Source organism: Paramormyrops kingsleyae, chromosome 1 (genome assembly GCF_048594095.1).
Source record: "Paramormyrops kingsleyae isolate MSU_618 chromosome 1, PKINGS_0.4, whole genome shotgun sequence".
Taxonomy (NCBI): domain Eukaryota; kingdom Metazoa; phylum Chordata; class Actinopteri; order Osteoglossiformes; family Mormyridae; genus Paramormyrops; species Paramormyrops kingsleyae.
Window position 1 is genome coordinate 75,511,879 of NC_132797.1, and position 116,702 is coordinate 75,628,580.

Consider the following 116,702-nt stretch of genomic DNA (forward strand, 5'->3'; position numbering starts at 1 on the left):
GTGTGACTGCAGCATCGAGGGGGTCGCTTGGGGTCAAAGGTCACATGGAACATTTGCAGCTGCCTGCTTTTATGACACCCACCGAATTATGGGAAAAACATCTCAGTCCCACAGTAAAAAGCCCCAGTTGAGTACAAGTACATCTCCCCAAGGCTCTTTTTCAAAAATGACAATTCAGTTAAATAACCTGTGCACTTTTCTCGGAATTAAGGTTATTACTTTTCACGCTCTCAGGACGTCTCCCAAGTAGCTGATGCAGGATTCTTGGCCTACCGCCTTTCTCTGTCACTCGGCAGGTCTTAAAACACGAACCCCAACATGCAGATTGCTCAATTTAAAAACCTCGACATGCTAATATATATTCTATGGATGATTAATTAGCAATAGCAAGTGATAAATCCTTCAATAATTCTATTTCTGGTCTATTTCTAATTCCATAATAGGCTATGTAGGAGAGGGAGGGTTTACAGGGTGGCCGTTGGCATTTGTCAAACAAACTTCGTGCCTTGATGAAGGACGAGAACAGCCTTGCGTTATATAAAATGAAAGGCAGTGAATAATTCCCAATGGAGGCGATTCAGTGTCAGTTACCCAACCTGGGATTTATTACAAATGCGATTCCTTGAGCGTGAACTCCGGGATGCAAGAGAGAAACTGAAAAACATGCCTGTACACGATTGGACATTCTATTGATGCACATGTATTGTGCAACGAGAGGACAGGATGACGGTGCCTGATTGGTGCAGAGTGTGTGTTGGAACCACAGGTGCATGATGGGAGAAAGAGCAACGATGAGAAGCGGGAACCATACAGGGGCTTCTCCGGAATCCCTGCACTGTCAGCGTTCTCCACATTGATTGGCCATGCTTGGGGATGCGTGTTGATGGGGTTTTATGGCCTGACACCTGTGTATCAAACCTCCATCCTGTAGGAGGCGCCCTATGTAGGACACAGGATGTTTCACTCCCATCTGTCCTGCAGCTCAGTGCATATTAGTGTATTTTAAAGTAGCAGAAAGAGAGCGACATTGCCGCTTCACTGCCTGCGCTTGTAAAAGCGCCCTGTCGACAAAGACTCCAGCGACTCGTGAAGAAGGATCTGGGCTCCGCCATAGCCAGCTGGGGCTAAACAGCTGTCTATATTCAAGGCGTCAGCACTCCTTACGGCCGCGTGAGGCGGGGCTCTCCTCAGCAACGCCACCCAATGCATTATTCAGCGTGACGAGAGATTCCTCTTGCCCGCTGTAGCCACTGCAGTAAACCTCTTTATTCTTGCACACTGCTTCACCGGGAATCCTAAAGAACGGGCGCTGTGGTAAGAAACAGGGCACTGCGGCTACCTGGGATTAACAAAATGGCAGCAAGCAAAACGGGATCCATGTTGACAGGGAATCTGGGGTGTTTCTCCCGTCCTGATCACTCCTGCCCTCAAAGAAGGTCTGGACCATTAGCTGCTGTAAATCTTTCAGTAGCCATGAACCGCATTGAAAAGTTAAACGATATGCATTTTACAGAAATCCCTATAATGACTTTTTAATCGCTAATATTCTCAAATGGTTATATTTCTGATATTTTTCCATTTTCCATATTCTTCTAGTATGGTGCTGTACACAACAGTTACATTTAAAAAAAAAATCCAATACAAATTTAGGCTAAATCAGAACCTTGAATGAATGGACAAAAGATGGAAGAAGAGCTTAAGCGATTATATATAAAAAACCAAAAACTCCTGGGGTTCTTACTTACTGGAGTTTGGAACTGAGAACTGCAGTTCAGACTGAATGGGGGGGCTCCAGTGCTCCGAAAGACCCCCCAGTGATGGTGACTAGGAGCAGACCTTGGTGTTCATGCTCCACTGGCAGCTACGGACCAGACTCAGTCATGCAGAAGAGTGAAGGGCGGAGGGTTACTGCTCTGATTATGTTCGGTCATCATTCATGTGACATGGACCAGCTTGTACAGCGGTGCTACTTGTCATTTAGATATAGAAACCTAAAATAAAACAGCATGCTTTCCGTCTGGATGCGAACACTGAGACAGAAGGGCAGCCCATACAGATGGCAGCCTATTGCTTAAGCTAGGAGTCTGAGAGAGTGACCTTGTGTATGTTAATCAGCTCTGATTAACCAAGAATAAGCATGAGGCTGACCTGTCAATGGCCTGTAAGGGAGGAAGCAACTATATAGAATATAAGCAACTAACTGTGTCAGACTGTGTGCATACACACACATATTTGCTTTGGAAGGTGTTGAAAAATACACTGTGGTTTCCAATCAATAGCCAAAACCACTACTGATCGAATATTTCCACATGGCAGTAGTGTGTTTGTGACACCCGAACATTAAGCTGAAGTTTATATTATATTATGACATCAATATGTTACAGACCCCTATATTTTTTTGATTAAAATTATTGTCTGTTGAATATATTTTTCCTCAATAACATTTAAGGTAGGATTTTTCATCAAGACTGACATCTACTGGTGAGAAGTATAAGTGCAGACATTTGGGTAGAAGCGCATGCACTGCTATCCACATAAAAAAAACGTCTACGTAATGTTCAAATGTCTACGTTCCTGGTGTAATTAGTGTGTGACGTAGCCCTACTGACAAAAGTTAGCCCTGACGTAGCCCTGACAAAAGTTATAGAATCATCACACTCAGAGGATGCTCATCCAGCACCTTTACTTTGTAGCAAATAAATCACAGATATGGTGCAAAACAATTTTTGATAAACATCGATGGCTTCATGAAACATATTATTTTTTAATTTTAATTAGTGGCATGTTTTTGTCCAGATCAAGTAGCGGGAAAAATTATGGAATCACTCAACAATGCGGAAAACCTTATAGAATCACCTTGTAATCCTTGTAATTTGCATTTCTAAAACAAACACCAGAAAGGCAAATTGGTCTACAGTTAAAAAAGAGTGTCTACAGACCTTACAGAGCTGGTGGACTTGGCTAATTGAAAAGGAACATGACCCCAGCTAGACTGTGCAGTGTTATATATATATATATATATATATATATATATATATATATATATATATATATATATATATATATGCAAACTGAGAAATATGTCAAAGTACCAAGATAGAAAACCCAAAGCAATAGGGCTTGGACATAGAAAACATACAAGAAAACAAATAGGACACAGATGGGTGAAAACAGGAGTCCATGTGTGTGTGACAGAACTGAAAGAAATTGGTTGAATGAAATGGGATTTACATGCAGAAAAGTCAAATGAAAACCAGCACTAACACCTAACAAAACAACAGAACAAAACAAGGTTACAGTGGGCTACAGAGGAGCAATCATGGAGTGAAGATGATTGGATGAGAGTGATATTCAGCGATGAATCATGAATCTCCATTGGCCAAGGAGATGATGCTGGAACTTTTGTCTGGTGCCGTTCTAATGAAACACATAAAGATGTCTGAAGAAAACAAGCAAATTCCCCCAAACATGTATGATATGGGGCCTTATGTCACTTAAGGGACCAGAGACTGACCTCAATCCGACTGAAAATTTATGGTGGAAATTCCAAAAAATAAAAAAATTGGTCCCTGACAAAAGCTCCATCCTGCAAAGCTAATATGAAAACTGCTATTTGAGAAGCAGCTTGGCGTAGAATATTGTTTTTCGTTAGTGAAGGCCGTTATGAAAGTCCGTGGAGGAGTAACGAAGAACTAACTGCGATTTATTTTTTTTAGCTGATGAATCACCTAGTGAGAATGTTCAGCTATTAAATAAAATTGTTTGGTGTCATATCTGTCATTTGTGTGTTGATTATATTCCACAAAGTTAAAAAGTTGGGTGATTCCATAATTATTGCCAAGGGTTTTATGTTCATGTTATTATCCATCCATCCAGGGTCTGGAGCCTATGGGTACAAAGCAGGGAACAATCCAGGAGGGGGCACCAACCCATCACAAGACACACACACACACACACACACACACACCCCTATGGGCAATTTGTGAACTCCAATTAGCCCCAGCCTGTTTTGACTGTGGAGGGGAAACCCCACGATGACACAGGGAGAACATGTGGACTCCACACATGGAACCATGGCAGAGACTCAAACCCTGGTCCCAGAGGTGTGAGCGCTAACCACTGCACCACCGTGCGCCCCGCTTATCACCAAACAGTGCAAATTATCTTTAATGAGGGCATGCCTTCACATTTCAAGACCATGCATGGTTACAAATTTAAATCAATACCAAAACGAAGTTACCTCTGAATTAAGCCAATTTTACGGGCACAGTCATGTTTATAGATCTGAGATGCCGCCATACTTTGCAGGAAAATGAAGTGGCATTTAAATAAGAAATTTTTGGCTTTCTCCGATTGTTTGTATTACCGATCTCAGCATGTTGTATAAATATGGTCACGCTTGTTATCACACCAGATGTGGGCGGCATGAAGAAGAATTGGGTTTATCGGCCAAATATATGTTCACACACAGAGCAATTGTCTCCCGATGGCAATGGGTCTCATACATAGATACAGCCAAGGGTCACACACAGTGCAGTGGGTGTACGACTCTGGCCGGCAGTGCAGTGTCCAGGATGCTATCATAAATTGCAGGTACGACAGGGATATGACGTGTGCTTGAATTGAGGGAAATGTTTATGAATATTTTTCTGAGCTTGTTCCAAAAACTTTTTTTGTAATATAAATAAAGCTTACAACCAAGAATGTTTTCTGTAACAGATTGCTGGGAAACCTGTTTTATATAATATAACCGAAAAGAATAGCCTTTGTTGTCATCGCACACCATATACAATGAAACACAATAAGCGCTATAATCCTGATCGCTGCACACTCAGCAATAGTTAGCGTGATACGTACTAGTTGAAAAAGATGCTCATTGTCTCGTGTAGTTTTGCATTATACGATAATTGAAGGTACAGTAAAACTAAGGCTTCTGGAAAACTCGTAAGTATTCTGCAAGAAAACAAGTGTTACATGTTTTGGATTTGTGCACCCCATGGGTGTAGTAACTCTTATTCGTCAAGTGCGTTTGCAGGACCCTAATTAGCAAACAAGAGACGTTTGCAGCATGTGCACCAACCTAAAGTTATGATTGCAAAGTAGTAGGCATGTGTCTTTTTTTTAGAAAAGCTTCAGTCACGAATCCAACGTCACCTTGCTGTTTTTTTCTCTTCCCCTGACATTTGTGGTCAGGAAAGACAAACTGGAGGGGGGCGGCGGCCGAAATGCATGCTGGGATAGGTCGCTTTGTACACGGCAAAGCCCTACTGAAACCAAGATGGCAGAAATTACCTTGTGCGGTGAGAACGGGGCCTAAAATGAAAATTTGTCCCTCGCACTAGCGAGCTCGCAGACCCCCTCCCCACCCCCTTGTTTAGTACGAGTCTACGGTAACGAGCCGCGTCGAAGGGCCGGCAGCCGGGCCGACGAGGGACACCTTCGCACACACGCACACACACAGACGACGCGGTGCGACCGAGGCAGGGAGAGTCTCGTATGAGTTCCGAAGAGAATCAGGACTGCGAGTGCGCGCCGCCACAGGCCGAGTCCACACCGGCAGCAGGATACGACAGGTCGGTGTACCGTCTAGGCGAGCACCGGGGATTCCGCCTGCGCCGGTCAGTTAGGAGGCCTGGGGGGTGTAGCTAGGCTAACGGGCTAGTCCGTCAGGAAAGTGCGCCTGCTGCTACAGAAGCGCATCCGTAACGGGGAGAGTGCCAGCCCATGGCTTGTTTGATTTAATGCCCGGTCGTTGGGGATATGGTGTGTTGGCCGCATAGCGGCAGCTTAACGGGTCTAGCCGTGGGCCACTGGCTAGGCGACGGTGACGCTGCGGCGGCGGCGTAAACTCGTTAGCAGCGCTGGGAGCGTGTAGCGGCTAGTTAGCCGCTAACATGCACTGTCATTATCCCACACTCGGCCTGCCTGTCAGTGTCACATTCCCACATAGATGTTTACTACGACGCCCCCCCTGCACACGCACACGCCCTCCGACCTGCACCTTTGGTCCCTGGCTCGCGGCTGCGGGGCTCTCCGTGCCGGTTAGCCTACTGGCTAACAGCCGCCTATCTTTTCGCTCTCGGGTTGTGCTGTTTGTTTATCAGATGCATAAATGGCTGCTGTCCCGCAGGTTTAAGCTGTCAGACCGGCTTGGTGTGGCCTGTTCTTCAGGCAGAGCTACGTCTTCTGCTCAGTGTTGCCAGTTCCTTTGGCGCGTCTAGTAAATAAATGTAGTAATAAGTGTAAATATACTGCATGTTTGAGCGGAATGCGATTGAAACTAACGGGCTTCTGTTGGTAAAGGTAACCGTGACACTTTACACTGTATTTTGTGTATATTCTGAATGGTTGGCTGTGTGTTAGAATAATAGTATTCTTAAGTTGTTGTGCCGTATACGCGTAGCCTTTTTATGATTGCTTAGTGATATTTATGTATGATTTAAAATGATCAGAATTGGTCACATTGAAATTAGTTTACAATGTTCTTGATATTTTCTTGACTGAACGTTAATGGTCAAATCGATTTTGGAATACACCGCATGCACTTGTGCAGTGTAAAGTAGAAACTTGTCGTATGCTGAAATACGATTTATGATGTGTTGCTCTGTTACCAGTTGCAGGGATCCAGTTAATAAATATCTTCGTATATGCTACTTTTCACAAGATCTGGAGGCTGAGAATTGCTAAAAATTCCTGGCGCATTTTTCTAAAGAGTAGTCTGAAATGTCCGGCGGATTGCCGAAGTTCCGACAGAGCAGCCACGTGGTGTTACGTGTCATCGCTTCTCATTAGACCAAGCTGACTAGTGTGACAAACAGATCCCTCTTACCACGCTAGTAAAAATGAACAACCATGTACGGTGAAATTAAAACACAGGGAAAACTACACGGATAAGTGTGAATAAGCTTTGATTGCATTATCTTTTTCAAAATGACCTTTTCCTTTTGATATTGCTTTTTTTGATTTAGATGTATTCTTCCAGTGTCTTGCTAGCTTAAAAAAATATTGACACTTGCATTGCAGCCAGACGGACACCATACTTGGAAACAGGATTTTTGCAGTGTCCAAGGCGAGGAGTTGCAGATAAGGCTGTCATTATATGCAGACTTTGGTTAACAATATGCATAGAGGCTCTGCAGTATTTGAGTGTGTTGGTACTCGTTGGGATGCTAACCTGCAGCTCAGTAGGTTGCGGCTTTGATTAGCACTTTGTGATGCACTAAGAAAGAAAAGTAGCAGTTTAGGATTGAGTTGTTTTGTAAATGTGGTAAGTGGTTGCAAATGCATCAGTGTCTAGGTCAGCAAGACGGCAGCGTTCCCAAACCTGTCGGCGGCGTGAGGCCTACAGTCCCCCTCACTTCTCTGTTCCCCTGTTTCAGATCAGTAGAGGAGTCTGACATAGAAAACCCTGAAGCAAGCCGAATGTAAGTGCTGGTCTCCTGTTCGCCTCCCGCTCCATCTCTGAGTGTGTTAACGGCTCCATATCAAGTTAGGTTTTCGTCCCAGTAGTAGGTTACCAAATTAACTATTGCGTTTTTGGGAAAAGCAGTGCCGTGTCCACTTTCCCAAAGTTACCCATTTAGACAGAGACATTAAATGTTAGTGCATGACTGGGCACCATGTATTTATGTCTGGGAAGTGTTAAACTCACCATCTGTCTTGACTTACCCCTGTTCTGTGTCATTAAGGGTCTTGGTCTGATGGGTTTTATACTCTACTGCTGAAGATTCAGCTCTTCAGAAATGGAATTGGTCTTTAATAATTATTTCACTGATATCACATGTTTTTGCGTGGTCATCTGTTTTTGCCAAACCCCTCTATTAATGCATGATTTGAAAGCCCTTTCTAAACAAAGCATGCTAATTATGTGCATTGTGATTAATAAATGTAATCATCAGTTTTTAGTTGTTTTCTGGTTGTCCGATATAACAAATGTTTGTCACGAAATTTGACAGTATGTCATTTCACACATTTTAAGCAGAATGTGAAATATTGCTTTAATAGTCAAAGCCTCTTCTTCTCCCATAGGTCTTTCAGCAGTAGACATAATCATCCCAGCATGCACTGTTTTCATGTTCAATTGCTGTGTTACATTTGCAGTTCTCCTCTTTTATTGTGTAACATCTTTTGTTGAAACTGAAAGCTGGACTGGGAACAATATTAATTTGGTGCTGAACCAACTTGAATATCTCTCACTTACACACATACACGTCCCCGTTGTTTGCAGACTTATTTTTCTGTTTTGGTTTTGCCTATGTGGAAGTTACGCTGGCCCTTGGATTTCTGTGGTTTCTGCCATGACATCAGTGAACTATTTCTCACGTCGGTCTGGCAGTAAAAGGGGGCATGTTTGGATATCAGTTGATTCTGGTAGAAGTCAGCTGATTAATGCACAGCTGTCAGAAAACAAGACAGTTCGTTTGCAGTAATTTGGGGAAAATTAAGAATCGAGCAGTGCAGCTAGTGAGAATTCTCTGAAAGCTGACTGTAATCCCTCCCTTAATTAAACTCCTGAGACGGCGTGGTTCTCCTCACGTTTGGCCTCCTTTGGGCTCTGCCTCCTGTCTTCATGTCCTGAGAGCAGCAGCAGCAGCGCGTCATGTTTGTTTTCATATTTCTGCATTTTTTAACATGCTGTGACTGGCGCTTGGCAGTCAGCTGTGCAGGGCAGCTCTGAGGGTGAGTGCGCTTCTGCCTTTTCTAAGCTGCGCCTTTGTATGATACAGGGCCATTGATTCATGCTTGATCAGTGAGGGAAGTGGTTTAATTTCACATTCGCATCCTTAGTCTTTAGAATAGTAACCCTGCTTGGTTCTTCATGAAACGCCAGTGTGAGACAGTTTCTGAAGCTTGATGCTTAGGGGGTCTTTACGTATTTTTTCCCCCCATGTGAAACCAACCCGTGTGAGCTTGGTTAAATCTAGCTTTTTGTCTTTGCTGCCTGCTTTTGGTCTGATAGCCCAGTAAACTTGTCAGAGGGACATTGACTGATAAATTTCGTTATTGTGTATAAATATTCTCAATCTTCTGTGTTCTGCTGTCAAAATAATTGTTGTTGTTGCCAAGTTGCTGCTTCTTTTCATTTCCTGCACAGCTCGTTTGCTCGCTGTCGTGGGAGTTCATTCAGTGTTAATGTGCCTTTACCTTTGAGCTGTGTACAGGTGTCCTGTTAGGCTAAACCGCCCTGCCAATGGACTGCTCCTCCAGCCACTGTCCCACATGTAGTTTGGCTTTCAAATTCAGCTCCAGCACAAGCTGAATGTCTAACTGGTTCCCATATCCTCCCCCAGTATTTTTTTCTCTTTCTTTTGTGCACCCTTGTCATTTTTGGTGATTAAATGGACATTTTGAAGTGCTCAATTGAACAATTGATAGTTTAACCTGCGACAGTTTCAAGAGTTCCATTGTTGCACCAAATCGTCAGTCTCTTTTTTTTTATTCATTGTTGTTGGTGCCTTTGAATATTCATAGTCATTCACAAGGACTGGTGTGTGCATTTTATGCACATCATTCTTCCTTTTCCACAAAAGGAAGCGATTGAGAGAGTCTGCACTGTCCCCAGTGTCTGAGTGCATCTCTTTGCTGGTGGTGCGGCTCGGCCTCTCTATACTAACCCTTGTGCCTCATGTCTGAATGTCTGATCCAGGAAGCGGGCAGCTGCGAAGCATCTAATCGAGCGTTACTACCACCAGTTAACCGAGGGCTGCGGAAATGAAGCCTGCACGAATGAGTTTTGCGCTTCCTGGCCGCGTTTCCAGCGTATGGATAACAACACAGCGGCCGTCAAGGCCCTCGAGCTTTATAAGATTAATGCCAAACTCTGTGATCCCCACCCCTCCAAGAAAGGGACGAGTTCTGCTTACCTAGAGAACAGTGCCAAGGGAATCCACCACAACTCAGCCTGCAGCGACAGGACAATGAGCCGCAAGGAGACTCCTGCTGCCCGGGATGATTTTAAAGGTAAACCAGCAGGCCATGCAGCCCAGAATCGCGTCGTCCTGCGACCTGCCGAATTGTGGGTTGAGTTTTGGTTTTAGCGCGGTGCCTTTTTATAGCAGATGGTTTGCCACGAAGCCTCGGTGAACCCGCTCGCTTTTTGCGATTCCCTTTGATCTTCGGCAAATGTTGGGCAGTTTTGAAATGCTCCTCCTTTGAATAGCTAATGTTGCTAAAGTTAGCCCAGGGAACGGAGCATGGAGCCATTGAGCTGACCGGCCGGGTGATCTGGAGGTTGAAACTTGAGTTTTTTTGTGATGCCTGTATTATTGTATCGATAGAATTGGATTGCATAGCAGCCAATTGCATAGCGACCCAATAGCAGCCAGTTTTTTAGTATGATGAAACATTACCCTGAGGCTGATCTGAAAACCATTGAGATGCAGTATATCACGCTCCACTTAGGCATCTCCATTAACTAATTCAGCGCGCGCCGCCTTTTCTGATAAGTAATGTATTGACCCATCGTGGCCAGCAGCAGCAAAATGAATTTTTCACCTCCCCACGCCGCCTTTGCTGCATTAGCTGTTCGTTCTTTGCCTTCTAAACTGCACTGGATTATAACCATAAATCTGAATTGTCTCTGTCCTCCACAGCAGGGGTGGGGCCATGCCGGAATGCAGTCATCACTTCCAGTCCAAATCAGGAAATGGAACTGGAGTTGGAATTTAAATCTCCCTGAAATTCGCATTCAATTCCAGTTCTGTTCCCTGTAGTTTTTTTTTTTTTTTTTTCCGATCCCAACTCCAGTTCCATTTCCTGATTTGGATTGGAATTGATGTATGTGTTCTGGAAAAGGCCTCAGCCCTGCTCCACAGCACTGTATAACAAAACACTTTTTGGCTTAACCAAAATACCGACGTCTGATTGGCTAGAACTTAGCAGTAAAGTTGATCAGTTGGTCTGTCAGATGATGAGGCACCTGTTTAATGTCTAATTAGATTGCTTTAAAAGTAGCATAAATATCACAGTCATGTAAGTTATTTCTCCCCTAAATGCATATATTGCTGTCTTGGCAGATTTGAATTTCTTGACAGAGGAGAAGGTGTATGAGATCCTGGAGATCTGTGGGGAGACGGAGGACTACTCCCCCTTGATTCGGGCGATCGGCCGGGTCTTCTCCAGTGCTGAGGGCCTAGTGCAGAGCTTCCGCAAGACAAAGCCGCACACCAAGGAGGAGCTCAAGTCGCTCCAGGCCAAGGACGAGGACAAGGATGAGGATGAGAAGGAGAAGGCTGCCTGCTCTGCTGCTGCTATGGAGGAAGATGGTGAAGCCTCTTCCTCTCGCCTCGGGGAAGGTGCTTCGCAGGGGGACAACAATGTTCAAAAGCTGGGGGTAGATGAGGTGTCTGTGGACATTGATGCTGTGAGGCGGGTTTATAACAAACTCCTGGCCAATGAGAAGATTGAGGCTGCCTTCCTTAATGCACTGGTGTACCTATCACCCAACGTGGAATGTGACCTGACGTACCACAATGTGTACTCCAGGGATCCCAACTATCTTAACCTGTTTGTCATCGTGATGGAGAACAGCAACCTCCACAGCCCCGAGTATCTGGAGATCGCCCTGCCGCTCTTCTGCAAGGCCATGAGCAAGCTGCCACTGGCAGCGTTGGCCAAACTGGCGCGCCTCTGGTCCCAGTACAGTGCCGAGCAGATCCGACGGATGATGGAGACTTTCCAGCAGCTCATCACCTACAAGGTCATCAGCAACGAGTTCAACAGCCGCAATCTGGTTAATGACGACGACGCCGTCGTGGCTGCCACCAAATGCTTGAAGATCGTCTACTACGCCAACCTGCTCGGTGGTGAGCTGGACACGGACCACAACGAAGAGGAGGATGACGAGCCGATACCGGAGTCCAGCGAGCTGACCCTGCAGGAGCTGCTCGGCGAGGAACGCCGGAACAAGAAGGGCCCTCGTGTGGACCCACTGGAAACGGAGCTGGGCATTAAGACTATCGATTGCCGCCGGCCCCTCATCCCCTTCGAGGAATTCATCAACGAGCCCCTGAACGACGTGCTGGAGATGGACAAGGACTACACCTTCTTCAAGGTGGAGACGGAGAATAAGTTCTCCTTCATGACCTGCCCATTTGTCCTCAATGCTGTCACCAAGAACTTGGGACTGTACTATGACAACAGGATCCGAATGTATAGCGAGCGACGTATCACGGTTCTGTACAGTCTGGTTCAGGGGCAGCAGCTGAATCCCTACCTGCGACTGAAGGTGCGCAGAGACCACATCATCGATGACGCCCTGGTCAGAGTGAGTATCTCCACAGGCCCGTACTTCTACGTGCAGACCAGTTGATTACCGATACCATTTTTGGAGTTCAGTTTGAGTGGGAGGAGCCAGTATGAAACGCTTTCTTATGCAGTAAATGTCGTACCTTTTCACCGTGTAGCTATGCAGCAGTACCTCTTGTATACCCAATAAACAGCAGCAGCAGCATTGCTTTGTCTTCCCCAGTAATTTTGAGTGCTTCTGGATAATGCTGAGGTGGGAACTTCACTCTCTCCCTTCAGCCCCTTTCAGATAAGCTTACATAAAATCCATTCAGCAGGGGGAGGCTTTCATTGCTTTGGAACAGCAGTCCAGGTCCCCTGTAGTTTGGACACCAAGCAGCTCTATCTTGGTAGATGACCTTGCAGAACCACTGGGGTGAATCATTTCCTCGATTTTCGCTTCGTATTGGGGTTCAGAGACACTGCTTATGGTAATAATACAGTGAGGAAGCCCCATGTTGATCCGGATCTGGTCCGGCCGTCATTTGGTTATTCGACAGTGAGGTTTTCCATCCGCAGTGATCTGGAGGTTGGCCAAGCTTTCATTTTGGCGCCCTCCTCCCTTCCCATTTCTGCCTGCCAGGTGTCCCTTAATCAAATAGGCTGACGGTTCTCGTCTCTTCCTGCCGCAGCTGGAGATGATCGCCATGGAGAACCCTGCCGACCTTAAGAAGCAGCTCTATGTCGAGTTTGAGGGAGAGCAAGGCGTCGATGAAGGAGGGGTGTCGAAAGAGTTCTTCCAGCTGGTGGTGGAGGAGATCTTCAACCCGGACATTGGTATGACTCATCACTACCCTTGAAAGGTGGATTTGTGTGAGAAGTAATTGTGGTTTTTAACACCACTCTTCTAAAGAAACGGTTGAATTCTTTAGGGAGTGGAGTGCAATGCATAATACATAAACCGTGGCTGCCTTGGGGAGTTCTTCCAGTTCTTTTCAGCTCAGTCCTGATTTTGATCTCAACGTCCCCTGCAGGAATGTTCACATATGACGAAACCACAAAGCTGTTTTGGTTCAATCCGTCCTCCTTTGAGAATGAGGGTCAGTTCACCCTCATCGGGATCGTCCTGGGCCTGGCCATTTACAACAACTGCATTCTCGACATCCACTTCCCTATGGTGGTCTACAGGAAGTTACTGGGCAAGAAAGGAACCTTCCGAGACCTGGCAGATTCTCACCCGGTAACTGATTGTTCTTCGAAATGCTCTGGAAATCCTCTGAAGACCATTTCTCTTCTTTAAATTGTGATGGTTTTTCATCGTTTCTGCATGATGCTCGAGTATATATGTATGTATGTTACGTCACGTTACATTACGTTACAACATCCAGAACCAATGGGGAGCCACTTCCACCACCAGCACCATGTAACGCCCACCTGGATGATGCGACAGTAGCTATTCTGTGCCAGTACGCTCACCACACAGTAGCCGATGTGGTGAAGGGCCAGAAAAGAATTCACCAATTAGGAGGATGATTAGGAGGCCAGATTTGAAAACACCACAATGGGCAATTTAGCCAGGGCATCGGGGAACCCCCCTACACTTTCAGAAGATGCTCAGGGATTCTTTATGACCTCAGAGAGTCAAATAGCAAGCCAGCTACTCCCATGGAACTTATTTAACGGTAGCAGTGTTGACGTCCGACGTGATCGAGCATCCATGGGCCTGTGGTGTTGACTGGCCAGTCCTTAGCATTGCTGAGTGCAGCTCTGACCTTGCAGGTTCTCTACCAGAGTCTGAAGGAGCTCTTGGAGTATGAGGGCAGCGTAGAGGAAGACATGATGATCACCTTCCAGATATCCCAGACTGACCTTTTTGGAAACCCCCTCATGTACAACCTGCGGGAGAATGGAGACAAAATACCAGTTACCAACGAGAACAGAAAGGTGAACCGACATCTGTGTTGCTCCGCCAGTGATATGGCTTGAGGGTGTAGGGGTTCGAGTAATAGTCACCTGTGCTTCCCATCTTACCCACTTCAGTGAGTGGCTTAATTTTAGGTTAGGTGTGAGTTATGTCATGGTGCCAACCAGTTGGGGGAAATGGGTTTTCAGGATGTCTTGAATCAGCAAAAGTTCTCGGAATACAATTTCTGAGGGAGAAAGTGCTGAATCTTTTTGTCGTTCGCAGGAGTTTGTCGCCCTGTATGCTGAGTTCATGCTCAACAAAACAGTAGAAAAGCAGTTCAAGGCATTCAGAAGAGGTTTTCACATGGTCACTAACGAGTCGCCTCTAAAATATTTATTTCGACCTGAAGAGATTGAGCTACTAATCTGTGGAAGCAGGGTGAGGCAGCCTTACACCGCAAGTGAACCGTTCTGCTTGTTCATGTATGATTTTTCCAAGCAGCTGCCCACCTGTTTAAACATTCTGTTCTGCACCAAACCCAGAACTTAGACTTTCTAGCGCTGGAGGAAACAACGGAATATGACGGCGGTTACAACAAGGACTCCCGCATAATTAGGTAAATTCATCTTTACAAAATGTACATTTTCACACCAGCTTGTGAATTTCGGTTGAGCTTCTTGTCAGAAATGTCGTCGTTAATCTGAGCCCAGAAATGAGTACAGAATGGTAATTTGGAATGTTTGGCTGCCCCAGGGACTTCTGGGAAACGGTGCACTCCTTCGGGGAGGAGCAGAAGCGGCTGTTCTTGCAGTTCACCACGGGCACGGACCGGGCGCCCGTGGGGGGGCTGGGAAAGCTTAAGATGATAATTGCTAAGAACGGCCCTGACACAGACAGGTAAGGTCGAGGGGCGGGGCCAAAGGGACACCTCATTGGCTCAGAGAAGGGGTGCGGCTGTTGGAAAATGATGGACAAACAGTTACAGTTTTTTATTTTAGTTTATTCGTTGAGAACATGGTGGAGCAGAATGACAATGCATGATGATTTTAAATATCTTGGTGTCAGACATAATTAGGATAAATTTCTTTCCTACCGATGTAAATGGATGGATATTTGCTAAAGTTCTCAGGTGCAGGTTTTCAGCCGGCTTGCTTCCTTGCTGCTACTGCAGGCTGAGGAGAATGAGTGGGGTTTGTTTCAGGCGATTAGCATTATTTTTCACACGCTGCTTTTAACGTGAAAGAAAGCGGAGAACGAAATGGGCGATTTCTGCGGCGCGCTCTGACCCACGGTGTGCCGTTCTCAGGTTGCCCACGTCGCACACCTGCTTCAATGTTCTGCTGCTCCCTGAGTACAGCAGCCGGGAGAAGCTGAGGGAGAGGCTGCTGAAGGCCATCATGTACGCCAAAGGGTTCGGCATGCTGTGAGCCAGCCGCGGCTGCGAGGAGAGAGAGCTCACCGTGGAGAAGCCAGCGCGGCTGGGTGCCGCTGTCCCTGCCGGAGGAAACGACAAACAAACAAACATAAAATAATAGTGAAAAATTCCGGAGGCCCGTCCTGTAGAGGGCGCTAGCGTCTGTGGCGACCTCCTGGTCCAGGTCCACATGCGCTGGTTCCACTGGGGCAGCAGAGAAACCACATGATCAAACTCCCTGCCTGTGTTTGCTTTACATATCTCCCTGTCTAGTTTGTACAGAATCGATTTTTTCCTTATTTATTTTAAGGGTTAAATCAATTCTTTTTTTTTTTTTTTTTTTTTTTTTGTTTTGGTGTAGGAAAGGTTGACGATTTGCTGTGGGGGAAAAAAAAAGATCATGTCATCGCTGAGAAATGGTCTCTGTACGAATGAATAATAGAGGAAGACCTTCAGTGTTGTAGTGTCCGGCTCTGTTACTTAGTCCTCACATTATCATGCCCCCTCCTGGTTTGGTGTTGAAACTGACCCTCGTTCCCTATCTGTAAGACAGCAGAAGGAAGCATTGTAATGATCTGGAATCTTTGAAGTCTGAGTTCCTAAACGGAGCGCATAGGGAGGCACCTCGCACATACATTATCGTTGTGTCGTCCTTCTTGGTGATCTAAAGTAGTGTTTGTAATTGAAAAAAAAAAGTGTTTTCCACATGATTTTCATGAGCAGAGAGATGAATATTACATGTCACAAAGGATTTGAGTGTTTATTCCTTGAGCAAATGAAAGTGCACTTAAAAAAAAAATCCGAATGTTAGGGAACTGTGCTGCCTGCCTTTCACCATGGCCTTTTGTTTTTCCCGCTCTGTCGCCCCGAAGTCTTCCCGGTTCCCACTCTCTACAGCAGTGTCTCCCAATCCGGATCCTCGGGGACCCACCGTCGCTCCATGCTTTTGCTCCCTCCCAGCTCCCTGTCAGACAGGCCACATTTTTGCTCGGGACTTGGGAGGGAGCAAAAACATGGACTGTCTGTGGGACCCCGAGGATGGGATTTGGAAACACACATCACACGTATCTTCCCTGTGTTTCAGAGGGTCTGTATTTATTACATAATTGCACCATTTGTACGGCCTTTTTCGGTCAAATAGTGCTGCTACCTATGGCCAGTGTCCCTTTAGGTTTAAATGCTTTTTTCTGCATTATTTTTGATTTTACCAATTACTTAATTTTTTTTTTGCCTCTTCCCTCCCTGCCCAAAATGTATTGAGTTGCTAACTGATGCTTTTGAAAAAAATGTTGGAATGTCAAACCCCTCCCTCCCTTATCTTTAAGTGCAAGACCTGAGACTGAAGGTTTTTGGGGGGGAGAAAAACAAGCCACTGAAAACGCTGTGGTGACCTTTGACATTTTCGGCTCTTAGCTGGACCTTGATACTGCACAGGGTTTCGCAGTCAGAAAAGCTGCTTGAATCAAACCACTATTAGAGATATTCCGAGAGTGCATGTTGATGATCGAGCCCTGATCTCACGGTTTGTGTTGCTTTTAAGTTAATTTTCCTGTGGTTTGTACTACTGCGGATTCCATGGAACTTCGACATTGGAAACTCTGGACCCCAGAAGAAAGGAAGCGTTGAAGAAAAATGTGATATTGTGGCAGATCTCATAAGGGACACGGTTCATTGTTTGTAGGTTTAATTGAATTAACATACCCACCAGCCCTCCCTCCCCCTAAAAAGAAAAGATTTAAAACTGCAGAAAGTGAACATGTGGTATGTAAACATGAAGCAAAATAAAAGTGACTGCATTTTTTTCCCTTTGTGTCCCTTGAAAGAAATGATTGTTCATTTTCACTTGACCCCTGTAGACGCCAGCTGACTAAACAAATATCAGGAGTCCGTCAAAACCACCCCCCAGTACCACAGTGCTCTTGATCAACCTAGGGGTTGCTGGAGTATTATGAAACATCAATGGTTTTTGAAAAAAATGATGTATATGCAGAACACGCTGAACTTTGTATCCCATAACCGAAATGCACCCTTTTCTTCAAGCAGCTCTACTGGGTCTGATAATTTTTTTCCTTCCACTGACAAGGAGCTTTTTATGACACTGGTGCTTTGACTTGATCAATGTGTAACTAATACGCAGAGATGTGTAAATTTAAATGTTTACTGGGGAAGTTTCCTAAGTGTGTGTGTACATATGTACATACATGATCGGTTATTACTGAGCACTGTTGTGGACGGTACAGTGCATCCTTACCTGACAAGGTCAAGTCTGGGTCGTCTCAAAATCTCTCTAGAATATTTGTCTCTCAGTATCTGATAATAGTCGAGTTACTGTTACCAGGCCAAAGACGATGGTGGTACTGGAAGAAGCTTTGGGGGAAACGCTTCTGGGAACATATTCCTCTCATGGTGGGGTCCACGTGACACCCTAAATTTGCCTTTGTCCTTATTAAGTCTCAGTTCAGATACTTCAGATGGAATTGGCAGCACACTATTCCTGTCAGGTGTGAGTAGTTTGGATTTCATTCCTCTGTCTCAGCAGTTTTTTATAGCAAGTAACCCTCCAAACACCCAGTGGATAGCCCAAACTGTAACTAACCTCCAAACACCCAGTGGATAGCCCAAAACTGCAAGTAACCTCCAAACACCCAATGGATAGCCAAAAACTGCAAGTAACCTCCAAACACCCAATGGATAGCCCAAAACTGCATCTTGCAGTGTGCTGTTAAGGCGCAGGGCTGCTGTTGTAAGCATTGTTAAAATTCTTCTGTTGGTAGGTTGTTTCCTTGGCATCTGAAGTTACGGTTACATATTCAATGCATCAGGAATCTTCATCAATAGGTATTTCATTGTGCTGATTATGCATAATTAATAGTTGCTGTTTACAGTACCTGCTTCATAGACTTGGATTCACAGTGAGACAGTATTTACCTTTAATTACAGAAACTAATGCTTGTACAGTGAATTGTTTAATGGCACATGAAGTTGTGCATCTTTATCCTGAAGGTGAGGAGCTACCATAACTGTCCTCATCTACAGAGATCTAGAAGCTTCCATTGTAAGGATTGTTGTTCATCCATTTTCTCTCTTCCAAGTTCTCCTTGGTCACCAGGGCACTGTAGCTCTCTAAGACCAGAAACTCCACAGGAGTATCACAGTGGGAGGACCTGTAGTCCAGGCTTCGCATGGTGAGGCTCCTGCTGGCTGTCGGCCGCCACTTCTGCTCATCTTCTCCCTCGGTGGCATGCGGTAGCTGATCCATGGGGACCCTCTTCCTTTTGCCATCGCCCAGGATTTCCCCCAGGCTCTGGGCGTTGTCGGTGGTGGAGGTCACGCCCCGATGCCGCGTTTGCACTACCGCACTCTGCACAAAGCGGCGGATCCTCTCGCCCAGGTCATTCTGCCGGCTCACTGGGATCAGGGAGGTCCCGTTGCTGCCTGCCATTGTAAGAGGTGCAGAGCTTGCACAGGATCTTGGACGTACACTTGGTACCCTTTCCTGGGAGAGGGTTCTGATTTGACCAGCGGTGCTAGTTGGTGTTAGCCCAGGGGATTCATCTTTTATCGTTGGCGTTGTTAGTTCCATATGTGATGTTCCTGATTTGTGCCAAAGCTCTTCTGCCTGATGGACGTTCACTGCAGCACTCCAGGGATGTGCTTTCTTGGCCAGTCGTGTTCCTCTTCTGCTGATGGCTTCTCTTTCCTGAGCATTAGTATCTGAGGTTGCACATCTCCTGTTCTGCCAGGAAGCCTTCTGGGATGAGTACCTGATGGGTTCCCCGACTGTCCTGGTTGACGCTTGTCCTCGAGAAGCTGTAGGTACCTGGTGTCCACTACGGATTAGCATCTTTCCCTGCGTCATCCAGACGCCCCCCCCTAGTGCCCCCCTAGTGCTACCACAACATGTGTCCACAATGGCCCCACACTTTGCAGTGTGGCTGGTCTCCCTCTGCATGCCCAGGCACGTGTGGGTCAGCGCAGCTCTCTGCAGCCTACCCTGAAAGCGATGGTAAAGAAGCCTTTGGTCCAGGTTGAAGGAGGTCTCCACCTGCCTCTTCATGGCCTCCAGAGAGCTTAGCTGTTTCTTCAACACACTCTCCTCCCTCCAGTTGAAGGAGATGATCTTTTGTGACTGTTCTGAGTCAGTAGCCCTCGTTCTTTCTGTCATATTGCCTCTAGTCACTCACCATCAAGTGCAACTTGGCTTACTGACCAAGCAGAAAGTGTAAAAACCTATTTTGGATACAGAGAACTGTTCTGCTGTGTGTTTGGTCCCCATTCCCCTGGAGAACCGGCGGTTGCTAATAACACAGTCAAATGCAGCCCAGGCCTCATTGTCTGTTGTCAGGGAGGTGATTGGAGCTGCTGGTGACATAAACACAGTTCAGCCTTGATCAGTCCGCCAATGGAAAATGAATACAGGTTTACAAATGGACACCATGTACCACTGCAGAACATTTCAGTCTAGCAGAATGGTTTACTATGGGAACTGCTGATAAAATATTACCACAGGAAAGAGAGGTAGAAATATCTACCCAGGGTACACGGTTTCCATCACAATATTAGACATTACATACTTACAAAACTGTTTAGCTCACAATAATAATAAATTCTAATGCTAAATACATTCATGGAATATTCAATTAAAAGTTGAACCTGTGTGTTTTAGTATTATCAGATTTTATTGAAATCTGAAAGATTTTCAGATGCTAAATGCATGAATTAAAGTACATTTGACACATTTTAATAAATGCAGATAGAGTCACTGTTCAAACTGTCTCAGAGTAATCTGCTCAGCCTATAATTAGCACGCCTCATCACTGCCAACACGTGCATGATTGTTAGCCCAATGTCACTCGGCCCGCTGAGAGAGTCTGTTCCTGTCCAGCAAAGGGTTATTTGTGCTGGGGGACGATGTTAAAGCCTGCAAATTGTGATTGCCCTCCAATCTGCCTGTACAATTAATGTGGCTTGAGATTAACTATGCAAACTATGGGGTTTTATTCCATGCAGAGATGCCAATTGTCCCTGTCAGTGTGTCTCGTGACGTTGCTGCCTGGGGCGTAGCCGGGAATTTCAATCTGAAGAAACATGGATGAACCAGCAGGTAGAATTTGCTGAGTGGGGGAGACCCAGAAATATCCATTGGGGGCTCGTGTAAAGTGCAGGGACCCCTGGATCTGCCAGGGTATCCAAGCCCCTCCGGTGTTCCTGCTTGCTGCTAGGAATAGCATATTCTGAGTTGATGTGAACGGTTCCTTTAGTATCATCTACTGTGCAGACAAAGATGTTCAGTAACCAGGTCTTCCATGACAGCTGTACCATCCTGCACACAACGGAGGCTGTATATTTATACATGAAACATTTAAACCTGACAGGTAAAAAGATCCATTTTTAAACCAAAATGACATGTTACACAAATTTATCTTTATAAACAATTTTTTTATGTCCCAGACTACCTTATGAGATTTATGCAAAATGTTTTACAAAAAAACATCTGTATAAAATATAGATAGATAGATAGATAGATAGATATGACAATAAAGGTTATCTATTTATTAGGATATTTGTCTTCACAGTCTGTTACAATACAAATAAAGTACATTACAGGCCTCTAACATGTTAAACATAAATACATAAAACGGCACACATAAACATATACACGCAATTAGTAGCAGAGATTTGATGGGTACAAAATTAATGTGGTAAGTGCAGCTATGGCAGTAGGGATGAAACTCTTGCAACACTGCTGCTGTGTTGGAGATGTATAGTAACACTGTACATGAAATTACTTAGTCTTCTTGTCTTCAACAACCTCTGAGAGATCCTCCTCCCTGAGAGTTTTGACCCTGGACTCCATGTTGGAGATTCTCTGCTTAATCTTGGTCTGGCTGGCTGTGTACTCAGCCATGAGTTTGGCCAGTTTGGTCTGCATGACATCCAGGTTGGTCTCCAGCCAGATGATCTTCTCCTCCAGGTCCTTGGGGTCTGCCCCGGTGTTGGCTACAGCCTCGTCGATTAGGTTGTCTTTCATTAGGATGGCCTTCCCTTTTTCCTCCAGGGCCTTTTTGGCCTCTGGGTATTCGGTGAGTACCTCCATCAGGTCGTCCTTGGAAAGGGCAAAGAGGTCAGAGTAGCCCAAGCTCCGGATGTTGGCAGTTCTTCGGTTCCCCGCCTTACTTCCCTTGATCCCCAGAATGCTGATCTCACCGAAGTAGGCACCATCGCTTAGCACCACAAACTGTGTGACACCATCGTCGGCAACCACAGCCAGCTTGCCTTCCTTGATGATGTACATCTCTCTGCCTATGTCACCCTTCTTACAGATGTAGTCCCCAGGGCTGAAAACCTGCGGCTGCAGTCTCAGCACCAGTTCGATGAGCAGCCCGGCCTCGCAGTCCTGGAAGATGCGCACCTTCTTCAGTGTGTCAAGGTGCACGTTGATGGCAATCTCAGCCTTCAGCTTGTCTGGCAGGTTCTTCAGCACTTCCTTCTCATCACAAGTCTTTTTATTAGTCCACAGGTAGTCAAACCATTTGATCACCCTGGCCTCTAGGTCCTTGGTGACCTTCCGGAATTGCATGTACTGCTTGATGGAGTCAATCTTGGCCTGGAACTCTGCACGGGAGGCATTCATATTGGAGATCATGGCACCAACATTACCAACGATGGTTGCGAAAATCAACACGCCAATGAGAAAGTCACACACTACAAAGAGGTACTCCACATCTCTGACAGGGGGCGGTGTTTCTCCTATGGTGGTTAGGGTAAGCGTGGACCAGTACAGGCAGTAAATGTATTTCCTGGACAGCCGCCCATACTCGGGGTGACTGATGTTGGGATATACCCAGGTATCTGTACCAAAGCCAATGACCTTGGAGATGGCAAAGAAAATGCAAGCGTTCCAATGGATAATGATGAGAATGTAAAGCACAAGATTGCTGATTCTGAAAATGTTGGGGTAATTAGTTCTGGTCTCTGTGCGATCAAAGAACTCAAACAGCCTTGAAATTTTGAAGAGGCGGTTGAACCTCAGCTCTGGAATGTTGATCCCTACTTTCAGCATGAAAATGTCAGTTGGTAGCACTGAAATTATGTCGTATTTGAAATGCTGGGTTTTCCTGTAATGCTCTCTCAGTTTCTTCACATCTTTTATAAGTAATCCCTGTTCCAGGAAACCTGTTAAAGAAAATGTTTGTCTTGGGATGTAAAAGTAGAAAAAACCCCTGATTTACTTCACGACAAATTGTTGTCAGAAAAATTAATGTTTGCTTTCTTGCTTTAAGTGAACAGTACAGGTCAACAATATTGTTTAGACCAAGGACCTCACCTGTTCTTGACCTGACAAACGTGTCAGCGAGGTACATGAAATCTGAGGAGTAATCTACAACAATCCATAGTGTAGTGAAACTCTCCTGGAGTTCGTTGAAACAGGCCCTGGAAGGAAATGAGCAGCAGCTTAAAAGGCAGGTATGAGCAGCATGAGCAGGTGTGAATGGAGACATAATGGAGACAGCATAAACCATCATGGATCCATCAGCCTAAACCATCAGGGAACCATCATCCTAAACCATCATGGATCCATCAGCCTAAACCATCAGGGAACCATCATCCTAAACCATCATGGATCCATCAGCATAAACCATCATGGATCCATCAGCCTAAACTATCAGGGAACCATCATCCTAAACCATCATGGATCCATCAGCCTAAACCATCAGGGAACCATCATCCTAAACCATCATGGATCCATCAGGCTAAACCATCATGGATCCATCATCCTAAACCATCATGGATCCATCAGCCTAAACCATCAGGGAACCATCATCCTAAACCATCATGGATCCATCAGGCTAAACGATCACGGATCCATCAGCATAAACCATCATGGATCCATCAGCCTAAACCATCAGGGAACCATCATCCTAAACCATCATGGATCCATCAGGCTAAACGATCATGGATCCATCAGCCTAAACCATCATGGATCCATCAGCCTAAACCATCATGGATCCATCAGCCTAAACCATCACGGAACCATCAGCTTAAACCATCATGGAACCATCAGCCTAAATCATAATGAAGACAGTCTAAACCATCTCCTTTGGAATGGAGACTGCTATCTGAAAGACATGATTGAAAACCACCCAGAACTGACATGCTCTGGCCCCCGGATCACCCTCCCGCCATACCCAGTAATGGGGTGCCCATTACAGACCTGGTTATCAGCATCATCAGGTTGTACATGACGGGAACCGCGATGATGGTGAGCCAGCTGTAGTACAAGTCTGTCGCTGGGTCCATGATCCATACCTCTTTCCTGAAAGAGTTAGAAATCAGTCACGGCAAATCCACAATTTGCGGCAAATCCCCAATTGCTGTTCTCACTTTGCTCTCCGGTTCAGTCGAGTGTCCATCAGAATGGGCTCCCTTCCAGTCAGCCTTTTTGATTCATTTATGGGATGTTTAAAGAGTTCTGCACTGCTCTACTGAACCGGCTCCTCTACTCCCCAGTAAGTAACCCATCAGATACTCACGGCGGCTCCTCCTTTTTTTTCTCGTCTTTCTTCTCATCCTTTTTCTCTTCCTTCTTTTCATCTTTCTTCTCCTCCTTTTTATCTCCATCTTTTTTCTCTCCTTTTATTGTTTCCTTCTTGTCCTCCTTTTTGCTAAATGCGATGTGTTTTTATTCCCTTGTTTTGCATTGCTCAGCAAGACGGCAGTTATCATTATTAAGAAGCTATGGTTCTGTCTAGAGTGGATACACTCTATTCATCAAGGGAAGGAGTTGCAGGGAGTTCTATGTATCTCTTCAGACTGGGCTATCAGAACCACTAATTGCCCCAGGAGGACAAGAGGACTTATGGCATGCATATTTGGTGTGATTGCAGAGTTTGTCTTCAGTTAATTAATTTTTTCTGAGCTTTTGGGTCACTGACAGTTACTTGTCCAATCACTTTTAAAGTCCTCACTGATTTTCTGTGGTCTGAAAGCTCCAGTGTGAGCATGCAGGTTCATATTTGACCAGCAGGGGGCAGAGTAGCCCACCAATCCTTGCTGATAGCCTGTCTCAGCTCAGCTACTGCACCCAACACCAACCAAGCAGACTTCAAAAGGAACTCTGGTTTGGAGAGAGCCTATTTTATCCCTGTGTTTTTGTGGTGAATCTTTAAATGAATTATGTTGGTATTCTGAAAAAAGGTGCCAAAATCAGACTTCTTAATATTTTTACTTAGTGGCTTTTTTTAGACCACAAAAACAAGGGATAGTTTGCTGATGAAAATAAAAATGAGGCTCTGATTCCAATGTAAAACTTTGTCTCGTTTTTGAGTTTTTAAAGACTTCCAAGGCAATTATTTTACATGCCAGTGAGCACTGAGTTTCTGCAGACCATTCCAAATTGGAAAAGATTGGAGAAGAAAGTTTTAACATTCAGTGTGTTTTAACAAGTCTGATTTTCCAAAATATATTTTAATATTATCCTGTGAACCCTGAGGTTTCCAGAGCATATTAAAGAGAAGGGAAGTTAGGGACGTGGAAGTAATCGTCATCATCGTCGTTGTATTTTAGAAATCATTTTACAGTTTTGCAGGGTCATATATTGTGGTGAAACATAAATCCCTTTCAGTAGTCATATCAGGTGGTGATTATTTGCTGTGTGGCGCTTTATGCTGTGCTTTTAAATACCTCCACATCCCATTAGAAACTGGATACTTTAGTTTCCCTCCGGTTTCACCCGGAGAGAAAGTAAAGTGACAAATACTAAGTAATTGTAGACAAATTACTAAGTAAGGAGTGTAAAAGATGTACCAGAGGACCAATACACTTACTCATCTGTGTTGTTACAGTTGTTGATATTAAGAACAGCCAGTGGCCAATGACTGATACGACTTGTAAATAAAAACAGATCCATTAAATATTCCTACGGTCTCTTGCTCCTATTTGGAATCATCAAACTCGGAACCCAGTTACGGTCAATATTTCATATTTGTATATAAACTACAATTTTGAGCAAAGTTATACCATCAGTAGCTTAAACAGGACTGAGAATGACACTCGGCACCGTCCGGCAGGTTCATGCTGGATGCCCCCCCCGTCCCCCCCAGGAGACTTACTTCCTCTTCTGAGGTCCACCTGGGTGGCCAGTGGACGATTGGCCCTGGCTTCCTCGGCTGGAGACCTCCTTGAGCTCAGGGCCGCGGAACCGTTCTAGGAAGGAGTCTGGTCTTTCTGCTTCCTGGGTTAAGGTGTGGGAAGCCCAGGTCCTCAGCATGAACATGAAGTGGGAGAGCCTGAAAGAGAAGGTTGGTGCTGTTACTGGTGACCAGGAAGACAGTGGTAACCAAACACACCAAATACTCTGTTTGAGTAGACCGGGGGGTGTTCCGCGAAGCAGGACTTCTTAGTTACCTGGGTTAAAATAAGCTAGAAGATTGTCCAATAGGAATTCTCCTTACCTAAACTTTAATTGGACAATCATGACTTCTAGCTTAAGTGAACCCAACTAACTGAGAAATCCGGCTTCATGGAGTGCACCTTGGTGTAGACTGGTCTTTGTGGACAGTCTTTGTCAAGATCAGTGTTTGAGTAGAGTGATCATTGTGGGCAGTCTTTGTCAAGATCAGTGTTTGAGTAGAGTGATCATTGTGGGCAGTCTCGAATTCATCTCTCTTGTGTGGGTGGGTCTGGGACTGTGAATAGGTAAGGATTCCTGAATGGGTATTATTTACTGGGATGACTGGGGTGTGTGGTCTTTACTCAAGGTTCGGAGCAGCGTGGATAACAACCTTGCCATGGCTCCAGAGCCTGTGAAGGAGCTTCTGTGGGACTCTGGAAGTCTGCTGGTGGCCAGTGAGGAGACTCCTTGGATATCAGAAGAGGTGTCGTCGCAGAGAGAGGTCGCCCTGACAACAAAAATTCCCTGTCAGCTTTGTCACATAATGTAACAAAAACGCCATTCTATGGTGCGCTCAACAGGCGGATTTTTTATTTTTTATTTTTCTGTTTCCATTTCGGAGGACGGCAGTTTAGCGTGCTGTGAAGACAGGGTATAGAAGATAGAAAACGCTGTCCATGCCAGCTCTATAAGTCCTTCTTTGATGAGAACAGCCTTAAGAGGCTTTTGGTTAAGATTTCTTCAAAGGCTTGAGCCTTACACATGGACAGCTGAAGTGTGACACAGTTTGCAACCCAGACATTCACGGGCCATTTTAGGAAATAAAATCCATGCTTAGAAACTCATAAAATGAAGTTAGCTGCATGCCAAGTTAAATGTTCCATCATTGTGGGCTTAGGAGATTTATACTGGAAGTGTTTTCATGATTGCCTAAGGGTGTGAGGTGAGAACTGGTATTATGACATCACAGCTAGCAAAACATTTACTGAAAGCTGTGGGCACTGCAGAGCCAGGGCCAGGCTCTGACCTGCTGATGCCATTCTCCACGCAGTCAAGGTCATCCTCCGGGGTGCCGACCCACAGCCCGTGCTGGCTGGGGTACGAATGCTCGGTGCAGATTTTCGCCATCTTTAGGTCACATCTAGCCACTGCCCAACAGAAGGGGGGGGGGGGGGGGGGCAGGGTTACAATGTTTGTACACACACACACACACACACACACTCCAGTGCTCTGACCGCAATCATTTTCATTATGCACACACCAAGCAGTGGTGATTATCCGCCCATTCGACATTGAATGCTTCTTAAACATATAACGCCATTGTCCCAAGTTCCCACTTTGCTTAGACGTTGCAAACAGCGTCAGAAGGTGAATATATTTTAACTTTGAAAGGCTGGATATTCTACCATACTTTACCAGCAAAATATATTCTCATCAATTTCTTCTGCATGGTCATTTGGATTCGCCATAAGCCGTACAAATATAATGAGTGGTAATGAAAAACATGCCTGAAGATCTCCTTGGTTACTTCACTAATCTGACAGGGGCACAGATTGTGCTCACGGGGAATCACCCAGTAAAATATGTGGTTTTAAATGATTTGCTATTATAATCAGTTTAATGAGGAGGAGGAGGAACAAGTATGTGTTGAAATCAAGCAGGAGAGGAGTGACGTGATTGGTGAGACTTTGACATTGTGATCTAAAATACTAGTTTACTACAGTATTTTACACATTATGGAATGTGATTAATTTAGCGTGTTAGGATAACCGCGTCTCACGAGCAGTTGCCAATAGGCGATTGTATTTGGGTTTGTAAGGCACATTTTTAAGGTAGAGAATAAATTCTTTTTTATGTTTTATTTAAACAAAAGCAGGAAATTCAATGTGCAAGTAAACTATAGATTCTGTTTTAACCTCTGCTGAATGATAGATATTTACTTTATGTACAACTGAAAGATGTGTAACTATCTTCTTTAACAGAAGACTGCATGTTAGCGGCTAAATGTTCTGTTAAAGTAATTGGCCCAGGGTACGGATACGCTGGAATTAATACGGATTAACACTGCATTCACTGCATGCCGACCTTCCACTTTCAAACTGCAATTTCTGCGCATTATGAACAAACAGAAGTAACCTTACATTAATACCTTTACTAGTTTAATCTGGAGTGTATTCAAAATAAGCATAGCTGAAATTACTACAGCCGGCACCATTGTTTAATAATTTGCATGTACATTAGAGAACACTCATGTTAGGCTACATAGGCTACATTTAGATTAGGCCTACATTTAAAGATCTGAACACTCTACTTTATACGTAGTAATATATGTGCTTTTCATATTGTATTTCATTCACGGTTCAGAGTAACAAAATCTTCAGGCTAATTAGTTATGATCAGAAACTGGTAATTATGTTTTGCTTAGAAACTTTAGCATCACTTTTGCAGTGTTTTTACTGAACCGTGACAGCGGCAGGAACCTTAATACCAGATCAGCCTGAATTCACAACACAAAGTCCCGTCCGCAGCACCAGCCTCACATCACATATACCTGAACGCAGAGTTATTACAACCTGTTGTCTTCAGGCACTTGTGGAAGAAAAGATTCCAAAAATAATCCAATCCAGCCTGATGCTGAACATCACCATTTTGATAAATAGTATCCTTTCAATTGCATCACCTCCTGTCTTCAGTAAATGTCCATAACATGTCCATTGCTTCCACTTAGAGTTGATTCGTATAAAATCCAAGACGTGTCGATCACATCCAGTAAATGGGGATAAAATCGATCGTGCGTTTCAGCACCTGGTGGACAGACAGCTCCGCGGTACGAGGCGGATCGGAGCCGGAGAAAAGGCGCATGGGGCGTCACGCCGCCTCTCTTAATATTCATCAGCCCCAAGGAGCGGCGGCTCAGCGGCCTTCCGCTATCACGACAGGGTCTGTTGATGGATTCTTCTGTTATAATTTTATGTCTAATGATCTCACCTGTTCAGAGTAGGTCTCCAGCTGAAATGCACCCCCCCCATACATATATGTATGCATTAATTTCAGATAGAAGTGTTGTTCGTATGTTTCTGATGGTTGATGTTTAAGCTTTTGCTTTAATTACAGATTAATCACGGATTGTCTTAAGCAGTTTTTGTCATATTGAAACAGTGCACGTGATTAATCGCTTAGATTTAAGAACGATTTAAAGGAAAACTAGAAAAGCGTCCTTTATATATATCGGGGTTTTTTTTAAATCATGACAAATTCACCACCAGCATCAGAGTCTCCGTGAAGCACGTTTGCCTTTTTCCTGACAGCAAAAAGGGCTTCATGTGAAAACGCGAAGGAGGGCAGCGCGGCGGCTCGAGCTGCCCTCCAAAAGGACTCCACATGCTAATTCCCGCAAGTTTAATGCAAATGTGGAAGTGAAAAGGTGCTTAATTTACCGCGCGGACAGGCAAAGGCGATCTTCTCTGCTTCTTGGTCTGCATGTGTATCTACATGTTTGTTTTTCGCGGAAGAAAAAAAAGACCGTAGAAACGGAACCATCAAAATATTTTATTCTTAAATTCATTTGTCAGAGGTTCAGCAGTTGAGGAACCGCAGGTGATTGTGGCCGTATTGCTGTAAGTTTCTCTAAGCAAATTCAATGGGCAGTGTGTAGCTCAGCGGATAGGGGTCTGTGCCCATGCATGTACAGAAGGTTGTGGGTTTAAGTCCTGTGCTCAGTAATCATATGCCCCCCTGGGACCTTGAGCTCTCTGATTTTCACTTGTGAGTTCACTTGAGTATGCTTAATAAATTTTTGTTTCTCAATAATTAAAAGACAAAGAAATTCTCAGCCTGAGGAGAATGAGACTGGTGGACTAGCTTTTAATTTCCCTGTGAGGCGCTAAGTGAATGGTTTGATTTTAGCTGTCAATGCGAGGATTCTGTGCAGCGTCACCACCGAAGCTCACGAGGAAGGAACGCTACTGTACTGCTCTCTATTCAGAATCTTTAGCACAGCCCTAATTTTAATACACAGTTGAAATATATCAATATAAACAGTATTGCACCATCCTATATCCCATTAATTTTTTGTAACCACTCGTCCTATTCGGGAGCCTATGCCAGAGGCTACGGGTGCCAGGGAAGGAGCAACCCAGAAGGGGGCGCCAAACCATCACAGGGCACACTCACACCTATGGGCAATTTGGTGATTGATATACTGTAAACATTCGATATGTCACCCAGCCCTGATTGTCTTATTATCTCCTGGAAACATCCATTGTATTGTGAGCAGATTTGCAGCGATTTTTGTTTAACTTGTGTTTTCTGAATTTGCAGCACATTGACGCTTAACGTCCATCGTATGTTTATTATTCAGAAGCGCCATCTGGTCAGCTTCAAGTGCTCTACAGCCCACTGATGCTCACATCTGCAGTCAGTGCTTGGAGAGCCCTTGGATTTGAGTCGTAGATGACCATTTGCGTGTTCGCATCATTGGAAGGTGCTGTGTTGGGATAGGGGTCACAGAGGACATCATGCCATGAAGAATTAGTGCTTTATGAAGGCCAGATACTGCTAATTAACACAGTGCTGTTGAATCATGCAGGAAAAGGAGGATTGTACCCATATATGTTTATTAAATCAGGGATATTTGGATGAGATTATTTAAGGAGCAGTTGTAGATTCTGGATTTTGTGCTAAATGAAAAACTGCAGACACATTGTATTTAAAAAATGACTATTCTCCTCCACATTCAGTACTGAATCATCATGATATTAATATCAATACATATAGGGCCCTGAAAATATATATTCGGTAGCTGAAATGTTCTATTACAGGCAGAACACCATACAACCAAAGATAGCTGCAGCTGTTATACACAAATGAGATCTGATTCATGCATTATACAGGGGAAATGTGATTATTATGAATCAATCCTTCGTGGAACAGAGTAACAGCAGTGCAGCCAGCACAGGCAATAGGACCAAAGAAGCCAACTTCAAGTGAAGCAACTTCTACCTTCAGCACATGAAATAGGCCAGTATTGGCTGTATGGCAGATCTCACAATGTTTAATATTAATATTTCAGTTTCATATCAGTGAGTAACTCTGAGCATGAAAGAAAATACGAGAACACCAAACAGCCTGGGAGAGCATTCTAGAATGATGGATCTGTTCCCAGAGCAGCAAGTCCGCAATGTTATCCGAGAAGATAATCCTGGATTAGCCCTCTGCCCCCAGATGAGCCCTGTAATGCTGCTTCTTGGAGACGGGGGGGTTAAGCACAGGTCGCTCCCTGCCAGGCTTACCGGCAGATGGGCGCCGGCTCGGTGTGCCAGAGCGAGAGTGGGCAGCTGCAGCGGGCACTAAAAATACTGCCAGGCCGGAATAGCCCTGGGATTAATTAGACAGGCGGCTAATTTGGTCCAGCTACAAAAAGACCCCACACAAATAATCCAGCAGTACCACAGGAATTCCAGTGATAGTCTGCTAAAATCATCTTTCCAGAATCATTTCCCCTTCATCAACAAGGAAGTTGTACAATATCGAATAACACTTGCTTTACAAAATCTCAGTTTTCAAAAGCAGACAGTGCTTCCACTGAAAAAAGATTTGTGAGCATGTCTGTGTGTAAGGGCAGAACTGTTACTGCCAGCCCAGTATTCGTGTTTTTAATAACATAAATTATTTTAGTTTCCCCAGGAAATCCTCCGCAAAAGCTATTAAAAGCTACTTAACCTTCACCATCTGTCCACCGGCCACCAAGGACGTGTCCCTGGGGTGACTGTCTCACACGTGTCACTCGTGTACTGTACATCGAGCTGATGCATATCAACATTGCAGTAGGAAGGTCATAGCAGTAACATTGAGTGGTATTTCCATAATTAATCTTCAATTATTAATTCTGACGTCTTTCAAAAACAGGTTGGTAAACATAATCACAAAAAACAGGCAAGTTTTTTTGTTCTTTAGGTTCCTCCCTGGGTGCCAGTGACTGAAATAGCCTCTGATTAGCTGATTTTTCTTTGCTCGAACCATTAGTGCCGGGGGGATTTTCTGCAGGTACAGCCCATGCTGTGGCTGTCCTGGGGGATGAGCACCCCAATGGGATTTCTGCTAATCTGCTGATGGCATTGGGATGCTAAATGGAAGCGAGAGCAGCCATCACATGGGAGAGGATTCAGTGCTGAGCAAGGGAGCGATTCCCCCCCTCCCCACTGCAGGAGTGGCGCGGCCCACGTGAGTTTGGTGATGAACTGTAGCAGGAGGGGCAGCTGTGTTGGTTGCGGGGAGGAGGGGTGTGGTCTTCCTCCTGCCTTTTCCCATCGTCCAGGTGCACTGGGATCAATTAAAAGCCTCTTTACACAGGAACCATCAGACTGCTGTGCATTAAAAAGGTCAGGCATCCCGGCTCGGGGCACGGTCACTCATTCATACCAGACAGATGTAAACATGAACATGGCCAGCTGGTAAAAGTAATGTATAACACAATGTATGACTATATGTATAACAAACGTATAACGTATAACTGCAGCATTAACACAGATGGAAGACAGAATCCGAATGTGGGCCCCGAATGCCCCACTGTGGAGGGCTTCCACGTGTAAATGCAGGCAGGGGATTCGCTGAGTAGGCCTGGCATTGTCATGCAGAGAAGGTGCAAAGCGTCACAAAGCTTCCCGATAAGCAAATGGACCGAAAGAGCTTGAAAAAAATGAGCAGGAATGAATCACCCGCATCCCAATGCCTCGCATGACTATCAGCACTGCAACACACCATGCCGTGTGACGCATGCCGTTCCCGTCTCCTGACAGAGGGCTCCACTCTTTCCCGCTATTGAGAAGCATTGGAGTGACCCGCTATTACCCATAAGGCCCACTGAACTCAGAGCACTTTCCGGAATACAAGGCCCTGAGCGCATTGCGGTCCTACTTTATTTCTACATGATATCCCTGTGCTGTTATGCACATGAGCACTGGACTGATACACAATGGCCAAACACCTCCAGGTAATTTGATGTGTGACACACACAAAACCCTGACGGCTTCAGCGCCTGCTGCTGTGCAAACAGACAGCTTGCCTTTCATATTTAGCCCAGCGTCCTTCATGCCGCAGTTTTCATATTTCCAGCTGAATGAAAGAAGGCGGGGCTCTTCCAGGTCCACCTCTTCTCCGATTGGCTCCTACCGTGGATGGCAGAATCAGCTCCTTCAGTTCCCTGAGGAGCTCTAGCTGCTGACTGGCCAGTTTCTCCTGCTCCTCTTGTCTGTCATCTCCCATTCGAAACAGCAGGCTGGTGAGTAATGCTGACACTTGTACATCTTCTAATTCACTAAACACCACTTTAGCTCCTAGTCAGCGGCCAGAGCACCTGCAGGTCAGACCTGGTAATCATGTGAAGTTAAGCAGGTTTGGGCCTGGCCAGTACTTGGATGGGAGACCAACTAGGAAAGCTGGGTTGATGCTGTAACAAGTGTTGGTGTAGCTGACAGGTTAGTCTATCCTGTGGTCTGTGTGGATCCCAGTGTAGCTTTGGGGACACTGTGCTGTGAAAATGGTGCTGTCCTTCAGATGAGATGTGAAAGTGAGGTGCATCATCCAGGTGGATGCTTGTCATTGGTTCTGTAAAATGTATTTTGGCTGAAAAGTGCTATGTAACATTCATAATGACAGAAGAGATCCGAGCTATTCCACTGAGCGTATCATGAAGCCTGTAATTACTCTCTTATTGCTAGGTGACTGTGTTTACACAGAGCAGTGCCTTAATTCAATTTACCCAGAATACTCAAAGGTAACTAGGGGGAAAAACATCTTCAAACTCTGACATTGGTGACTAAAGCACTGCTATTGGCCTGGATTGTGTTTGTGCAGAGAACATTTCCCATATATAAATAGTTATGTTCTAGATATGTTTAGAAGGTGTTTTCCAGTACATTCTGTACACTAGCAAAATAAATTATAAAAAAAAATACAACTTCAGTTTCAAATACTAAACACCTATATTTCTTTTTTTTCTTTTAATCGAAAGTGATCCCTTAATAGAAATAATATGGTGATTTCTAAATGGACACCAGTGAGAGTCGTGCACATCCTGTTGTTTACGCTGCTAAATTTGTATAGGGGTGGGGCTTTCTGGGTGCTGTTCCAGGACTGGAGGCAGAGTGACGTCTTGGGGAGGGGGTCCAGGAGTGAAGCGCTGTCCCGTGTGGCTCCTCCTCTGAAGTCTGTGACGCGAGGCAACAGCTCCTCCCCTGTGACATGAAGCTCCTCCCATGGGACATCAAGCTCCTCCCCTATGACATCAAGCTCCTCCCCTGTGACATCAAGCCCCTCCCCTGTGACATCAAGCCCCTCCCATATGACATCAAGCCCCTCCCCTATGACATCAAGCCCCTCCCCTGTGACATCAAGCTCCTCCCCTGTGACATCAAGCCCCTCCCCTATGACATCAAGCTCCTCCCCTGTGACATCAAGCCCCTCCCCTATGACATCAAGCCCCTCCCCTATGACATCAAGCTCCTCCCCTGTGACAGCAAGCCCCTCCCCTATGACATCAAGCTCCTCCCCTGTGACATCAAGCCCCTCCCCTATGACATCAATCCCCTCCCCTATGACATCAAGCTCCTCCCCTGTGACATCAAGCCCCTCCCCTATGACATCAACCTCCTCCCCTGTGAAATCAAGCTCCTCCCCTGTGACATCAAGCCCCTCCCCTATGACATCAAGCCCCTCCCCTGTGACATCAAGCTCCTCCCCTGTGACATCAAGCTCCTCCCCTGTGACTCGAGGCAACAGCAAACCGCAGCTGTCAGAACCAAATGGCGCTAAATGTACCAAAAACGGGAAGAGGAGGGGCCTTAGCCAGGTGCTGCATGAGCGCAGGGTCCTCCAGCCCTCAAAGACAAGATCCGGCTCCACAGCAGGGAGGCTCACCTGCATCCCATCCCTTTGGAGATTATTCATGGCCTCTCCCCTCCCCTGGACACGGAGCTCCTTGCTGGGAATGGCCTGTAACCTTCAGGCAGTTTGACCTCTCTAGTGCGCTGCAGGACACCGCAATCCTCGTCTCCTTTGGCACCAAACTTTTAGCTGTACCATGCAGTTCCTCAGACACCCTGAGGAGAACACCGGGATGGTTCGATGGTCTCAAACCCTGGGACATCGTCCAAAGAGTCCCCCAGTGTAACAAGTTTACATAAGACGACTTTGCTGAAACGTTCACTTCAGGTCTGCTGAGCTTTGATAATCGTGCATCTGTCTCCAGAGGAAGCCCTGTTGTCTCACCTTGTCAATAAACATTGCCAAAATAACTAGTATTTTAATTACCAAAACCTCAAGCAGACTAATTGCTAAAGCTTTTTAGCCGCAGGTGGTTCTCACAAGTGAGTCCCAGGGGCCCTTTCATGCCCCGATGGCTCCACACTGGCCCTACAGCCAACTTACATCTGTGTTGGGAGCCTGTAGCTATAGTTACAAGCCCCTGCTGGTTACCGTCAGTATTACTGGGATTTCCTGGGGCCACAGACCTGAGTGGCAGCCTCTGCTGTGTTTACCTTACGACACACAATACATTTCACATATAGGCGATGTAACCCTATACATAGATACCTAATGGGTGAGTATGTTTCACTTACCCTGCATGTCTCCCTTCACACTCCCTGATGTAGCTGCAGGTGAGGTTGTATCCGGCTTGGCTAATTTTGATGATCTTGTTGCGTGTGATATGTACCTGCGAAGGCCAACACAAAGCACTCACATTGACACTGAGTCTCTTCTCTACACACCTTCCTTAAAAATAAACATTTGATGGATATATTGGTTCACTCTGCTCGTTTACACTCTGCCAAATAAGTTGCTAGTTGTTATTACTGAGTGGGAGAAAGCTACTACGGGCAGCCATTTTGAATTTGGGCGATGTGTGTTTCATTCCTGGCCAGTCAATCCTCAGTACCTCCTCCACACCGCAGACGGTCCCCTGAATCGATGGCAGCGTTAGTCTCACAGGGACCCACCTTTCTGTCGTCGAATTTGAAAACTGTGTATAGTTTGTCCTTGGAGTCCAGTCTACAAGGCGTTGCTATGACAACCCCTGGGACGAAGCAGTCTCCTGCACCTTCGTTCCCGGAGCCAACAAACACGAAATCTCCTGTCTGTGGAGAGCAAATGCAAGGGATCGTCCGTGAGTGGCAGCCACAACATGGAAACGTTTCATGCAAGTACAGAGCTGCTGAAGATACTACCTGGAAAAAAACACAACATGGGTGGAATATGATCATTAGCAAGTTAGGAAATGGATATCGTTCCAGGCAGGAAGGACAGAAGCTAAGACTATGAAGTTGGGCCATACCTAGGTGGCTGGGAGGTTTGACTGATTACAATACTATATAAAATTGTATCCTGAGTAAGCGTGAGGGGCGGAGACTTACTGCCAATGGGGGGCGGGGCCCAGAGCCTCCAATGGGGATAAGGAACCTCAAAGGAATGACCTCTGATTGGCCGCTCCTGAAGTCCATTAGCACTCGCTTGCCACTCATGTATCTCCGAATGGTGCCTGGAAGTGACAGAACCTCAGGTCCGTAAAGTGTGATGAATGACCACATGTACAGCAGGTATCCCTGGTTGTCCACAGCCTACTGAGGCCATGTTCCTGCAAGCGGCTGAAGCTCAGGGGCACAGGCAGGGGCCCTGAGCAGACATGACACCCACCGGTGTAGTAGAAGCCGTCCGTCTCAGACCTGCCGATTGCGCTCTGACCCCTCAGGCCATCTAGGGCCCCCCTCTGTTTCCTCCCCGAGCCTTTAGCTGGCCGGCTACCCACTCTGGTCCCAGGGTCCTGCAAAAGCAGGAATGCAGATAGTCAATACCTCAGTTTTAAAAGTGTCTCACACATTGGCCATAAAAATACAGAAGTGTAAAATTCATCTGGAAACCACCTCCCCATCACTATATATTTCACCTTGGCTCGATGCTTTCTTGTCCTCATCCTTGAAATGAGCATCGTACAGGAGGCAGACGGAGACGGTCTGCGTTTATTAGCTGCACTCTGCGGAGACGGTCTGCGTTTATTAGCTGCACTCTGCGGAGACGGTCTGCGTTTGTTAGCTGTACTCTGCGGAGACGGTCTGCGTTTGTTAGCTGCACTCTGCGGAGACGGTCTGCGTTTGTTAGCTGTACTCTGCGGAGACGGTCTGCGTTTATTAGCTGCACTCTGCGGAGACGGTCTGCGTTTGTTAGCTGTACTCTGCGGAGACGGTCTGCGTTTATTAGCTGCACTCTGCGGAGACGGTCTGCTTTTTTTAGCTGTACTCTGCGGAGACGGTCTGCGTTTGTTAGCTGTACTCTGCGGAGACGGTCTGCGTTTATTAGCTGTACTCTGCGGAGACGGTCTGCGTTTGTTAGCTGCACTCTGCGGAGACGGTCTGCGTTTATTAGCTGCACTCTGCGGAGACGGTCTGCGTTTGTTAGCTGTACTCTGCGGAGACGGTCTGCGTTTATTAGCTGCACTCTGCGGAGACGGTCTGCGTTTGTTAGCTGTACTCTGCGGAGACGGTCTGCGTTTGTTAGCTGTACTCTGCAGAGACGGTCTGCGTTTATTAGCTGTACTCTGCGGAGACGGTCTGCGTTTGTTAGCTGTACTCTGCGGAGACGGTCTGCGTTTGTTAGCTGTACTCTGCAGAGACGGTCTGCGTTTATTAGCTGTACTCTGCGGAGACGGTCTGCGTTTGTTAGCTGTACTATGCGGAGACGGTCTGCGTTTATTAGGTGTACTCTGCGGAGACGGTCTGCGTTTGTTAGCTGTACTCTGCGGAGACGGTCTGCGTTTATTAGCTGTACTCTGCGGAGACGGTCTGCGTTTGTTAGCTGTACTATGCGGAGACGGTCTGCGTTTATTAGGTGTACTCTGCGGAGACGGTCTGCGTTTATTAGCTGCACTCTGCTGCCCCCAGAGGCGACACAGCTACAGCATGAGGATTGTGCTTCTCAGTCTGCTTTTGAACAGATGCTATTAGTCTGCTGTTTGTTTATTGAATTACTGCCCCCAACCCTTCAGCATGGAGGAACAGGACCCCCTACTGGCCCCCCAGGACTGCGACCCTCAAGGCTGTACACCCGTCCTCCCAGACTCACATCAGATTCCTGATTGCCCCAACTGTGCTGATGTCATACTGGTAGTCTCTCTCTCTCTCTCTCTCTCTCTCTCTCTCTCTCTCTCACAAACACACACACACACACACACACACACACACTCCATTCGACAGCCAACTCGCTGGGGAGGACGCTTCCTTAATCACTGACTGCTGAAAAGTCTAGACCTTCATTTGACCCTCTTAATCTGAAACTCCATTTATGCAACATTTGCACTATTGAGCTGAAAGTGCGTCGCTGGGCTATTTAAAATATGACAAATGCAAAACAGAGTCTGGCGCTTGTACTGACGGTCATGGTTTGGGAAAACTACATGCAGTCGAAAATCTGTTATCTGAGTTTACGAGACCCGTTTTAAAAAACATAAATCCTGGGTAATCTTCAAAGATGTTGAAGCTGATATGAAAGTCGGGGGGGTTACCTCAGCATCGAACAGAAAACAGAAACAGAAGCATCAAAGGGTAACTGCTGACATGTTTACTGCTTGGGGTGTCGCCGGTCACCCTCATTACGGCTCCGACTGCCTCGCAGGCAAAGTGATCGCGTTTTTAATAACCATCCAAGGAGCCGCGGCGGGGCGGGGCGGGGCTGAGTGAAGAGGAGGCGAGTTTGGACGCAACACCTACCCCCCCCCCCTTCTCATTCCTCCTCTGTCAAACTAAAGAACGAAAGTGGCTTAATTAACCTCTATGTTAAATACGACATGGGCATTGATGGTGGTCAGGTTGTTGTTTTAACGTAATGAATCTGGATTTAGCTGTTGCTGGGTTGATGATCTCGTCATCGCCAAACCCTGGAGGCTGGGAGTGACCAGCTGAAGCAGCTGTGGAATATAACTGACGATAAGGGTGGAATCTGGGAAATCGGCAGGTTAAATATTCCTTTTTTCTGTCTAATATCCAAGAAACTAATCAACCCTTGTATCAAAGTTTCATACTGGTTTTCTTTTGGTCTTTAATGGTCTGGTATCCTCATTAGACTGGTTTTTCATCTTGAGATGATGCTCATTTTTGTCTCACTCAGGTTGCCCTCAAAACCTGGCACCCAATCCAGAGTATCTCCCTCCCATGTGCTCTGGCTGCCTGATATAGTATCCAGCCCCCCCGCCCCCCCACCAGGCTAAGCAGTTGGAAGGTGACTGAGTGGATATTAAAGCACAATTCAATTTAACCAAATCATAAAATTGCATCATAATATACTGAAACTTTCAGTTCCACCCACACTAAGAGATGTCCTGTGTCTGCCGCACCAGCAGGGGGCGATATCCGCATCGTCAGCAGCTTACTCACAGGGTGCCTGCTGTGGGCTTTCTCCTTGATAGTCTGTTGCAGATCTGAGGCTTGCTGTAGGAAAGAGTGAGCAAGGTGGACCTGCTCCTCCAGTAAGTCCACATCCCTCCTAGGCAGTGGCCAACTGAGGTCCTCCTGGGCCCCCAGCAAGGCAACCCGGTGCTCCGGGAAAGCCACTGGCTCCTCGCTGCCAAGCCTATGAAAAGGTGCACACAGAAGACGAGTCACTTCCTGTCACCTGAGAGCCCAGTGAAACACACTACTGTGCCATTATCTTAGGCAGTCAAAGAAAATGATGTTTAAATGGTAAATGGTATCTTTGTGTGAAATTATGATATTATGTCTATCAAAGTGTGTCATCTCAGCCGTTTTAAAACCTCTGCTAAAATCACTCCTAAAATCACTCCAACAATCACCCCTAAAATCATTCCTAAAATCACTCCAATATTTGCAGCAACTGTCCAGTACACCCACTTCCTTCTTGATACTACCACTACTGCAACTCGTATGGATAATCTATACCTCGTTGGATTAACTAATTAAGTTAATTGAGCAGGTGGCAAAATGGAACAGATACATGGAATGTCTGAGGCACCCCTGAGGGTCTGGCAACCAAAGCAGGTCTCTTCTATGTATCCAACAAGGCATCAGTGACTTTTTGGAGAAAAGAAGAAATTCCTGTTTATGTTTATTGTGTTACTCTTAATTGCATATGTTTTAAGGCTTAATATTTTTTTCCTGAGCAAATGCATAACTGCAGGATAGAGTCCCAATGCACAAACCACGGCATGCAAAGCTAATCATGCCTCGTTGCACAACACTCCATATTATTCTGTATTACCAGCATTATCAGCTGACATCTATCTGTGTCGCTCGTCTGAATTAGCTTATAATGAATCTCTATGAAGCGCTTCAGTGCGGAGTGCTGTGTCCAAACGAACTGAATGTATAATTTGCTCGGCTGTGCGGCACTTAAAAGCTGAAAGTGATGCTCAGCGCATTATTGCTCCGTGGTGGATTCCAGTGAAAATCCATACTGCTGTTGTTAAACAAGCCAGTTCGATTGCCGTTAATCACCTGGCCAAATGTAACGTTCACACAAGCGTTGAAGGGATCGGTGACGGCGGAGTAGTTTCACACAAACACACACACCACATACTCACTTGCTTTTCTCCTCCTCACTCAGCGCGTTCGAAGAAATCGATTCCAGGCGCCTGGGACACGAAGGGGAAAACCTTTCTGCGGCATTCAAACTTCATCATCTTTTCAACACAGGGACTGAAGACGCTGTACTGACATCCTCCACTTCGCAGGGCTCATTTTGGTGCAACAGTTCTCATGTAATCCAGCAAAGAACTTCTGTTAAATTTCGAAGTTCACAGACATTTTCCCAAAAAAGAGTCCTGTGGACTGAGTGAGTTTTGCTCCTCAGTTAACTTCCACTGCTCTATGTCGTCACTTAGACCCCCCATCTTTATCACAACCCCCCCCCCCCCCCGGAGGGCTGACCTCTTGTACGCTGTCAGGGCCTCCTCCAGCCTGGCTTTGTATCCCTCTAGGTCCACAGCCAGGGGGTTGAGCAGGATGACCCTCTGCGAGCCCCTACTCCCTAGGGCCAGCGGCGAGACCTGGGGAGGGATTACAGACACACACATAGTTATACACACAGGTTGTGTCTGCCTGTATGATCTCAGTGGGGCTGCACCCATCAACATAACCACACACACACTTAGTGCCCTCGTCTGGCTCCTTCACAGCAACCTAAACGCCTACTCATGTGCACCGGCTGGGATAATCACCCTCCCTCAATGTGCTCCCTGTGATACACTGTCGCCTCAGATCATCTCTCACAATCACATTACAGAGCACACAGCACACAAAAACACGTGTGTTCCACTAGTTTATCTTAATTACCACCAGCCATTTGTATAATTCAGTTACCGCCGAGGTTCATCGCAAAAACCATCAGAACCGACGTCTCCATGGCCAAGGTTCTAACAACCCACAGGTGTGGGATCCAGAGAGAGGCACACTGCTTCCTGTCTGTCCCTCTCCAAGAGGACCAGGGCAGAGGCACACTGCTTCCTGTCTGTCCCTCTCCCAGAGGACCAGGGCAGAGGCACACTGCTTCCTGTCTGTCCCTCTCCCAGAGGACCAGGGCAGAGGCACACTGCTTCCTGTCTGTCCCTCTCCAAGAGGGTCATGGGGCACCCATGTCACAGAGAGTCCTGGCACGGCACGCAATCAATGAGTTTCCATGGAAGCGACTTGTGTTGCCACTTGAAGGAGGACGCACCTGATGTCACAATGGAGCAGCGATCGCTGAATGTATTCGGGGTGCTTTCAACAGGGGACCGCATGTTTACTGTACCTCACGGGGTTAGGGTATACCCCGGAACCCATTACCCGATCAGCAGATAGATGGATGGATATATTAAAACACAGTTATACAGTTAGTCCTTACACATAGTAAGAAAATGGAGAAATGAGACATTTAAATATGCTTACTACAGCATTTAACTGCAGAGTGCTGCATAACACTGTGATTTACTCAGCAGATTAAGGAAGGAGCCTGGAGGTGTAATACATTTTTCATAATGGACGGTACAAAGGTGTACCAATGATACAGAATAACAGCCATTATTCTAAAACTAAAAATACAACTGAAGGGTCTATTTCCTGAAATCAGAAAAAAATGCAAATTCTGTGCATTTACCTGAAATGTGCTGTCGCTGCCCTCTACAGGCCACAAAGAGGATTACTGTCTGCCCACCCAAGCAGCATGTTTTTTTCATTCATCTTATTTAATTTAATTTCATGTATAACGCTTCCCTTTGCTTAAAAAAACTGAGAAAGCCGGTTGGCTTTATAGAATAAACAGTTAATAATATAATGTAGAATTTTAAAATGCATACCCCACTAAAAGTATATCATTTAAATATTATGCAGCTTGATTCTGGCTGGATGACATTAATTACATGATATTTCCTTATTATTATATAAAGGATTTATAGAAGGGAGTGGCTGTTAACCATTTTAGCTCAATTTTAAACTACAGAATGTCAGATTTTTGTCGGAACTCTGCTCCAGTAACACCAGCGATTTTTGCAAAGGGCACCAAACATAAAAGAAAAACAGAACAAACTATTTATTGTTGCAGAACTGATGTTTCAACAAAAAGCTAGTACTGCTGCCCATTCTTACCTCATCAAAAACTTTTGAATGGACATTTGTGTGCAGAATGGGGATGTATTTTGCTCTTTGTCGGATGACTGTGGAGGCCAAAACATCCATTATGGTGAGTCTCCTGGCAACCAGGCTGTTTGTTTGTAGCCAGCGAGCTGTAGGCACATTGAGGGACCTGCAGCCACAGAACAAAGGGCCAAAGGTCAGGGGCCAAAGGTCAGGGGTCAGGGTCAGCTCAGGCTCCCGCATGCTACCTACAATGCCTCAGATCACAGATCTCCAAGGCCCCAGTCTAGGCCTCGCTATAGAGGTGCCTTTCAGTTGATGAATGATTTACTCCTGAAACAACTGGCAAGAGTGAGGTGACTTATTTTAAGAACCCCCCCCCCCACACACACAAGGACCAAAATAGCCCATGTCTGACTTTTCTTTAGTTTTCTCAAGCATCCGTTTCATTTTCCATAGAGAAAGAGACTGCAATCATCACAGACAGGTGTGAGCCACACATTAGCTTAGTTCACTTGTATTCTTCCACACATCGCTGTAATATTTGTAATGCTTGCAAGCTGCACGTGAGGCAATGTAGTACAGGTTACTGCTGAACATGGCCGTGCCAAAATAGAGGACCCAGCTTAGAAGTTGCCGTCCTTACAGAGCTGCCTTTTTCCTGTTCTCTCTCTTTTGGTCATCTTCCGTGGGCGTCGCCTGGAGACCTTTTGGGAACCAGAAGCACGTGAGGTCAGGAAATAAAATGAACCACCAGTTACCAAACATAACTGCTGGAAACTACAGGCTGCCTTTCTACACAGACTTTCCTGTGTAGAACGTAGTAACTGGAAAGAACAAGTCCCACATCAACTGAAATTATTGTGAATTTCATGTAGCTAATTACTCTCAAGGATATGCTTTGATTACCAGTCCCAGACTGTCCTAAAAATAGACCCCAAGTATGAATTGAGCCATTCTGTAGCAGCAGTAAGACCCATTTACAAATACAATTACACATTTTGCCCCCTCCCCCTTTATGTGAACAAACCACATTATTTTACGCTCATTTGACCTTTCAGATAGTTCCCAGCGAAAGTGCAGTTTCAGATTCAGCGCTTTAAGTTCAGTTTTCAGTAAAAAGAAAATTGTACACTTAAATAAAAAACAATGATTCAAAGTTCAGGTCTTCAGTAATGGCTTATCCCAGTCAGGGTTGTGGTGAGTCTGAACCCGATCCCTAGAAGCAGAGGGCATAATGCAGAGGAGGCGCTGGTCGGAATGTCAGTCCGTCGCGGGACACACACACACACACACACACACACACAGACAGAGACACAGACACACGCACACACACACACACACAGACACACACAGAGACACACATACACACTCATGGACACAATCATGCTCCGTTTCCATATTAACTATTATGGGATTCCCCAGTCACCCACAGGTCTAGCGCTGCTGTGCAGCTGTGAGCGTCTAAATGGGCAGGAATCTTTGCCGACTCACTGTTGAGGACCCAGTTCTGCTTGTCGACATTCTTCTGGAAGAGGGCCTGTGTCTCAGGCAGCGTCCAGTCCTGGGATGATGCTCCGTCCCTGTCCTCGACGTCAGCGGCGTGTTCCAGAAACTCCCGCAGTGCAGCCGTGTCTCTGTGTGCTGGGGTCACAAACACACGGCATACATCTGGGGCCTCACTGCACTGAGACAGACCGATCAGACACCTCACAGACACCTCACAGACACCTCACAGACACCTCACAGACAACTCACAGACACCGATCAGACACCTCACAGACACCTCACAGACACCTCACAGACACTGATCAGACACCTCACAGACACCTCACAGACAACTCACAGACACCGATCAGACACCTCTCAGACACCGATCAGACAACTCACAGACACCTCACAGACACCTCACAGACACCTCACAGACAACTCACAGACACCGATCAGACACCTCTCAGACACCGATCAGACACCGATCAGACACCGATCAGATTGCATTAATTGCAGTAACATAACGAGGCAAACTGAGGTGGCTAATTAGCTCACTGCATGTCCTGGCCCTCAAGCAGTCAGGCTTACAGACCTGGCTGCCATGTCCCCTGGCTTGGACTGGGGTCACGTCCCCGTGAGGAGGGGCCACGCGGCGTGGCCAAGCGGGGTCCCCGGGTACGTATCGCGCTGCCTGGGGGGCGGGGGGCAGCTGGGGGTCGCCTACAGTTCCTGCAGGAGACAAAGTTAGGGGAGCTTTCACGATGTGACGAGTCACTCGGCACTTTGGGGACCTGAAGAGCAGGATCACCTTTCTGCCCCCTTATTGCCGCTGTTGTGATACCAGTCCAGCATGACACACTCTGCCCTGAGCCTCAAAACAGTCTTCAGGTCCTTCTTCCCCTGCTTGATCTCTTCCTTCAGAAGGTGGGTGTCTTCACTCTGATCATCCAATGACATGTTCACTCACTAAAGCGCTTATTCATTAAAACAGATTATTTAGATTTTAATGTTGTTTAATATCGGGGTGGGGTTTCTAAATGGTTACATCATAATGAGCATCAGAACCATGCTCACCACGAAGGGCATGGGCTCTCCGGGATCCACAGAGCAGCTGCAATGCCGGTGGTAGCTGCCCCCGGTCTCTCGGGACAGCTCCACCAAGAAGCAGTCGCTCTCCAGGTCGCTGCAGTCGAAGGACACAGCATGGATCGGGACCGGCCGATCCGACTGCACTCGGGCCAGGAGCGTCCCTGTGTGCTGTCGGCCACCATCAAGACCGCCGACGGTGGAAGACGATGCAGACACCGAAACAAAAAGGACTTCAGCCAAACGGGTGTAGGAATCACGAGTATTTGTGAATGTTTTATGTATGATGTAACATTCTAGGAATATTCTAAGAATAACATTTTGCTATCAACTTTTGTCTGTTGATCCTGCAGTCATGAAGTGACTGCTACTCCGGACATTGGAAACACTCATCATGAATAATCTTCAACCTTTAATCACGCTTTGCTCCAAACTGGAGCACCCAGCATCAGGACACGTGAGCTCCGTACCTCGTCCAGGCCACTGTGGGCCAGAAGGTAAACAGCGTGTGTGTCAATGTCTGCAAGAGCCACCTGCAGAGCTCCGAGGATGTCGGTGGACCCACCGGCCTGGTAAGAGAACATGGTAACTTAAGCCCATTTGTTTTTCCCTGATTGAAGGTCAACCTTTAAACTTCCATACTTGTAGACTGCAACCAGTAAGGTCTTTAACATAAAATAAGAACCATCTGAATGTCAGCCAAAGCTACACAGATGAGCCCATGTGTTCTACCTGTAAACCCTGAACCCAGCTCCAGGCCCTCTCCAGGTTCTTCTCAGTCACCTCCGTCAACCTCACCCTCCAGGAGACCACTTGCGAGCCAAATGCCACAAAGTTGACTTTGGCTTTGAAGCGAAGCTGTTCCTGAAACCACAGCACAGGCTACAGTGAAATCTGTCATCCCCGCTGAAGGAGGACGGCGGAATCTCTGCTGGTGCCCAGAACAGCCTCCGACCTGTATGAGCTGGTAGAACTTGTCCTTCAGCAGAGGAAGGTGCTCTTTCATGGACTCTGAGATGTCTATGAGGATGTACACCTGCAGCTCCAGAACTGCTCCAAACAGCTGCCTGCTGCCCTGCTGCAGCCACTCCAGTCTGTGGGGGCATCAAGCTCTGCTGAAGGCTCCCCCATGGGCTCTGGTCTTGAGGAGACAATTCTGTCAGGGGTTGGGTCCTACCTTCTCTGGATCTTCTTGAGGGCCTCCTCCATCCGGTCTCTGTACCATCTGGACTTCTCCGGAGTGACGTATACATGGACTACAGAGCCATCTACCCATGTCATGTGTGCAAACTGACTGCAGTACTTGGCATTGATTAACTTGCTTTTAAGTTCCTAACACAGGCAAAGACAGAAATCCACAGTTGGTGATCATTCACTGTTTGTGAAGGAGGAAATGAGGTGTAAGCGCATACATCAGGTGAGATTACCAATTCATTAGTTGTAGTTAAATTACTGGTTCTGTAACTAAGCAGAGAGGCCTTGACTTGCCCGCTCCCCACTGGATCCATTCCCTCAGTTAGGCTCCTCCTACTCACAACATCAGGCAGCTTGGCCATGGCGACCTCAACGCCATCCGCATGCCGGAAGGCGCAGTCCGCCAGTGCGTCGTGCAGTGAAAGGTTCTGCACCTTCAGCCCATTGTGGCAGAGCCACGATTTGGAACTTAGACAGTCCTCAGACACTGCGGTTGCCAGACCCCCAGGAACTGCAAGAGCAATGGGAGATTCATATTACACTATCTTCTCAAAATCCTTCACCTCCTTAGGTCCACACCCCTTTACTTGTCACCGTATTTCTACCTCTACTATGTCATTTGAGATGTATCTTTAAAGAATGCAGAAATACGTGTTTACAAATACAGGTTTTAAATGTTCTAAGGGTAAAATCGCCGTACGGTAGATCTCTTTATCTTCATGAATAACCCTACCTGCAGGGGTCACTGTTGCGTTAAGCTCCTGCAGCAGCTCCTGGATCTCAGCCCTGCTGGTCAATGCGTCCTGCATCTCCCTCCACACCAGGAATACGTCCTCCCTGACAACCTCCCCTGCGGAGAAGCACGAGGATTAGCATCACACCTTATGACCATCTGGGCCCTTTTATCCAGGAACCTGGCCGGTAAGGAAACGTCTAGTTTGGTCTGAAACAACCAACGGGCCAACTATGCCACCTGTCTTGGATCCATTGTAATTACAAAAGCTGCAAGTCTGTTTCCACAGACAAATGCACATTTTATTCTAACAAAATCCCCACAAAAAAACAACAGTTGACTATGGGCATCGTAATTCAGGATCAGCCATGTTACCTGGAGGCAGGCCTCCAATGGGCATGAGTGACATCTGACGACTTGCAATCCCATGATCCCCCTCTCCCGAGTCATGTGACACGTCTTCAAACAGGCTCATCTCAGCAAAGGCGTGAAACCTGGACAGCATGGATGTCTCCTCTGGATGAATGTGCCAAACCACGTGACTGTGTTTTGGTACGATTTATGAGTCTCATGGCTTTGAGGTGATAAGCAATTAGTATAAAGGTCGTCATTAATTATGTCTTTAGCTGAATCATTCAATTTTTTCAGCAATAACCTTCATAAACGCCTACAGAAAAACGGCTTTATTCATGGACCCACATCAGCTGGCCACGCTGAGAATGATAATTTTGCCATTTTCAGTATTTACATATGATTTGTAAACTATACCCAAGAAAAGGGGTCAAAACACTCAAAGAGTCCAGACAGAGAATACATGACTGATAAATAATGCATCTAACAATTAATCATTCATTCATTCACCAATGGCATCCTTCCTCATGGTAACGTATGAACCATAGCTGCAGTGCTACTTGTGGGGAGGCATCGTCCAGGCTGATTAAACACCTTATTTGATCTATAATTTGGTCCAACTAAAATGTTTCCTTCATACCTCCCAGCAGTATGGTGGGATAATTCCTTTAATCTTTTAATGGTTTCCTCTCTCCTGGCGTTGAACGACACACAGTGAATGGGTTGTGCATTTTTCATTCTTCTCGTCTTCAGCAGTCTGGCTGTGTCCACTTTGCAGTCTCCCACAACAAACAAGTATACAGCCTCTAGCTGAAGAGCCAGGAAAAAGAGAGCTGGGAATGAAAGGGAAATTCCCATTCTGTGGTGGGATTTCCTATGACCTCACTGGGAATTTCCATTACCTCACAGAAGTCTAATGAACCAGCAGAGTAATTGTTACAAGGCCAAAAGGTTCAATACGTAGCGTGTTTTTATCTGACGAGAAATGGCAACGCAATTAAATGAGCTTGTCGCCAGGACATCTCTGCCCCTGTCATATAAAGGGTTAGAAGAATCTCCGGATTATTACATCGATTACAGAGTGTCACCTTCGGGTCCCCTGTTGCTGCAAGCAGTGCGTTGGCAGTATATGAGGGAGAGGACTTTGCAGGACACAGTCCCCAGACCCACGCCACAGCAGCGTCGATGTTAGTGGGTGACGTGCACTCCGCTACCCCCTGCCACAGCTCAGCTACTGGACCAGGCCTGAGACATTTTTAAAAAAACCTGAGCTAAGGAGGTAATCACCATCACACGCAATCTGTCTGAAAGGGAACGACAGGGTAACGAGCTGCTGTCATCCCAGAATTTGCAGCTCCCTCACCGAATAAGGTTGAACCAGGCGATCTGAGACACCTGCTCCTTGATGACCATGCACACAGAGCTTTGGCCTAGGCGGAACTGGCCCGCGCTTGCAGCACCGAAATCCAGCACTAGGGCGGCGCTACGCTCCTGGATGACCCCGAATATCTGCCGACTGCCACTTGTGAGCCAAGCCAGTCGATATCGGAAGAGTCTGGCCTTCTGGTCCAGTCTCTCGCACAGCTCCTCCAGCTGTTCAGGACTTGCAGTCAGCTGTGGATGGACAACATACCCGCACGTGGTAACAGGGATGTAAAAACCCGCACATGGTAACAGGGATGTAAAAACTGCTTTCAGTTACATTCACCAAGCACAATGGCTCACGTTAACATTAACACTTAAGATCATTGTGTTATGACTGCTAAAAATTTTACTCAAGGATGATTCTTTTAAAGAGATTTTAACTTTTAACTGTATAATATTTGATCTATGTCTTGTGAGGGTATGTTTTCATATTAAACCATTTTTTCTGGCCTCTAACCACGCCCCCCCCTGCTCAGTGGACAGTTGAACAAGTTTGTGCTTGTGCTCGGAACGGCAGAAGGGGCTGGTGTGCTTACGTTATAAACAGATCCATTCTTCCCCACCCGTGTGAACAGGCCTCCAGCGTACTGAGAGCAGACCGATCTCCCAAGAGAAGGAACGTAATCTGAATTTCAACAGAGAAAGACACTACCTGTTATGACATACAGGTACTGCAAAGACCACGCATGCACAATACTTCATGGAAACAGCTATCCCTATCAATGTGGTATGAGCAAAAACTGTCATAATATCTAAATAAAAAATGTTAGCAATTAATCATTATACATTTTATGATAATCCTGGTGCACAAACTGATATTGTGTATAAAAAGAATGATTTGTTCCATGTATGCAATAGTTATTTTCCACAGTGACACAAGACAAACCTTTGACTTTTACGTGGACTATACTTTTTTGTCCTGGTGTGTGACATGAGAACGCTACCCTCAGACAACGGCGTCCTTCTCATGCCTGCCTTACCTTCCCTTTGCCTGAAGCCGATTTGTGCGAGGACCTGAGGGAGCGTGAGCTTGCTCGCCTTCAGTCCGTTTACCCTCAGCCATGCTGGCGAGGACAGAAGGGTGTTCGCGTCCCTGTTGGGGCCTGTTTCCTGTCCCTCCCTCCGGCCCTGCAGCCGTCCAGCCATGTGTCCAGAAGCAGGGATCTATGTCCGTTTGCGTTCCTTCACTCTTACATATTTGAGTGAGTGATCGCAGATAAATTCTCCAAAAAAGAGATGAAAGTACAGATAAGCTCTGTATTTTCCAGAGGTATTCACTGTCCATTTATAAATTCTATTTAAGATGGGTGAACTTTCAAAACTGTAATTACATCATTTGATATGCGTATTCATTCAATATATATATATTTTAAAAAATATATCGTTAAGCAAACAGCAATGTACTCTGTGCAGGCGTTTTCTTGGTTAAGAATATATGCATAAAAGGCAAATGTGACGATCGACTTTCTCCACTCGCCATTTCTTCCTTATGACGTTTAAGCCCCTCCACGCATTTAACAGTCTTATAATCCAAAACGGGGTTAGTCAGTAGTACGACCCCCTCTGTGTCTAAAGATGGATTACCAGTGACACAAGACAAACCTTCTTTGACTTTTACATAGACTATCTTGTACTTTACTATATATTTAACAGTATTATTTATTCAGTAATTAGCCTACTCGATCGTCATACTAGTGTTTTAAACGCTGATCAACAACCAGACCTCTGCAAACGAGTGTGCTGTTAAATATAATAGGAAAATGAAATAATGATATTAATATTTTAGCATATTTCTTGCTAGCCGTAAAAGAAGGCGCAAACGATATTGCATTGACACTTGAGTACAAAACACTGATAAACATCTGGTAAAACAAATCATTAATAGCGTTGTTTTAATTATTATTTCATGTATAATAACACTGAACTTTACGGTGCAAATGTAACAATGAATGCATCTAAAAGTCGGGACAGCCTGTCCTCTGTAGCTAAGCAGCTGCAGAATATGTTCATAGATTGTTTGTGATGGTGAAAAAGAACAACTTCAGTGCAAGAACAGTTCAGCTTTTCATTTACCTTATTATAGTGCCGTTTTTACTCAGTACCGCACGCTGACGTTCACACTGTGGTCTCACATTAGCTGCCACACTGTGAGAACTCGATCGGTTTCTGTTGACACTGTTGCTATGCTTTGGCCAATCCAGTTAAGGATTCCGCCCCCCCCCCCCCCCCCCCCACACACACACACACACACACGCCCGCACGAAAACCTGTCAAATGTTCTGCAAGTGTATTTCATAATCACATATGATTATATGTTACAGTTTTTCTCCCACGTGATTAAAATGTACCAAGAGCCAAATCTACCGGCCCATTATTCACGGAAAATCTGCCGTTCGCATTATGTGGCCAGATCGAGTTGCAAAGTTAATGAAAATCTTAGAAAGCACATAAATAAACACCACATGACAACCGGAAAGAAATACTAAAATATTACCGGTGTTTGCAAAGCTACCAAGGCGTAACTTAGGCTATTATCCACAAACGTCAAAGGATTAGGCCTGTATACGCAGTAAAGCTACGTATTACAACAATTGTATGCATTTACGTAACTTAAACATGTATGGAGAACGCCCAATATTTGTGTTTACAGTTTTTTTTTAAATCATGAGTAATGCATGATTATGATTTTACCATCATTCAGACCTGTGTTCCTTCTCCAAGGCGTATTGCAGGTTTTCACTCGGAGTGCTTCAACTTTCAAACCACAAGATCAAATGCATTTTTTTTACCACGAACGTTTAAAAAAGGAAGCCTATAGGTTTTTCTCGAACAAAACCATTTTACCATGGACACGTCTGTCCGTGTACAGACAGGGTGGCGATCACTGCATTTACCTCTAGGCTGCACGCAAGACATGACAACGTCAATTGTGTATACTGGGCATACAATATGTAATTACTTAGCAGAATCCTTTTACAAAACTGCATTTCCACAAAGCAGGTATACTAAGCTACCAATTTTCCCAGGCATTCTGAAAGATATACATCCTTTATAGTAAAAACACTGAGAAAAGAAACATAGGCCTATTCTTTACTCACAGCACATATATGTTGTCATTTATGGCCGAATCTTAATAAAAACTAATTCAGAATATATAGCAATTAGTGTCATGGTACCTTTTGTACTAAGACCTTCATATTTTCACTAAATGTTATTCAATTATATTTATAGTTGTATGGTCCACTACAATCATTGACCAAATACATTCCTTTATCTACAACGTATAGCTTAAACTACATTTTACTCTGTTTACTAACGACGTTTTTCTATGCTTTTTGCATTATTTTTATACAAAAGTTTTGGCAGAACATTACGAAAAACGGTTCTTCCTGAAAATAAACCCAACCGTAATATATTAGCCTATCTGTATAACTTCACATTTTAATCTTCACTTTATATTAGTCTAATAGTGCTTCAAAGATATTTGTTTATGGTATATGTGTATGTATGTATGTATGTATGTACGTATGGTAGGGTAATCCTAGTACAGTATTTGTGTAGCAACAAATATCTTAGTCGGGATAAAATTTCAATTTTAATATATCACATTTAAAATGTCCCAGAGATGAAATACAGTATGTCTAAATGCTAATAAATTATATGGTGAAGTCAACAAATAAAAAATACATTTTTGCGTTCATGCCAGACTTAGAATGCTTCGCAGTCACTGTTCTGAATTTGTTTCTAATTGCTTTTCCACTCTAGCAATGAGTCATACGTGTGAAAACACAATTAAGTAGCGTGCAGAAATGTAACTTGTTGAATTCCTTTCCTAGATATCCAAAGTTTTATCGGTTCAAATCTGTAAGGAATGTATTAATCTGTGTTATTTTTAGTTTGTGGTTTGGAATTTTAACATATTTTACTTTATTGAGTCGAGAGCTGTAGAGAATCAGTTCGCAAATAACGCGCAAAATTCAACAGTAATTAAAAGTGCTGCGGACAGGCGTGTCCTGCAGTACCGGTTTCTTCCGCTTGGCGTCTCTGCGCCTCCGCCGGAGCCCTACAGTGTTTATATCAGCATGCAGCCGCTGGCTTTGCTCATAATGACACAGCCACGGTAGTATGGCGAGCGTTGCGAGAGCCGACACTCTATTTCACCTATCAATGGAGAAAAGAACACCATGCTTGGGCATCCTGCGCCTTTTATTTATTGCATTTTTTCAGGTTTCACAGGCCAACAAACAAGGTTGGTGTCGCTTTCCCCCGTCTGTGTACTATTTTTGGAAATCCTTGTAATAAGTATTGATACATTGCGGTGGTTGGGTTGGCACTGATAGCTAGCAAACAGGCTGGCTAGTTAGCTCGCTAGCTTGTGCCGTGGGCTGCCGAGTGAACGGGGCGATTGTCAAAACGTTAGCCTTGTTAGCCAGGCTAGCAAGCTCCAGTGCCGTTCTGTAACGTATCCTCCGTTTACACATCTCATCTGAATACAGTGAATATAGCGACCAAATTAACTGATAACCTGGACCCCCCCCCCCCCTTTTTTTTTTTTTTAATGTTCTCGTACCGACAGGTTAACACGCAATATTGGTCAGCTAGGGAGATATTTTGGTACCTGGCTAGCGGTAGCTAATTTGCATGTCCGACGAACTGGCGAGCGCCGTTTTTTCCATTAAGGGAAAAAAAACACAAAATTTGTCCCATGTCATAATGGAGCTGATCGTCCGTGTTGTCGTAGTCGGTGTCCACCAAACTGACTTATTCGTGTCTCATGTAAACTAGCTAGTTAACTTTACATTGGGACCTTGGACCATGCACACATTCCTTCCAGAGTTGAACGCCTTACACGCACAATTCCTCGGCAAAACGTAGAAATTTAGACCGAGGCTTTTTTCTGGGCCTGGACGGATTCGGCAATGACACTGTCAGTTTCAAATACCGATTTGTTATAACCGGCATGTAATGGCAAGAGCAAGATTTCAACAGTTACCCTGCAAATCAATTCACTCAACTGCACTTCAGATATAGAACATTTTTAAATGTGTTCGGTAGAAAATGGTACCGGGTTTCTGATAAATTGTCTTCATTTTTTTTAAAGGGGTTAGCTAACTAGCATGCTAGCCAGCTCGCCACGAAAATGTCTTAGCTAGCTGCTAGCGTCTTCAGTGTGTGTTTATATATAAAACTTAGTACTTGTGGCAATTTTAAGTTGTTGATGAGTCCTTAAGGTTGTATATGCCAATTCGTAGCCAGTTCAGGGTAGAGGTGTGTTCTTCTGTAGTAATTCTTAAATATTTTACAAATGCCTGAAGTCCCAAACGGTTTGCTTTAGGTTGGTTTTGAATAACAAAATTGCAGAGTGGTTAACTTTTTTCAGCGTGTGTCATTGAGTTGCTGCTGTGTTTGCTTTGTTTTAAAGATGTTGGCGAAGCTATGACTGTTCGCGGAATATTTTATGTTTTAAAAACTGAAACTCTTTTGGTTAAAACTATGATGCAACTAACCAAATCTAAAAAAACAAAACAAAAAAACTTTAAAGTCTATGCAAGGCCATGACACACATTGACAGCTACCTTGTTATTCACGTGCTGCATATCTCTAGGAACTTTGTTTGCTACCATGGTAGTTCTCTATCAAAAATGTTCACAGGTTACTTATTTGGAATATTATCGTTGCGTCCATACAAATCATCAAAGTCAGCTGCGGACCATTTCAGTATCAGGAACGACAATGACGCCTTTAATTTTCTGTACTGCATTTTTTTTTTGCAAGCAGTTTGAAAGGTGAGAAATACTGGCTTTGGGTTAAACTGAGCAGCTGACCCTGTAGTATTGGTACATACAACATGGCTGTTAAGCAGCAGTCTGAATTAATAGGAGTGCTGCCATTATAATGGTAGTTTCTATGGAACTGTCTTGTGTGATCTGTTATGTCTTGTAATTTCACCAAAGGGGTTTTCCCTCTTGCTTTGCAGCCATTTATAAACACAAACGTGTGGAAGTGTCACTGGTTTGTATTGGCAAGTCTTTTCAGCCATCGAGATTAATATCGGTGATCTCACCTGTCATATTGTAGGTTTAAATGTTTTGTGTGAGCACCTGTTGCACATCTTAGCCATGAAATGAATGTGTATAGAATAGACTTAGAGATCGTATAGACACCTTTGCAGTACCTTGTAACAGTAAGACAAGGCAGTTTTTGTAGTCCTCAATTCAAATGGGACACAGTTTTGCCCTGGGGTATAAGTCATAGATATGGTTTAAAGCCCTCAACTAAGAGTGACAACTGTTTCCCCATTGTTTCAGTAGGTTTGTGGGCTTAGAATGCTTGTGGAAGAGCTGTCAACAAAACGGTGCTTGAAAAGCTTAGACGTTTAATGACCAAAGCTGTCTCCAGTTTCTCGATGGCATCTGAAATATCATGCTGTCATGATAACACAGTCAAGTATCTGTGGCCAACAAACTCTTGCATGTGGTAGTAGGTCCTGTAGGTCTGCGACCAAATGTGACCCAAAGCTGGCCTGGACATATTGGCTGCACTTAACTTGAAGGATTACTTTGGCATTTGGGCAAACCAAAGTGCAAAGAAACCCTGAAAAGTCTTGGAGTAATTCTGTCTTTGATTGTGTAAGGCATCTTTGACGGGAAGGTGTCTAGGATGTGTTTTAAAGGGTCAATGGTCGCTTTCAATCATGGGTGAATTTTTGACCTTGCACAATAACGGAGTTATCCATAGAAATTCAGGGCCATGCAGAAATCTATTCAGCTCATCTGCTACCCTAAAGATTTCATGAAAGTAGTGTTTTAGGATGACAATCAAAAAGTTAGTAAAAATCTAAGTGGTGAGGTGGTAGCTGGTTCTAGAGTAGCTTACCGCAGGAGTGTGCTTATTTTCTGACAACTTTTATTATTTATGAAAATGCGACATATCTGACTGTCTGTGTCTGATTTTGTATTTCTGTGACAGTCTTCCCAATGATTATATGCAGACTGGAACTCTTGGAATGCAGCAGTTTATAGTAGAGGAATCCCTGTTGGTTACCTGAGTACTTCCACATGAACAGGTAGAGTAACAGAAGTGCGTTTGGACTTCCAACATATTGCTTAAATGCATTGTAGAAGTTTGCAAACAGGGTTTTGGAGATTTCAGAATTCAGCATTTACATATGCTCAAGCCAAATGCTGTCCTCGTTTGTAGGTCACTTCTGTATTTTCTAGTCAGTGGTGTGAGACGCCTGGGAAGCCTTTCTGTCCTTGGGTGAAGTAGGTGTGCAAATGTAGATAAAGTGAATAGTTTCTGTTTTTCTAATGGAACAGAGAGTCCCTGATGGTTTGGACCTCTTGAGCTTAGTGCTTAGGAGCTTGTTTTAGGTCCTTCCTTTTTATTGGTGTGAAGTATGGTGCTCAATGCACACATGTGCCTTGGTTGAGTCTTGAGCAGGCACTTCTGGCCAAGTTTGTGAGGGTAGTTGAATCTTCTCAAATGTAGACTGGTGCACCTAGACTAAGGTGTTTTTTTTTAAAGCTTCTTTTTGGTCTCCCATTTCTCCTTATGTTTGGGATGCATGTTCATGCACCAGCTTTGATTTGGATTGAAATAAATTTGAAGATGTTTGTGAAAATGTCCTTCATAGACAAGCCAAAGCAGAAATCTAGCATTATGTAAAGTGCAAAAACGTACATGTACTTGTACTGTGTCTATTTTTTTAACTTAAGTATTTATAAAATGTGAATAGACTGAGTCCAGACCTGTGCAAAAAATGGTGAGTTTTACTGGCGTACACAATCATTAAAATAAAGGAAAGTTTTATGTCTCGTCAACTTTCTTCATCCATACTGGCACACAAAAAAATGAGTCTTAAGGAAGAGAAATTGTTTGTAGGAGGTGAAAGAGTCAGAAAAGTGTGGTCCTTGATGTCATAACAGAGCTTAGATTCCCCCCCCCCCCCATAGAAAATAACTGCCCAGGATGATTCTAACTGAACAGATTTTAAGTTAAAGCTAAGCCAGAAAATGAACACCAAGGTTAATCTTCTCAAAATGTTTTTTCAGCTTCACCTCTTTCCATCTATAGCTGTTAATGTGTAATATGTAAGCATGTTAATGTCTTGTTTTAGTTGTATCAAATACTCCAGAGAAACCATTTTAATAGTTAACATGGTCTTTGGAGTCCATGTGTGCTCTTTTTATCAAAAGGGACAAAACTGAATTGAAAGCTTCTGTGTGTCACTTCCTTAAAAGGTCAGTTGGTTTCTTGTTTTTTAGATCATCATGTGTTCTTTTACTCTTCTGAATAGGAAGCTGAGTGGCATCGATTCATGTGCAGGATATGATGCCGGCTGTTTTTATGGCTCTTATCTGAATGGATAGCATGATGGTTGACAGTAAAGACGTCCACTAAAGCAGTGATTTGTTTTTATTCGGTGTTGAGAACGTGATATTAGAATTGAGAACGTGATATTAGAATTGAGAACGTGATATTAGAATTGAGAACGTGATATTAGAATCTGACTTCTTGACCAAGTTATTTTTAGGCCGATTTTTTTTTAATTTTTTTATTATTTGCGCAAAAATAATAAAATAAACTGTTTTCTTTGGGTGCTGTTGCAGCATTTGGGGGAAGGTGCTTAGATGTTAACTCATACAGTTGTGCTGGACATCAGCCTCTGAGCATGCATCTTGCATGTTTTCATATGAAAGCTGAAAAAGATGCTCATTATGATTCAGTCCTACAGACCTACAGACTTAACTCTTGATGAAGATGGGTGGGATGATGAAGTTTGGCAGCAGTTCTGTATGAAAGCCTGTAGGTGCATAGCAGAGCCCCGGTCTTTCCTGTGTGATCTCCGGAAGTGACGTGTCTGATCAGAAACAAAAAACGGCTGTTTCGTGGTTACTGTGCAAATGTGTTTTTGCTATGGTCTATTGTTCCAGTGACAGCCATGCTTTGTATTTTAATTGCGTTAAAAGAAGTGCAGTCTTCATTTCTAGCATTCTTTTTTTAACTTTGCGGGTCTTCACAGATCATAGGCTCTCAGAGGAATTGGATCAGAGCCATAAAGTCTGATAATGGGCTGTCTGTTGGCCTTTTAAGTAACATCTCAGGTGCTGAAGCCCTCATGGTGAAGTTCTCTTGGTGTTTCACATGACCTTCGCTTGCATCGCCAGTCCAGAGAAGATGTGATATTTGATTGAAGGTGAAGGGAGTGGTCCCAGTTTGCATTTATAAAAAGATACGACTGCTTGACTTTTTCTAATGGGCAGACTAAAGTATTCATACAACATGTTTACACTTTTCTTAATGGTGTTGTAGGCTTGTGGGAGAATATTTATATTCATATTTACGGGGTCCACTGAGAGACCTGGATATCTCCAAGAATCTGTCAGACTTTCTTGTAAACAGGATTTGAATAAATCTGGTTCAGTTTAACTCTGTCCCAGTGACAGTCTGAAGTGTGTGTGACAAGCTGGGGGTCTGCTATCAGTAGCCAAAAATAAACCCCGTCTTGATGTCTATGAAATGTGGGGTCCGTTCACTGTACCGGGAAGTGTGGCTCTTAAGGTGTGTTAGGGTTGTGGTTGAGGACATAGAACCAGAACCTGCCACCAGTCCAAGAGAAATGTGTAATATCCTCAAACAGTACTTTTAAGGAGTTTCTCCTGTAAAATAATCAAGCTTTATACAGGAAACTTATATCAGGCAGGATAAAAGTATCACGTAAACAGCAGAGCATTTCACATCTGCAATATTTACGATTCACTTTCACAGTTTTCCCTCAGTTCTGACCAGGCGAAGCGAGTGTAAGATTGATGGATTTACACCGATGTTAGGATCATGCTGCTCCTGCTGATTCCACTCCCTCTGGTGTCCCAAGTCCCTGGATAAGTCAACAGTTTCCTCCAGTGGTTCGCTGGCTATCTCTGCTGCCCTTATCACTCTGCTCCCTTCTGCTGGAGCTGCCCAGATACCTTAAGGGCTGCTGGTGCAAATGACCCAGTGAAAAAGAAGATAAATCAGAGGAGCAACAGAAATGCAGCACACAAAAGTTAAATTGCAGCACTGCTCCTGCTGGATACCTGTAGGAATCCCAAGGACATGCATCACAAATCAGAAGTTGACTTGTATGAATTAATTTTTTTCCTTGGTTGATATGTTTTGTTTGACTTGGAAAGGTCAAAATTAGGGCAGGAAAATGCAAATGGTACAATGTGGTGCATGCTTGCTTGCTTACCGGACATCAGCTTCCTGTCCTCCTTTGGAGATTGGTGTTGTGGAATGGCTGAGTGGAGGAATGCAAGATGTCGGAGTAGACCATTATTAGGGAGGATGAGAGCATTTTAAGCGCAAATGGCTGCCCGTTAGACACCCCCCACTCCTATCTTGTGTCCAGTCAGTTGCGTTGACTCCCCCTACACCTGTCAACATCTGAATTCCAGCAGCTGCTTTGTCGGGTGACTTCTAAGGAGAGGAGAGCTGAACTTCCCTTCATCGCCCACTAGTAAGTCAGTCAGTGAAGTCTGCCTTCCTTGCCATAGGAGTCGGTAGCAGTACTGTGCTTCAATGACTAACTGAATGTGATCAGCTGTGAAACTAGAGTACATAGTATCCATTTTAATCATCATTGCTCACATAAAGGACATCTATCTCAGTGAATCTCAACCAAATTTGGGTCACAGCAAGTTCTGAAAGGGTCTCGAGGTAGAGTTGGAAATGTAAGCATTTTAAAACCAGCTAGCTCCTATGCTGATCCACGATCAGATTTCCCTGCCCCGATTCTAGAATTAACTTGTATAAACAGGTCTTGGGTCTGCAAATGCTTTGCGCAAAACTAGTGAACACTCAACCAATCCACAAAGCCAAACCACAGATGCTTAATTTAAAATTCACCAGTATATCTAATCAGGTTTGTGCGATAGGCATCGATTGGTGTAAATTGTCAAGTGCACTGTGTGCATGATCATAAGGTTAATTTAAACCTATACTTGATATAGGGTTGCAGCTGAGCTGGCATGGAAACTATTGGGTTGCAGAGCAAAATGGGTTGACAACCACTGCTCTGTGTTCTGTAACACTGGCCACTTCTGCTTGTCATTTAGTTGCTGTTCTGTGTTTGGTGCATTAAAGTGGCTTAATTCAATACGTTGCTGCAGGTGAACATCTATATTCTCCAAAGAGCATGTTTTGGAGAAAAGAGTGAACCAAATGTGTTTCCATTTTTGTTCATTACAATGGACTTGCATGGGGCTCGGGAGGCCTGCAGAAGTGGAGTTTATCAGAAGCTGGAGGCCTGTCTAATTTCACATCTCCCAGCTCCAGCCTTATGTACCCACTGTTTTGAAATTAGCTATAAGGTTTTGGGCTGTTGGAATTGCACTGAAGCACTCGTTCACTAGCTTTTCATCTGCCCATCAGTGTCTTGAACCAAATGCATTCTTTTCAAGACAAATATCTGGCAGTTCTTTGCTCTGTCAGATTACCAGTATTACTTGTCTTGTCCACAAAAATATTCTGTTTACAAACCTGTTGCTTTGTTTTCAGCTTCAGTGGCCCTAGTTCACTCTCGCCCTGCCTTTCTCCTCTGTCTGATAGCCTGTCGTCGTCCCCGTATGGCTGGTCCACAGAACTCAAAGATCTGCCCATCCCCCAGCACCTGTTAGCACTCTTGGCACTTGCTAATGCGTCAGGTCACTTGTTCATTCTCTGCCCTCCCATGATTGGGCGAGCTGATCTTCAGCATGTGATTCTAACCTTCTAGCTGTATTTGCATGCCAGTAGATAGTGTTTGGAATCATTAGTTTGCATGTATGTCACTTTGTTCCCTTTCTCCTTCCTCTGGTTGATTATCGAGGTTAAAATTCCAGAAAAATAAGCAAAGAGCACTCTTCAGTGTGGAGTGTGCTTTTTAATGGTGTTATAGAAGAAGGGTGTTAATGTACGGCTTTAAGTCTGTTAGCCATAAAACCTCCTATTACGCCACAATGGCTAATAATAGAACTTGGATAGAAGAGACCTGGGTAGCACTAGCTCCTCAGTTTCGCAGTTTGGAACGGCGGGTCATACATCCACCAGGCACTTCTGCCGGGGCTTTAAAGGGAACGTGCATTATGCTGAAAACAAGGACCACAGCCTGGTCTCCTGTGATCAGGCCCCTCCCCTCCCCACTGCTTAGACATGTGGGGCCAGGAAGCTGTCAAAGGCCGACCAGATTGATGCTGGCATAGTTCAAGTAAACATCTGGGCATGTTTGACAGTAATTTTGGGCATAAAATGGCAGATGGCAGTTTCACAACCATCGGTCCGGCTGCTTGATCAACACTGGTGACAATTGTGTGAGGCCTATTATTATACGTCAGATATTTGGCCAACCACTTCCTGCAATTGGTGTTTGTTACTGTGGTTTTGAAACGTCCGTCCTGATCATATTTTGAAAAAGACATGCGTCTCAGGTTGTTCCCCTTAAGCTTATGTCAGCTCACAACCTCAATGGTTGACAGTGGTGTCAATATTATGTGTATGTAGTGAATATGAAATGAAATGACTGAGTTTGGTTTTCACGAGGACAGTAATGGAGCAACCTGCACTACTGTGCTCTCTTCTATGCAATGATTTGTTAAATACATTACAAGTATAATGAGCAAAACCTAATGTGAATTCTTTTCTTTTGACAGCATTCATCCAGTCAGACACAATTTTAGAAGTCCTACATTTTGGCAATGGGGGCCTCTTGGAGGTAAGTTTCTGTTAGCGTGCGTGTAGCTTGCCTGTGGTCACTGTACGAGTGCTGGATGGAGCCCATCTCTTCAGCGCCAGGCTGTTTGGTGTAGCAGTGCCGGAGCCTGCTTCTGGGTGTACTAAACCTGTGGGTCCTTCCTGCAGGGGCAGTGGGTGGGCAGCACTTCGATCCGTGCGACACACGCGTACTTGTGACTGAATGAAGCTGTACTTCACTGCCATGAGCTGCTTGCTTGTGCCGCCTCCCCACCTGCACTGATTGCTTTGATCTCTAGACCTGCTCTCACCACCCGTGGACTCGGACGGGGAGGGCAAGCCGTGCTCTTACCAGCTGCCGTCGGGCAAAGATCTGATGGTGCGGGCTAGATAAAAAGTCCTGCTCAGCCATGGATGTAAATGAGCTTTCAGGTTGCTCTGTGCTGGGGAATCATGGTGGTAATTCAGCCACAAACTGCTGAAATGACATTTTTTCAGCTCCTTGATGCAGTTGCTGTATATTTGTTTACTCTAGATTTACTCCATAGTTGTACAGTCAGCTCAGTATTGCATTTGCTAATGTGAAATGTGGTTCATCTAATTTTGTTTTATCTTTACAGACAGAGTCTGACCTTGACCTTGGTTCATATCATCAAAAAAGGTAAGCTTTGGTGTCATCTGGTCACCCCCCCCCCTTTCCTCCTCTGCAATGTTGTGTTAGTGGCTGAGCAGCTAAATTTGGACCTAGGATGAATAATGTGCACAAAAATTAGTCCATACCAGCTGGCTTCGAGTGGCCCTCGACTGCACGTCTTGTGGTTTCCTCCAGTGTTTTTGTGTAATATCTAATTTGAGGAGGACTGATTGCCCAAGACGTCCAGCTGGAATAGAGTGTCTGCCAGGCCTCACCGTGACTGGCTGATTTGCGGGTGGGCACATGTGATGGCAAGGTGTCTTTGGAGATGTTTTCAAAGCAGCCAGACCTGTGCCTGTGAGGCTGCGGCGATGGTCTTGCTGTGGCTGGGGAAGTAAAAATAGCCCCAAGCCTTGGGGAGGAGCTGAGAGCCCAAGGTGGTCACTCTCTCCCAGACTCAGGAAGAGCCCGACTGTCCAGTTCAGGGTCAGACGGGAGGGTCAGACGGGAGGGCAGGCTGCGTGGCCGATAAATGTTGACTTTGTCGCGTCTGCCCTACTTTTCCTGCACTGGCGCTATGTGAAGAGCGGCGTGGAAGAGCTCGCTCTGTCATGAGCAGGCAAGTCCAGCCGGCTCATGTCATGGGCTATGTTTCAGGGCCCTGGCTTGTATGCGTTGTAGCAAAGTGAGAAAAGCAGGTCAGCTGTGCCGAGCTGCTCCACAAAGACCGGATGGGGCTCCGTTCACCACAGGGCACGTGTGCATGTCCCTGTGCCCTGTCTGCATGTGGTGCTTATTGCTTATCACAGAGACACTTAGTGTGTTGACCACTGTGGGTGCTTTTCCACCACACCAGGTGAAAAGTACCAAAAGTACGGTACTTCAAGGTGTTGGTTTTCCACTGGCATAAAAACTGGTACTGGCCCCGAATGACAAGTCGAAGCAGGGAATTTTGTATTGAATTAAAAAAAATTACTGTAGTATATTACAAGACTGGATGATGTACCAACATCGCATGTTATGCACATGCAATTCTTACATCACTACTCGGCTAGATTAAGATCAGGCTTTTTCTTACTTTCACTTCTGTACAGACGTTATAGTGCGGGGGGGTAAAGTTTTGCTAAAATATTTTTACTCTTTCTCCTGTTGGTTTGGCACTTTTAGTACTGGAATGGAAACGTGAAAGTGCCCTACCGAAAGTTCCTTCCTTGGTGCAGTGGAAAAGAACCCTGTGTTCCGTGCCTTCCTACCCCCTTAATGCAAGCATTTTCAGGCTCTGTGACCCTGACCACAGGCAGACAGTCGAGTGGTACTTGTCCCATCTCGCTGCTGGTCTTTGGATCATCCCTCAAAGCATCGTCATTATGAACCCGTGTCTCGGCTCTGACTACCGCCTCCCCCATTCAGGCTGGTGTTGTGGTGGAAGCTTGGCCCTCGAGGCCTTACCAGTCAGATGTTTGGATTGCCACGCCACGTTTCTCCTTTTCAAGCTGAATGTGTCATTGTGGTTGACCCAGCCTTTCCCTGACTCCCTCCACCAGCAGCTGCTAACCTGAGGCAGGGCCTGATTCTACTGCTAAGGCTGGAGTTTTACTTGCTGGTTATCATGGAGAAAATAAAATCTCATTTATCAGTATTCAGTAAGCAAATTGACGCATCTAGGTGCAAATGTAGCATACAGTTATGAAGTGTCCTGTGCAGTGAGCATAATCGGCAGGAGGGCAGAGAAGCTGCAGTTGTCTGGCCGCTTGGTGCCGTGTTCTGAATGCATCTTGCCGTTAGAGGAAGTGAACATAAGAACATAAGCGGGGGATCTGCCACCCAGGTCTTCCTGCCACAGCTGGTCTAGTCTGCAGTCTGTGCCTCTGAATCCTAAGGCCCTGCCATGCTTCAGCCCTCATGCTTCAGGCCTCTGTGCTCTGACACTTACCAGAGGCACGCCACATCACTAGTGACTTACTGAGCACAAACTAGGGCTTGTTTGTTTGCTGCAGTGTCCTGAACCTGTCACGAACACGCCTGTGTGTGGATACAGCCCCCCCCAATTTCCTCGGAAGATGGGTCCATGTGCCCAACCCCCCCCCCCACTTCCTCTCTGTGGTGATTTGAAGAGTCATTGTCACTCTTGCTTTATTTCTATATTCAGTTTCCTTGCAGGTTTTGTGTGGCTGTGTTTTTTGTTCAGTATCTGAGAACCTGCAAAGTGAAGCAGATTTTCATTTCCAGAAGGAGTATATTTTTTTCCCCGTTTGTTTGTTTGTTTATTTAAATAATTTAGCCTGTACTCAGGATCATTAATGAGGCAGTTAAAGGTGTTCCCTGATTTAGGGGCAGCCTCCCCTCCTGCAGCAAAGCGGCGTGCCCCCCCTGACCTTCCAGCATCTCCATGTCTAACCAGTAAGGGTACTGGTTAGAGGTAGGGGGGAAATGGATACTACGAATCATAATTCTTAAATTATTGAAATTGCCAAAAGATTTTTAAATATCATTTTAAATTTAGGTTACCGTAATTTTTCTTTGTATGCTGTTAATATTTGCTCAGTTGCACACAGCACGGTCCCTTAAAATCAGGCCGCCTGGGACGTGTGAGCCTGGGACGTGTGAGCCTGGGACGTGTGAGCCTGGGACGTGTGAGCCTGGGACTGTGCTACCTGGGACGTGTGAGCCTGGGACTGTGCTATCGTGAATGAGCAAGCGTGTGCAGAGACATAAATAAACAGACACCTAGGCATGATTACTGCTATACGCTTCACAGTTCAGTGCGATTTCGGTACAGCAGGGAAGCTGTTCGAAATAGTTTCTTACTAGAACTACAAACACAATATAAGAGGAACTGCAAACCAAACATAAGGCAGCGTGTTGACGTGTGAATAACAGCCTCAGAAGCTTGATTCCACAGTAAAAATGTCTGTCCATCCATCATTCCATCCATTCATTTTCAATAACCGCTTGTCCTATTCATTGTTGTGGGGGGTCTAGAGCCTATGAGCCTATTCCAGGGACTGGGTGGAAGGCAGGGCACAATCGCAGGGCACAATCGCAGGGCACAATCGCAGGGCACAATCGCACTTGGACTGGGGCGGGTGGGGAACTGACCTACCTGGAGGAAACCCCACGATGACACCTGGTGCTTTAGGACGAGAGGGGCATGCAGGGCCCTCAGAGGGACAAACAGGCACGCTTAAGTCCGCTCAGAAATATTTGAAGTGATACAAAGTTATGAAATATAATAAAGTGAGACGATCATGAACTATAATAAACAATCGTAGGTAGTCCTAGTAATGATGACAAATTTATGGAATATAAGACAAAATTATGAAATGCCACAAACATTGATTAGTCCAAAGCGATACTAAATTAGGAAATATCATAAGTAGTCCCTCTGAAATGCTTAAGCAGTTGCAAAGCTATTGACACTCGGACGTGCATCATCACCCACCTTCACACGGACTGGGGAGCCCCTTCCAGTCCTGGCAGGAGACCAACACGTGAGTCCCGAGAAAGAGCCCGGCAATGTGCGATCTATCTCACGGCTCCGCTCCGGTCAGTACTGATAAGTCTCCTTTTCCCCAGAGAGACAAGACAGGTGTCCTAACTCTTTCTGTGTGAAACACATTATTCGTGAGAAACAAGTTATTTAAGTGACCAGTGAAAAAGATGTTTGTGCAGTTCAACCTTGGCACAATAATATTATGGGTGAATCATGGACGACGTATTAGAATTTCAGGATGATTAGTCCATACATGATCAGAATCAATCAATACCTCCGTCATCTCGTACGTATGTCTGCTAGGTGATATTGAACAATCACAACTTGTCCAGAATATTACCGTATTAGTTCTATGCTACGTGGGCGACGTAACCGTCCGTGTGTTCGTCTTGACACACGGGGAGAACATGCAAATTCCACACACACGTAGAACCCTGACAGAGACTTGAACCAGGGGTGTGACCACCGTGCCACCCCCAGTAAAAAAATAAAAAATAAAAAAAATATGCAAAATAAAAATTCAAAAATATGCTGCGTAATCTGTCATGATGAACTAAACCTTATCTGTGAATGGGTGCGTGAATAACTCACTACTGAGTGTGGTCACATGTCTGTAGTGATAAACACCCCTATAATCCACCCCCAATCCATTTTTCTCTGAATTTCCTGACAAAAGCACCTCAAATGCCACAGGGAGTCTAACTTGCGGAGGCCCCTTTCTGCCTTTGCGGAGGCCCCTTTCTGCCTTTGCGGAGGCCCCTTTCTGCCTTTGCGGAGGCCCCTTTCTGCCTTTGCGGAGGCCCCTTTCTGCCTTTGCGGAGGCCCCTTTCTGCCTTTGCGGAGGCCCCTTTCTGCCTTTGCGGAGGCCCCTTTCTGCCTTTGCGGAGGCCCCTTTCTGCCTTTGCGGAGGCCCTTTCTGCCTTTGCCGAGGCCCCTTTCTGCCTTTGCCGAGGCCCCTTTCTGCCTTTGCGGAGGCCCTTTCTGCCTTTGCGGAGGCCCTTTCTGCCTTTGCCGAGGCCCCTTTCTGCCTTTGCCGAGGCCCCTTTCTGCCTTTGCCGAGGCCCCTTTCTGCCTTTGCCGAGGCCCCTTTCTGCCTTTGCCGAGGCCCCTTTCTGCCTTGCTTTGGTCACACACACACTTGGATGGTGTCTCAAATGAATTAGTGTGTTGGATGTGTTTCCAGCAGCAAATCCGAGTTCAGTGTAAGACCTGAAAGGCCGTCTTTGTTTTATTAACTACTCTCCGGTGTTAGTGTAATTGTTTGGGAAACTAAAATGCCCTCGGGACCGGACTGTGTGTCGGCCTGGGGGGGGTTGCCAACTGGGATCTCGAGGTGTTTCATTGTATGGTGTCTGCTGGAACAAGCTGTACCAATGCACGCTACCTGAGGTGTGTGTGTGTGTGTGTGTGTGTGTGTGTGTGTGTGTTTATTTATATGTTAATATTCCTTAAACTTGCATAGTTTACTTGTTCACAGTAGGTGAGTTGATTGGCTGTTTAGTCTTTGGTATATAGAAAGTTACTTGCAGGTTGCAAACATCTGAGCCCTGTAATCGTAAGTGCATGTGTCCAAAGCACGTGTGAGCATGTGTGACGTGGCCGGCTGACATGGGGATCCCGGCAGTGATGTGGATGTCAGCGCCTCGCCTTTATCTCTATGGACTCCGGGCGTTTCTGTGCTGGGTGCAGCTTTACAGCCCGCGACACGCCGATCCCCGTGGGTGTGTCTTCCTCGGCAGTGGACCTCGCCCTTGCTGGCAGCCTCCTGACAGCGTTATGAAATGTTTATCTGTTAGCCTTCCACAAGCTGCTGCTCATTTAAAGCTAACATAGGTGTATTACAGTGCAAGACAAAGGCCAGGAATGCTAATTACACACTGGATAAATGAATTAATTAGCTGCCGGTTCATTCCATTGTTATTTGCATTGTGTTCTGCTGGTGTTCCTGAAATCGATGCCGTTTTAAAAAGCCATTTATTACAGTAAATGCAGGACTGTGGCATTCAGAGGATGCTTCAGTCCATGTGTGCTTTAATTAGCCTTTACCTGCCTGTTCTCTTGGCTTCACTCTTAGCCTGGAATGAGCCCCTGATACAGGAACGTGATCCATGGCGCCCATCTACCCAGCCGCTCGTATCTCTTTTTCAGAGAGACGATGCAGAGCTGAGCCCTTAGTTTCGGGCGGGGGGGGGGGGGCTTCCAAGATTGAAACTGCTGTTGCCCCTAGGCCAGTCGTGTTGACCCCCCCCCCCCCCCCCACCAGCATGCTAAGAGCTGTCAGATCCCACCTGTAGAGCCGGGCGCGCGCTGCTGCGTTTAGCGGCCCCTGTTTGTCCGTGGGGGGTTTAGCTGGATACTGGAACTCTGCCCGGGGGGGCTCTCCGGGCTGCCCAGCTCACACGAGTCTCCCTTCTCTTGCAGTTCACCCTTACAGCGGGGGAGCTGCAGACCCATACGGTTCGAGCCGCCCATGTTGGACTTCCACGAACAGTAAGGCTCGACCTCGCCTCTGTGCTGCATGTGCACCATCGTCCCTGCGGACTTTCGGCCTGCAGTTAATTCTGCATAGGATCTTCTACGGGGGGCTTTGCATGTAAACGGGGGCTCTGCTTCTATTGTCCCTGGGACTCTTAACATAACACTGTGTAGATGTTCTGGTTTTGTAGTACATGTCTCTCTCCTGTGGTCTGGTGTGTGTGTGTGTGTGTGTGTGTGTGATGTTGTTAAACAATAGCCACACTCACACACTTCCAGACAGCGGTCAGACCGCTAACAATAGGCAATAACAAAGTCAGAATCATATTCACATCATTTGTCACATTTCCACATAGGGGAGGGGGGTAAGAGTTGTGTTCATTATAAACAGAACCAGACATCAGTAGAAATAATTGGGCTTTGATGGGAGATCAGAGGAAAGGGGAGAGAAACTAAATGTGCCATCAGTAGATTTGAAAAAGACCTGGTTCCCATATTTACACAAAATTGTCCTTTTAAAAAAAGTCATTTTCTCTCATCATGTGTTGTGTAATTAATTGAATTCATAGCGATTTAGAGTTTGTCTAGTTTTCCAGTTGATGAGAGTGGCTTTCTTGGCAATAGCTGAGGTGACTAATGCTAATTTTGGGTCATGTGGTAGATGCGTGTGCGGGCAGAGCTAGTGGGGCGGGCCGGTCCTGAACCGGTGCTTTCCCAGAGCTGCGGAAGCTGTGTACGGTGCCATACGGCGTCGGTATAAGTATCCGCGTTGGTCGCACGCATCACAGGCTCACGCCAATCATTGGCTCATTCGCAGCTCTTCCAATGGCCCAGCCCTAGCCAGAGGTGGGGCTCGCTGATGTGACTCACGGTATCTGTTTAAGTGTCCGAAACTGCAGGCCCTCTGTGCTGCCGCAGCATGTCAACGCGTCCCGGGGGAGGAGGGAGCACACAATGGTGAAACTCTCCTGAATGTCGTGTCGCGTGCCGGTGCCCTGTCTTGTACATCCCCACCCGATTTCTTGTAAAATGACAGTCAGGATACACATTATTGCCCTGGTACACCTTCCTGTACCAGGTAAAAATAGATTTCAATGTCTGAGCTAGGGGTGGGCGATATAACCAAAATCTTCTATCACGGTAGAAGCAATTTTCTACCTCGATAACGATATATATCATCTGTCCAGCATAGCAGAAATTTTTCAGCTCGGTGCAAAAATTCATCACCTTGATGACCTGTGTCTTTGAGTATTTTCAGATGTAACATTAAGGACCTGCAACTCTCCTGTGTGCAAAGCCTGATTTAAATCTGAGTCCTGTATTGCAGTCAGCGTTCTGCTGCGCTGATAAGTTAGATCTCGCTGTCCCCGGGGGTGGGGGCTGTCCCCGGGGGTGGGGGCTGTCCCCGGGGGTGGGGGCAGAGTGACATCCTGCACTGCTCCATGGCCAAACACCGCTGCTGGACTCTGTGCCCTGTCCTCGGGCTGAGTGTCACCCTGCAACCTGCACCTCTTCTCAAGGCTCTGGAAGCGCTGCCTGGTTGAGCAACCTTTGAATTACCTCATTTTCAGATGGTACATTTCAGTGTGTCGCAATGATAGCATTGCGGCATTGGATTTAAAGAACACTTTATTACATTCTGCCCCTCCACGGTTGCTTTGATCCTTTTTGATGTTCTTGAGGAAATTTTAAATACTCATCTGCAGCAAATGGCCATGAATTATGTCACTGATTTATTTATTTTTTATTTTTTCTCTCCCTGTCTTCATTTCAGGCCTGTTGGGATGCCTAAGATGGAAAAGGTTCACTTACACAATCCCAGTTCAGAGGAAACTATCATTTTAATATCAATATCAGCAACAACTGCTCATTTTCATGCATCCTTTTTTCAGAATAGGGTGAGTATTTTCGGCCGTCCACATCCCGTTCTTCACTGTGGCTCGCAGACCTTGCCCTCTGTGTGACTTGGACGCTGGCTATAGCCAAACAGCCAGTCCAGCCGTAGCTGTAAACGTTCTGCTAGAATGTTAAGTTCCCGTCGGCTGGGCCTGGGGGCGAAGGCAAAGGCCCTCAGTATTTTATTTTTTTTCCCGCAAGACTGCTGACATTTTATCTAGTGCCTTGTTATTCTGTCATAAAACAAACTTTTGCTTGCTGTCAGCTCCTTTTACCTTTGGTCGTGGCGCTCGCTGGATTTACTACGACGTGCAGGAAAACAATCTTAAGCCCGCGAGTGTTCGACATGGGGGGCCCTCGAGACCCTGCTACTGCGCGGGATGTGAGAAGTGCTGCTCTCTCTGCTCTGAGCTCATTTCACATTTATCTGTTTATGACTGTAACCTGCCCCCTCACGTCACCACACAATAACGCAATAAATGGGTTTCTGTAGTTTCCCTCTGAAATCAAAACCGCATTCAGCTGGCTTGGCGATTCGCTGTGTCAAAGCAGACAGTGATGCCCTGTTGTAGTCTATAAGCAGGTTATGCTGGTTTTAATATTTATGTTGAAGTTTGTAAGCTGGTCCTTGATTTTTCTGGTCAGTTAATCTTCCAAATAAATGTGACTACTGAGGTGTGATGAGACTCCTACAATCTGTAAGCTTTAAAAGCCTCGTTTGTTCTTTGTTTTCTTTTAGGTAATTCCACCCGGCGGAAATACATCATTTGATGTGGTTTTCCTAGCCCGAGTAGTGGGCAATGTAGAAAATACTTTATTTATTAATACATCTCATCACGGGGTATTTACATACCAGGTAGGTGTGCAGACATCACTCGCTTTAGCCTTAATTGTTTGCCCCCATCCCTGTCTTTGACAACTTTAAAAACTTGTGTGTTTAAGGTGTTTGGGGTGGGCATACCAAACCCATACAGACTGCGGCCATTCATCGGGGCCAGGGTCCCAGTAAACAGCAGCTTCTCACCGCTGATAAACATTCACAACCCGCACAGCGAGCCTCTTCAGGTAACCGTCCGCCCGGGCGGCCTCCCTTCCCCGGGCCACAGCGTGCCGTGGGCTGACGCCTCTCTCTTGCAGGTCGTTGAAATGTACTCCAGCGGGGGGGACCTTCACTTGGAGCTCCCTACTGGCCAGCAGGGCGGCACCAAAAAGTTCTGGGTCAGTATTCGGCTTCCCTGCCCCGTCCTGTAGGTGTCCCCGTGCTCACAGCCTCATAGCCCTTAATTGATTTGGGTTCTTCTCGCGCATTCCTGGCCAGGAGATCCCTCCTTTTGAGACGAAGGGGGTGATGAGAGCCAGCTTCTCCTCGCGGGACGCGGACAACCACACGGCCTTTATCCGCATCAAAACCAACGCATCCAGTGAGGACGAGTTCATCATCCTGCCGGTAGAGGTGGAGGTCACTGCAGGTGAGCGTGCCGTCGCCGTGGCTCCACACGTCGCCGTTGGGTTTTGGCCAGAAGGGGGCCTGTCTCTGATCTGCCTTTTCTCCCCCCCCAGCCCCTGGAATATACTCCTCTACAGAGATGCTCGACTTTGGCACACTACGATCGCAAGGTGAGAGGCACTTTTCCAGCAAATGCAATCAGTCCCGGCTGTCTAACAGTAAGGACACCGATTATTATCACCTCGGAAGATGTCTGGTTATTTCTTATCAGTCTATTTACTCACCCTTGACTGTCTGCTTATCTGTCCGCATGTTTGTTTTGCAGATCGACCAAAGCAGTTAAATTTACACCTCCTAAATTCGGGGACAAAAGATGTACCAATTACTGTAAGTAACTAACTTTTTGTATTTTTGTTGTACATCTCGTGCTGGAGTGTCTGTGTGTGTCTGTGTCCTGAGCATTGTTTTTAAATGGTTTTTCCCCTGTATTCCAGAGTATACGACCAACTCCCTCAAATGAAGCAGTTTCCATAGATTTCAAGCCAGTTACATTAAGAGCGGGGGAAAATAGGTATACCAAAGTCGCAAGCATCAGTTTTGATGGTAAGCATTTTGGCAAACCGCGTTCTTTGTTCACTGTGTGATCAGGGGTGAGACCTTCATTAACGGAGCCTTTGTCTTTGGTCAATCTTAAGATCTGTACTCCTGACTCAGGACAACGACCTACTCACTCTGTGAAATGACGCATTCCCATAAGGACATGTTCTCTTAATAGGCTTTTAGATAAATACTGTAATATTTTCCGTTGTAAAAATCATTGCCTCCCCACAGAATATTGGCAGGAAAGGAATATCATATTTGCAAAGTGATAAACTGCATTTTTATCTTGGGCCAAAAAGGCAGCTGTATGATTCTCTAGCTAGATGGTTGCATGTGCCCCCCTCCCCTTTCATTAGTGCGTCCAAAGCCCGACGTTGGCCCCCTCCAGGCCCGAGGACGGGCTGGCTCTCACCGTGGCCCGTTCCCTTCTCTCTTCCAGCCTCCAAGGCGCGCCGACCGTTTCAGTTCTCCGGTAAAATTACAGTGAAAGCGAAAGAGAAAAGTTACTCCAAACTGGAAATTCCATACCAGGCGGAGGTTTTAGAAGGGTGAGTGTTTCACATGCACTTCGCCACAAAATCAGACCCCAGTTCCTCTTCATTTCTGTCATTCTGAGCCACAATGGATGCAGAGTGGCATAGGACAAAGGCCACTTGTCTTCAAATAGCTTATCGCTTACTGAGCTTGGTGTTGAGCATCCTTAGTTACCAAATGCTTATGCAGTGAAGCTCGCTTTTAAGTTAGCTTCAGGTTGCTGTGGTTTGCTCCTGCGAGATGAACGCAAGGTAATCGGTGGTCTCACCTGTGTGCCTGACAGGTACCTGGGCTTCGATCACACGGCCACCCTCTTTCACATCAGAGACAGCCCCACCGATCCGGTAGAAAGGCTAGTCTTCCTCACCAACACGTTCAGCTTCGCCATCCTCATCCACAACGTCTCGCTCCCAGAGGAGGCCAAGACGATGTTCGTGGTGGGTACCATCTGCAGCAAGATAAAGGCGGAATTTTTTTTTAAACCACCAGCTTCAACTTGTGCAGCAGTTTAGCGCAGTGTATAGATCTAGATGTAGATTTTCCTCCTCTCAATTGAACTATTTTTTTGCATAAATAACTGTCAATTTTTATATATTAATTTTTTTATTACTCGTTTGATCTCCTGCATAAAACATAAGGTTTTTCTGAAAATGATCTCACACTGGGCAGACATTTCTGTAATCTTGACCTTTGGTGAGAGAGGGGATTCTTAAACTGTAGACTTTGCCCAGACGGATTTGAATTTGGGGTGGCTGCATTGTGTTTTGAAGTTTTGGGTTCCTGTCCTTGAGTTCTATTGTATCTTCTGGCTCAGATCCACAACTTCAGCACGCCTGTCCTCGTCCTTCCCCACGAGTCCCAGAGCATTTTCACACTCTACTTCCAGCCGGTGCGTCCCTCCATTCACATCGACAGCAACATCCTGCTGATCACAAATGCCTCCAAGTTCCACCTCCCCATCCGGGCTTACACCGGCTTTCTCGAGGTACGCATCCTGCGGACCCCAGTCTCCACGCTTCTTCAAACAGGAAGCGTCTCCCTTGCTTCCTTCTGATTGGGTAATTTGTTGGGCAGAAAGAAGTTTATGGCGGTCAGCAGATTTTTTTGATCGAGGTCGGGGGTGTAGAAGAGCAGACTGCCGATTTTTCTGATTGACCTTTGACACGTGCCCTCATCCGAATATGCCCTGTCCCCACCAGCCCGTCGTTCTCCCCCCCAGCCCTGTGGAACATACCCTGGATTTCAGTGTGCTTAGCGCCACAGACGTAAACAGCCTTATCTTCGTCGTCGTCAACAGCAACCCCATCGAGGTGGGTGGCTGTCCCTCCCCCATGGCTCCGCGTTTTCCCGACCCCAGAACAACTGACCCTCCCTCTCCTGTGTTTGACCCCAGCTGAAGATAAAGTCCTGGTTTGTTACCGGGGATAGCCTGACCATGGATCTCCTCCGCGCAGAGTCTGGGAACAGGACTACGGCACTGTCCAGGACGCAGGATCTCCAGAACGCTTCAGCCTCCGACCAGCAAACCGTAAGTGTGTCTGAGCTGGTAAGGTCTCTCCATGAAAGCCTGTCTTGTTTACAGAGCCACGGTTATTTTCTGTGTATCTAATATTAAAGCTCCAGTCAGCTGGTTATTAGTGGTGATGTGTTATTTCTGTCTCTTTGTTCAGCCGGGTTGCCTGACCTGCACACACTCCTCCCCCCTTGAGCTCTCTAACACAGGCACCTCTTGTGATTCTCAAGGCACTATCTGCTGGTTTGTGGCCCCCACCAAGGCGCCCGTGCGGGGAGGCCGCGGCCGGCGGGGAGTGGGCGCTCTCGCTAAGGGCCGTACGTCTCCTTTCTCAGGTTATTCTGGCCTCCGGGTACTACGCTGTTTTCAGGGTCACTCTGGCTGCCAAGGACCTGGAAGGCATCTACGACGGAGCCGTGCACATCACCACGGATTACGAGGTGGGTCGCCGTGGCGATGCCGGCCGAGCTGCTGGCACCCTTCCAGGAAAGCGGCTGTCTGGTGGGCGGCGTGCACCATGTAATGGTGTCGATCCCTCTTTGCAGATATTAACCATACAGGTGAAAGCCGTCATAGCAGTGGGGACGCTGACCAGCTCTCCGAAACACATCTTCCTTCCCGCATCTTTCCCGGTAGGAGGGCCGTCGATGCCGGTTTGCAGTGAATCTGGGCTTTTCGTTAAGTCCCCTACAGGGTGCTCCCCCCCCCTCCTCCTTCTGCGTCACTCACATATCCCCAAATTCTCTCTCGCTGTGCCTTTCTAGGGGAAGACGGTGCACCATAGCCTGAACATCCTGAGCTCATACTCACAGCGGGTCAAGCTGCAAGAGGTGCGCTCCCTGACGGAGGATGCACGCTTCTACTCCAAGAGGCTGCGAAGTAACAAGGATGAGCTGGAGCCGCAGTGCAGGTCCAAGGTGGGTGCGGGTCCCCCGCCTGCCGGGTCCCGGGTGCGTGACACCCATCCTCACAGCGCCTCCAGCAGATTCCGCCTCTCACAAGGTGTTCTCTTCATCCCTCAGGTAGCAAATATTTATTTTGACGCTAGTTTGCAGTGCGGGGACCACTGTTACGTCGGCCTGCCGTTCCTCTTAAAGTGTAAGTAAACCTGCAGAGTGTGAAGTGCTCTGATTGGTGCGTGTGCATGTGTGCTGCTGTCATCTAGGGCCAACTGTAAGAATCCATGCACGAAATGCCCCAGAAGACTGACCGCCAGTTAAGCTGTTTGTGTTGTCGGGATTGAGGTTGTGAATCATTACAAGTCGTATTCCAGTAAAGACAGAACTGCAGAGCTGCGTGTGCGTTTCAGCTATGGGGTCTTTGTCCTCCTCTGAAGTCCCTTCTCCTCACAGCCGAGTCGAAGCCGCACGGCCTCTCGATGCAGGAGGGCGCCTGGGACGCCGATGTGGAGCTGCACCAGACGCTCCTTCGGCGCTGGCAGGAATTGAAGGACGGCTTGGGCCACGAGTGGGTTTCCGCAGCCTTTCGGGAATGAGCGTCTGCTAGCATGTGAATCCTGCAATGGTTCAGCTTGATGAGAAGCAGAATGGAACAGAAATAATGTGACAGCCATGTTTGGGGCTCAGCACCCTGTTAGTTTTAAGAGAACTTTATTCATTCTAAGGCATCTTACTCACGGTGCTTAAACATACCAACTATAAAGAATTCAATATAAAATAAGGAACACAAGTGGAATTCACTGCTAGTAAAATGCAAGTATAATAAAGGATTTAAAGAATGAGGTTTGTGGCTGGAGAGCGTGTGTGTGTGTGTGTGGAATGGATGTCATGTAATGGACAAAAACACAGGATAACTGAGCATGTGACTCACACTGTCCTGCTGCAGGGTCAGAGCCGTGTTTGAGGTCAACACTGACCTACAGAAAAAGGTGCAGACCATGGTGACGGCCCAAATGACATGGCCGTCCATAATCGGCTCGGCCCGTCAGATCATCTTCCCCCTGACCAACGGCAACAGCTCCTCTGTGAGTACGCGCCCCGCCCATGCTGGGGGGTGGGGGTGTGGAGCATGTCCCTGCCCGACCGACGTGCTTCATGGTTACCTTCCCCCCCCCCCCCCCCCGCAGGAGGAGCAGCTAGTGCTGGAGAACCCAGCTGACGTGCCCGTCTACGTTCAGGTTCTCCCTTTAGCGCTGTACCCAAACCCGTCTGCGTTTGCCGAGAAGCTGGCGGACAGGTGAGTGATTGCTCCGGGCCGGGTTCAAGCCAGCGAGTCGTGTTTGGAGAGGCTGATTGATCACAGGAGTCACGACATCATTCCCCGTGTTTGTGCTCAGGTTCCCCTTAGGAAAGTCCATGAACATCAGCACTAACACTCTGGAGTTTCAAGTTTACAAGAACCACGTAAGAACGCCCCTCCCCCAGTCAAGCTTTTTTGCCCTTTGTATACATGTTTTTAAGTTTTAAATGTTCCCAATGTGCATTTAGTGGGTGCATGCAGTTAAATAACTAAGCTGGACTCTAAATAATTAACTGCAAAGCTGTTCTGGATCCGCAGCCTTACTGGTCTCTGGTTGGCCCTTGCAGACCCCTGTCGGTAAGGGGGGCCCGTCTGGGTTGGCAGAGGGGCCCGCGCGGGTCCTGCTCTCCCCCGGGGAGGAGAGGAGCCTGTTGGTGCGCTTCACGCCGATGGGCAGCCACTCCGTCACGTCCCTGTTAATAGTCAGGTAGGTGCCCAGGTGGCAGAGCTGAGTGAAGATCCCGCAGCAGTACGGGGGCCGGAGGCTGTGATTGCCACGGTAACAGCAGCCCATATACATGCTGCTATGCTTTGACCCTGGATGTTGCTGTGGCTGTTGGCGTGACCCCTTTCACTGCGGTTTCATAAGTGTGCCTGTGAGACGCGTTACGGCCCGTTGCTGTGCCTTGGAGAGACCAAGCTGGGGGCCTAAACACACAAATTTGGGCTTCATGTGATCAGAAGGATAAAGAGCCGATTTTGCCAGCTCAGGTCTCAGAGGAAGCCGCCGCTAACGCCTGTAATCAGGTGCTTTGTCTTCAGTGCTCTGAGGACTGAGCTGCATTGAATGGATAAAACGGGAGCCTCTGAATACAGCCATTGGCTGAGCAGCTAAACGTTACACTAACGTATCGTAATCTTAATTCTCCGATTTAAATAATTTTACGATAATTGCTAACATGCAAGCGTCTTCTGCCGATGACTTGTTACACTTAGGACTATAGTGGACTATAGGCTCCAGTGAAAGACCACAGGCATGTGTATGCAGGTGGACTGACGGTGTTATGCAGCATCTCTCCAGCAGGTGGCGCAGTCTGCCCACCCTCGCTTAATTAAGACTGCTCTGGTGTTGCAGGAACAACCTGACTGTGCTGGACTACCTTATAGTGCAGGGTCAGGGCACCACAGAGAGCCTGAAGGTTGCAGGAAGACCACCTGGACCCGGCAGCTCCCTGAGGTTCAAGATGACGGAATCACTGCTGAAGGACTGCACAGACGGTGAGTCCCAGCCCACGGAGCCAGGGGCCTGCAGGGGCCCAAGCTTTAGTGACACTCACCCACTCTGACTGTAGTTGTGTTGCACAATTTCCCAGAATGCACTGCCTTATTTTGATATGGCCCCTCTCCTATTCCCTGCAGCTAATGAGTGAAGCCTTCTGTTCCGGTTTGATTTTTGTACCACCTCAAGTTTACTTTTAGTTTCTGCTCTGTGTCCTTCAGTAGAGACTCGTGATATAGATATGGTTCCTGGACTTTGTTTTATGGGTTTTTTTTTTTCCTCTTTTTACTTTCAGAAGTTAAATCTAAAGAGCCCAACTTCACTCTCAGAAGGACTTTTAAAGTTGAGAATGTTGGGCAGCTTCCAATTAGCATCCGGTCCACAGAAATCAGTGGATATGCCTGTGAAGGTTTTGGATTCAAAGTTCTCAACTGTCAAGAATTTGCACTTAAACCAAATGCTTCAAAGGACATCGTCATACTGTAAGTCACACTGTCATGCTGTAAATCTGAAGGAATTTGCAGGGGCTCTGTGAGACAAAGGCGTTGATCTGAGGCTTGGGTGGCGTAGCTCTGTGGAGAATGAGCTGTAGGTTGGAAGGTGCCTTTCGGAGCTCCTCCAACCTCACGTCCGGCTCTGACCCCCCCTGCAGGTTTACACCCGACTTCACCGCCTCGCGGGTCATCCGGGAGCTGAAGCTGGTCACGGCAGGCGGCTCGGAGTTCCTGTTCGTTCTGAACGCCTCGCTGCCCTACCACATGTTGGCGCCGTGCGCTGATGCCCTCCCCAGGCCCAGCTGGGAGCTGGAGCTCTATGTCATCGTCTCCCTCATCATGAGGTGAGCGGCCGTGCAGGGCCGGGTGCTGCCGCCGGGGAGAATCGCTCGCGGGTGAGGGCTGACGCTCGGCCTCTGGTCCCCGCAGCTCCATGTTCCTGCTGGTGATGGCCACGGCCTACTTAGAGGCCCAGGGCATCTGGGAGCCCTTCCGGAGGCGCCTTTCCCTGGAAGCCGCCAACGGCCCCATGGAGACTGGGAAACCCTTCGATCTCAGGGATATCGTGCGGATTCAGACGGATCCAAAGTATGTGTGTGTGTATAATGTGCGTACATGCCTCACTTTTTATTACAGATGCTCCTGGCTTTATGATCGATGCACATTCAGTAGGCAGCATCCACTCGGCCACACTCCCGGCCTCTGTAGCGAACGCGAGTGTAAACATACGGTGTTTTAGCAATATTGCACAGTACAGTATTTCTATGTGTGTGTAGTTGCAGTAGTTATATCATAGCATGGTTATTGCAATGCATTTTAACATTTTTACGTAAAATTTAACATTTTGTTACTGTGTACGTTCTCGTTAACCTTGCGCGCCACGTGTCCTGTCCACCTTCCCAGCTCGAGCGAGTACGGGGATTCGAACCACAACGTGACGCGAGGAATGTACGCGACGGGTGGCTCCTTGTTGCGGGGGGGTGGTCGTCCCTGCGGCCGGACGTCCACGGACCTGGAGGGCCTGCGGTCCAGGACCGGCAGCAGCAGGGCAGCTATGCAAACGGGCCCCCAGTTCGGGGGAAAGGGGTCCGGCGGATCGGGCTCCAGCTCGGACGGCCTGCCGACTCAGTGCCAGCTCCCCGTCCGGCGGCTACGCGGCAGCAGGTCGGCCCAGCAGCCGGCACCCCCGCAGCAGGTCCTGAGCCCCCCAGAGCCCCCGGCCCACACGCCAGCGGTGGCTGCCCAGCCTCCCAAACCCCAGCCTGAGGGGCCGGCACGCCTCAGCTCCGAGGACTCGGACTACATCGGCCTCCTGGAGGCCATGGATAAGGACCTGGACCGGCCCGAGTCGCCCTCTGTGGAGGTCTTCCCCGAGCAGTCCCTGTCACCCGCCGCCCAGAGCAGAGGTGCGTGGGATGGGGGGCAGGCTTAGGATTAGTGCGCGCGTCTCCCGTTCCAGCAGAATGAGATTCCAGCATCACAGGTTAGGATCTAGATCAGGGTCCCCCGGTTCCAGTCCTGGGGGGGGCAGTCTGTGACGCAGTTTATTCAGCTCAGGTTTAGTAGGTGTGTCTGAGTAGGGAAATCGGCAAACTGCGTCGGACTGGCCCTCCAGCACCGGAATCAGGGGACCCTGATCTAGACTAACCAGAAGACTACTGTTCCCTTAGGGGGGGGGGCCAGCAGCATGAAATGTGCCAGAAAATCACATGATAAAGCATCCAGATTGTGGGCATTAAGGCATAAGACCTTAAGAGAGCTGTTGTGCATTTTTTTTTTTTTTTTAGCCACCGTTCAAAAGGGAAAGATGCAGCGAAAGTCCAAAGCCCAGAAGAAGCGCGAGGAGAAGGAACAGCAAGGCAGGGGGAAGCCCAGGGCTGAGGACCTGAAGGACGTGCTGGCCGATGACGACAGCTCCTCCACCACCACGGAGACCTCTAACCCCGACGTGGAGGCCAGCATCAAAGAGGTACGCGCTCTGCACGGCCGGCCGCTCCTCTCTGCTCCTCTCCGCTCCTCTCCGCACGGCCGGCCGGGCGTCACCCACAGTGTTTCTCATCCACCCCCCACCAGGAACCAGTCGAGAAAAAAGGCCGGACATTTACAGCGGAGAAGGAGGAACCTCCAACGTTCCTGAAGCCCAGGAATAAAAAGCTAAGCAACACGAAGAAGGAGGGTCCAGCAGACAGCAAGTCCAGGTGAGTCACGGGACGTGCGAGTTGAGGGGCCTGAACACTCCGACCCCCCCCACACTGACCTTATAACCTCCTTTGAACCCAGTTCCCTGGAGCTGCCGTACGTCACACCCCTGGAGAACAAGCAGAGGAAGAACTTTACAGCTAAGCTGCACCCAACATTAACCACAGGGGTGAAGGCAAGGCCTCTGCCCAAACAGAGAGCAGGTATTGTGGCCGTGCCGCCTTGGAGCAGTGCAGTTCATACATTTCCCATGGGGCATTTTGGTATCGCCAGCACAACCTGGTACCTTTTTTAAGAGCAAAGATTCTTGGGTAACTGAGGAAGAGTACAGGGGAGCCCGAAACTGAAAATACTGCAGTGTAGGAGTTTGGAAAAATTGTCAGTTTGTGTACTTTTCACATAAATGTAATGTGGTAGAAGCCGCCTGGTTTGGCAGATGGAGGGTCTTTGAATTGGCTAAGCTACTGAAAGTATGCTATGGATGAAACCCACCGTAAGTGTGCTGCAATGGCTGCTTCCCGCAGTGCCTTGTGGGAAGGCGGAGGACTGCCGCCCCTCTCCGCTGGGGAAGTTCCTGTCACAGGGTCTGCCACAGGAGCTTGGGAACAGCAGCAGCTCGGAGGGGGAGAAGGACTCCCCCCCACCAGAGTGGGACACGGTGCCCCTTCACAAGGCCGGAAGCCGTAAGTCAATCCTAATTCCCAGTCGAAAGCAGCATGTCACTCAAATAATTACAGAAGAGCTATATGCAGTGAGGGAACATGTATGACACGTAAATAAGCATGTAATCGGTGTGCAGACTGGGTGTGATATGAGTTTAAACATTTTGAGAAGCATATTGATTTGTTTACGTGTTGGTCTGTTAACCGGCAAAATACTTCAGATCCGATTTTTATGGTTTTGTGGAGTACTTTGTTATAAATTGCAACAGACTAGTAGGTTAGACATATAAAATACCAGTGGATACATATAGGTGATTATTTTTGCTGTGAGGACATTGAGAGCTGCTTCTCCGTAAAGCATGAACACTTCCCTGGCTGCACGGCTGCCTTCTGCTCCCCTGCAGCGGCCGACAGCCTGCAGCAGCTCTCCTTCCAGACCATGAACGCGGACCCCTTCCTGAAGAGGCCGCTGTCAGACATGTCCCGCACCTGCTCGCCGCCGCCCACCTCCCTCAGCCTGGTCACCCGAGGGACCTACAGCAGTGTGGTCAATGCTAACAGGTAGCGGCGTGGCTGTCAAGCCTGTGGAGGGGGGGGGGGGGGGTTCGCCGCTCCACTCACACACTGTAACGCACGTCTTCCTCACTGCTATTCGGCCAATCGCCTGTTCACATCTCCTGCAAGGATCCTTCAGTCATTTAGTAAAGAGGCTGAAGTTACAATAAGTATTGAAAGCTAACCGCCTGTGTACAGTTCAGTTCAGCGTCATCTTAGAGACGCGGCTTGATGCACATTAATCACATTGCATTTGTCTGCACTGCTGTGTATCTGACATCTTGTGGCAACACCTCCAATTCATTTGACACTACTATTCGGTTGGGTAATTTCATCTTTTTTTTCCCCCCTCAATCTTTCTTTGTTTAATGAATATTGCAGTGTTACTTGCAGAAATGTTCCTTATTCTGATGAGGTATTGAGCTACTCTGCTAAAATCAGCGTGGTAGTTGGGGAGAGTCACTGTCCACTGTCCACTGTACTCTGTGCGTCTCTCACCTGCAGTGAGACTGGCTTGAAGAAGGCAGCCGGGAACAGGAGCAAGTTGGCGCCACTGGCCACACTGCCAGGCAAGAACGGAAACCCCACCTTCGCGGCCGTCGCCGCCGGTTACGACAAGAGTCCTGGTGAGTTGCGGCTGACTTTTCCCCCGGAGCCAGGTGAGCGTGAGCGTCGCCGGGCAGGCGGGCTGAGCGTCACATGCCCTGTGTTCCCAGGGGGCAGCGGGCCGCCCAAAGCTGGCACTGGCAAGGCCGAGGCTCCGGGGAAGCCGCCCGTGCCACGCCTCACCTCTGTGGAGAGCGACGCTTCCGACAGGTGGGTGTCTGTTCTCGCACGGCGAGCTGGTGCCTCACATCCTAAGTGCTCATATCCCGCTTTTCCTCCTAGTTCTGGACTCTGGAGTCCCACTGACAGTGCAAACAGCCCCAACTTCAACCCATTTGGACCCAACAACACATTTAATCTGTCTGGGGGTAAGGACATTAAGCGGTGTGGCGCCGGTCCGCTACCACCCGAGCGTAACCTGGGAACCTCTGTGCCTTTAGTCTTCAGAGGGATGACATTTCCCAAGAGCCAGGAGCCACAGCAGAACTGGGGAGACTTTAATTCTGTGCAGCCCTCCATCTGGGACGCCCCCAGCACCGAACCCCTGCACCCCTGGCCAATCAGCTCTGGCTCCCCAACGGCCCCCACTGCAGTAAGAGTAACGCCCACCCCCACCCCCACTTATGTGCTAGCTATTAGCTCCTTAAGCTGGTGTGATGTAATTGTGTGGATGTCTCCCCCCTGCAGTCCATCCTGGGCAATCCCAGCAGCCTCTGGTCCCCAGGGACTCTCTTCAGCAGCCCCATCTGGTCCACCAGCGGGGACAGCAGCCTGCACTCCCTGGCCCCGGTCACCCCTGCCCCTCTCTCTGACCTCATCTGCAGCCCAGATGGCAGCTGCCCCACACTGGCGCCGCCCTCCACCCCCGCGCCCGAGATCGGCCGCGCCTACAACCCCTGGAGCGTGTGGGGGCCGACCCTGAGTAGGCGGAGCTCCGAGCCCTGGCCCAACCCCAGCGACAAGGACGCCTGACCATGCCGCTCCTCCCTGCACACTTCTGGTTTCTTTTTTTAAAGGCAAAAGTTAGATACAAAAAGAAAATCCCATTACTGATGCTTCCAATCAGCAAACGTGGATCGATTATAGTAGCCTGGCCTAAAATCAACTGGTACTTTTTAAGTTTTTGAAGAGAGAAGCCTTATTTAAAGCCGTTTTTAAATGCGGACAGACGTTATTGTGATGGCTCGGAGATGTTGCCCTTATAGGGACACGCATTATAGTATCGCCCCCTTTTTAAGTAATACTGCATTGTCTTGGTATTTTTATAATACAGTATTACATTATTTAAACTAGCACTTTGCATAAAGCTGAATAATTGTTCCAAGACAGATTCTTGGTTTAAAGTTTGCAATAATATTATTTTGGCCATAAAGTTAAATTTAAATTGGTAAACTTGAATTGTGGGCAGTGAAAACGCCCAGACGATGTGTTCTTGCAGGCTGTTTGTGCCCTGGGCCGCCTTGTGTTCAATTTGATGGTCAAAACGGGGAAGATCTGTCACGATGTATTATTTTAAAAGCCAGATTCACTTAAAAATAAAGAGAATTCACCATCTGAATTGTTACTTCGGGAAGCTGTTTGAAGCTGGATTTGAGTTTAGAATTGGTATTCCACCATTTGTCATCTTGGGAACCTAATACTGGTCACCAGATCAAAATAAACCACACCCATGGACAGTCACTGGGCTGAAGGTTGATTTATTTGGTTGTTGTCTGAAATAAGACTGTCCTTCCTAGGACACCCCCCCCCCCCTCACAATCTGGCAGTTTGTGAGTCTCGAGCCCCCCGAGGCTGATCGAGGGCTGTCATGAGCAGAGTGGCCAGCTTCTCAGTGTCACAGGCTGTCATGACCGCCACGCAGTGCTGCTTCCCAAGCGTGTGGGTCTGGTCCAGGGCCATCATGCCGCGGCACAGCGCCCCCTGCAGCTCCACGCGTACTGGGCACAGCACGCTCTCGGTCACCACGCTGCAGTCGATGGCCGCGGCCATGGCGTACGCATCGTATGACACAAAGCCCTGTCCAAAAAGGACGCCCCTCCTCGTCACTGCGTCCCTGCAGTAGTACTTGGACGTGATCTTTTTCATGAAGCGGGCTGCTGGTGTGTCTTGGCTCACCAGTGCATCGAAAAAATCCTGTCACCCAGAAAAGCCCGTCAGACCGTCAGCCACTTTCAGCACTGCAGCAAGCTAATTTATAAAATGGAACTATATTTAAAGTGGAAAAATCTATTACAGACAAGACTTGAATCACTCAAGAGCAAAAGCTGGACATCAAAAGCTGAGGTCTCACACACCGAAGCCTGCACACCCGTCTGAAAACAAGCAGTGCTAATGAATTGGGACAAATTTTTCCGTCTCACCCATGACAGTTTGTTTCTGCAGGTAAACTCCCATGATGCAATGTAAGTAGGGCAGAGGTACTCTTCCAGAACGATATAAGCTGATTCTGGGTCCATCACAAAATTAAATTCTCCACATATTGTGCGGTTCCCTTTACCTGTAAGGGGGAAAGTATATTTTCCATTTAATCAAAAAACAAAGGGGGGGGGGGGGGTGGTAAATATATAGGCTACCTTCCATGTTGCCTCCCATGATGTAAAGAGCCTTCAGCTTTTTCGGTAGCTCTTCGTCTAGTCTTACAGCCAGAGCGAGGTTTGTCAGAGGCCCCAGCGCCACAAGAGAAACCTATCAAATGTGCCAAATATAAAACGCCAAACGGAATTGAGATCACTGCACTAGTACAGCTTGGCCAGATGAGGGCGACAAACATGCCGTAAAAACGGGTGAGACGGGCAAACGTGCTGTGGTAATTATTACCTGCCCCTCGTTCTCTGACACCATCCTTATCAGCGCGTTCACGGCGTGCTCCCCCTGGATCTGCGTCCTCCACGCATCTGGCTGGCTGTCTTCCAGAACGTCCCCCAGACCATCAGTGCCGAAGTGACTGATGGGAAGGTTGGGGGTCGCCACCAGGGTGGACATGGCACCCCGGAACACAGGTATCTGCAACAAACACGTTTCTTGTCTGTGCCCGATGTCACTGGTACCACTCCTGGTCCTTCATTAGTATCCACAGGCAGTTCGACACTTCTAATGCTTTTTAAATATACTTTGCTTGGAGTCCCTGAAGGAATGACGTCTCAGAGTCCCGAGATGAGAGCTGTGAGTGTCTGTCCCCAGGGTGAGTAGCGCACCCACCTCGGTCCTGTCGCACACGGACAGCACCCGCAGCACGTTCCGGCACACGTTATCCGCGGAAGTGTTCCCGAAGCAGCAGGTGATGCCCAGCAGCCGCACGCCGGGGGCGACCAGCGCCATCATGATCGCCTGGGCATCGTCGACGCCGCAGTCCGTATCTATCACCAGCAGCTTCTCTGCCATGATCTGCCACCGCGTCACTCTGGCGGGATGAAGCTACACCCATTAGCGACACTTTGTGTCATAAAGAGTAGGCCTGTTACTCCTGTTTTGTCTGTCATATCTCTTTTATCCAAAACCAGCTGTTGTACCCACTTATTCATTTTACATTTACAATGATACAACGGTAGGCCTACAACCAGGTGCGCCGTGAGGGAGGGGGGGAGTTAGGACGATTCCAAAGAAAATCGTAAAAAAAAAAAAAAAAAAAAAAAAAAGGAAAATAACTGGATTGGCCTGTACTGGGGGGTACAATTTGATATGCTTACCCAAAGTCCGTGAGTGTAACAGCAGAATTCCGCCTGGCACCACGCTTCGCGGCCGGGTACTGAGCTCCAGTGAAATCAGCGACAAAATAAAGCTTCTAGATGTTAATGAATATAGCGAAAGATGCGCGGAGGGAGTATGGCGTCTCTGGTTATTATGTTACTAAAATGCACACAAGCGGTCAGTTTATTTTAGTTACTGTATTCGAAACCAAATTCCCGACTTAGCACCGCCTTCTGTCCGATCCCGATCGGCAAACCCTGGAGGTGGGATCCCCCTTCACTTTGCCACCCAAGCGTGTGTTTGTACAAAATATTACAAATAAGTAACTTTGCATTAAAGCTAAACATCACGGCAATAATCGTATTAAAACCGTCCCTTTGCGCATCACCATGTACACTGATTGTACATTAAAAGACACGAATGTATCACACAGACTTACCTTCAACTAGTCTTTCCCTGCCTTAACCGAAAAAGAAAGGACAGCATACAAATAAATTTCTATTAATGATTAATAAGGTTACAAATCATCAACGCAAAGTTCAGTATCTGAATATGTGGTTATAAAGGTTGGGGTGTTTTTCGTTCTCTCATGCTTTTTAATGTCTAAATAAAGGACAGTTGAACTAATTGCGTGTCAAAGGTGGCAGAGGATAAACGGAGGCGCGGACAGCACACCAACACACCGACGTCGGCTCGCTGGCCGACTCCCGGGTTTATTCCTGCAAAATGTAAAGCTGTCCCGGCAGACGGGTTGGAGGCGGCACCCCGCCGTACACAAGGCGATTCGTCCTGCCAGTTTGCGCAGGAGCGGCGATCGCTGCGGGAGGCGGCAGTCGGTTCTGCTCCGGGTCTCCATGGAAGACGCGTTACGCTCGGGCGGCGCTCGGTGCCCGAAGAGCAACACTGCGATCGCCGCCCTCTGGCAACCCACTGCCGGCTCTGAGCATTTTTCTGATAGATGCATCGCTTACGAGGTACGTAGAGTGATGCTTATGATAATGCATGAGGGAGTAGGTGGGGTTTCGGACGTCCAACCCCAGTTATAGCATCGTAACGCACCCGGGTGGACAGAGCCATTTTTAAAGAGCCTGGTACGTACGGACACTACGGACACTACGGATATATCTGGCACAATGTTCGCTAGGTCCAGCATAGTCAGTCAGTAATTTTGTGTAACAGAATCGTTGCAAATCGGTAATGGTACGGTGGTAACGCGCAAACTGTTCTCTTATTTATTCTCCCCAGTATTACGCCAGCGGGGGCCGAAGAGCAATTGTCATTTGGGAGGGGGTGGGTAAACATCAATGGCTTAGCCTAACCTAGCATAGCAGGTTGCAGTGTCGACTGGGGCTTAACATTTTCTCTACCTGGGGGTTTCCAGGTAGCGGTGGGAAACCGGTAGTTCGTAATATTGTTCTTTCCAGGTTCGTGCAGAGATGGCGTGTTCTTATAGTGCGTCGCTGTTTAAAGTCCCGTCGAGCTATTAAATTTAGCTTGCTGATTTAGCAAACAGAATAGATATTGTATACCGAACACCATACATACATGCCGCCGATGCGTCCGAATTCCCACGTGTGAAATACACATGCATGTTTTTGTATGAAGCGGGACAATCGGATGACCTACGACTGGATGTCAGCTGCCCGTGCAAGCGGATGGGAATGGTGAGGCTGACTGTATAGCCGCCAGGTACAGACCTTATCGGCTTCCCAGAAACAGACGCACAACAACAAACAGCCTTCCTGGGAAGGTCTTGCAGTAATCTGTTTGTGTTTTTTTTACTTCGCTTTTTCTCCAGCAGCGTCGTCACTTAGTCTAAGCTAAGCACAATTCTCCCATCTACCATTCAAGATTCAATGCCTAACACTTCAGAAAGTCAAGAGGCAAGTGTTTCGACCACCAGTGACCAGGAAGCCCCCAAAAGGCCCCCCAGCAGGGACAATGAGCCCAGCCTGTCTGGCTCCTTCCCCAGGGACGCCCTGAGGCCACGGCGGGCATCTAGTGCCGAGGTCCAACTCCCATGGACCTGCCCGGTCACACACTCCCGGGAGAAGTTCTACACGGTCTGCTCGGATTATGCACTCCTCAACCATGCTGCCTCTGTGTACCACCCTATCAGCACGCCCCGGGAGGGGCCATCTGTGTCTGGGGACAGCAGCCCCTCCTTAAGTCAGCCTAAGACGTCCAGCTACCCACCAGCGCCAGGCGGAGGGGGAAACGTGGCGTTTGATGGAGACTGCCACGTGGATGTGGTGTCGTCCGGCCTCGCCAAGCCGGTGCTCGCCTGGGAGATCGACACCACCGATTTCGATGCCGTGTTGACCAGGAAAAACAGGACAAGTAAGCAAGCCTTTTAAAAATGTATTTTAGCCCTTTTTAGTCCTTTGTGCCAGGGAAGTCTGGCTAGTCACTAAGGGGGTGGGAGAAATGACATAATAGAGACGATGATTCATCATATATCGTGTTTGTCATCGCAGACGGTGTTCAGTTGATATTAGCATTTCCCACTGATTTATCAACAGAGCTCAGCAAATTGTGACTCTGATCTTGTTCCTTTTTCAGGGGTTTAATAAACATATATTTTTTTGCCTCTGAATCACAGCCAACACGAAGAAGCCCAGCTCCAAGAAGATGAAGTCCTCTGACAAACACAGCAGGAATCTGCAGGACGCCCCCCCGCAGGCTACGCTAGAGGAAGTAAAACAGAGGAAGGTGCTGGACCTGAGAAGATGGTCTGTACCCCCCCCCCCCCCCCCGAACATCCCATGCTGTGTTCCTATGTTAAGTACATTGGGGCTGTCTGTGCATTAAAGGGGCTCTGTCTGCTCTCTGCTTTATAGGTACTGCATCAGTCGTCCACAGTATAAGACTTCCTGTGGAATCTCATCACTGGTATCCTGCTGGAATTTTTTGTACAGCACTCTGGGAGCCGGGAGGTAAATCTCCCAAGGAGTCGGAAATCAGTTGCTTTCTCTGTCCTCTGAAGTCTTGCAGAAGTGCGTTATGGGCTGTAGCATTACCGGTGCAACTCGCTTTATGATGGTTTGACTTAGATACTTCGACTTGCAATAACGAGGCATGTTCAGTACTCGCTGTATATTGAATGTTCATGCGATCCTGGGCCAGCGACACGCTGTACGATACTTTCTGATGATGCCGGGCAGCATCCATCCAGCCACGCCTCCAGTCTCTTGCCATCGCGAGCATAAACATCTCACACGGTGTTTCAACAACATATTGTACAGTGTTTTTTTTTCTGTTGTTTGATCTCAGTACAGTTAAAGCAGTCAGTTACTGACAGTGTGTCGTGATGGAGTGGGGCTTCAATGTCTCATTACCCCCCCCACGCCATCACACTTTTACGCTGCCGTTTGTTTTCCAGTGCTGCGCAGGGTGAGCAGGAAAAGGTGCATACTGACCCATGTCTTGCTCCTGCAGCCTGCCCCCTATCTCGCAGGAGGAGGCATTGCATATCCTGGGCTTCCAGCCTCCCTTTGAGGAAATCAAGTTTGGCCCCTTTACCGGCAACGCCACCCTCATGCGGTACGCGGCCCCCCTTCTCACACTTCTGATTGGCTGATGTGTGTCCCCTCCCCTTTTGGCGTCCAGGGGCTGCTCTCATCCTCTCCATTCCCACAGGTGGTTCAGACAAATCAATGACAATTTCCGTGTGCGGGGGTGTTCCTACATTCTGTATAAACCCCACGGGAAACACAAGACTGCTGGAGAGTCAGGCAAGCGACAGTCCTTATTAACATTAAATTCTAGTAGGTACAGGTCACATGGTTGTGCTACACTGCACATCAGTCTACGACTGTGTTATATGCTATAGCATCTTAATGATGTGTACACACGTTATGCTACTGTGATAAGCTTGTAAGTCATGCCTTTGCCAAGAGTCTACATTTTGGCCAGCGTCTTACTTATTTGTGTTTTAACACGGTGCTCTGTGGCCTCCTCGCCAGCGGAGGGAGCTCTGACAAAGCTGACCCAAGGTCTCAAGGATGAGTCGATGGCCTACATCTACCACTGTCAGAATCACTACTTCTGCCCCTTGGGCTTCGAGGCCACTCCACTTAAAGCAGCCAAAGCGTACAGGTAGGCAGAGAGTAGGATTTTGGTGATTTAGTTATTAATAAAACACCCACTGTATATACACCCAAAAATATTAGCTCGTCCTTAAGTGTTATATCCATAATCTATAGTTTGGGGGCAGCACGTGGCTCAGTGGGCTAAGCCTGCGTGCCTGTGATCGGAAGGTTGCCGGTTCAAGCCCGGCCTCAGCACGTCTGCGAGTCCTTGAGCAAGACCCTTAACCCCCAGCTCCCTGGCCACCCCCGATGGGTTGCTGCCCTTCACGGACAGCTTACTCTACAAAGAGCAAGTTGAGGGAGGCGTAAAGACAATTTCAATAAAGTATCAATTATTATGATCAATCTACATAAATCAAAACCATACATTTTACTGAATCATAATGATGAGTTTCCATAAGACGATTTCTCTCAAAATGAGTCTTGTCAGACTATGCTGTATTTCCTCTGTTTCTCTTTAGGGGTCCACTCCCAAATAGCGAAATGGAGTACTGGATTCTCATTGGAGAGCCGAGCAGGAAACACCCGGCCATCCACTGTAAAAAGTCAGTCTCTGATTCGCAGTGGCCTTGAAGCATTTCCTGTCAGCAACAATCTCACCTATGTCTCACTGAATCTTTGTTTAGGTGGATGGACATTGTGACCGACCTTAACACACAAAATCCGGAATATATAGATATTCGGCACACAGAAAGGGGAATTCAGTTTCGCAAAACCAAAAAGGTTTGTGGTTTTTTTCCAACCAGTTATCCTCTATCACCCAAGTGCTGCATGAATCTAAACATTTCTCCTGATAAGGTGACATCTATTAGTTTAAAGTCTTGAAAGGGATTGTGCAAATTTTGATATTTGTAAGCAAAATTCTCAGTATAATCCTGAGCAGTCAATAATGTTATATTTTGTTTTTACATGTAGAGAAGATTATTAAGGAGTTATTCACACAAGCTTGGTTTTAGATTGCTAACTTGTATCTTTAGGCAAAACCAGGAACTTGGGTTCCGGAACAGGTGTCCTCACAGAGTAAGAACCATTAACAGTTCCGTGTATCCGGCAGGTCGGCGGGAACCTGCACTGCATCATGGCCTTCCAGAGGGTGAACTGGCAGAAGCTGGGCCCTTGGGCTCTGAACCTGGAGAACCTTCGGCACGACCTCCAGCATCAGGGGGCAGAGAGGGGGGTCGGGTTCGAGGACAAGCACTCCGCCAAGTCCCTGGGTCACCTGAGCCACTCTCTGAGTACGGGCTACCACAAAGAGGTCAGCTGGAAACGCCTGTCCAACACCTACGAGTACAGACACGGCGGGTCCCCAGACAGCGAGATAGACGAGGACAGCACTGAGTGAGAGCACGGGTTCTGCAGGGGATTCTGGGAGAAGGTGCACCAAGTCCGTCTGCTCCTCTTACCCCTGAATCAGACTGTTCAATTTTGGCCCAAAGGTGGCAAAGTCTTCATTTATCTACATGTTGGTAAAATGAGGGGATTAGCATAAGGCAGGTGCCTGGGTACGAGTGGATTTAACACCATTTGTACACAGCAGTGTCGTCCTACTAGCTCGCGGGGAGACGACAATTCAACGCTTCTTTCTGAGCTGGAGTCTGACCACATGACTTGGCACACTTTACGTTACCGATTCTGTCTGTAGAAGTACGATACTCAACCGAGAAGGTCCCTGAAAGAAAATGGTGTAGAATTTGCAGATTACACTGAAAGCCAGTTTTGTTCAAAGTGTAAAGGTAAGAAAAAGATTCTCAGTGAGGCAGAGTAATTGTACTGGGTTCACTGTATTACACTGTAATCACTGTATTGTTGAATGTACTAAGGTATAGCCTGTGAAAAAGGCCTTGTGGGATATATCAGTAAGACCAGACAGCACGTCTGCTTCTTTATGTCATATAAACCCACATATATTCCACCGCCCCTGAAATTGTCAAGGTCTCTGCTCCATAGTCTCCCCCATGTATAAATGTGGCATTAGTGTACATTTGTTTTTTTTTCCCCCCTTATTTGATTATAAATAAAACTTTCTACAGATTGAGTGTTTTATTTCACTGAAACGAACGTGGTTTATTTTTTCATCCATGGATTTAGTAGGTCAAGAAAAGGCTCTGTAGTGGGTCATCTCTGGCTGACGTCGTGATGTCATCACTGCGAGGCTGCAGTGCTTTGGGCTTCAGCTCCAGTGACCGGCTTCCCTTCCAGGTGGGATTTCAGCTCTGCGATGTCCACCGGGCTGACGCGACAGCATCCCCCTGCAAGAAGCTGTTCTGCTGAGCGCTGCATGGGCGACACGTTACGACCGACTGCTGCTCTTCGCGTCACACAAGCCCTACCCACCGATCCAGGACGCTCCCAGTTGCCGCCACCGCGTGCTAAGCCTGGCCAAGGAGATCCTCCTTTCTGATGTTTTCCATCTGAAATGGTGATGCAGAGGAACGTCTTAGAATCATGACAGATTAAGATACATGCTGGGGAGATTTTTTTTAGGCTGGCACCTGACTCCACCCACCCGACGTCCTGGTCCCACTCCTCCCCGCTGTTGGGGTAAACGATCCAGTTCAGGTCCGGGCTGCTAAGTGGACCAGCGCTGACCAACAACGGCTCAATGAGGGGGGGGGCACAGCAGTTTACCCCAACGGCAACCAGCTGCTGGGACCTCTGGGCCAGCCGCACTCCCTCTGAGAACAACCTGCCGTTGGAAATGTGTTTTTCATCCTGGAAGACATTTCAAATGACTTTGTTCACCACGTAAAGCCCTGTGAAGGCTCCTGGGTCCTCAAGCCTTTCGTCTATCAGATATGAGTAGCTCTTTGTTATAGTTCCAGGCACAGAAATCGAGAACAACTGGAAGCAGCTGGAAATGTCACTCAGCCGCAGAGCTTACCTTACAGGAGAAGGAGAGCCAGGCTTTAGAAGCAGGGAACTCCCGGAGAAGTTTTACCAAGGCCTCCGCCTCTTTCAGGCTGGGGATGGTTTCCATGGCGATAATATCAGCCCCCGCAGAAACAAGGCACTGCAGCCTTGGCCGATGCCAGGCCATCAGCTCCTAAGACCAGAGAAGATTCTTCCGGTGACTTCCGGCCTCGTGCTGTTCAGGACCGGGACTGAGAGCACCACTGGTTGCCTCACCTCAACAGTCATGTCCTGGTCATAAGCTCCTGAGTACTCAGAGCCGTCATGGAGGAACGCGCCATAAGGCCCAACAGAACCAGCCACCATCGGCACTCTGTCCCCTGGGGAGGAGGAGATCCACGGTGATGCGTACAGCGTGAGTGAGGGAGGGCCACCATGGCTGGAAGTGTCCCAGTTACCTTCCAGTTCCGTTTATACTAAAAGCACTGGGATCAGTTTCTGACTTTAATGTAGTACCTACTGGAACCAGCAGGACTTCAGTAAACACACAGGCATGCGGTAAATTCCAGAGCAAGATGGTGTCGTGTGTTAGCTCCTGCCTTGTCTGGCATGATCTTTAACCCCAGTTTTTTATTAAGATATAACCAGTAAAGTGAAGGAGTGGAATGTTTGTCATTTGATTCATTCATTGAATTAAAGACATCATACTACCCAATAACAGCTTCACAAAACCAACCTGTCCTGCAGCCTGTGTTGGGTCAGGGTGAGACCAAGCCCAGGCCGGAGAACGCTTACGGCGACTCGCCACTCTTACCCGAAGGAGGGGTCCTGGCCACAAACTCCAGCAGGGCCTGTCTGGCCAGATGCACGCTGGACATCAGTAGCTGGCTGGCTTGTTCCACTGAGAAACCCAGATGCTGGACAAACCCTTGTATGCTAGCCTGATAGGAGGCCGTCACGATGACATCTGCACCACTCTGAAGAAATCTACGCAAACATTGCTGCACCTTGTAATTTGCTAAAATACCCCTTGTGGTACAAATCAGAACCACTGTAACACACTGCAGTTATGCAGTTTTGAAATATAATAATAATAATAGATTACTACAAAGAAAAGTACACAAACCAAGTCAGTTCAGGGGGTTTGTAGACCCTACCTGTCGTGGGCGCTCTTGACAGCCTCTGGGTTACTGTGCAGTATTCTGGCACTCCATAAGGGGTCGTCCTGTTTCAGCAGATCCTATCGTCAATCACACATCTCTCCATACCGTAATCGTGCTTTCTCTGTGTCTGCGTCATGTTACCTGTATCTTCAGGCCTGCAGCTTCAAGTTCTGTTGCCAATCCACCATCCAGAATTACTGGGACTTCTGTCATGGTAACATCAGTACTATTCAGTGTGCTGTATCACATAAAGGGGCTGATTCCTAAAAGAGAGAAATTGAATCTTTTCTAATGATATGTTTATCTAACAAGACCAAAATATTAGACAGAATAAAAGTTACTGTGCGCGTGTTTATACAATCATATATACGTACTGTACGAATTAAGTCATTACGTGTCGTCGTGACGTATACAAGGAGAAAATGGTTGCCTTTTGGTCGTGACAAGAAATCACGTTTATTTGGAACACAAAATCATGGTGAAAATGGTTAATAAAACCCGCGCTGTATGAAAAGTAAATTTAAACATATTTTCACACCACTCGATCGTAGCGTAAGGAAAACGTAATAGGTCGTTTTCCAATAAACCAGAGACGGCCATCAGGCATAGCCGATATCAGATCAGAAGCTGCATTACTCCGAACGGTAAATAAAACTCTAACATACAAACGCGATACCAGTAGTTCGCTAAGCAGTGTACCTAATCACAGCAGAATTGTCATTTTTTTTGTAACCGCTTGCAGAATGACAAAGCAAAACGTTCTAATTTCAGAAGCATTTGACAATATTAAACAGCGGTTCAGAACCGCCATAAAAATAGCAACGTGAAAAAACACGTGATCTGTGACAGTCCTACTTCCGTTTTGTAAATTCGTATTTTTCTTTTTTTGTGAGTGCCACTAGATGGCAGAATTGTTGCATTTATGTAAGAATGTGCAGCCCATATTCCAGTACTTCTAGTATTCCAGCGCTTACTAAAGTTGTTCAACGTCAAAGAAAATTAAACTGTAGCTCATTTAGGCCCGTTCTCAGGGCAGACCCAAGGCAAACACAAACTAAGTGCTGCTTAGGGCCCAGCAGCCACCACGAGCCCCCCACCCAATTGATCTGCCTGTCAGAATGGGATGGAAAATGACAAATGACAACTAGGTTAATGAAATTTTGCTTAGGACCTTGAAAAACGGGTTGGGCCCTGTCTGTTATCCAAATATAGAGACTGGTGTTTCATAATTTGTCATGAATTAATTTTAGCAATGATCTTTATCAGATCTTTGACTCAGACAGTAGCTTACAGGTTCTACAGCTATTCAGCTGTCAGTTTGCTGCAGCAGGTTCCATTAGACAAAACACAGGGTGCAGCTGCTGGTCCCTTACAGCGAATTTGGTCCCAGTTCCAGGGTGTAACCTACTACAGCATTACCTCTCCTTTGGCAAGTACACTGGCTCAGTCCAAGTCCCTGTTAAACTGAAAACATGGCATGAATGTTTTAGAGAAATCAGCTTATTATCAAACAGACGCTCATTGATTATACTAAAATAGACAGGCTATGTACTGAATATGATACTCTCTGCAATTCAGTATAACTAAAGTCAGCTGACATTCGATTTGAAATCACAAACAATGCAGTTTTCTGACTATGGGGTTAGTGTTCTGTTCTTCATAAAAAATAACATTGTGCGACAAAGAATATGATTATGAAATAAACTCAAGACAGTTTGTTTTAACTAAAAATATACTTACATGATTAAGAGACTCGGCAGACTTGAACTTCATTGTGTTTTCCAGTGCAGACAAGTCCAAAGAACAAAAGCTGAATTCCCTGCTGAGCCATGCCAAAGGTCGTTTTCCTTATATGATTATCGTGACTGAGCAGAGCTTTTGTTCCAGGATTTCAGAATTCGTTACAGATTCCATGAAGCGGTGCTTTCTGCGAACGGGGGAGTGTCCTGCATCTGCTCCGCTTCTCTGTTTTTCTTCAGATTTTTCGCCCATCACATTTGCTCTGTTTATCGAGTGGACAGTTTTCAAAGTAAACGACATAGATCTGCCTGTGGTTAGCATGAGCTGTTCCCAGGCACAGCGGCGCACTCAGCAGGTGTGTGGAAAAATGCGGCCAAACGGCTCAACCCCAGAACCACCTTGAATCGATTGGCACGACAGATATAATCAAAGTTCTGAAACCTGTGTTAGGGCATACATGTTAAAGAACTGCACATGAGACCAGATTGGAGGTGATTTTAGAAGTGTACTTGGTTAAATTGCTTCCAGTATTTTGTCATATATGCAAGTGGATATTCTGTTCTATTCTATTCTAAAAGCAAATGTAATTGTAGGTGCAGATATTCTAAAGAAAAAGAGATGCCGGCTGTTTTCCAGGTTTCATATCACCATCCATTTTGGTTTCAGGGATGTGTGATTCAGTTACCAGTTACTTAGTCTGATTCCTGGAGGTCCCCACCCTGTCCTGAGAAGATGGGTACACTCTGGACTGGAGACCTCTTAGAATAATCACGCACTTATTCATAGAGTCATCCGTCATCCGAAGTGAGCATTTAGCTGGATTGTGAGGGGAAATTTCCATGAACACTGGGCTGACATGCAAACTCATGCAGATTCGGGCCTGAGGCTCATCTGCATCCAAACTCCCGCCTGAAGGTATCTGGCTGCTAAGCTACCAAGCCGCCCAATGTGCTGTTTTGTATGAAACTGAGCTGCATTTCTGTTTATTTTAAAAGCACAGATAGTAAGGAGTCATTTTTGGATGCTCTTCAGGCTGCCCCCCCCCCCTCAAAATTCTTATTACCTTTTATGAAAGCATAACTGAACAGTGTTTCCCAATCTGCAAGAAGTCCATGTTTTTGCTCGGGGAGCTGGGAGGGAACAAAAACATGGAGTGTTTGGCAGGGAGCTCAGAGGGAGCAAAAACATGGAGTGTTTGGCAGGGAGCTCAGAGGGAGCAAAAACATGGAGTGTTTGGCAGGGAGCTCAGAGGGAGCAAAAACATGGAGTGTTTGGCAGGGAGCTCAGAGGGAGCAAAAACATAGAGTGTTTGGCAGGGAGCTCAGAGGGAGCAAAAACATGGAGTGTTTGGCAGGGAGCTCAGAGGGAGCAAAAACATGGACTGTCTGTGGGTCCCGAAGGACCGGATTGGGAAACATTGATCTAGAACATCTGGGTTTGCCATCTCCTTTGTGTTCAGAAGTAGGCCTCTCCCCACACAACCTGTGTGATCCACCTTAAACATGGGCACCCCCGCCGGTCCGTCTTATTTGTGAAGTGTCCATATTGCCAAGATTGCAGTCGATTGGCAGAACCCTTCGCTGCCGCAGATGGTGCTGTTGCCGGCTTAGATAAGCTATTGTAATGAGATGCAGGGTCGAGCTTCATAGTTGCCTCCCATAGAGCTGCTTATGAGAAAAGGACATGTCGATTCTGCTCCCAACACCTTGGGGGATGGCATGTAAAAATAGCCCACCTTGACAGAGGCCTGGCGTTTCCAGTCTGAAGGGGTGCCAAGCTGTTATGTAATTTGAGTAGGTGGAGTGGGTGGAGGTAGTGGGGTGACGGCAAGGTTGTGGCGAGCAGGCAGGAGGGCAGGCAGGAGGGCAGGCAGGAGCTATTTTTTCTGAGTATGCTATTTCATACCCGGTAAGACAAAACCGGCTGAGGGAAAAAGAAAGCATCTCGACGCTTAAGGACATCCTGCCATCCCCTTGAGCGAGACAATCAGAAGCTTCACTGACACAGGCAGCCGTGTCATTTATTGATTGATTGGAACAAATGCAACCACTAAGTAGCATATAACAACAACTCTGCTATGATATAAAACATACGATATTATTTCCGTAAGATAAGCAGAACAGTATGATGAAGGGATAGGGCTGATGGTCTGGTTATATTCAGCAGATTGTAAACAGCATAAATTATTTATGGGCAGAGGGAAGGACCCTGCGTGTCAGTGGACTGCTGTGGCGCTTTGCTCTATGGCGCCCCCTTGCTGCTTGGAGCTCATTGACGGCCTTGTGACATATTAGCTGCTTGTTAATTCATTTCAAATTGCTCTGTGCACGTCGTCCTGGCCTTGGCTCTCACCAGCATCACAAATCACCTAAAAAGCCCAGCATCCATCTCCTGATTCATCTGGCACGGCGTCCCACCGGGACCCATCTCCGGAGCTCACCAGGACTGAGGCGATCGGACGCTGATGGCCGGGGGTGGGGGGGGGCGGGGGGTTTGACAGGCAATGCTGAATTGCATGTTGGCTGCTGTTCAGGGTTAGTCACTGCTGTTTTAAGATTAACCGGTGAGTTGCTGATTAATCTCGCTCACCAGGTCTCTTCTCTTGTAAAATGCTGTGCTTGTTATCACATGTATTAAAAGTTTTATGATTCCATGTACTGATTGACCATTAGTGTTCCTGGATTATCAGAAAAAGGGCAACCTATACTGTATCAGCACAGCACCTGTTCCACACTGTCCGTAATAATGTTCATGAGCTCGAAAACACCATGCAGTAAAAAGGACACGCACTGTTGTTTTACATAGTTTACATTATTACATTCATCAGGGCTGGAAGAATTTTTTTTTTCCCTTTTGGTTGTTCCACCTTCCAGCCACTAGATGGCAGCCTAAATTCATAGCCAGAAAGATTTAACATGTTAGCATTCAACAGGAGTGGCACAAGGATCATTTTGTTTTTTCAAAGCAAAGATTCCTTTTATTTTTATTTTTCATGTTTGGTTCACACTAGTTTTTTTATATGTATTACAATAAAGTCTCCATTGCATGAAGAAGTATCAGTCTCTGACAGTATAGCGTTATTTGATGATATGTTACATATACAAGCAATATTCCAGAACAGACTGACTGAACATTGTAAATCGGTCATATACTTTTCCAGCCCACTACATGATTATGTAAAAAGGCATTTACAGAGAGCCCTGCGAGATTTTATCTTGCCAAAATGTGAATGTCACTTAATTCACCAGGGACAGCAACATAGCAACACCATGCAGTGCAGACAATGCAGTGCAATCCAAATGGGATTGTCTTCATTATTTAAGGTAATTTTCTGGGACACTGGAAAAAGGTCAGGGAATGCGGGCTTAATCTCACCCTTTCAGAAAAGGACCCTGCCTTTCTGTGGAATTAACCGACACTTTCCCTTTCCAGCACGAAAGTGTCGTGTGTCTCTGTCTCCAGTAAATGAAGTGAAATTCACCTACAATCCCCCCCCCCCTTTCTGTCATTTCACTCAACATAGTTCCATCAAAGTGTTTTGTAGAAGATGTCTAGTAAGGCACAGGATATTTTTTAAAATTTTCCATCACAGCACTGAATTGGATGGTTGGCACAAACCAGATGGGTTTGGAGTCAGGTTGTGGATGTTCAAAATTTGATGAAGTAGATAATAATAATACTAATAATAATAATACATTTTATTTATATGAACTCAAAGACGCTTACAGAGAAAGTACACGTTCGATAATAAAGATAATTCCATACTACCACAAACAAGCCTAATCAGATTCATACTCATCATATCGTCCCACATCTATAGCAGCTATGTGCTACTGACTGACTACCACAGAGGGTTATGGTATTTTGGGCTGTTTGGCTGACGCTGCCGTCGTTGGTTAGGCCACAGGCTGCTGCAGTCATGTCACTTTTCTGTTAGCGTGACACACTTTGCTAGCGTTGCCTTGGCCTGTGCCGCTCTAACATCCTGCATGGAATTGCAGTTTTCCGAGGGTCTGAGGTCAAGTGGACAGAGGCAGCTGTCAGCTGGGAGTGCAGTGAGGGTATATGCAGTGCCGCTCTGACGGCTGTCGATTCTGACATGACAACAGGATGCCCGATAAATGTTTTGTCCCTTCCATCGCACTCCCAAGGGGAAGCCCAGGTGAACTCGTGACGCACCACGGCCCACTGTGACCTCACCCCTTTGCGTGCTGTAAATCCTCACGCAGTGGTCGGTTTGTACCAGCCAAGGGAAAGACATGCTGACCTCCTCACCGTCTGTTCACCTTCTGCAGCTTACACCGCGCACGCCTGTACGCCTACGGGCTGCAGACAGCCGGCAGAGCCGTCTTGTATTATGATTACCATTTAATAGGAGTTCATGAGGCTGCATGGTAAATTACCTTGGATCTATTAACAGACCCAGACGCTGTTGGCCTTGCACCTTCACTTTAAACGGTTATAGTTTTACCGGGGGGGGGGGGGGGGGGGGGCAGTAATATCCAGGCAGAGGTGGGTGTGGCGTGCTTGTGGTTACAAAGCAGTGATTCCTGTCATTATCTCCAAGTGGTTTTTTATGCATCTACATTCTCAGGAAAGCAAACACTCTAAGTGAGGTGTATTGGAGCTGCTGGCCAGACTGGTGAGAACATTTGGAAAAAAACAACAGTCACCATCCACATAATGTGACTTTTATAAAAGTTTTTCATTAATTCTGATTTCCTGCACGGTGCTAAAGACCTGGACAGTGCGATGAAGTGTGACGGCGAATCAACTAACTGGACAACGTGTGTCTAACACCAAAGACCAGCCCACGTTCAGGTGTTCCGGGCGATTCTAAATTCATCCTAATAACTTGTCCACAATTTCACAGTCCACATATCTTTTCTTATTGCTATAGAGAAATGCTACAAACTAATCAGCTCCACTGTTAAATATTTAACAGAGAAATTCAGGAAGTATGAAAAGCCTCAAAGGCAAAAATGAACCAATGAAAAGCCAATATTATTAACATCGTCCATCTCAGCGAGTGCTGACACAGAAGAGAGCTTCTGGGGGAAGCGAAGCGTGTGGATCAATATCAGAACAGATGCAAAGGTCACCTGTCTCAGAAGGATGGAAAACCCTGGAAGTAATTAGACTGTTTTGCTTTGAAAACGCCTTCTTGCTGTTTTATTAAGAGGCAGTAATTATGATTTCTGCTTTTCATTTAGTCCAATGTCTCTAAGAATATTCTGAGATGGTAGAGGGATGTTGAGCTTATTTATCTGTGTTCCCGGCTGCATCAGGACGGCCTGTCTGCCGGAGACGTGACTGGATGTGGCTCTCTGTGATTCTGTGGTGAATACCAAACAGTCTGCTCTTCTGCAGTGTCTCACGTCGTATAACTTGCAGATCATTGTCTTTACCCCCGGCTTATACTCACTGTCTCACTCTCTAACACTGTGGACTGGTGATGTCTCCAGATTATTTTCTGGGGAGGGGCTCACTGTGGAATGGGTGGGGCGTCTGAAATGGAGAAATACAAAACAGCATGTTTGCCTGAAGGAGACTCTGTGGGCAGGACTGTTGCCTCTAGGGTTGGGGGTTCAAATCCCTCTTCTTCTCCCCACATGCAGTACCTGATTCTTCTGTCTGCTTCTGTTTTTTCCTGCAGTCCAAAGCGATGCGGCCAGGCTGATCTGCATCTGTACGCTGCCTGTGGCATGCATGCCCTGTGATGGCCTGACATCCTGCCCGGAAGCGCCCCAGCGTTGTGCTCCAGTCACCAGAGTAAGTGGATAAACGATGGACGGGCGGCTATTTTTCATGCATACATGTGTAATTTGGGGTACAGCCAATTGCAGTGACATCACATGAATTTGGGAAAACCGTGCTGGCTCAGAGCCAGTGAAAATGGGGGGGCGGGGGGGTGCAACCCTGGGGCCCACTACTCTATACCCCAGGAGTCAGCCTTGTGTATGACTCTAGCTGAGACTCAGTGCCTCAGTCTCTACCTCTATGTGCAATCTAGTATTCTGCACTGCAGAGACTCACTGTCATCTCGCTGTCTAAACATCTCTGTCAAACCGACTTTTTATTGGGATTATCACAATACACCAGTGTCATCCTCACGGGCTGGAGAGGCAGCCCCCGATCCAGGGATATGGACATCTGGCCTGTGAAAGCTCCCTCAGTTAAAAATAACATGGCAGTTTTTGTGATAGATGCTTTTGATAAATCTCCCTGTCTGGCTGAACCCACACCCCCACCCCTCCTGTCTTCTTCAGAATCCTCAGTAGTAATAATAATTATTATTTCTGAAAAATTGTTATGAAATAACCAAGATGGACTCCGCTAACTGTCACACTGACGGTCATGCCCCCTGCAGGCAGTCCTGGTCACTTTCCTGCCCCCTGCAGGCGGTCCTGGTCACTTTCCTGCCCCCTGCAGGCGCTCCTGGTCACTTTCCTAGTCGCCTGTGGATTGTGTACCTCAGAGACCGATTCTCTCTGCCACAGACTGACAGGTTTTCTAAAGCTGTCTGTTCCCTTTATAACAGCTTGGCATTGCTGCCTATTTCTTTATTTTTCCTTATATTTTAACATTATTTCAGCAGCACAATAAACCTCTAAGCTGTTACTCGCAGAATGTTATCTGTGTCTCCCACATGCTACAGAACTGATGGTATTAAATCCACCCCCCTTAAAAGCCTCCTTCAAATCCCCGGCGAGTTCTGGCAGCCTAGGTGTGGTATACAGTTAAAAGAGGACAACATGCATCAAGACTTTTTGCAATGTTGGCTCCTCAGTGGTAGAATGAACTTCCTCTTGCCATAAGAACGGCCGAGTCCCTTCCTGTCTTCAAGCGTCATCTGAAGACATCCCTCTTCAAGGAGAACCTAGGAGACTAATACCTCCTTATTGTCCACTCTCTCTATTAAAAAAAAAATCCCACTAACAATTTTTTCCTGCACACTGCTTTTTCCTAACAAGGTTTTGTAATATAAAACGTACTAAACGCTAACTTGATCTTGATGACAGTTGCTGATTTTTAGGTCTAGCTTATAGATCGAAGAACAGTCATGGACTACAAAGCACTGGTTGTAAGTCGCTCTGGAAAAGAGCGTCTGCTAAATGGCGTAAATGTAAATGTATTTACATGTCTATCCCAGCCCCACCATCTCACGGACTGGGGGAAGGGGTGGCATCCCCAGGCCGGTGACAGATGGCATTGCCAGAGGAAACTGGGCAGCTGGACAACGTTTCAGTACCTCCAAGCAAACAAAAGACCTTTGGCTAGGGGCAAACATGGCACAGCTAGGACAGAGCAGGCCTCCTTGGGAGTGTGTCGGAATGTCGAATCCAGACCTCGACACTGCAGGGAGTAAATGCAGGGCACTTCATTAAGGTGGCGTTTAGTAGTTGTTCAGTCTGACCTTTGACCTTCTCTTTAAGGCAACCCTGTGTCAGGGGAATGTTGGCCAGGCTGCTCTTAGTGGCACTGGACAAAGTCCATGCTGTGACAGGCACCTTGGCCTCCTTAGTTGTGCTGGCAAAGACAGGCTTCAATCTCTTATTAATGGGGTCATCCTAATGCTACGGGAAATATATTGCAGAGGATGCTGAATCTGTTACCCATGGCAACCGCTTAAATGGCAGGACTAATCTCAGCATCAGGGAATCCACTTTTGTTTTTGTTTTATTTCTTCGTTGATTGAAGAAGCAGAGGCCTGCCGCTGCCTGATATCTGCTGAAGTCTATTGAGGTCATGACTGTCACATCTTTTTCCACGTCCAGCAGAGTGAAGATGGATTCCAGAGCACCCACTGGCTCCAAGGCAGGCAAACAGGAGGGTGGAGGTCCATTCCATTCAGTCGCTACCTGATGGATGGCCTCTCACAGGGTATTATTACAACCGTGACAACAGATACTCTAGACTAAATGTTTACTGTAAGTCGGGGTACATGATCAGCTTTCTTCAGCCGAGATAAAATAAACACAGGCTTTCCCACGTGCTCATCTGTCCAGGTCCCAGAAAGAAAATAAGGGCCCAAAGTCCTAATTGTGGTCTGGGAATAGTGCCCAGAAAAGTGGGATGTCCTTCTGGGATGTCCTTGTGGGATGTCCTTGCGGGATGTCCTTGTGGGATGTCCTTGCGGGATGTCCTTCTGGGATGTCCTTGCGGGGTGTCCTTGTGGGATGTCCTTGCGGGATGTCCTTCTGGGATGTCCTTGCGGGATGTCCTTGTGGGGTGTCCTTGCGGGATGTCCTTGCGGGATGTCCTTCTGGGATGTCCTTGTGGGGTGTCCTTGCGGGATGTCCCTGAGGTCTTCGCGGCCTGAGACCTGCCCCTGCGCTCAGCAAGTGGCCGCGCAGAGTCGACTCTCATCCAAAGGGCTGTCAATGCCTCCTTTATGAACGCCTGATGGCGGTGCGTGGTCTATGCCGTGTGAACGCCTGATGGCGGTGCGTGGTCTATGCCGTGTGAACGCCTGATGGCGGTGCGTGGTCTATGCCGTGTGAACGCCTGATGGCGGTGCGTGGTCTATGCCGTGTGAACACCTGCTTCCAGTGCGTGGTCTATGCCGTGTGAACGCCTGATGGCGGTGCGTGGTCTAAGCCATGTGAACACCTGCTTCCGGTGCGTGGTCTATGCCGTGTGAACGCCTGATGGCGGTGCGTGGTCTGTGCCGTGTGAACGCCTGATGGCGGTGCGTGGTCTATGCCGTGTGAACACCTGCTTCCGGTGCGTGGTCTATGCCGTGTGAACGCCTGATGGCGGTGCGTGGTCTAAGCCATGTGAACACCTGCTTCCGGTGCGTGGTCTATGCCGTGTGAACGCCTGATGGCGGTGCGTGGTCTGTGCCGTGTGAACGCCTGATGGCGGTGCGTGGTCTATGCCGTGTGAACACCTGCTTCCGGTGCGTGGTCTATGCCGTGTGAACACCTGCTGGGAAGCTGACAGCCTCTTTTCACAGATACTCTGACTCAGCCCATTCTGTCCCCGAGGTCTACTCACCGAGCCGATGTCCAGATCCATCTCAGCCTGAACAGGGTGAGTATCTTAGGAGGCTTCCCAGTGACCCAGCACCCAGAGCACTCATACATTTAAAAGGGCTTCTTCTACATATTGATCAATGTCAAGCATTGGTCACAATATGAACATACCAAGAATGTTAAGGATATAACATTTACAGTTACTCTGTACCTCATTAAATACGAATACAGATCGTATGTGTTTTTTTATACTGCATATATGCGGTTGGCAAACTGATGTGTGATATATAGCTGGGACCAGTAGTAGAATATAAAAAATACAGGCGTGTTACTGAGCATGGTCTCCACTCTATGGTGGTGGGGGGAGGGTGTCTAAAATGTGCTACAAACAAAACATGTAAATCTTGTGCAGACATGGTTTACCTGATACATGTAGACTGTGCAATGAATCAAGATTAGATGAAGTACCTCTGTGCTTCTGTTAACATTACATGTTGGCAAAATTCAATATTTGCTTTGCGGAGGGTGGGTTTCATGTGTTTGTTTTTCCCGATTAGCGAATGGCTAACTTATTCACCGCCGCTGTGTCAAAATGCACATTCTTCTCCATTTATCACATTGAATTATTGTGTCAGCTTCCATGTTCTCTTTATTTACACAGTGAGGAGTCATCACCTCAGGTTTCATCGGGTGTCCGCTGCCTAAATCTTCGTACGCGACAGGGATGTTTTCAAACCGCTGAAGTCTAGTCAGGGGCCACTGGTTAAGTCTCGTGAGACATGGAAACTTGTCATTGTGACAAGAGTGACGTGTCATTTCCCTCTTCATTTGTTTTTAAAAGCACTGGTGCAAAAAGTCACTGACTTCAAAGAGGAACTATGGCCAGCTAGACATGGATCACAATGATCTGCTTATGCAGTAAGTTACAGTTTCCATATTACAGCCTGCTTATCTACTCAGTGACTAAGGCAACTAATAAGGACTTTTAATGTGACAGAGAGAAAATGACATTCTGACGTTTGTATGGTTAGCTATCTGTTCATCAGGTGTTTATGCGGAGTTTACCATTGGTTTTTCAAAGAGTAACTCTGAAGTAATTAAGAGTCCCACAAAGCTTTTTACGAGGAGTAAGGATGCATCTCAAAAAAAACACATCCAGTTAATTAGATCCCATGACACAAAATAAAATTAAAAGTCTCTGATGTGGATGTGCTTGTAAGGGAACGCCGCTAAATGTGCTGTATACCCATCCCTGATTTTTTGTAGCACATTTCTTGCCAGATGGAGGCGGCAGTCACCACTGAGCTCTTGGCATTTCCTCACGATTTATTAACAGACTTCCTTTTTTCATTAACTGTTATTATTTTTCAATGGACGTCGGCCATAGACGGTTACCCAAAGTCTTCTCGCAGGTGAGCGTCCCTGGGTGAATGATTCACTCACGCGTGGGCTGGGTGGGCGGCGTTTGAAGGAGAAGCACCCCCCCCAAAATCACTCCTGGCTTTGCTTTGGCTTCATAGCGCCATCATGTCCCGAATCGGAGGCGGGGGGGTAAAATTGGTGCAATGATGGTGAACAAAAATGCGTTAGAGGCATTGATGAAAAGCTGAGACTGTGTGACCTTTCAGACAACATGGCAGACGTCCGAGCGCCCTGACCTGATTTCCGGTCTGCGCTCCTACATGCAGACACCCTACACCGCGGTATTCTGGATGACTACCCCTGAAATGCCTCCGCTGGCAGTCTTTAGCACAATTTGGTTTTGAAGGAACCATACAGGGGAGTTGAATTGGTATGAAAATATATGGATCACCTTTAAATATTTCACGCAGAGTCTCCCCAAAGCCACACATGAAACATGCACTGTGTGCCATTTCGGCCACTGGGTGGGGCTGATTTGCATATGAGGTAATCAGGTCGGAGTTCACTAAGAGGCTGGTTGGTCGATGTGTTCTGTGTGGCCGCCGTGTGGGAGTCGTGACATTTCCTTTTTCCACTGGATGCAGTTTGTCACACAGGCTGTACCCCTGTGGCTCGTTACCATCCGGCTGCTCCCTGCTAGTCCCTTGTTTCATACTGACTTCTCATACAATTTATGACCTTTGGTACCGCAGTTGCCATGGAGATGACGGCTAGCGCAGGGGGGGCCCGACCGTCCCTTGAGATTCCACAAAGGAGCCTGGAGGAGCCCGTGGGTCCCGCTCAGCACAGACGGCGCCGGCAGCAGATCTCCATCCGCGGCAACTGGCGGCAGGCATGTGCTGATCCCCCCCCCGCCATGAAAGCAGGAAGGGAAGGATTCTGGGAGCTCACCTGATGCCCGTATCCATTTCTCCATTTCTGATTGGATGCAGAAAACACCGGCTCTGTGTGGGCGGTGCTCCCTGTCTGTCTCCATGCCAGTTCAGAAGTATGGAGACGCCGTCAGCTATCACCGCAAAACATGGAGGAAAATGCCTCTGAACGTTGACAGGTGAACTCCCACGCCAGTTATGCCTGGATGAACTTTGAGCTAAGGCTAATTACGCTGAGCAGGATTAAAGCAGAGGCACCCTACTGTGTGACCTTGAAAGAAATAATCATAATTCAAATACCTGTCAGCAGCAAAAACATAAAATTATGCTGATGTTTCTGAGATATGAGTATGTAAGGCTGCTGTCCTGCCCTGGGTGAACCCCTGCCCTGGGTGTACCCCTGCCCTGTGCCCGTTGTGGGGTTCTGGCATTGGCTCGAGGCCCCCCATCACCCTGGCCAACATAAGTGGATGATGGATAAATAGAATCGCCTTTTATTAAAGTTAAGTAAGGCTGCAGGCCATTGTGACTTGGGTAAATGATTAAATGTAGTTAGATGCCTGTGTTTTGACTGTGGTGACCCTCGCCAAAACAGCAGCACCATCTGTTATTGACTGCGCTCAGGAACAGGTCAATTTTATTTTTTTTATCCTGTTCCCTACCTTGAGCCCACAGCCTCCAGGATGGGCTCCGGACCCCCCCGAGACCCTGAATCTGATACTGGATTTTATTACCCTTACAGACGTTTGACATATATTTATTTATTGTCTTCCTTACTTCAATTAGACTATTTCAAATCTGAAAAATTTCCTTGAGTGTGTTGGATCCACTGTAACATGGTTAGCAGCAGCTGACACTGTGAATAACCAAAGGAAGCAGTGAGCTCTCCCAGTGAGCTCTCCCAGTGAGCTCTCCCAAATGAGCTCTCCCAGTGAGCATTCCCAATGAGCTCTCCCAGTGAGCTCTCCCAGTGAGCTCTCCCAGTGAGCTCTCCCAGTGAGTTCTCCCAGTGAGCTATCCCAATGAGCTCTCCCAGTGAGCTCTCCCAGTGAGCTCTCCCAGTGAGTTCTCCCAGTGAGCTATCCCAATGAGCTCTCCCAGTGAGCTCTCCCAATGAGCTCTCCCAGTGAGCTATCCCAATGAGCTCTCCCAGTGAGCTCTCCCAGTGAGCTATCCCAGTGAGCTATCCCAATGAGCTCTCCCAGTGAGCTCTCCCAGTGAGTATTCCCAATGAGCTCTCCCAGTGAGCTCTCCCAATGAGCTCTCCCAGTGAGCTCTCCCAGTGAGCTCTCCCAATGAGCTCTCCCAAATGAGCTCTCCCAATGAGCTCTTCCCAGTGAGCTCTCCCAGTGAGCTCTCCCAGTGAGCATTCCAAATGAGCTCTCCCAATGAGCTCTCCCAGTGAGCTCTCCCAGTGAGCTCTCCCAATGAGCTCTCCCAAATGAGCTCTCCCAATGAGCTCTCCCAGTGAGCTCTCCCAATGAGTTCTCCCAGTGAGCTCTCCCAGTGAGCTCTCCCAAGAGAAAGGCCAATGTAGCAGCAGAGATTCTTCTGGTTTTTTTCTTCGACATCAAAACAAGATTGTAGCAGGAAGATGAGTCATTTTTCTCAGATTTTACTTCTGAAACAGCATCTTCTTACATCTTGTAGAGGGCTCATCAGGATCTAACACAATCTTTTAGAGACGTCTCAGTCTATCTTTGCTCCAAGTATCTGAGGACACTTTCAAATGGAGTTACTGTGACGTTTCGTAAGATCCAACCTGGCAATGACGCAGCCTAGAATCTCAGGTGACACTCATAACTCACTTTTGTATCGCTGCTTTGGCGTTACTTTTTCCAGCAGCAGTTTTAGGCAAATGAATTCAGAGCATAAAAAACTGACACGATATGAAGCGGAAAACAAACCAAGTATCACTTTGGTGCTGCGTAAAACCTTTGCCATTTGACATTTTCTGAGCGGCGTGAGACTGTAACAGCCCACAACAGGAGAAAAAGGAATGTTCTAGGCAGTCAAACCTGCTTTAATCTGCTGTAGAGGGCTGGAAGCAAAGCAGAGAATAGGTCACACATGAATTAGACACAGTTAAAACGTCAGATAAGGATGTATAATCACGTTTCCAGTACAGGGCAGTGGTAGTACTACACTACACTACTAAGTATACTGCAGTATATGTGCTTTCAAATCAACCTCATACCTGATTGGTCAACCAGGCTGCACCAATCAGATCCCATCTGCTTCATGTTTCCCATAAGGGCACTTAATCAGCTTCATGATGCATGTGGAAACGCGCGCAGCCTCTGTTGTTGCTCTGGGGAGAGCAGTTGTGCACTTTGGTGCCCTGGCACTGAACTGGCATTGAATCACGGGATTCTCTCCCACTCCACCAGCTCCCTGAAAAGCGCTTTTCCGTCAGATACTTACAAGCTTCAGAGGTGTAATTAACTTTCTGAAGGGATAAAATGTTTTTCTTGTAGGTTAGTGCTCCTTTGGCTGTTTGTATTTTGGACTTTATGTCATTTTAGGCTGTGTGACACACACGGCATTTCACCTGAACAATTAAAATGCTCTTGGTAACATATTAGGTCACATGGTGGCAGACTTCGTGGTTGTCTTTAAATGAATGACTTCAGATTCTGCTTCGGGGGGGCTGCCTTCTCTGTCACATTCGTACTGGTTTCCCAGCACCCTCTGTATTTTTTAATGAACATGGCCTGCTGGCCAGGTCCGGCGCAGCCTGTGTTTGGTCACATCAGGGACAAAGGCACAGGGACACAGACACAGGGACACAGACACAGGGCCACAGGCACCGCCCCCCCCTGGATTTTGTCAAATCCCTACCTTGATCCCCCGTCTGGGGGCATGCCGCGGGGGTGCTGACCCGCGAAATCGATGCAATCCTCCAGCGCCAGTGGCCTAAACAGGGCAGTAGAGTCACTGTGGAACCCTGAGAATCTCTCACAGAATGGGGTGGGGCCTGACGGGGGGAGTGACCAGCGACTCACGGCGACAAAGAGCCCAAGACCTCCGGCAGGTGTCCGCGGTGCGGGCGGACAGAGGTGAGAAAAGGGACGACGGCCAGAATTTCCAGCAAAGCGGTTCATTTCTCAGTAGGAAGCGGATTACAGTTTAACCAAAAACCAATTTCCCATTTACTTAGTGTGCGAACAGCTAGCAAGACACCCCACTGCTGGGGCAGGGCAGGGCTTTATTTAGTGCGCTCTCCACCCTGCCACTGGGGTGCCCACCTAATCCGCATCAGGCGGGGGGCACTATGACCTGTGACTGGGTTTGTAAACTACCATTTCAATTAAAATGACCTGGATTTCTCTTAATCACTGAGTTGTTGCTGTGTGCTGATTGGTCGGTCTCCTATAATCATGCGCATGTCACTAATGTTAAAGTGAAACAGCTGGATGAGTTTGTAAAACCTGAAGTAGCTCATTCCGCCCCATCCCCCCCCCCCCCCCGGATGTCTATTCGATGGCCCTACCTGCCACCCATGGTCATGCCCACATGCTCGTAACTCTAGCTTTAAATCCTGGTTTATGGTGCGGATATGAAGGTCTTTCACACAGCTGTTCATTCGGATTCCTTACTCTTCATTACGTCACATGCAGTTCGGCACATCAGGCTAGCATGCCGGCCCACACAGAGTTTAGGATTTGACATTTATTTGCCGTTCATCCTGTCCTGCTGGTTGTTGGGCTAATGTAAAGCCTGCCTTTAAAAGGCTGCTGTGAATTTGTGGTGCCGAAGTCACTTCCGAATGGCATTTCAGAGACTTGAGGCGTGAGGCCTGTGGAATGCTCTGTGAAGGCAGCGTGAATGCCAGAGCCTTCACACGCTTGGGTATATGTAACGGAAGTTTGATTCACCCGCTAATTGTTAATTACTCTCACTAAGAGGTGTGAGGTAATCACATGATGCATCTTGCAGTGTCAATGTGTAATGCTTTACGCTCCCGTGTCCGGCGACTCCCTGGATTTCATCCGGCGACACCTGCACGCTCTTCGGCTCTCCGTGGGCATCCAAGGAATGCTGTGAAGATCCCAGCCCGCTCCAAGCCTGCTAGAAGCATCTGAGTCACCGATGGAATGATCTGTGTGCGCACTCACAGGTAGCATCAGTATTAGTTAGAGGGTGATTATGACTCTGTGGAATCTGAGAAATGGATGGACAGATGGATGTGACACATTTGGGATTCTCTAAGAAGGAAGAAACCTCATAAAATAAAAAAAATAAAGCCATGAAAGAACTGTTGATTTCTCAAGCTCTAATGTAAAAACTGATGAATCCATCTTTGCTTTAAGGTGCCTCCTGTCCGGTGGGGGGGGTGGTTCTCAGCTTCACCCTTCTGCTGGTGGACCTCTTGGTGTCTGGTCACAGCCGACCATCTGCAGAACCTGTGAGTCACCAGCCCAGAGCAAGCTGGGAGGTCCGGGGGCCACAGTCAGAGAGGGAGACACACTGAGGTCACGCACCCCCCCACACACACACGCACACAAACACAAGTACAGTATTCCCACCCCCCTCGAGCCAACCCGCATGCCCACCCTCTGCCGGAGGGTAATTTAAGGAGGATTGAGGATGGATTACATTCCTATTACAAGATCCAAAGCTCATGGGTGTCCAGCTAAAACCCAAGACAATATCCAGTAAGATCCAAGATTCAGGAAGAAGCACATCAGTGCAGCTGCAAGTTGACGGATTTCCCAGGTCCAGCTGCCCTTCTGTGCCCTGGAATAACAGGATAATGAGATTCCCCAAGTCACGGGGTCCTCATTGCTACTCACCACCAGTGACTTTTGTGATTACATGGTTCTTTCTCAGAGTAATAACTTGGTGCTGAAGTCTGTGGACATTTCAGAGAACAGATTGTTGACGTGAAACCGCTTTGTATGTAAATACTTTTTTACGTGATTCATTTAAAGCCTCTGGAAGCCAAAGTGGACCCGATAATCACTGATTTGCCTGAGTTACGCCAGCGTGAGCCAAAAACTTAACAAGGAAATCCCTTATCTGATTAAAACAGAGAACAACTGACATTACATGAATTCCTCATCTCTCCTATTGTCACTTTCAGACTCTCCTGCTTTATTTATTGCTGTTACTGTTAGGTGTTGTCAAGGTGATGTTGACACCTGTCTTCTATGTGGATGGCGTTGCTCCAGAATATCCTGTCTTCTGTCTGCTTCTTAATGCTCACCAGTTCTTTGTTGTGACGACTGAGTCCCTCCATCTTGCTGCTGGATGCCCTCTCAATCTTACCTTCAGCTTCTGCAACATTATGGGCCAAGTCTCTGGTTCTCCTCATAATATTCCCGGAATACGACACTCTGTGCATTTGCAGCTTATTACCAGTAAAATCCCCTTTTTTGTACAATGTACCCATGACCTTGTATGAAGGTGTGTGGCTCAGCAGGCTCTGCCTCTGTGCATGTGAAGATCTCCAATTCCCGCCCCAGTCTTTGCAGAATAGTCACATGTCCATTGGCACTTGAGCAAGGCCTCTAATCCCCAGCTCCAGGGGTGCTGCACGCTGGCTGACCCTGTGCTGCACGCTGGCTGACCCTGTGCTGACCCTGTGCTGCACGCTGGCTGACCCTGTGCTGCACGCTGGCTGACCCTGTGCTGACCCTGTGCTGCACGCTGGCTGACCCTGTGCTGCACGCTGGCTGACCCTGTGCTGCACGCTGGCTGACCCTGTGCTGCACGCTGGCTGACCCTGTGCTGACCCTGTGCTGCACGCTGGCTGACCCTGTGCTGCACGCTGACTGACCCTGTGCTGCATGCTGGCTGACCCTGCGCTGCATGCTGGCTGACCCTGTGCTGACCGTGTGCTGCACGCTGGTTGACCCTGTGCTGCACGCTGGCTGACCCTGTGCTGCACGCTGGCTGACCCTGTGCTGACCCTGTGCTGCATGCTGGTTGACTCTGTGCTGACCCTGTGCTGTCACCCCAAGCTTGCTCTCACCGGTATATGTGTCTTAAGGGGGACCAAGACGAGGTAGGCTAAAAAAGAATTTCCCCACAGGGATTAATAAAGTATCCCTATTTTACATGTGCAATATTTAGTCTGCCTGACAAGACAGACAGAAGCAGCTCTTCATAGAACTGATGATGTGAGAAACCTAAGAATCTGTCAGAGAGAATAACATGCCGTAGCTGTTTGTGATGCTTCTGTAGGGACTGAGGCTGCATTACGAGTATCGCTGGGTCACTTGGGACGATCCGGGCTATGAGTGAACCACTTCTAGTCAAAGCATTTCCAAATTATACCCTACAAAGATCAGGATTGAGAACTACAAAAACCAGTGGTAAGAAAAATATCTTTTTTTATTTCTAGAAAACTGGGCTTACAAGTTCCACCACATTCACCTTGTTTATCATTTGAGCTAGTAGGTATTTATTGGGCTAATTTATTTAACCAACTAAAGTTCAAGTAGCTTTGTACAAAATGCAAGACAAAACATTTTTGTCTATAGTTCTGGGAGTGTGTTGTGAGCGTGCATTAAGGCTTGGGAGAGGTGCATACCTAGGACAGAGTGGACTGCAGATTATGAGAACGGGTGCACACATGAAACGATGAGTTATGTGTCTGGGTAAACGACCTTGAAGTGGAGCCGGTTCCTTAGCTTGGCAGTGTGGCAAAGCCCATTACCGTGCACCCTGAGCTGAATCGCACTTGAATGTTCATACGAGCAGGAGAGGAAGGTGCACGTCCAGGCAGAAGGAGACAGACAGACTAAACATCCCTTCGGTTCTCACGTCTCCTGTTAGCCAACAGAGATTTTTCTCCCCCATTCCCTTCCATGGCCATATATAAAACAAAATGATCAGCTGTTTTTTGCCCCCTGTTTCGTTAAAAGGACCTGTGGTTCCCTGAGCTGTGGCAACACAAGCAAGACGCAAGCTAGATGCTGATAATTTGAAATCTGTTGCTATTAGCAACCATTTTAATCTTGGTGCTAGAAGATGGTGTTGCACGGCTTCAAAAATCAAAAGAGCTTCATTTTGGGAAGGACAAAACCCTTCACCTTCATACGTTTGTGGCTTTCTTCAATATCTTGTTAGATATGATTTTCCTGGAAATTCGTTCATATTTTCAGCTGATGTATAACATATCTTAAAATGCCTAAAATTGTGCATAAATGCAACAGTTAAAAAAAAACAGTGGAAAGTATAAGCCCTATAGGAATGAGGTGATATTGCAGTGCTCAGCCCTGTCCCAGGTGAACTTTAACCTGTGACCTTTAACCTGTGCTGCAGGCACCTTGAGCAGAGAGCTGCAGTATCACTACTGACCCTGACAGGTGGGGGCCATGAATTTGATAGCTCCGCTTTGTCAGCAAATGGGAGTTTACGGCATCATATGAGCGGACATGGGGTCTGCCGATCCTGTTCCTGACAGGAATATAGAAACATCCGTTGCTAGGCAGCAGAGACATCATCTCCTAGCAACGGGGCTACCTGCAGTCATGAGATGACGCAGTGACAGTGAGGGAGGGGCTGTGGGGTATGCGCGAATATGAGTTCTTTGGCGGGGGGGGGGGCATGTCACAGGCATTGATGCTGTCTGGAGCCCAAGAACACAGAGGACTGGTGAAGGTGTGATCTGGAGATAACCCAAGCGTGACCAAAGATGCATTTAGCATATAATCACCTGCAAGAGGGAGAGAGCTTCTCAGAAATCAGATTTAAAAATAGCTCTGCTCCAAGTCCAGCGTGTTTAGGTTACCGCGGTTCCATCTGAGTGATAGACTAGATCTAGATATAACGAGCCGAGGCGGTGTTATTGTTAGCCAAGTCGCTAAGTAACTATCGGGCTGCTTTTAATGCATTTCTCATCTGGGCAGATGCTGGTGGTGCTGGACTATGCATTCAGATAGGAACATTCAAGAAGCCTTAGAGTGCAAAACAGCAGGAATCAGATGGTCACAGACTCACTGCAGCATCTCCCATGCCGAATGCAGCGTGGGCTGAATTGAACATATGAGGGAATTTAATACAAAATTTAAAAATACATCAAATACCCCTGTTAAATTTTAATGTCCTTATTCAGATCAAGACACCGGCATGATCATATGTGGCACATGATATCATGTTGCAAAAAGAAGAACTGGAATGTTTCCATGTGCAGTGTGATATGATGAGAGCCACGCCCACAGGACAACGCAGCCGTGTGCAGTGTGATATGATGAGAGCCACGCCCACAGGACAACACAGCATTGTGCAGTGTGATATGATGAGAGCCACGCCCACAGGACAACGCAGCCATGTGCAGTGTGATATGATGAGAGCCACGCCCACAGGACAACACAGCATTGTGCAGTGTGATATGATGAGAGCCACGCCCACAGGACAACGCAGCCGTGTGCAGTGTGATATGATGAGAGCCACGCCCACAGGACAACACAGCATTGTGCAGTGTGATATGATGAGAGCCACGCCCACAGGACAACACGGCATTGTGCAGTGTGATATGATGAGAGCCACACCCACAGGACAATGCGGCCGTGTGCAGTGTAATATGATGAGAGCCACGCCCACAGGACAACACAGCATTGTGCAGTGTGATATGATGAGAGCCACGCCCACAGGACAACACAGCATTGTGCAATGTGATATGATGAGAGCCACGCCCACAGGACAACGCAGCCATGTGCAGTGTGATATGATGAGAGCCACGCCCACAGGACAACACAGCATTGTGCAGTGTGATATGATGAGAGCCACGCCCACAGGACAACACGGCATTGTGCAGTGTGATATGATGAGAGCCACACCCACAGGACAATGCGGCCGTGTGCAGTGTGATATGATGAGAGCCACGCCCACAGGACAACACAGCATTGTGCAGTGTGATATGATGAGAGCCACGCCCACAGGACAACACAGCATTGTGCAGTGTGATATGATGAGAGCCACGCCCACAGGACAACACAGCATTGTGCAATGTGATATGATGAGAGCCACGCCCACAGGACAACACAGCATTGTGCAGTGTGATATGATGAGAGCCACGGCCACAGGACAAGGCAGCCATCTGCAGTGTGATATGATGAGAGCCACGCCCACAGGACAACACAGCATTGTGCAGTGTGATATGATGAGAGCCACGCCCACAGGAGGTAGTGGGGTTTTGGGCTCTAACTGACCACTTGGAGGACAAAGTGCTATATCCTGAAGACCTTCTTCAGAATGAACATCTTAGCCATATCTAATTTTCCTCTTTATTTCTTGTATATTTGGATGTCTCTTACTGAATTGAGTTAGGAGAACAACAGTAACGCCAGGCAGCGTTAGGAAAGTTCACGTTCACGTATGTGCATCACATGATGACAAGGGCCAATCAGATATTATTAATCTGTTACACTTCTTGCTCCAGCTAAGACTTTCCTCAGCCCCTCTGGTATTTCAGCCACTCTCAGCTGTCTCACGGCTTTTGACCTTCGCCCATTTAGTTAGAACTTCTGCTTACTAACTCAGGCTCGTAGCTGGTCCGTCAGCCTCCCAGAAGCCAAGGCTCAGCCAGTTGTGCCCGTAGGGACAGATCCATCTCCTCAGGACCACACAGGAAATCACGACATCACCCCCATGAGTGCTCCTCCCCTCTGTAATGTCTTTCTGAGGTTCTTGCTGGTGCAGAAACCCACGGCATTAAAGTCATTGTGTGCTGCACTTAGTGCAGAGTTCAGCTGTATAATAACCATCCATGCAACGGATTGCTTGACGAGTCATTGAAAGCAAGGAAGTGAAGCGCTATGTTCT

At 47.0% G+C, this 116,702-nt stretch overlaps 7 protein-coding genes across 27 annotated transcripts; 3 read left to right on the forward strand and 4 right to left on the reverse strand.

The window, feature by feature from the left end:
• Window positions 1-5,193: 5,193 nt before the first annotated feature.
• On the forward strand, window positions 5,194-17,350 carry ube3a (ubiquitin protein ligase E3A). 5 transcript variants are annotated; one of them, XM_023800882.2, is made up of 11 exons: window positions 5,194-5,300; window positions 7,380-7,424; window positions 9,647-9,960; window positions 11,016-12,265; window positions 12,918-13,062; window positions 13,260-13,465; window positions 14,005-14,169; window positions 14,414-14,569; window positions 14,674-14,747; window positions 14,885-15,028; window positions 15,438-17,350. In XM_023800882.2, coding segments are annotated over exons 2-11 (2,577 nt in total). In that variant the 5' UTR covers window positions 5,194-5,300; window positions 7,380-7,422; the 3' UTR covers window positions 15,559-17,350. The 5 variants fall into 5 exon arrangements, with proteins under 5 accessions (XP_023656650.1, XP_023656653.1, XP_023656649.1 ...); XM_023800885.2 differs by having other exon boundaries at window positions 5,205-5,300; window positions 9,843-9,960; XM_023800881.2 differs by having other exon boundaries at window positions 5,227-5,573.
• Window positions 17,351-19,446: 2,096 nt separating this feature from the next.
• On the reverse strand, window positions 19,447-29,291 carry cnga3a (cyclic nucleotide gated channel subunit alpha 3a). 2 transcript variants are annotated; one of them, XM_072699449.1, is made up of 8 exons: window positions 28,927-29,291; window positions 26,966-27,086; window positions 26,330-26,446; window positions 25,658-25,834; window positions 24,080-24,211; window positions 23,761-23,862; window positions 22,873-22,979; window positions 19,447-22,721 (listed from the first exon to the last, which is right to left on the reverse strand). In XM_072699449.1, exons 2-8 carry the CDS (start codon window positions 27,064-27,066, stop codon window positions 21,331-21,333), a joined length of 2,127 nt encoding a protein of 708 aa, XP_072555550.1. In that variant the 5' UTR covers window positions 27,067-27,086; window positions 28,927-29,291; the 3' UTR covers window positions 19,447-21,330. The 2 variants fall into 2 exon arrangements, with proteins under 2 accessions (XP_072555550.1, XP_023656762.2); XM_023800994.2 differs by lacking the exons at window positions 25,658-25,834; window positions 26,330-26,446; window positions 26,966-27,086; window positions 28,927-29,291 and having other exon boundaries at window positions 19,448-22,721; window positions 23,931-24,099.
• A 1,277-nt stretch (window positions 29,292-30,568) lies between these two features.
• LOC111838223 (von Willebrand factor A domain-containing protein 3B) lies at window positions 30,569-51,671 on the reverse strand. Of its 4 annotated transcripts, XM_023800992.2 has the most exons (28): window positions 50,902-50,990; window positions 49,809-50,051; window positions 49,365-49,453; window positions 48,767-49,017; window positions 48,492-48,648; window positions 48,044-48,213; window positions 47,428-47,546; window positions 47,053-47,169; window positions 46,661-46,830; window positions 46,303-46,457; window positions 46,081-46,219; window positions 45,858-45,989; window positions 45,596-45,694; window positions 45,114-45,296; window positions 44,848-44,978; window positions 44,632-44,768; window positions 44,043-44,192; window positions 43,195-43,255; window positions 42,561-42,717; window positions 40,866-40,984; window positions 40,520-40,570; window positions 39,357-39,552; window positions 36,628-36,754; window positions 36,348-36,472; window positions 35,934-36,071; window positions 35,556-35,650; window positions 34,855-35,036; window positions 30,569-32,259 (listed from the first exon to the last, which is right to left on the reverse strand). In XM_023800992.2, the coding sequence occupies exons 2-27, from the start codon at window positions 49,972-49,974 to the stop codon at window positions 34,877-34,879; spliced, it is 3,594 nt and encodes a 1,197-aa protein (XP_023656760.1). In that variant the 5' UTR covers window positions 49,975-50,051; window positions 50,902-50,990; the 3' UTR covers window positions 30,569-32,259; window positions 34,855-34,876. The 4 variants fall into 4 exon arrangements, 3 of the variants coding, with proteins under 3 accessions (XP_023656760.1, XP_023656758.1, XP_023656757.1); XM_023800990.2 differs by lacking the exons at window positions 30,569-32,259; window positions 50,902-50,990 and adding an exon at window positions 51,532-51,671 and having other exon boundaries at window positions 34,877-35,036; XM_023800989.2 differs by lacking the exons at window positions 30,569-32,259; window positions 50,902-50,990 and adding an exon at window positions 51,520-51,671 and having other exon boundaries at window positions 34,877-35,036.
• A 1,233-nt stretch (window positions 51,672-52,904) lies between these two features.
• On the forward strand, window positions 52,905-83,805 carry tmem131 (transmembrane protein 131). 2 transcript variants are annotated; one of them, XM_023800775.1, is made up of 41 exons: window positions 52,905-53,077; window positions 61,500-61,561; window positions 62,160-62,200; window positions 68,088-68,156; window positions 69,916-70,039; window positions 70,777-70,893; window positions 70,980-71,102; window positions 71,175-71,255; window positions 71,356-71,506; window positions 71,598-71,654; window positions 71,810-71,871; window positions 71,979-72,087; window positions 72,524-72,632; window positions 72,902-73,055; window positions 73,433-73,603; window positions 73,818-73,928; window positions 74,012-74,146; window positions 74,467-74,571; window positions 74,677-74,763; window positions 74,896-75,048; window positions 75,154-75,229; window positions 75,484-75,598; window positions 75,977-76,115; window positions 76,218-76,327; window positions 76,428-76,494; window positions 76,678-76,817; window positions 77,466-77,608; window positions 77,905-78,091; window positions 78,262-78,447; window positions 78,533-78,691; window positions 79,007-79,509; window positions 79,891-80,072; window positions 80,177-80,301; window positions 80,384-80,505; window positions 80,827-80,985; window positions 81,369-81,525; window positions 82,024-82,145; window positions 82,236-82,335; window positions 82,408-82,493; window positions 82,566-82,717; window positions 82,813-83,805. In XM_023800775.1, the coding sequence occupies exons 1-41, from the start codon at window positions 52,954-52,956 to the stop codon at window positions 83,095-83,097; spliced, it is 5,460 nt and encodes a 1,819-aa protein (XP_023656543.1). In that variant the 5' UTR covers window positions 52,905-52,953; the 3' UTR covers window positions 83,098-83,805. The 2 variants fall into 2 exon arrangements, with proteins under 2 accessions (XP_023656543.1, XP_023656542.1); XM_023800774.2 differs by having other exon boundaries at window positions 82,408-82,717.
• A 1-nt stretch (window position 83,806) lies between these two features.
• LOC111838138 (nucleoside hydrolase) lies at window positions 83,807-86,307 on the reverse strand. Of its 2 annotated transcripts, none has more exons than XM_023800785.2 (7): window positions 86,252-86,307; window positions 85,812-85,906; window positions 85,324-85,525; window positions 84,943-85,128; window positions 84,699-84,810; window positions 84,486-84,622; window positions 83,807-84,258 (listed from the first exon to the last, which is right to left on the reverse strand). In XM_023800785.2, the coding sequence occupies exons 3-7, from the start codon at window positions 85,504-85,506 to the stop codon at window positions 83,878-83,880; spliced, it is 999 nt and encodes a 332-aa protein (XP_023656553.1). In that variant the 5' UTR covers window positions 85,507-85,525; window positions 85,812-85,906; window positions 86,252-86,307; the 3' UTR covers window positions 83,807-83,877. The 2 variants fall into 2 exon arrangements, with proteins under 2 accessions (XP_023656553.1, XP_023656556.1); XM_023800788.2 differs by having other exon boundaries at window positions 85,324-85,539.
• Window positions 85,124-91,938, forward strand: LOC111838137 (basic immunoglobulin-like variable motif-containing protein). Of its 7 annotated transcripts, none has more exons than XM_072699484.1 (11): window positions 85,124-85,306; window positions 87,418-87,501; window positions 87,611-88,152; window positions 88,415-88,544; window positions 88,653-88,748; window positions 89,251-89,355; window positions 89,452-89,546; window positions 89,778-89,910; window positions 90,365-90,448; window positions 90,530-90,626; window positions 90,958-91,938. In XM_072699484.1, the coding sequence occupies exons 3-11, from the start codon at window positions 87,669-87,671 to the stop codon at window positions 91,243-91,245; spliced, it is 1,512 nt and encodes a 503-aa protein (XP_072555585.1). In that variant the 5' UTR covers window positions 85,124-85,306; window positions 87,418-87,501; window positions 87,611-87,668; the 3' UTR covers window positions 91,246-91,938. The 7 variants fall into 7 exon arrangements, with proteins under 7 accessions (XP_072555585.1, XP_072555578.1, XP_023656548.1 ...); XM_072699477.1 differs by having other exon boundaries at window positions 87,614-88,152; XM_023800780.2 differs by lacking the exon at window positions 85,124-85,306 and adding an exon at window positions 86,649-86,786.
• Window positions 91,939-91,941: 3 nt separating this feature from the next.
• Window positions 91,942-96,089, reverse strand: LOC111838140 (uncharacterized). Of its 5 annotated transcripts, none has more exons than XM_023800792.2 (10): window positions 95,657-96,089; window positions 95,290-95,380; window positions 94,058-94,179; window positions 93,911-93,978; window positions 93,568-93,740; window positions 93,030-93,133; window positions 92,785-92,946; window positions 92,410-92,615; window positions 92,238-92,314; window positions 91,942-92,152 (listed from the first exon to the last, which is right to left on the reverse strand). In XM_023800792.2, the coding sequence occupies exons 3-10, from the start codon at window positions 94,127-94,129 to the stop codon at window positions 92,046-92,048; spliced, it is 969 nt and encodes a 322-aa protein (XP_023656560.1). In that variant the 5' UTR covers window positions 94,130-94,179; window positions 95,290-95,380; window positions 95,657-96,089; the 3' UTR covers window positions 91,942-92,045. The 5 variants fall into 5 exon arrangements, with proteins under 5 accessions (XP_023656560.1, XP_023656558.1, XP_023656562.1 ...); XM_023800790.2 differs by having other exon boundaries at window positions 95,336-95,380; window positions 95,657-96,087; XM_023800794.2 differs by lacking the exon at window positions 95,657-96,089 and having other exon boundaries at window positions 95,208-95,328.
• Between the last annotated feature and the right edge of the window lie 20,613 nt (window positions 96,090-116,702).

What these genes read in the sequence shown, in the direction of transcription:
- ube3a (XM_023800881.2), top strand. Translation starts at nt 5,497, where the DNA reads ATGAGTTCCGAAGAGAATCAGGACTGCGAGTGCGCGCCGCCACAGGCC. An exon ending in CCGGCAGCAGGATACGACAG is followed by an intron (nt 5,574 to 7,379) that starts GTCGGTGTACCG and finishes CCCCTGTTTCAG; the next exon opens with ATCAGTAGAGGAGTCTGACA. An exon ending in TGCCCGGGATGATTTTAAAG is followed by an intron (nt 9,961 to 11,015) that starts GTAAACCAGCAG and finishes CTGTCTTGGCAG; the next exon opens with ATTTGAATTTCTTGACAGAG.
- cnga3a (XM_072699449.1), bottom strand. Translation starts at nt 27,066, where the DNA reads ATGGCGAAAATCTGCACCGAGCATTCGTACCCCAGCCAGCACGGGCTG. An exon ending in GGTGGACCTCAGAAGAGGAA is followed by an intron (nt 24,212 to 25,657) that starts GTAAGTCTCCTG and finishes CATCGCATTTAG; the next exon opens with CAAAAAGGAGGACAAGAAGG. An exon ending in GTTTGTCAGGTCAAGAACAG is followed by an intron (nt 22,722 to 22,872) that starts GTGAGGTCCTTG and finishes TTTCTTTAACAG; the next exon opens with GTTTCCTGGAACAGGGATTA.
- LOC111838223 (XM_023800992.2), bottom strand. Translation starts at nt 49,974, where the DNA reads ATGGCTGGACGGCTGCAGGGCCGGAGGGAGGGACAGGAAACAGGCCCC. An exon ending in TGGCCAAGCTGCCTGATGTT is followed by an intron (nt 46,458 to 46,660) that starts GTGAGTAGGAGG and finishes TGCCTGTGTTAG; the next exon opens with GAACTTAAAAGCAAGTTAAT. An exon ending in GGCCCCGCCCCCCATTGGCA is followed by an intron (nt 36,072 to 36,347) that starts GTAAGTCTCCGC and finishes TGCTCTCCACAG; the next exon opens with ACAGGAGATTTCGTGTTTGT.
- tmem131 (XM_023800774.2), top strand. Translation starts at nt 52,954, where the DNA reads ATGGCGAGCGTTGCGAGAGCCGACACTCTATTTCACCTATCAATGGAG. An exon ending in GCGGCACCAAAAAGTTCTGG is followed by an intron (nt 71,256 to 71,355) that starts GTCAGTATTCGG and finishes ATTCCTGGCCAG; the next exon opens with GAGATCCCTCCTTTTGAGAC. An exon ending in TCAAAGGACATCGTCATACT is followed by an intron (nt 78,092 to 78,261) that starts GTAAGTCACACT and finishes CCCCCCCTGCAG; the next exon opens with GTTTACACCCGACTTCACCG.
- LOC111838138 (XM_023800785.2), bottom strand. Translation starts at nt 85,506, where the DNA reads ATGGCAGAGAAGCTGCTGGTGATAGATACGGACTGCGGCGTCGACGAT. An exon ending in CCGTGTGCGACAGGACCGAG is followed by an intron (nt 85,129 to 85,323) that starts GTGGGTGCGCTA and finishes TGTTTGTTGCAG; the next exon opens with ATACCTGTGTTCCGGGGTGC. An exon ending in TGTCAGAGAACGAGGGGCAG is followed by an intron (nt 84,811 to 84,942) that starts GTAATAATTACC and finishes CACATTTGATAG; the next exon opens with GTTTCTCTTGTGGCGCTGGG.
- LOC111838137 (XM_072699484.1), top strand. Translation starts at nt 87,669, where the DNA reads ATGCCTAACACTTCAGAAAGTCAAGAGGCAAGTGTTTCGACCACCAGT. An exon ending in GTGCTGGACCTGAGAAGATG is followed by an intron (nt 88,545 to 88,652) that starts GTCTGTACCCCC and finishes TCTGCTTTATAG; the next exon opens with GTACTGCATCAGTCGTCCAC. An exon ending in CCGGCCATCCACTGTAAAAA is followed by an intron (nt 90,449 to 90,529) that starts GTCAGTCTCTGA and finishes ATCTTTGTTTAG; the next exon opens with GTGGATGGACATTGTGACCG.
- LOC111838140 (XM_023800792.2), bottom strand. Translation starts at nt 94,129, where the DNA reads ATGACAGAAGTCCCAGTAATTCTGGATGGTGGATTGGCAACAGAACTT. An exon ending in ACCAGGACATGACTGTTGAG is followed by an intron (nt 92,947 to 93,029) that starts GTGAGGCAACCA and finishes CTCTGGTCTTAG; the next exon opens with GAGCTGATGGCCTGGCATCG. An exon ending in GGCTCTCCTTCTCCTGTAAG is followed by an intron (nt 92,616 to 92,784) that starts GTAAGCTCTGCG and finishes AATGTCTTCCAG; the next exon opens with GATGAAAAACACATTTCCAA.